This window comes from Equus quagga, chromosome 9 (assembly GCF_021613505.1).
Source record: "Equus quagga isolate Etosha38 chromosome 9, UCLA_HA_Equagga_1.0, whole genome shotgun sequence".
In the NCBI taxonomy this organism is placed as follows: domain Eukaryota; kingdom Metazoa; phylum Chordata; class Mammalia; order Perissodactyla; family Equidae; genus Equus; species Equus quagga.
The window spans coordinates 81955030-82099208 of NC_060275.1; the positions used below are offsets into that span (position 1 = coordinate 81955030).

General features: G+C 37.1%; 1 protein-coding gene across 2 annotated transcripts; it reads right to left on the reverse strand.

Annotated features, from left to right (window-relative positions):
- Positions 1-1607: 1607 nt before the first annotated feature.
- On the reverse strand, positions 1608-102670 carry NDUFS4 (NADH:ubiquinone oxidoreductase subunit S4). 2 transcript variants are annotated; one of them, XR_006890153.1, is made up of 6 exons: positions 102526-102670; positions 58729-58807; positions 26243-26415; positions 20391-20464; positions 1981-2179; positions 1608-1826 (listed from the first exon to the last, which is right to left on the reverse strand). XR_006890153.1 is itself a non-coding variant. In XM_046671981.1 (5 exons), exons 1-5 carry the CDS (start codon positions 102621-102623, stop codon positions 1723-1725), a joined length of 528 nt encoding a protein of 175 aa, XP_046527937.1. In that variant the 5' UTR covers positions 102624-102669; the 3' UTR covers positions 1608-1722. The 2 variants fall into 2 exon arrangements, 1 of the variants encoding a protein (XP_046527937.1); XM_046671981.1 differs by lacking the exon at positions 1981-2179 and having other exon boundaries at positions 102526-102669.
- Between the last annotated feature and the right edge of the window lie 41509 nt (positions 102671-144179).

A 144179-nucleotide genomic window follows, 5' to 3' on the forward strand; every position in this document is an offset into this window, starting at 1 on the left:
TAAGTAAAGCTTAAGATGGCAAGATATCATAGTGTAGAAGTACATTTATAATTATGTATTTAATTATACAAATAATACATCTGTACAGTAATATATTCAGTGTATTAAAAATTAAAATAAATGTGAAAGACCCCAGACTCCTCTCTGCCACAACCAGTGGTAACTAGTAAAATCACATTAATAGTTTCTTATATATCTCTCCTGAAATATTCTAGGTGCATAATGTAAGCATCTGCCATGTCACCTCACCCTCAGATATGTTATCTATTATTCGTTTGTTTTTTTCCACTTAGCAATATATCCTGAACATCATTCTGAATACCCTGTACAGTTATTTCTTGTTCTTTACAATAGCTGCATAATACTCCATTTAACTTCATTCATCTTTTAATAGACATTTAGATTGTTTCAACTTATTAGCTACTAGAAACAATTCTGCAGTATCTTTGTATATTCACCTCTGTGTACATCCATAGGCTGCTTGCCTAGAAGTAGATTTTTAGAATTAAATGGAATATGCAGTTAACATTTTGAAAAGAGACTGCCAAAATGCTCTCCAAAATAAGATTGTACAAATTTATACTCAGATGTTTTCTTTACTGGGCTAGGTCAATGTGCTATTAGTGTTTTTATGAAATATAATTATGAAAGAATGTATTTAGTATATAACTTTTGAAACATCAAACAATGTATTAGCAATCCAAAGAAATCATCTGCCATTAATCACTCCTATTTCTTTATAACTAAAGCAATTAAGAGTATGGGCTTTAATCACTCCTATTTCTTTATAACTAAAGCAATTAAGAGTATGGGCTTTGAAGACAGACAAACGTGGGTTCAAGTCCCACCTTTGGCACTTAGGACCTATGTGATTTCCACCAGGTTATTTAGTCCTTTTAAGCCTTGATTTATGTCTTTGCAAAATGAGGAACATAATAGTGCCTACCTAATAGAATTACTATGAAGCATAGTATACAAAGTGTTTATTGAAGAGCCTGACTAAGTATGGTTGCATGATAACATACTGTATGACTTAAATGATTAACATATAACAAAAGCCGTATCTACTTATATTTTCTAAAAACAGTGAACACTAAAAATCTCCAACAATGAACTGATTTTTATTTTCTCTGAGTCTCTCAATTCATAAGAATATAAAATCTCCATCTGAACCTCTCACAATCATGAAGCACTGATTTGTGGGCAGAGTTTAGTATGGAACATAATTCATTCAGGCTCAAAGAAGCTTAGAGAATATAAAGTTCTAATTAAAGAAGAGAACTTCAATAATAAGGAGATTTGGGTTTAGGTTTATCAGATTGCAACGTAATCACGAATTCCTCTCCCTATGATAAAACAGAAGAACTTCTAAGACAGCATTTTAATAATGATGGCTGGTAGTTTATAAACACTATTGAGAATGGCTATAAAAAGCAAGTGTAAACTTTAATGTTGCAGCTGATTTCAAGCATTCCTTTTAATGGATTCTACGTACTGAAACTGCTTAAAGGTATGATCACCTGAGATCTCCTCTATATATCGGGAATTGTAACATATTCAATTTGAGACATCAAAAAACATTTAAAATAGACACCACAAAACGTATCTGCAGTTTAAAGGTCAAATTTATTAGGAGATTAAGAGATGTATTATACATGGACTATAAATACTGCACAGCTGACTTTATTCCCAGTCAAGCACAGAGATATAGTCAGTGCCAACCTATTTTGTGGATACTCTTGTTCTTTTGTTCCAAGAAAAGTTTGCGCCATAAGACTTGGACTTGGGTTTCGGAACCTTCCTCTCTTCAACGTCATAGCTCCATCCTAGAAAACAAAAACAAAAACAAAAACAAGCCTACAGGAACAGAATTAAAGAGAATACCTGAAGAATACAGCAAGCAGAGGCTAACTTTCATAAATTTAATATTCATTTATCATCAGGAGTACATGTCAACACATCTGAAATATAAATACTTACTTAGTAATTTGTTCCCTTATAATCCTGTGTGACAAGAGGGTCCAAAACATTGCCTGAAGATGATTTACTTTATCTCAAATTAAGGGTGTGACCATGATTCAATTTCTTCTTGCTCAGTATTCTTTGTTCAATTACCAGTGGTTATGTATAATGTAAAATTCTCCATTCCGTGTTGTTTAATATGTGACTTCTTGAATAACTGCAATGAGGAGCATTGAATAATATAACCTGTCTCACTGTATTCTAAAAGCTGGTCCATTTACAGCAGTTTGGAGCTCACTCGAAGCAATACAGAAAAACAAGTACATACTTATCTATAGAAAACACAAAGTTGAGATTACTTGGTTAAATTCCCTGGATTTTGTTGGGCTACTGATTAACTCAGAAAGTTTTCCTACATTTGCTTCAAGGGCTATCTACATTAGAATCCCATGGAAGTACTGATAATAATGAAAATTCTTATGCCTGCCCAAAGGCCACATGAGAATCTCTGGTGGGGGCCTGGGAATCTGCACTTTAACTATTGATCCCAGGAGATTTTTATGCAGAGGTTTGAGAACCACTGGTCTAAAATATCTATTCTCTTCTAAGAGTTTCTCTTTTCTCAAAAGCCCTTTTCATGTTTTATAATTTTGAACACTGGATTTAATTTATGTCTATTTCTTCTGCTTTAATTTAAGTCCAGCTCTTTAGTTCTAAAATATGGAGAAGAACCAAATCAACATCCTTAAAAATATAATTGTCACCTTTGTATTCCCTAGACCAAGCAACCTCTATAATTTTCACTTTTCTTCATACGATCCATTTTCCATTCCTGTAATTGATCATTCTTCTCTCTCAGAACATTCTTCAAATAACTCATCTTGAAACATCTGATTCATAGCTGATCATGCAGTCATGTGTAAAATGTCCAAACTGAATATTATATAGTTGTCTAAGTGAGCTTCTTGATCCTGTGAGTTAGCATGAATTCTACTACCTCTTGGTGAGTACAGTATTTGTTGTCACAAAGCTTACATTTGAATTTGTTTTTGCCAGTGCCCTCGAGGCAATTTCAACTCCTAGTTACCCTGTGCACAGCAGAGCGGAACCCCGCCTGGTCTTTCTGCGCCATCCTCTCACCTTCCAGCACTACATCAGACAATGCTCCACTGCTACTCATAGGGTTTGTGTGGCCAATTTTTTCAGAAGTGGGTGGACTCCAGAAGCTCCGCTGAAACCTGTTCACCATGGGTGACCCCGCTGTTATTTGAAATACCAGTGTCATAGCTTTCAGCATCACAGCAACACACAGCAGCCACACACAGTATGATGGGTGATGTGGTTCCCTGAACTGGAAATGAACGTGGACCACCAAGGCTGCTTTACATTTCAACAGCCCCTTACTTAGAATTCAATTTTGCCACAAAAGTGAACCCTAAGAAACTCAAGTCATCAAAGTATACTGCTACTATTGCCTATTTCAGTGTCCAAAAGGGGGAATTAGCAATTCCACTGCTAGAACTCCACCTTTAAAGAAAGTCCATTTGCCATAAAAGGAAATGGAGGGCCCGCCCAGTGGCAGCGGCAGTTAAGTGCACAGGTTCCGCTTCTCCGTGGCCCGGGGTTTGCTGGTTCAGATCCCGGGTGCGCACATGGCACCGCTTGGCAAAAGCCATGCTGTGGTAGGCGTCCCACGTATAAACTAGAGGAAGATGGGCATGGATGTTAGCTCAGGGCCAGGTCTTCTCAGCAAAAAGAGGAGGACTGGCAGTAGTTAGCTGAGGGCTAATCTTCCTCAAAAAAAAGAGGAAACGGAGAAGCAGAAAAGCAAAGGAAATAAATGGTTTAAAATTCAAATGAAACATCAGAAGCCAGGAGAGAAAATGCTGATTCAATTCACTTGCTTAACATAACCTTACTTTCACAGAGCAGAGAAAATGTTTTGAGAACTTTCCTACCCATTAAAACAAAAAAAATCACAAATATCTTACTTTAAGAGGACATAAAGTAAAAAATAAGTACATTAACAAGTGGTTATTTGCATTTCAAAAAATTTACTACAGGGCATAAAATAGTACCTACTTCGTTGGTTGTCATGAGGATGAAATAAGCTAATTCATGTAAAGTGCTGCGAAAGCACCTGGCACTTAACAGTTATTTGAGTTCTATGCGAAAGGTCCTTTTGTAAGACCTTTATATGAATTACTATTATTTCCTTTATATAACTGAGGAAACTGAGGCACAGGGTGATTAGGTAACTAGCACAAGGTCACTCAGCTAGGAAGGGGCAGAATCAGGATTTGAACACAGCCTGATTCTAGAGCCTGTGCTTCAACTATACTGTCTCTTGTGGTTTACAGTAAGTACTTGATAAATGCTAAGCGATTATTTCTCCCTGAAGTTTAATGTGCAACTTCCAAGCAACACATCTTCTATATGAAGTGAAGTATTAGTGTAAATAAAATTTCCATCACACTGGAACTCATGAATTTTGAATCTATGATGCTTTGGGTCTAGTTAGGGATAATTTGGCCTAGTTATTAACTATAGAATAGGGTTTTGGTAAGCAAATTAATACTGTGAACTGAGCATGACAACTTTAATATAAACTTCTCAAGCATTTCCTACATTAATCAGCAAATGATGCTGATAATTATAAAAATACTGAATTCAATGCAGCAGGTATAACAATAATAATTACTATTTACTGAGCATTTGCTATTCATTTAATAAATATTACTGATTGCCTACTCTGTGTCAGAAACTGTTGGACATCAGAGGCAAAGCAGTGAATAAATTCCCAAACTTCCTCAAGTTAGTAGGGGAAGAGAAATTAATAAGTAAATGTATAGTATATTAGGTGCTAATACACCAATACCTAAGATTAAAAAAACATGCTAATAAGTACAAAGAAGAGAACATTTTAGAGAGGATAGGCAAGCTTTCCCTCCCTGAGAAGGTCACATCTGAGTGAAGACGTGAAGGAGGTCAGAGAGTGCGCCCTGTGGCTATCGTGGACGTCACGGAAAATAGCCTGCGGGCAGCGAACAGCAAGTACAAACACTTTGGGGCAGGAGTGTGCCTGGTATTCTATGTTCTATGTTCTAGGCCCTGTGCTAAGTGCTTAAATGTATTTTTATTAAGTTTTAAAATTGAGTTGACATGTTGCTTGGCTTATGAGGTACGCATTTTATATATCCTAATTTTATATTTAATTATGAGGAAAAATAAAGCATAGAGAAGATAAACAAGCAGCCTAAAGCCATACAGCTAGTAAGTGGCAAACTCAGGTTGACTTTAAAGCTATGCACCTGACCACCTCATAATTAAAACTCTATTTCTTGAAAATTAGCCTGTAATTGCCATTTGTAACTATTCCATCCATTTCTTTTCAATCTCTGTGTTTCTGTAACTTTTTTTCCTTTTATTTCGGTAAATGTGTTGAAAAGACTATTTTAAGAATCCCTGGAAGGGCCGGCCCTGTGGCCGAGTGGTTAAGTTTGCGCGCTCCGCTTCGGCGGCCCAGGGTTTCACCAGTTTGGATCCTGGGCGCAGACATGGCACCACTCGCCAGGCCATGTTGAGGGCAGCATCCCACATGCCACAACTAGAAGGACCCACAACTAAAATATACAGCTATGTACTGGGAGGATTCTGGGAGAAAAAGCACACACACACCCCCACAAAAGAATCCCTGGAAAGTTAGTCTGTAAGTCACCCAAGACTCCATGACCTTTTCTTGCCAAATGATGGGTGACAGAACCTATGTTCCCTCCCTGCTCTGCCTCCCAACACACATTCTCCAGCCCAGTAAAGACAGTATAAGAGGAACTGAAGAAGAAACGAAAAAGCATTTGGAAATATTTAGGAACTGGTATTACACACAAACACATACCTGATAATCACTCACTCATTTATATGGTTAATGTCTTTCAATCACCAGGGAGAGAAAGAATTTTTTTTTTACTGCATCAGAAAGCAGACATAGCTCAATTATCTGTTCTGTTCATGGAGCCTCAAAATGCTGTCAGGGTCACTGCAATGTGAGAAGACTGGGCTTTTGTACACATAAAAGAACAACTGGTTTGGGTTTTCTCCTGGTAACTAAGGAGTGAGCTGGCTCTTGGGAATTGTGAGCCAGATAATAGTTGCTGTTGATGGTGCTAACAACAATAAATAGAAGTATCATTATAGGGATTGGAATGCGGATGGGCAAAGCACCCTGTGAAACAAACAAAAACACACATGGAAGAAACCTGCCATGTGCTAACAGTACCAGCTCCATATTATCACTCCACCACAGCCACCCATGATTGTTAGGATGCACAGGGGAAAAAGTTTCTTCCTCTCACATTTTTCTACGGAAAACAACTTTGCTCCCAAAGCTGCACATGCAACTGTGCTTCTCTGATGAAGTAGAAGTGAAGACGGGTGTGAGGAAGTCTAGTGACAATTCACAATAGACTGAAACTCAAGTCGGCCTACATAAATCTCCCTCTGGATTCTCTACCCGCCATGCAGAAAACTCTTCTACTACGTATGCTACAATGAAAATTTGCTCTTTTTTGAGAACTCTGTTAAGAATCTGACCACATTTCCAAGCATCCCTCTCCGAAGTGTTTACCTTCCAGTACCTGGATGAACAAATTACTGGTCCCACTGTCCTTCATATCACAATCTTTTCCAAATTACTTTTTGTAATACAGCGGCCATATACAGGCTACTGGAGCAAGCAGTGAGCTTTAGCTAACAACACAAAATAACTATAGATAACACCACCTAAAAGGATACCAAACATTTATACTTAATGGGTAAGTTACATGAATTGTACTCATCTTTTCTACTTCCCATTTGAAACTTGTTCTAAAAAAGAAAGAACATAATATAACTTGCAACAAATAGAATGTAGAAATTTAAGAATGAAATCTTATTTGCGAAATATTTAAATGTCTATAAGAATTTCTTTTTCAACCCTACAACAAGGGTTTTTTTAAAGAAAAAACTCAAACGAGTTTCTGAGAGAGATCACGGAAGTGGAAACACTTGCACTTTCTGATGAATGCTTGTATAAAATCAAGGTGTGGTCTACGACAAAGGTCCCATATGTTATTCTATTAGGACGCTGAAAACCAGCCCTTGCTCTTCCCAGCTGTGCAACAGAAGAAGATCAAAGCAACTGAGTCCAAGGCAGCTGCCCCAGGGATGGGGTAAAGCTCCTAGGGCTGCCGTCACTTCCCACTGAGGAGAGCAGCCATATGGCATGGATTAACCACAAATCCAACCACCAGCACCTAAATGATGAGAAGCTGACTCTCTTTGCTGTTTCACACACTGGAATGCTTTCACGAAGATATTCTGAACTTTAAGCCCTAGTATCAGAGAAGTATCTCTAGCAAATGCTCTAGTAAACTTAAAACATGATCTGTAACATCTATGCTCAATTTCTTTTTCAGAAATAAGCCCATTTATTTTGTTGATCTCCAGACTGTAGTTGGGATACTCTATTTCATATGATATGAATGTTTGATGTAATCTTTTCAAATGCCACCAAAAAAAAAAAGCCTCTGAAAAAAAAAACAGACCACAACAATTAACTTATGAATTCCATACATGAAACAGAAAAAGAAAATTAACTCCATTCATTTATATTTATAGAACCTTTTCATTTATGCTTCAGTAATGCAAAAATACAAAGTCACATTCATCAGTGCTTCTACTGCTTGTGAAATATGTTACCTCCAGTAACCTTGGTTCAAGTCCTGTAAAAGGTCTTTCGCCTCTAATAACCTAATCTCAAACCCTGACATTCGGAAGTGCAGTTTAATGATTTTTCCTACTGTCCATTTGTGTACAAAGCAAGAACCACCACATAATTTGGCACAAAGTGACATAACTGGCAGTCACTGCTACCAGAGGCATGCGATCAGAATAGCAAAGGCTGTGGGAGGCCAACGCAAGCTATGTTGGTTGGTACTTGGAAGGTTTCAAGATTCCTCCTCAGGCTATGCACTCACATTATGCCTAAGTGAAAGCAAAGCATGCATTTAAAATGTAATTTCAAGGGGAGGGAAAAGGAAGAAAAATAGCTTTTCAGGAATTTCACTTTAAAAGTCTCTCTACTTTGAAATTCTTGATAATTCTAATATTTTGGGGGGAGGAGGAGGAAGTTCAGAACAATTTAAAAGTATCTTAGATCTTCTTTTAGAAAACATGGGGGAGAAATAACAGGGCTTTGGATACAATGGCAAAGCAATTCTTTCCAAGAACTTATATAAAATGATTTAAGCAAGCAAATAGGGTGAAAATGTGAAGCACCTGAAATATTTATAAGATTAGTAATACCCTACACCTGCCACAGCTGCAACATCTCAAAAAACCCACCTTTGATGTGATAGTGAATGGCCCCCTTAAATTTTATCTTTTTAAATAATATAATTGCTATACAATATTATTATTATTATTTCCAAAGCAGTAATTAGAACCATACTATTCAGAACTTGCCACAGAACAAACTGGTTCCAAAAGTACATTAGAAAGTTAGAACACATTTTTCTAGAGAAAAAAACTATCCAACGGTGGATGTCTAAAAATCACTCTCAGAGATTTTGATGCAATTGGTCTGGGGAGTGGTCTGTGCATGGGGATTTCCAGAATCTTATTTAACCTATAATACACTAGGAACCTCACTAAGCTACCATGTATAACGATATCTCTAAGAGAAAAATTATTTCAGACTTCCAATTGGGAATCTAAGGAATTCACCTCTTTCGCTCTCTCAGGAACCTTAGTAGTCAAGTTGAACATTTCCCTAGCCCCAAGACAGCCAGGACCTGGGATTGGAGATTAGGAAGAAAGAGTTCTGTAGAAAAAAAATTTTGTGCTTTAATAGAAAACAATGTAGTGTCTACAGCACACCAGACGTTAGCCACGTTCACTATCTTTGACTTATTTTGCAACTCTGTAAGCTGTAGGTACCAATAATCCTCACTATTTGCTGATTCTGTCTTTGTGAATTTGCGTATTCACTAAAATCTATTTGTAACCCCAAAACAATACTCACAATGCTTCCATGGTCATTGTGACATGCATAGAATGGTGAAAAACTTGTCACCAACACACACATTGCTAGCTGACGTCAAGCAAGGTAATGCTCTGTCTTCTTGTTTCAGCGCTCATATTGTAAACAAGTGTCCTTTTTGTGGTTTATTTACAGTCACTTTTTTTTTCATTTTTGTGCTTCTTGTTGGTAATTTCGCTGTTTACAATGGCCCCCAAATATAGTGCTTTAGTACTTTCCAGAGTTCCTGAATTCAAGAGGCTGTGATATGCCAATGTGTGGTGCGTTAGATAAGTTTCATTCAGACACAAGTGACAGTGCTGGTGACCATGAATTCAAGTTCAGGAATCAACAATATACACTAAATGAGGTGTTTTTAAACAGAAACATTCATAAAAACAAGGTTACATATTAATCAGTTGACGAAGTTTTGTGATCAGAGGCTCACAGGAATCTAACCCTATATTTTCCCTAGGAGCAATATTTGAGTATTTGCAAATTTAGTGTATGTAGTGATTGTAGTGACTTTACAGAACATAACTACCATAATACCATGAATAGCCAGTATCAACTGTAATTGATAGATACATAAATTCTGTCCGGTCTGGTGACTCCCCCAGCCCTCAAAACCAGTGTTGTCTCTATTTGCAATGATCTCAACATTCTTTTACTCTACAGAAATTAGTGTTGTATTGACTTTTCATTTGAACTGCTTATAACATCTCCCTGGCTCCCTTATTTCACGAGTAAAATAAATCCTTCAACACATGTTTATTTATATCTATATTAGAGTCATGGTTTTATTTTTTTTGGTAAATATCTTTTACCAATTTTGGAGGTCTCACTGAGACACCTATTAGATTCACCAACCAAAGCCAGGCAAACTTCTTCACCAGAAGAGGTACGCATTATTTTAAGCCCAAGCAAGTCTTTTCTTGGCTCCAAGAAGTAAACACAAGAGAACTTTGCTGACTCTCTGGTTTTCTCATTTTAATTGTGCTGTCTACTAATTTTGAGAATTGGTTTTATGGTCTGATCATTTGATGACTCTTTTAAATGGATTAACGGTTTTAGAGATGTCTGTTAGGTGAGAAAAGACAGAAAATCTAGTTTGTTAGTCTTTTCTGTCTATTTGAACTCAAATAAATGAAGAACTTAAATTCACTGAGAAGAGAACAGCTCTTTAGTATGAACCAGTGAATTCATAATTCTGTGTTTCCTATTAACCCATGGCTGAAATTTTACGATTCAAGTTATAAGCTCTCGGTATGACTATATGTCTATCTACATGTCTGTTAATTCGGAAAGGTCTTTCTCTCCCATTATGTGGGTGGGTAATGTTTTTCTACCTCCAGATGATATTAATGAATTAGATTATAAAATCTCTTTAAGGGGCTCTGGGCTCTGTTCTGATTGGCTTACAGAGAAAAATAAGCACTTGCATAAGTGGAGTATTCCTAAAATTCCCAGAAACCAAAGAAATTGAACTTCGAATACTTTTAATGTGCTAGATTTAAAAAGTACTCTTATAGGACCTAGGAAACATTTAAGAATTCAAGTTCAGATAGTATACGCAGGTTTTTAGCAAACAAGACAAATTTAATAATTTTGGTTTCATAAAAACAGCTGTGCTATCTATCAGGGTTAAATGTAACACAAACATACATTTTTTTTATTCCAGTTGGGTATGTTCTTTCTAAACTTATACAGGTTTATTGATCAAATAAGCTAGTATTACTTCTTTCTAATGTTTATAATTCTGAAAAATGTAAATTTGTGTTTTTCCAAAATGATTCATTATTCTGAAAATTTTATTTCAACAGTAATTATGTTCTGTAATATGTCAGTTTGAAAATTAATTCCCAAGATCTCTGGGTAAATTAAAACATTAGATGATATCAACGGATATTTATTAGATACCCAGATCACTTCTAAGATAGGATACTGAACCATGGATTACTAAGCAGAAATTTTTTATATACTTTTTGCTTCCTATTTTTTATATGCTACAGAGAGACTGTATCTTTGGGTTTGTTAATGTACATCTTCACTTTTGCCACCTGGAGAAGCTGGACACTTTCTACACGCAGTTGTAGAAAGTTGTGTTATGTGTACTTAGGAGTTTTGCTAGTTTACTAAAATGCTGGTATGTAATAGTTTTCAATGGTCTTTCAGTTTTCTTTATGAAATCAAAGTAACTTTGGTTAAAAGATATAATTAATATACATGAATGAAACTCTACTAGGAGCAATAGTGGCAAAGAGATATAACTTTGTATGCAAGGTAATAAGAGGTGTTTTCGTTTACTAAGGGAAAGAATATTTAGGTCCTAAAGTAAAATGACTGATTATTCCAGAATGAGAAAGAGAATGGTGAAGGAAAAAACTTGAATGAATACAGAAAGTTGTTGTAAGAGATTTGCAAAAAGGACATTTTATTTGCCTTATAGTATGTCTAAAAAGTAAGTCTGAAAAACTATGAAATGTATAAAAATCTCAGCAAAGTTTACTCAATTTTGATGGGCTTGTTTCATAGTTTACTGTTTATTGCCTTCCCTGACAATATGAAGAGTTATTCATTTTGTCTAATCTGCCCAGATTACAATGGGTCTGTGGTTTATCTGAATAACTGTACATGATTTATGCTGACTTTAAGTCCTTGGTGACTTATGTAAGAGCTTAAATTTTTTATAATCACATTACCTTCTATGTTTATAAGTTTCATTGTCACTTTGAAATAAGCAGCCAGAAAGTGCTTCCCGGGCACCCATAATCCTATTCCTATGCCAAGTGTTCAAATTTATGAGCCAAATACTGTTTCTCGGGCACCCATGATCCTATTCCTATCATAGCGTTCAAATCTACTGAAAAATTTTTATTTTTGCTTCTCCCAAATCAAATCCTAAATGTAAAATAAAATAAAACATTCAGAATACCTTTGCACCTTAAAACTATCTTTGAGATTCCCCAGAGGGCCTCTGGAAAATCACAAAGATATATTCTTTCAATCTTGTAAAAAAGGGAGGTGCTAGAAATAATTAAGTTTATTTGACACATTACTATTGATGAGCTGCACTAAGAACCGTCAAGTCAGAACAGATGCTTAACCATCCTGATGTTATTATCTTTATGGGTAAAATGTTATTAATAAGTATTTCAGAAATTATATGCCGTATGTGAAGTACAGAGATCTGTTAATGCCCTCAGCGTCCAAGATATGATGTTTTACTTATCACAGTCCTGGTACTGCTTTACCTGATATTAGACAACAGTATAGGTTATCAGTCACAATTTGAGTTATTTTAAAAAATATTAACTTGGTTGCATCTATCCTTCTTTAGTTTGGATCCTGTATCTTCTAGGTAAGTATATGTCAACTGGAAATCCATATCATTTATTAATGGAATTTTATTAATACGCAGATGTTTAGGACCTACCCCAGACTTACTGAATCTCTTCACTTGATATTCCTGATATATTTTTGGTATATTCTTACTATACGTTTGGCATATTTATGGTATGTCTCAGGATTATTACATCATATCTCAAGATTTTTTCTCTGTAAAGATTATGTTCATCCATTTTTATAAATCAGATAAACGTTCACTGTCTTCTTTGAAAATAAGTTTAATGACTGTTTACAGATATTTTGTCTATAACATTGTTGGGATGACTTTAAGCTGCATATCTTGTTATGAACTCTTATATTTCACTTTTGAAATTTATCAGTAATGTTAACTATAGCCATTTTAAGTCTTTTATCATTTACGGATAGATTTTTTGTTTTACTCTGATGATTCCCTTAAAGCTCTTGTAATCAGCTACAGGCCAGAGAGCTTTGTCGTCAACAAAATAAGACTGTCTCAGAGCCCCGTGGAGAAGGACTATGTTAGGTACTTTTGGGTAGAGACTTCTGATGGCATCACTTAATTATAAGCCAGTACCAGTGGATGGAGTCAGGATTTCCAGAACTTTAGTTGAGAAGCAGATAACTTTATGATCCAGTGAAACAAGAATTAATTTTATAGACTTGTGTGCTTCCTTCCCTGCTTCTACCTTCTATTACTTCCAAGGCGGGTTTTCTTCCTCAATAGACCCACTATGAACAGAAAGCAGTTTCACAGCTTATCCTCTGTCCTATTCGTGAAAGAAACTCTCCTCTATTTTGAGAATTTCAAAGAGTGTTTACAACTAACAACAATGAGAAAAACACAGGGGGTAAAATGGCATACCAGAGGAAAGTCACAAAGTTTCAAATCAGATCAAACGGGAAAAAAAGCCATTTCTGGTTTTCATTAGCATGTAAATAGTAGCAGAGCCTAGTCTTCTGCCATTGAAATTTTCCACAGCTATCTTCCACCTCCTCTATCATTGATGCAGCTTCCTCCTCCTCCCCACCCACCCTTCAACTCTATCATGAAACACAAGGAAAGACAAAAGCCTCATGGGTGAGAGACAAAGAACTAAAGTAAGGTTCATCTACATTTCAGAGGAAACCCCAGATAACCTTTCTTTGTAAAAAGAGAAAGAGTATCTTGAAAGAGTTCCTCTGGAATATATGCTGAGCTCAAAAGGAGACCTTTTGGATGAGGCCCTGAGGTTAAAGCCAAAAGACACAGGGGTATTTATATTTTCTTTACTTTGTGTGTAGGTTGGGGGATGAGAAGCAGGAGGTGGGGGAGTAGAAGGTGGGGAGCAGGGGGAGAAAGAAGTCATGGGAGGGCATTCAAGTCTTTTCTGCTTTCCCATTCCCCAGTTTCACAGAACCAGCCTTCCACAGGGAGTGAGGTCTGGTGGGGAGAGAGACCTAAGAAAAAAGACAGAAGCAGGGGGAGAGTAGCTGCAGGATTACTAGCTGGAAGAAGAGAACTTCTTTTAGTCTCAGAGATGAAGACATTCATATATAAAATGATGGACTCACACAATAACTTTTTTTTTTGGTGAGGAAGATTGGCCCTGAACTAACATCTGTTGCCAAACCTTTTTTTGCTTGAGGAAGACTGGCACTGAGCTAAGATCTGTGCTAGTCTTCCTCTTCTTTGTATGTGGGATGCTACCACAACATGGCTTGATGAGCGGTGGGGGCCCAGATTCTGAACCTGCAAACCCCAGGCCACCAAAGCAAGAGCATGAACTTAACCTCTATGCCACAGGGCTGGCCCCACACACAATAACTTATTTGCTTAAAAAATTGAAAACGTGTGGGGCTGGCCTGGTGGTGCAGCGGTTAAGTTAGCACGTTCCTTTTCGGCGGCCTGGGATTTGCCGGTTCGGATCCCGGGTGTGGACATGGCACTGCTTGGCAAGCCATGCTATGGTAGGCATCCCACATATAAAGTAAAGGAAGATGGGCACAGATGTTAGCTCAGGGCCAGTCTTCCTCAGCAAAAAGAGGAGGACTGGTAGCAGTTAGCTCTGGGCTAATCTTCCTCAAAAAAAAAATTGAAAACGTGATTAACAGGGGATTTTTGTAATATAATATAGGTCTCTTTCAGCTATTTTATTTCTTTATTATAGTATATGTAATATAAGAGTTTCCACTTATCTTTGATTCATCCTGGGTAAGAGCATCGCAGAATAGAACTCTATTTCTTAAGTATAAAATGTGAACTTTTTGTTGGATAAGGTTCTCCTACTTATATCCACTATAGAATATATAAATGAAATATTTAGAATATGTATATAATGTATATCCTGTATATTGCTAAGTACTCTAGATTGGTGCTGCCCAATAGAAACATAATGTGAACCACACATATAATTTTAAATTTTCTAGTAGCCACATTTAAAAAATGGCTAAAAAGTTTTTAAAACAGGTAAAATTAATCATGTTTTCCTAGTGCAATATATATCCAAAATATTCTAATTTCAATGTGATCAATATAAAAATTATTAGATATTTTATATGCTTTTTTATACTAAGTCATTGAAATCCAGTGTATATTTTACACTTACAGCACATATCAATTCGAACTAGAAACATTTCAAGTGCTAGACAGTCATGTGTAGTTACCATATTGGACAGTGCAGATCCTAGATGGTATTTTTTTTTCCCCTAAGGAAGATAAGCCCTGAGCTAACATCTGCTGCCAATCCTCCTCTTTTTGCTGAGGAAGACTGGCCCTGAGCTAACATCCATGTCCATCTTCCTCTGCTTTTTTATATGTGGGATGCCTGACACAGCATGGCGTGCCAAGCAGTGCCATGTCCGCACTCGGGATCCGAACCAGTGAACCCTGGGCCGCCAAAGTGGAACATGCGCGCTTAACCACTGCACCACCAGGCTGGCCCCTAGATGGTTAATTTTTAAGGTCTACCAACAGCATAGTATCACAGAAAAAACCACAAGACTTGGAATCCAGAAACTTGCGCCCTATCATTTAGGAACACATGATTGATCTTGGTCTTGTTTTATTAACTTCTCTAGGTCTTAATATCCTTAAAAAAGAAAGTTTAGAACGAATAACATACAGCTTGGAAACTACTCTAAGGTTATGAAATGATCATGTTGAGTACACTGCAATATACTTCAGGGTACTAACCCTTAATAAACTCAGGATAAATTCCAAATTAATTTGACGTTAAAACATTTATTGGCTGTATTTTATTTTACAAAGACACTAAAATATAAGAAATTGCTCATCATTCTACTTGACAAGAGATTTTCACATATTGAGGTATATGGGCTATCTATTCAGGTTCAAAACTGATTCAGCTTGAACAAAAGAAGCCTGACTTAAGGCATATCAAACGTACATTGTACATGTGCTTTAACTATTAAAGAAAAGAATGAACTCTCTCAAGATAAGAATGCATACTTCCCCTCCTTTGCCCTATTGGTAAATAGTAGTTCATCTCCAGACATCAGGTTCATGTTGACCTACTATTTTGCAACTAAATACCTCTTTGAAACTCTGAAAATGTATCCTGGGTGTATTTAATGTATGCTCTTTTCCAAAAAAGGTATAACACTGTGCTGAAGACCATGCTTTTCTGGAAGGCGTTCTAAGGCCTTCCCCGTTATCATCCTCACTCTGGCTCAAGTAAAACTCACCTTATTTCTCTTGTCTATAGAATGGTTATTGGTTATTTTGCTAAAAATACTACAATTTTCTTTCTTCAAATTTCTAATTAGAGGGAATTAGTAGTTCTTCTAAAAGACAGAATAAGTAGCCAAATTAATTTAAAGTGATTTAAAGTAAAGTTTAAAACATGATCTGGAGAATAATTTATAACATCACTACGTGTACTGTTCAAATTCACCAATACTTTTACTGAGCACATTAAAAGATGAAGATGGGTGGGACTGGGTGTTTTCCCTGGTACGTACTTACAATCCAGTAGGCAGGATAAAATATTACACTTTGAGTATGAGGATTATGCCTTATTTACTACTGATCCCCAGAGCCTAGCCACCAGCACTGGCATGTGAGAGAGTGCTCAACATACATCTGATTGAATGCAATACAAAAAAAGTCAAATATAAAAACCACACTATAAGAGCTGTTAAGAAAAGAACAAATTATTGTGTAAGTGAAAAGGAAGAGACAGCACATCCAGTTGTGGGTGGGAGATGCAGGTGGGAAAGGGGAAAAGGGATCAGCAAGGAGATAACATTTAAAATGTATTTCGAAGACTAGGGTGGAGTTCATAAGCAGGGATAAGAATGAGAAAGGGAAAAGGATGAATAAGATTGTGGATGAAGGAAAGTATATAGCCGGTTTGGGAATAAGGGCAGAAAGAGGGTTGGCATAGTAAGACAAAGATAGGCTAGTGCTTTACTAATTAAATTAGTGTTTAGATTGTGAAGAGCTTTGAATTACCAGTTCAGGAATATATCTATTAAACATAAGCCCTTCAAGATGTTTGAATAAACAGTAGTTTGGATTTATAAGAAAGGGTCTCAGTATTGAGTTAGTATATATAATGGTTTAGACCAGGGGGTCAGTAAATATTGTCTGTAAATGGCCAAACAAAATATTTTTAGATTTTGGGGGCCATACAGTCTCCATTACAACTATTTAATTCTACTATTACAGCCGAGAAGCAGTCACAGACAATACATAAATGAATGAATATGATTGTTTAAATACAACTTGCTCACCCACTTATAGGTATGTGACCTCGTTAATGTTACTTAACGTCTCTAAAACCTCAGACTCCTTGAATTAGAAGATGGGGTAACTGTTCCTGCTTCATAGAGTTGTAGTGAGCATTAAATCAGAATGAACGAAAAGCACTTAGCAGAGTGACTAGCTCATGACTTAGTGCTTATGAACGTTAGCTTTTGTGATGATGATACTCATTACTTGAGTCTGAAATATAAACAGAAGGCATTAAAAATGTTTTCTAGAAAGCAACTGAATCTGAAAATCTTGTTTCTCATACTGATACTCTACAATACAGTCTTTTATGTCAAGGGAAATAATGCTTATAACTTTTTTGTTTTTTAACCATTTAAAAATAAGGGAAATGAGAAAACAGAGAAGAGGATGAAAAGTAGATTGTTCATTTTCAGAATAGTCCCTGAGTATACAAATTATCTTTTTTTGGTGGCAGTTTTACCCTAACCTCCTACTTCTAGATCCTACTGAAAGGCAAACATTTACTGCTCATAAATGGATAACCTTTGCCAGATTTCACTATCAACACAGAATCATCTCTATCAACAAAAACACATATTTCCCCTAGAGCATATAATGAATAAGCACTGGGCTAGACAGTAAAGACATAAAGATATATGTGAGCTAGTCCATGGACTTAACATCCTTAAGTCTGCAGTTTTTGAGCATTACCCAATCCAACTTTCCATTTCAAAGATGAAGAAACATGCTTATCAAAGCCTACGTATAGTGAAACATGACTTGCTCAAGCTCTCCTGTGAGGCAGACAATTATGGAATGAGAATCCTAGTTACTATCCTCTTACTCCAAAAGTCTTTATATATCAGTGCTTCTGAACCACTTCTTTTTAATGCCTTAACTTACCAGAACATTGTTTCACCCAACTTTCAATAGCACTAACTCACAACAGAATGTTAGGTGTGGTGGGGAGAGAGGATTCATTTGTATGTCTCCCACCACTATCCACCTACTAAGAGGCAAATCAGAATGGAGGGGATGCTGGGTAATTTGGGAAAGATTCTCCGCCCCATGATTCTGTATCACTTCAACAGTGTTTGTTTAGGCTTGCTGCCACAACAGCTAGAGAAACAGGACTTGACTTATCTATTTAAGATATAAAAAGCTAAATGTTAAATAAATGAGGCAGATCACAAGTAATACAGTGAATCCAAGAGTGGAATAATCATTGAGGACTTTCCCAGGAGATGACAGTGGCTTCAAATTCTTGAGTAGAGGAATACATTTTACAAAGTCAGTAATTTCACCAGATATTGAGTGTCCATTATGTAGGTTTTGTGCTGGGGACAAAGCAATGACTAAGAAAGATATAATTCCTGCTACCACTGTTAGCCTAGAGTTTTATAAGTACTATCCACTAAGCTTTTTCAAGTTTTACTGTCTATTGACTTTGATAACATTCCTCAGTTTTCTTTTCTGGGGAGGCAGAAATCAGATGGGAAAAGCACCTGATTTCAACAGCAGCAGTGGCTAGTTCACACCTGTAATTCACATGGCAACTGTAGTCAAGCAGTCCTTGTGACCACTTAGAGAGACACTAACCAGAGATTTAACAGTTTAATTAGATTTCCTGTTATTAAACTCATGTTACAGACCTCAAATGAATAATTTTCAAGGTGTCAGACATGAAATATGGTAGGCTGCAAAGATGGAAAACATTAATAGAACTGTTTTTGATAAGCTATATTACAGTTTAATTAAAAAGAAAGCAATGCTAATTTTAAGTCAAAATAATATTTTAAAGAATAGGACCACTTTAAGAATACTTAGGTAACTAAGAAATTTGGAAATTACCAAGCAAGTGTTAATAAGGAATTTTACTTACAAAATCTTAAGTTTTTAAAAGTCTATTCCTAACAAAATAATTGGATAAACTTATATACTATTATATACTTGACTATGTTCCAAGCACTTTACTTTTATTAACCCATTGAATCCTCACAACAATTCCCATTGTACATAAGGGAAAATGGAAGTACAAAGTCACACAAATAGTAAGAAACGCAATATAAATTCAAACCCAGGCACTTTGGCTTCAGACTCTTAATCATAAACTATTTATAACACTAACTTGGGGTGAAAAGCAAATATTCTAGATAATAATAATAACCTTTATGGTGCTTTCACATTTATATGTCAAATATGTTACATAACACTCACAATCTTTTATATTTATATACTGACTCAGTAACAATACACTTAGACATTATCTCATTCAAATAGATAACTAAAATTAGATTCAAATTCAATATGACCAACTAGAACAACAGAATGCATTAGGTAAAAATGCATAGTAGTGCATTTAAACCAAAGAGAGGCAAACAGCAGAAATACCAGATGGAGGGAGGCAAGGGTCAGAACCAATAGGTACCAAGTGTCTACTATGTACCAGGTACTGGACTAGGTACACCATGAGATAAATACTGTTATTTCAACAATGAAAATCCATTAAGTCCATTATGAAATTAATCCAAAATCACATAGCTTCAAAGTGGCACAAAAAGGATTAGAATTCAGACTGGTCTGACTCCAAAGTCTCTTTTCACTACTGTGTTCCATGGCTTAACAGCAAAAAATGAGAAGAGACATTTTGCATTTCTGTTGGTAGCAAGATCAACATAAATCAATAGTGTTAGGTGGCTACTTCAAAAGCTAATATGCTCTTAGGCTGCATTAATATAATTGTAGAGTTGAGAATATGCTTGGTACTAGACCCACTATATCTAGATAAGTGGCAAATACAGACATTTAGGCTTACATGATATTTTAGAGGGAGTATGATAATGATAACTATTTTCAAATAACTGAAGCGCTATGAGGTAGAATAAGAGACATGAGATTTTGGCTCAAGTAAAAAAAACAGAGGTGTCACAACTGGAGCAGGCTGCCTTATGAGATGTTCAATTAGAGTTTAAAAACAAATGTTAGTGATTTTGCAGAGGGATTCACAAACAAGGTAGGAGTTAGACAAGTAGTTTTATCCCCTGCCTCTACTTCAAATTAGAGCAGTTCAGCTTTTGCATGTTACATGGGCATTCCATGTGAGATTTTTTTTTTTTGGAGAGGGAGTTCTGATACTGTAAAAAATCTGAGAACTACTGGATTAGATACATTGAAAGATTTCTTTCAACTCAAATTCTATATCCTTGACTGGTTGTAATTAACATTAAGAACTTAAAATCATATCTCAATTTTATTTGTCAAAGCAAAACAAGAACAGACCAAACATACCATTTTTTTCTGCAAAGGCAACTGCGTCTTCTTTAGTACTAAAGGTTAAAACCATGTTGGACAAGGGATCAGCCCTGTAAGAAACAATTTTTTTCCAGGATTTAACATTAAGCTTTGGCTGAAAAAAACCCCCAATATTTAAAATAAAGTATAGAAAACAAACAGTTGTTATAATATCAAATAAGCACACTACTGATGAAATATTGTGAATAATCTCTTTAAAACTGGTAACTGTTTGAAGATCTCTTTCTGTGTTAAATTTGGGAGATTTTCTAACAGGTGTTATCAAATTAAAAACTTTATAATTGCAAAGACATTCAGTAATTTTTAGTCTTTAATAAAATTATTTATTCAACTCGTAACAAAAGAGAGAGGGGCCAGCCCCTTGGCTGAGTGGTTAAGTTCGCATGCTCCACTTCAGCAGCTTGGGGTTTGCCAGTTCAGATCCTGGGCGCAGACCTAGCACTGCTCATCAAGCCATACTGAGGCGGCATCCCACGCAGCAGAACTAGAAGGACCTACAACTAGGATATACAACTATGTACTGGGGGGCTTTGGGGAGGAGAAGAAGAAGAAAAAAAAAAAGATTGGTAACAGATGTTAGCTCAGGGCCAATCTTAAAATGAAAAAAAAAAAGGGGAGAAAAATAGAGTTGAATAAAAAAATCCAAGGGGATTCTCTAACTGACCTTATACATTCAATATAAAGAAAATTACTGATGAGTGCAACTGTCAGTACTATCATTACCCACCCCCCAAAATAGATGGCAAAAACATCCACTTTTCTTAATGAACCTTCAATCATTATGGACAATACTCTTCTAAGCATATGGCCATTTAACAAAATAAAGCTCCAAGATGTGACATCTAATTGAGTTCTTCAATTAGCATAATGGTAGTATTTACAAATCTATATAGACTCTTTACAAAATACCATTTAACTTCAGAAATGTCACCTTTATTTTTTTTTGCAGTTTTGCTTTTTTTTTTTTTTAAGACTGGCCCTCAGCTAATATCTGTTGCCAATCTTCGTTTTTTTTTTCCTCCCCAAAGCTCCCCAGTACATAGTTGTATATTCTAGTTATAGGTCCTTCCAGTTCTGCTATGTGGAATGCCACCTCAGCATGGCTTGATGAGTGGTGCTAGCTCCACACTCAGGATCTGAACTGGCAAAACCCTGGGCCACCAAAGTACAGTGTGTGAACTCAATCATTTGGCCATTAATCATTATTAATATGTTTATGAAAAGGTAGAGCACTGTTTGCTACACATGTTTACTATGAATCTCTCAAAAGCAAATACAGCCAGGGGCTGGCCCCGTGGCCGAGTGGTTAAGTTCGCGCGCTCCGCTGCAGGCGGCCCAGTGTTTCATTAGTTCGAATCCTGGACGCGGACATGGCACTGCTCATCAGACCACGCTGAGGCAGCGTCCCACATGCCACAACTAGAAGAACCCACAACGAAGAATACACAACTATGTACCGGGGGACTTTGGGGAGAAAAAGGAAAAAATAAAAAAAAAAATCTTTAAAAAAAAAAAAAAAAAGCAAATACAGCCAGCCCTCTGTATCCCCGGGGTCTGAATCCGTGGAATCTGCATCCATGGATTCAACCAACTACACATGGAAAGGCCTACGATACCTGCATCATACTGAACATGTACAGACATATTTTTCTTGTCATTATTTCCTAAACAATACAGTATAACAACTATTTACATATCATTTAAATTGCATTAAGCATTATAAGTAATCTAGAGATGCTTTAAAGCATATGGGAGGATGTGCCTAGGTTATATGCAAATACTACGCCATTTTATATAAGGGACTTGAGCATCTGCAGATTTTGGTATCCATGGAAGTCCTGGAACTAATCCCCTGCAGGTACCGAGGGACAGCTGTACAGCATTCTGTGAAACACTGTTTAGAAAGTGGAAGTAAAAAATATAGAAAAGAGGGTTCAGGAAGTAATTTGGATAGTGGAAAGATATGAGATATACACAGAAGAGAACACATGGGAAGTAGCTCTCACTGAAGATCCACAAGTTGTTGCTGCTTAAGTTCTGGTCATACACTGTGGTTACTATTCTGGGACTCCTATGAGATCCCTATAATGATCTTACCATGGTATGGTATTCTTACCGTAAACCCCACCTTGTAAGCAAAAGCGCTTCACATTGGCTGGCTGTATTAGTACTATAACAAATGGTAATTTTATATTGGTTCCTCCTTTTCAAAGCACATATGATTTCTCAGTTGATAGTTATATAAACTATAATGAGAACAGAAGTGTCAACATAAATATGATCCAATAATTTGATGAGTGTTGACATATATATAAGCTTAGTTGGGAATAATAAATAATATAGAAAAAACTGTAGGAAAAACTTAGGAGCCAGGAGTTCTACTTCCTGCAAATGTGGAACAGCCTTTAGTATTATCCACACTTTATTTATGAAGAAATACATACATAGGTTAAATAGTAACCACTTGCATCAATAAGCCACCATTCACTCAGTTTCTACCCTTCTCATTTCCCTCATCTCCTATATTTTGCCGTTCTTTTTCTAGGTATGTTGCCACCACCAGCTTACACCATTTTTCACTCTTCACCAAACTACTATAATACTTTCCTAACCAATCTTTCTTGACTCCAATCCACCCTCTGCCATGTTGCCAGAATAATCTTCCTAAAGTTCAGCTCTACAATATGATCAGAACCCACTTTCCAGCCTTCTTTTTAATTACTCCTCATGGAAGTAAACAACAAGTCAAACCACATTGCTAACTGTTCCTCTAAAGGTAGCCTGTATGTTCCCACCAGCTCAATCTGTTCCTTCCACTTGCAGTATAGCGGAAGACCACTATCTCAGCATATGGAAGTCTATCCCAATTATCTCTCATGGTTCACACTGAATATCAATCTTTTCCATGAAGTCTTTCATATCCTACCCTCTTCCAATTGTATATAATCTCTCCTTTCAATCTTTACCAAATATAATTTGTGCTTATATTTTTAGATTTTATTAGCTCAATTTCTAATTACTGAGGTTCCAATTTGGGTAATGGCGGATATAACAGCCTTTAAAATCGATTTACCTGCCAAACAATTACATAATAAGTATAAACTCTGGACAAAACAGGAAAAAAACTGTTTGAAGGGACTAGAGAACGACCAAAAACAGGAAAGAAAGTGGACCTCCCCAACCTTTGAAAGAAGAGAATCAAACTAGATTAGATCCAAGTTTACAGTTGTTCCCCTAAAGGTACTCTCTAGTCCACACAGCTAGGGACATCAGGAACTCAAGCAGAAAGCCATAGTCTTGTCAGCACAAGGGAGTGTGGAGATGGACTGCCAGAGCAGCTGGAAATTTAGCGGGGAAAACAGTAAAAAGGAGGAATCTACTGAGCAGGGAACTGCTGAACTGCACGTGAATGCGCCAGGCTCTAAAACAACAGCTGAGAAGACTGAAAGAAATGAGCAGAGATTTCAGCAGCAGTCTGCTTGGTACAGAGGAGACTACATTTGGAGTTCCACGGAGTCAGAAGGACTTGGTCAACACCCTGCACTTTCCATCGAAACTTCAGAAAGGCCATGCCTTTTTTACTTTTTAACACTATGTTCTAGGACTAAGATGAGGAGTAAAACTGAAACAGACCCACCGTAACAATTGTGGGGGACTGGAATTGGCCACCCCAAGATATGTCTCTTTGGCATGAGGATTATTTGGGGCTGGTTACTTTTAATAAACTGCAGACAGGAAAGCAACTCTAAAAAGTAGAATTTACTTACCCTTTGTTAAGAGACATTTACATTGTTAAGGAAATCTCCATCTGTCAAGGTGTCTTCCTCTCTGTACCAGGAAGGGGGGGGATGACCCTATCTCTAGAAACTCTTGATAAATCAATGTGGAAGGCAAGGACTTAAATCAGCATAATCTGGTAACCTCCTATAACTGACTCCCCCTACCCCCAACATCCTCCTTTATCTTTAGCTGAGGATGATATTTAAGGTGGTGGCTTCAGCCATTTTGGCAAGCTGCTCAGCTTGCCTCGGCCTCTCCCATGTATACACATGTTATAAAGCTTTGTTTACTTTTCTCCTGTTATTCTGTCTCAGGTGAATTTAATTCGTTCTCCAGCCAGAAGAACCCACAGTGGGTAGAGGAAATGTCTTCTTCCTCTACACAATGCATAAAATATATCCTCCACAAGTTCAAGGTGATCTATCAGTAGTTTAACTGTGTGCTAGAACAAAACTCATCACAGTGCCATTATCATCAACTAGATAAGCATAAGGGATAGCGAATTAATAGATTATTGATACTTCTTAAGATAAGTTGGTTTGATTATTAACTAATAACTAATATTTCAGGGGTTAGTTAGCATATTAATAAGCAGTCATATGTTCACCAAAAGATATGTACAAGAATCTTCGTTTTAGTATTATGCATAAGAACCACAACTGAAAACTACCCAAAAGCCATCAATAAATAGTGCAATGGATAAATCTTGTATATAGATGAACACATAAAATCTCACGTGACTTAAAAAAGAGTAATCATAACATTTCAACCATTGGGTATGGACAAAGTTGTTCCTTATAAATTCCTTTAGTTTCTAGAAGCATGGAACTTACAATACCACTCCATACATTACATGAAACATAAAATTTAAAGATACCAAAACACCTAAAAAACTGTGCCTATATATCATTTTGTCAAATAAAATATAATTCTATTTAAACTGCAAAATGGCAGATGTCTTTAACAAAAATTCTCCCAGGTACATCAACAGGAAAAGATGTTATATATCATACTTTTCTAAAATGAGACAAAATTTAAACTGATAACTACCTCCAACTGGAGACTGGACACATATAATGTTCTAGGAGTCTCAATAAGAATGACAATTTTCTAGCTTATCTGGCTGTTTTCTCTAGAAGCAGCTTCTTTTACTCGACTAGAGGCAGTCTTGCTATTTTAACATTTGGGCCTTATTCCACCATAGAGATTTACGTCATTGACTTCATTGGTGCCACAGAATTTATGACTACTTTATTCCAACGCACTGTAAATTTATTAATCGCAAGATCTCAGGGACTTAGTAGTTTCCCCAAAATAGCTAAATTCTAAACTCACGTAGTCTCCTCTCCTTAAAAACAAAAAAATACTTTATAAAGAAGTTTTATTTTAGGGGGGGCCGGCCCCGTGGCGGAGTGGTTAAATTCACGTGCTCCACTTTGGCAGCCCAGGGTTTTACCGGTTTGGATCCTGGGCAGGAACATGGCACCGTGCATCAAGCCATGTTGAGGCAGCGTCCCACACAGCATAACCAGAGGGACCTACAACTAGAATATACAACTATGTACTGGGGGGCTTTGGGGAGAAGAAGAAAAAGAAGAAGGAGAAAAAAAAAAAAGATTGGCAACATATGTTAGGTCAGGTGTCAATCTTTAAAAAGAAAGTTTTATTTTAATTTAAAAATAAGAAAGTGTCACTAAATTATTCACACTGTGTACCTTTTAAACTAAGATACATAGCTTGGGGACCGTGCTAAGAGTACTCACAATGTCAGCCATTTTATCCAATAAACAGTACTCTGAAAAGGACTGCTTCTATGGTTTGTTGTGCTGGACTACACTTACATGAATATTAAAATATATATATGATACATGTAAATAAATGTAATATATCTATGTCATTGAACATAGTGACACCTATACAAATGGTCTCAAAAAGTATTATAAAGCATAGTATACATGAAAGAGTTTAAAAATCAGTATATTTAAAAGGAAAATCTACATAGAAAAAGAGAGTTGAAAACAATATTCAAATTAAACTAAAGTACTCACGTTGATGCCCAACCCATCAAAGGATTTTCCCATCGCTCCCTGGTATCAAACTCCATCTTCCATTTCTTCGTGTTGTTTACTCCAGCCTGCATGTTATTGCGAGCAGGAACAAAGATCCTGACTTTTCTAGTTTTGATATGCTCTTCTGGAACACCAGTTAAAGTAGTGATATCCTATAGAAAAACAAGCAAACAGTTTCTAACAGCCCATATACCCCCTAATGTACTTTTTTGCTTTCTATATTCATGCAACTCTATTCAGATTTATTTATAAACTGGGTTTTATTTATAAATTGGGCTTTTTAGCTTTCTGGCTTAGTTCACTACTCTGCTATTTTACCACATAAATTGCTATTTTGATATGTGGAAGAGGTATACTGGGGAGAGGGTTAGGGTACAGTGGGAAAGGATTCATAAAAAAAAAAATTTAGGTCCCTCTTGTCCAACAAAGCATTGGTAATTTCTGAAGAATTTGCTGGTAGAAGACCCTCTGGTCAATAGATTCTTATTTCATGAGTAGGGGTTACTAGTCAGCAGAGAAAGAATGCAAAGGGATATTAAAAGTTAGGGAAGGGGCTGGCCCAGTGGTGTAGTGGTTAGGTTCACATGCTCTGCTTCAGTGGTCCAGGGTTTGCCAGTTTGGATCCCGGGCCTGGACCTACACAGTGCTCATAAAGCCATGCTGTGGCAGCATCCCACATACAAAATAGAGGAAGACTGGCACAGATGTTAACTCAGCAACAATCTTCCTCAAGCAAAAAGAGGAAGATTGGCAACAGATGTTCACTCAGGGCCAGTCATCCTCACCAAAAAACAAAAAGGGGGGAGGGATAAAAAAAGTGACAAAATTTTAAATAGGAAAAAATCTATTATCAGTGGCTTCTGTGTCAAACAGCTTACAACAAGGCATTCCCTTCAGAGGAAAGCCTGAATGTTTTTGTGAACAATTAAAATCAATTAACAACTTTAATCCCCTTTCTGATTTATCTCCCTTTGGTGAAACCTACTGAAGAGAAAATGATACATCAAATCTATTTGGCAAAGGTAAGCCAAAAAGTTGCAAGATTTTGGGACTGGCCCCGTGGCCGAGTGGTTAAGTTCACGCGCTCCGCTGCAGGTGGCCCAGTGTTTCGTTGGTTCGAATCCTGGGCGCGGACATGGCACTGCTCATCGGACCACGCTGGGGCGGCGTCCCACATGCCACAACTAGAAGGACCCACAACAAAGAATATACAACTATGTACTGGGGGGCTTTGGGGAGAAAAAGGAAAAAAATAAAAAATCTTTAAAAAAAAAAAAAGTTGCAAGATTTTTGCAGAAATGTGAGATGAAAACAATGGTAAATTTCCTTTCTTTTTCTGTAATTCTATCTAGTAACAAATGCTCAACTGATGAACGCATACCATTTTGATGCCTCAGATTAGATATATTTATCAAATTATAGTGGCAGCCAGGACACAAAATAATAAAGTAATTCAGAGTTTGTCTCCATTCAGTAATGGTAAAATACTTTATTCTGTCAAAATAAGATTATATTAAGGTCAACTATATCATTCTTATAAAGAAGTATTTTAAAATCATGGTTCACTTACTAAAGTATATTTTAAATAACTGGTTACAAACAAGAGTAACATGAAAATGATTATATCAAACTTGTAAAACTAGAAAATTTAACCCATTTTGTGAATTTTCATTTTATTGTTAATAGCTCTCCTAATGAAGGCTAATGTTTATTTGTACTTCCACTCTAATCAATGCTATGGACCAAAGAATTAGTATAAATACTTAGCATTTTCCCAGTACATACTGCAGCATAAGTGTGTTTCTGACTTGATTAGTCTTTCTACCCAAAGATTAAAAAAACAATTCTTGAAAGTTATTTTAGCTGGCAACCAATCCTCTGCTTAACACAATACCTTTGCACTTGCACCAATACCTAGGTGTGGTTACTTTGTCACAGCTTGTCTGTTTGGAGAAACTATCAAAATGATCCATATAAATATTTACACAAACATGCAATTCTAATATGTGCCTACCTTTTTTAAAAGTTTCTTTGCAGGTAGGATAAAAACAAAATGAGTGCAATTGGTACATGATTTTTAAAGGTATTAATATAACTTTTAATTGGTAATTTGTAATTGTCAAGTTCAACTTCAAAAAAAAGTCATTTCGGGTATTATTACATTTAATGACTTTCTAAAGCATATTACTCTATTCAAGAAAGAACCTGAAAGAGACTCAGCTCCTGAGAAATCCTCAATGCTTATTCCCCCTTTGAATCCACTACAGCATTTGTAATCTGTCATATTAACTTATTTAATATTAGATATTTTTGTGTTAATATATGCTATTTCTTCAGCTATTGCTGAAGCAGGGTATAAATAAACAATTTTTATGTGTTACAAAATTATGGGATAAGGCATCATTTCCAAATTCCACAGCAACCCCTCCATTCTGAGCTAAGTTCATAAAAACTGGAGCTATAAACTGGCTACTCCCAAAATTAAGACTTATAAGAAAGGAAACATATTACACTCTTAACACTAGTTACCTCAGGAAGACAAGATCATAGGAAAGAGACTTTTTCTTTATAAAATTCTATAATGTGATGCATATATGCCAAAGTAATTTAAAAACCAATAAAGTTTTTTAAAAATGGAAACTGTATTTCTTGATTTGTATTATCTTATTAAAGTACAAAGGGATAGAATGATTTTTTAGGATGGAAAGCCTCTTTAAAATAAGTGGCTACAAAATGTTGTAAACTCTTTATATTTTGAACTCCTAACAACCAGTGCTTCCATGCATTCTCAAATTATGCCAATTATTTATTGATATCTTCCCCCAATTTAAAGCTGGCACTCAAACAAATGAGTTTCTGAATTTTGAAACCCAAGTTCTTCTGACATAGAAGCCCTGTTTTTGCCTGCAGAAGACATGTAGGGTACTGCAGCCCAGTTGAGCTGCTGCCAAAGACAGAATAAAAAGGCTTGGCATCTCTCAACATACTTGACACCTAAAGGGCACAGAATCTCTAAAACTCCTAGTCCCTGTAGCCACACTCTTAGTCTAGACAAACTGATTTCTCACACTTTTAAAATGCATTACGACACTCTATTGTTATCATTTCATCCACACAGCTTCAGCGACTGACAGACGAACCTGTCCTTTAAGCGACATTTCAATGGGCTAAAGCTCCCACTCCAAGATTCCATTAAAACAATGTAATACTTGAAAAGAACTACGAGGCACTTTGTTGAACTCTTTACTTGTGTCTTCAACGCTTTGCTTTCTGTCAAAGTTCTCACTGATGTACCTGTGGCTCAACTTTTGCAAAAAATTAATAAAACATGTGCAAACTACTGAAACTATATTGAACTAATGATATTCTCTCTAGATTGCTACTTCTGTATTGCAATATGAATCATCTGTAATTTTTCAAAAAAAACCTACCTATAAAAGAAAGAAATGCTTTAAGATGTCAATATTGCCTTTTACAGATTTGTCATTTTATTACTAAAATAGATAATTTATAAATAATTCATAAATTTTCTGTGACTACAAACAAGTTAAATCACATAAGGTAGGAGAAGCCTTCAAGTTGGCACCTGAAGAACCTCAAGACTCACCAGTTAATAATTATCTATAAATTCTAACAAAGCAAGATAGCCTGTAGAAAATATAGACAGATTTACTGAATTTTAAAACTCTTAATTTTTAAGCAGTTGGGTCAAGCATGAAACCTACATTTCTATTAAAGAATGTCACTATCTTAATAGAATAAAGTTTCAGAAACACAATCTTACGTACAATATGCTATTTTATGAAATAGTAAGTAATTAATCACGATTCTTAGATTAAAAGGCACTCAAATAAACTTTGCTACTGAAAAGATGCATAATTCCAAAGTTCCACTCTTTCAGCACCATTTCTTCCACAATTTTAAATTCTGGAAGAGCTGATAGCTGATCTTCCATTTCACACGTCTAGTTAAATAGAATGGAGGAATTTAAAAATCATTAAGAAAGTATATGCCAGTATATGTAAAAAAACTTTATTCTTTCAAATACCAATTTCCATTACAAAATATTAGTTTTCCATATAAAAACTGTATGATTCGGTTATCAACTGTCCCCATTTATCTTATGTGAATTCAACTTTTTTTTTTAACAAAGGAAGCAGGGAACAAGCAATGGGAAGTTGGTGTCAAAATGCAGAAAAACCTCCCAGCAAGCTTCTTGCAACCACCCAGGATTTAGAGTCTTGCTGGCTGCTCTCTTTTCAATACCAGAATTTCACACATTTCAATGACTATTATGACTTCAAAGAATCAAATTTTCATCATTGTCCGTCATCTGCCGGTTGATTTGTATAAAGGAGTTCTTCTGCATGCACTCCAAACAAAAGCCTCCTTACTTTTGTGGCTATATATCAAGTTTAAAAGTTTTGTTTGTGACAGTTGTGTCTTTGGTAAATTAGGGTAACACTGAAGGAGTGCAGCTGCTCTGCAGGAACCTCCTTTTTGGCACCATTTCACTTAAATAAAAACTGAATAATTAGCTTCTGCCTTTATTAAACCACAAAAATGCCACTGGTCTTAGTAATTACTTCCGGTTGCCCCACCCACTTAACCTTAATAGTTTACACTAGTCATAAAGAGAAATAAATGAAAATGGTTTTTGTCACTCTGGATGAGTTTTTGATGGATCTCTTAATACACCTAGAAGAGCCAAAATTTTTACAGGCTTTTGGGTGATAAGTTCACTAAACTGCATGTTATTATGAATCAATGTTGAAAAGTTTTAATAGAGCACATATTGGAAAATTAAGTAAAAATATTGCGTATAGAAATTTGTTTTATTGCAGGCTAGTAGTTACCAATTATGTGTTTAAATTTATTTTAGGGCTAAAACTGATCTAAGTTTGATGACTGTGTTTATATTCTACTTCAACCATGAAAGATGTTAAAAGGAAAACAATCTTAGATTTGTAATAAAAACTTCCTTTCAAGTACCCTACAGATACTTAACACAAGAAACTCATTAAATGGTCTCATAAATAATGAAGGACATTTCACAAAATAAGTTTTACAGTTTGGGAAATATAGAGTAGGCAGATATCATAACCATATATATTTACTTACCACGGAAGAACTTTAAACATTTCTAAAAAGTTAGTAGCCATACTCATTCAGATACAATCAAAACTGTAAAAGTAAGAGGTGTGCCAAAAAAAACCCAATTTTTGTTTGTTTAAGCAACACAGTGATGGGGAAGTCCATCAGGTAATGAAACAAATATTGGAATGTGACATCCATTATATTTTGAAAAGTGAGCAAAGCTGTCAGGGAACCAAAAGTTAAGTTTTAAATGGAATGTTGTAAAGATAGATTATGCAAATGATGCTGCCAATCATGTAACGGGTGAAAAACTAAGAAGTAGACACATGTGTCTCAATCTCAAACTATTTTCATTACTGCTAGGTCCTTCTGAGCAGGATAGGGTAGAGCAAAGGCTAAAAGCAAAGGGCTGAGTCAAAACTGGGTTAGAATCCCAGCTCACAACTTTGGCCAAATTAATAGACTTCTCCTAATTCGTCATCTATAAAATCAATTAAATGAGATAAAATGGGGACTAAATAATGTATGTAAAGTGCTTACTTTAGGCAATAGAAAGAATATTGTCTCATTTATTCAACATATTTTTCAGCTCCTATATATTAGACACTGGACACAATACTCAACAGTATAGACATGATCTCTATTCGTGAAAATTACTACTGAATATTTTAGAAAGGACAGAGTGAAGAAGTAATGGGATGTTAGTGTCAAGATCCAGAAAATCTCTCACTTTCCTTGAAAGATATGAGTTAGGGGGCCGGCCCAGTGGCGCAGCAGTTAAGTGCGCACATTCCGCTTCGGCAGCCCAGGGTTCGCCGGTTCGGATCCTGGGTGTGGACATGGCACAGCTTGGCAAGCCATGCTGTGGTAGGCGTCCCACAAATAAAGTAGAGGAAGATGGGCATGGATGTTAGCTCAGGGCCAGTCTTCCTCAGCAAAAAGAGGAGGATTGGCAGCAGTTAGCTCAGGACTAATCTTCCTCAAAAAAAAAAAAAGAAAGAAAAATAGGAGTTAGTAATTAAAATACAACAAACGGTTTTGTAGTTAGAGTCAATAAGTTGCTTCAAGTCTGGAGGAGAGAAAAACCTAGCTTTTCTTTTTTAAGAAGGGCTTGAATGTTCCATTTCTTGTATACACCAAAAACACTTGAATACAACATATGTAAAATAAATGTTTTATTAAGTATGAAACCACATGCTGAAAAGCCTATGACATTCATTAAAATGAAGAAATAAGGTATAATTTACTTTGTTCGCTTCAATTCAAATTGAAAGATCCTACTACGCCAAGTTATCTGTGCCAGGGGCAACAGAGGATCTAAGGATAAGACATCATTCCTGAACTTAAGAAGTATAATGTGTGTACCCAAAGGAGGGAGGCAGGGGGGATAACTAAATAATCATACTATGAAATACAATATTGGTTAAAAGCAAAGAATTAGGATTCAGATAAACCTGAAGGAACCCAAGCTCCATCATTTGCTACCTGCGCAGTACTGACAAGTTGCTTAAACACTCTCTATGTCAGTTTCCTCCTCTAAAAAATATACAACAAAATCTACCTCACAGCACTGTTTGGAAGGATTCAATTAGGATGTAAAGGAAAATATTATTAATGCCATGGGGGTCAAATAAAAGATAGATTGCATTTGATTTTAAGGGTGAAACGATATCAGAAAATACCTAACCAAAGAAAGAAACAGAAGATAATTTTTTCAAGATACTTATGATTTTAAAAAGACTGTGTTAAAACATTATAACAATATTAAAGAGAAATTTAAAAAAATATATCCATATGCTTAATACCATAGCAACTGTTTTCTTAACTGTATTACCTACCAACAATCCATATACATATCTACTTTACACAGTTATAATAATGTTATTTTGCATTGATTATTTTCAAGTATCACTATCACTAACTTTTTTCCATTACCCAGTCTTCATTTTTCTTGTTTGAATTGTCTCATTAATAATCTATTAGGTTGATATGCCACCATTTCTTAGCCAATTTCTTATTCTTGAAAAATTAAACTGTTTTGTTGTCATTGCTTTTTAAGTATAGATTACTGCAATGAAAATCTCACTAATCTAATTCCCTTACGGTTAGTCACTGAGGAGAGAATTAACTGAGTCAAAGGTTATAAGAATTACCATGGTCCCTGACATGTTATCAAATTACTTCCCAAAAAGGTAGTAAAATTTTATATTGCCACCAACAAAGTAGGCCAATTTCCCTTTATCCTCTCAAGACACAGAGAAATAGGTATATATTAATTGGCTTGAATTTATTTAGTGTGTGTTCTTCCAAGCAAAACTATGAAAGAGACGATGAGGTTGATTTTTGACTTGTGAAAACATAAAAAAATAACAAAATTTCCTCAAAATTAATCCAAATGATGTAGGGGCTGGCCTGGCGGCACAGCAGTTAAGTTCACATGTTCTGCTTTGGTGGCCTGGAGTTCGCCAGTTTGGATTCTGGGTGCAGACCTACACACTGCTTGTCAAGCCATGCTGTGGCAGGCATCCCACATAAAATAGAGAAAGATGGGCACAGATGTTAGCTCAGGGCCAGTCTTCCTCAGCAAAAAGAGAAGGATTGGCAGCAGATGTTTAGCTCAGGGCTAATCTTCCTCAAAAAAAAAAATTAATCCAAACGATGTAATGTTACTTTATAAGAGCTGCTACCAGAAGAAAGAGGCACAAAAAGGTAACACTCACCTAAACTCTAATTAACTGCTCAAAATATAAGTCTCGGACATCACAGAGTTGTACAATCTCTTTGTAATGGTGTTGGGATGGCAAATATTTTCAGATTTTTACTGCATATATAGTTATATTCTGTAGCACATGATTTGACATATGGCATAACCGAATCAAGTCTACTAAGCAGCTGTTTAGGGCAGAATGCTACAATTTTTAAAAATGATATAGCAATAAACTGTTTTCCCCAAAATCAGGAAAATCCATTGGAAGACTCCCCTCAATTTTACAAGGAAACACTTGAAACAATCTTCATTTTCTACTAACTTTGAAACAAATGAAAGTTACTAAAAAAAACAAACCATGCTTAACAAATAAATGAATGATCAAGACGGCCTCAATGAAAACCAGCAGGCTCCACTGAAGCATTTTGGAAGTATTAAGCTAATAAATTTTTTTAACTTATAAGAAGAAAGGTACAACATATTAATAATGATCAACTTTTTAACAGCCAGAAAGACATTTTTTTTTTGGCTTTTTAATCTAATGATCCAGAATTTTTTGAATTTCTAAATCACTAAGTCACGTAGCTATATTAGGGTCACATAGAAGCTTTTTCAGAAACTAATATAAAAGAGAAAAAAGTTTGGCCACAAAGCATTGGAATATATACAGCAAATTACATTTCAAAAAGATCCAATCTGTTATTTCTTAATCAAACAGCCCTCCTCATACCCTGGTGACAAATCAAAAGGCTGACACACATACAACGTACATTAAGAGTTGTGAGAGTAAAAGCCACAGCAGCAGAGAACTTAATATGAAATAACTGTTGAATAAACACCACGGGAAAGGAACGGAAGGTAAACAAACTTCCTAAAGTCAAGTGATGGTTTAAGCAATAAATGAAACTAAGCCTGGAAAGGAAGCTGGAAATAACAGAAAATAATGGATCCAAAGGTGAATGCTTCTGGCTTAATAAAGCAATATTCAAGAGGCAATGTGTGAAAGTCCAACTGGATTACAAGGAAGTACACCTAAGTTTAAGACAAGCCCTTGTTAACTTAGCATAAGAATAAAAGTAAAACTATGCAATAAAAGTCTCTTTGCTGACTTAGGAACTGACAGTTTGTCAGTTACCTGAAAATATCAGTGAAAATGGGATCGCCAAGTAAGTAAATGCATGCACGTGTGCATGTGTGCACACATACACACCCACACCTTAAACACTATATTATAACTCAAAAAGCATACATGTACATTCTTTTAATAATCTTCTGACATATGGCCAGTACCTTTGCTTTGAGTATACGTCCAGTGATAAGAATTCCAAGTGTTGTTTCTTCCATAAACTAACAAGAAAATACATCAACTACAATTTATAGTTGTGGTTTTTTAAAATGTGAAATGAGAATGTAAAGAGATCTGCGAAACAATGTGAGTCCAAAATCTGTCTAGAATTTTATGATTCCTTTCATATCACAACCTTTTATAATTGCTTCACCTCTACCTAATTTGACAAAAATTGTTTGTTAGAAATTCACCAATATTGTCTTTTCCAAGTATTCAACAGAACTGTCATAGAAAGAACTCTTTGTCCCTGACATAGCATTCAGATTGCAGTATTCAATTAAGTTATATAATTACAATGTCAAATAAAACTGGCATAGAAAGGTGTGGAAACAAGCACAACTGAGTCTTTTTCTTTTCTTAAGGTTGGTTGAAGAGTACTATTCTTCCTTCTTCTCCCCAAAGCCCCCCAGTACATACTTGTATATGTTAGTTGTGGGTCCTTCTAGTTGTGGCATGTCGGACACCACCTCAGCATGGCCTGATGAGTGGTGCTAGGTCTGCACCCAGGATCTGAACCAGTGAAACCACGGGCTGCTGAAGCAGAGCGCACAAACTGAACCACTCGGCCAAGTGGCTGGCCCCACAGCTGAGTCTTGGTAAGCCTAAGTCTGAACTACTGAGAAATGGTAGTATACTAAAACAAAACTTAAATTAAGCCATAGTGTGTAGCGTGTCAGGTGTTAGTATGTTTTATAGAAAGAATTGAGACCATCAATAACTATTAAAGTTTGCTTAAAAAAAGTAAAGATTTGGGGTCGGCCCGATGGCTGAGTTGGGTAAGTTTGCGTGTTCTGCTTCAGTGGCCCAGGGTTTCGCCGGTTCAGATCCTGGGCGAGGACATGGCACTGCTCAACAGGCCATGCTGAGGCAGCGTCCCATGCAGCACAACCAGAGGCACTCACAACTAGAATATACAGCTATGTATCGGGGGGCTTTGGGGAGAAGAAGAAAAAAGAAAAAAAAAAGTAAAGATTTGCTAACAAAGCCATTATTGTAAAAGAACTGTTACAATGTAGTACATGGACTTTCACTGCCATCCATGGTGGAGTAACAGGTACCAGACTACTGCTCTTGCCATATAAAATGGGAAAGTTATTTTATGAACTATTTTCAGATACTGGACAACTGGATAACAGGCAGTATCATACTATAATCCCTGAAGAAGGAGAACTCATGATGTAGTCCTACATTTCTCCCAGCTCTATGCCTGGAGGCACATTCCAGACCATGGTGGAGCCGAAGCAGAACACAGCAGTCTCACTGAGCAGAAAAGGTACAGATCAGAGTTCAGGGCTGCTGAGGTGACTAACATTTGTGAAGCAGAGTTCTGAAGAGGAGCAGCTGGCAGGAAAAAGAAATAAAAGGCATCCAAATTGGAAAGTAAGAGGTAAAATTATCTCTGTTCACAGACTTACAGGATTCCACACACACTCACAAAACCTGTCAGAACAAATGAACAAGTTCAGCAAAGTGGCAAGATAAAAAGATCAACACACAGAAATCAACTGTGTTTCTGTATGCTAACAATGAACAATATGAAAAGGAAAGTAAGAAAACCATTACAGTTAGAATAGCATCAGAAAGAATAAAATACTTAGAAAAAAACTTAACCAAGAAAGTGAAAGACTTGTATACTGAAAATGACAAAACACTGATTAAAGAAATTAAAGACATGGGGCTGGCCCTGAGGCTGAGTGGTTAAGTTCACACACTACTTCAGTGGCCCAGGGTGTCACCAGTTGGGATCCTGGGCATGAATATGGCACTGCTCATCAAGCCACGCTGAGGCAGTGTCCCACACAGCACAGCCAGAGGCACTCACAACTAGAATATATAGCTATGTACTTAGGGCCTTTGGGGAGAAGAAGAAGAAGAAAAAAAAATTAAAGACATAAATAAATGGAAAGATATCTCATGTTTATGCACTGGAGTTAAGATGATTGTTAAGATGACAATACTACCCAAATCAATCTAAAGATTCAAGGCAATCCCTAGCAAGATCCCAATGATGTATTTTACAGAAATAGAAAAATTCATATGGAATTTTTGCTTAAAAACAATTTTGAAAAAGAACAAAGTTGGAGGACTCAAATATCTTGATTTCAAAACTTACTACAAGGCTATAGTATTTGAAACAGTGTGGTAGTGGCGTAAGGACAGATATATAGACCAATGAAATAGAACAGATTGCCCAGGTCTTGCATATATAGTCAAATGATTTCAAACAAGAGTGCCAAGACTATTCATTATGGAAAGCACCAAGGAATGGTGCTGGGAAAACTGCATATCCAAATATCAAAGAATGAAATTGAATCCTTACCTTACATCATATATAAAAATTAACTCAAAATGGACCAAAGACCTAAATGTAAGAGCTAAAACTATAAAACTCTCAAAAGAAAACATAGAAGGAAATCTTCTCGACATTGAATTTGGTGAGAATTTCTTGGATATGTCAAAATCAAACGGAACAAAAGAAAAAACATATAAATTGGACTTGATCAAAAGTAAAACTTTTGTGCACCAAAGGACATATATCTGATAAAGAATTAATATCCAGAACAAAGAATTGCTACAACAAAAACAAACAACCCAAATTAAAATTGTGCAAAGTACTTAAATAGACATTTCTCCAGAGAACATATACAAACAGCCAATGAACATATGAGAAGATGCTCAACATCACTAGTCATTAAGAAAATGCAGATCAAAACTATTAAAAATAATCAGCCACTACAGCAAAGTTGCAGGGTGCAAAATCAACATACAAAAATAAGTTGCATTTCTACATACTAATAACAAACTAGCAGAAAGAGAAGTCAAGAAGACAATCCCATTTACAATCACAACAAAAGGAATAAAATACTTAGGAATAAATTTAACCAAGGATATGAAAGTCCTATACACTGAAAACGCTAAGACATTACTGAAAGAAACCGAAGGTGACATAAAGGAAGGGAAAGATATTCCATGCTCCTGGATGGGAAGAATAAACATAGTTAAAATGTCTGTATTACCTAAGGCAATCTACAGATTCAATGCAATCCTGATCAGAATCCTAATGACACTCTTCATGGAAACAGAACCCAAAATTTATATGGAACAATAAAAGGCCCCAAATAGCGAAATCAATCATGAGGAAAAAGAACAAAGCTGGAGGTCTCAGACTTCTTGACTTCAAAATATACTACAAAGCTATAGTAATCAAAACAGCATGGTACTGGCAAAAACACAAAGATCAATGGAACAGAATTGAAAGCCCACAAATAAAACCACACATCCACATACACCTAATCTTTGACAAAGGAGCCGAGAACATACAGTGGAGAAAGGAAAGTCTCTTTAATAAATGGTGTTTGGAAAACTGGACAGCCACATGCAAAAGAATGAAAGTAGATCATTATCTTATACCATACACAAAAATTAACTCAACATGGATAAAAGACTTGAATGTAAGACATGAAACCATAAAACTCCTAGAAGAAAACCTAGACAGCACATTTTTTGATATCAGTCTTAGGAGAATCTTTTGAATACCATGTCTACTCAGGCAAGGGAAACAAAAGAAAAAATAAACAAATAAGACTACATCAGACTAAAAAGCTTCTGTAAGGCAAAGGAAACCCATCAACAAAATGAAAAGACAACATACCAACTAGGAGAAAATATGTGCAAATCATATTTCCAACAAAGGGTTAATTTCCAAAATATATAAAGAACTTATACAACTCAACAACAAAAAAAAAACCTCATCAAAAGACGGGAGAGGATATGAACAGACATTTTTCCAAAGAAGATACACAGATGGATAACAGGGACATGAAAAGATGTTCAACATCACTAATTATTAGAGAAATGCAAATCAAAACTACAATGAGATATCACCTTATACCTGTCAGAATGGCTATAATTAAAAAGACAAAAAATAACAAATGCTGGAGAGGATGTGGAGAAAAGGGAACCCTCATACATTGCTGGTAGGAATGCAAACTGGTGCAGCCACTAAGGAAAACAGTATGGAGATTTCTCAAAAAATTAAACAGAGAAATATCATATGATCCAACCACCCCATTACTGGGGATTTATCCAAAGAACACCAAATCAACAATTCAGAGATTTGTGCATCCCTATGTTCACTGCAGCATTATTCAGAGTACCCAAGACATGGAAGCAACCCAAACGCCCATCAATGGATAAAGGGATAAAGAAGATGTAGTACATATATATATATGTGTATATACATGTGTATATATATATATATATATATATATATACACACAAGGGAATACTACTCAGCCATTAAAAAAAGACAAAATCGTGCCATTTGCAACAACATGGATGGACCTTGAGGGTATTATGCTAAGTGAAATAAGTCAGACAAAGAAAGACAAATATGGTATGATTTCACTCATATGTGGAAGATAAACAAACACATGGATAAGGAGAACAGATTAGTGGTTAGCAGAAGGGAGGAGGGGAGGGGGAGGGAGAGAGGGGTAATGGCAACTTACGTATGGTGATGAATAAAAACCAGACTACTGGTGGTGAACACGATGCAGTCTACACAGAAACTGAAATATAATAATGTACACCTGAAACTTACACAATGTTATAAGCCAATTTGACCTCAATAAAAAAAAGTGCAGAACAAAACCACAATAAGATACCACTTCACACCCATTAGGATGGCTATTATCTAAAACATGGAAACTAAGTGTTGGTGAAGATGTAGAGAAAGTGGAACCCCTGTGTGTCACTGTTGGGAATGTGAAAATGGTACAGCCACTGTGGAAAACAGTATGGTAGTTCCTCAAAAAGTTAAACATAAAATTGCCATATAATCCAGTAATTCCACTTCAGGTTATAAACCCCAAAGAACTGACAGCAGGGGCTGGAAGAAAGATTTGTACATCATGTTCACAGCAGCATTATTCACAACAGCCAAAAGGTGGTAACAACCCAAATGTCCATCAATGGATGAATGGATAAACAAAATATAGCATATACATGCAATGGAATATTATGTAACCTTTAAAAGGAATAAAATTCTGACAGATGCTACAACATGGATGAACCTTGAAAATATTATGCTCAATGAATTAGGCCAGACAGAGAAGGAAAGATATTGTATTATTCTGCTTATATGAGGTACCTATAGTAGGCAAATTCATAGAGACAGAGGTATAATAAAGGTGACCAGGGATGGGAGAAGCAGGTAATGGGGAATTATTGTTTAACAAGTTCAGAGTTTCTGTTTGGAATCATGAAAAAGTTCAGGAAATGCATAGTGGTGATGGCTGTAAAACACCGTGAATGTACTTAACACCACTGAATTGTACACTTAAAAATGGTTAAAATGGTGAATTTTGTTACATATATTTACCACAATTACAAAAAGTAAGTGGAGTGATATCTTTAAAGTGCTAAAATAAAAGGTTTCAACCTAGAAATCTATATCTAATAAAAAGGTTGTTATAGACTTAACGTCCGTAACATTCAGTATCCCACTGCCCCCTAAATTCATAGACTGAAGCCTTACCCCCAAATATGATGGTATTTGAAGACAGGGACTTTGGGAAGTAATTAAGATTAGCTGGGTCATGATGTGGGATCCTCATGACGTGATTAGTGCCTTTAGAAGAAGAGAGGCTGAGTGCTGCTCTTTCTCTCTCCCTGCCATGTGAGGATGCAGTTGAGAAGGCAGCCATCTACAAGCCAGGGAGGCAGTCCTGATCAGAAACCAATCATGCTGGCACCTGGATCTTGGACTTCTAGCCTCCAGAACTATGAGAAAATAAATTTCTGCTATTTAAGCCACTCAGTTGATGGCATTTTGTTATGGCAGCCTGAGCTAACACAAGGTCTTTCAAAGGCAGAGGCAAAATCAAGGTATTTCCAGATAAACAAAAGCTGAGAGATTCTGTCCCAATAGATTTGCACTGCAAGACATGTTAAATGAAGTTCAGGCTGAAGAAAAGAGAGACGAGATGAAAATCTGTATCTATACGGAGAAATTAAGAGCATCAGAAATGGTAAATCTGTGATAAATATAAAAGATTTTTCTTCCTGTTTCTTCATTTCTTTAAAAGATAACTGATTATTCAAAGTGCTATTAATAATTTACTATGGAAGGGGCCAGCCCCGTGGCCAAGTAGTCAAGTTTGCACGCTCTGCTTCCGTGGCCCAGGGTCTCGCCAGTTTGAATCCTGGGCATGGACATGGCACTGCTCACCAAGCCATGCTGAAGTGGCATCCCACATGCCACAACTAGAAGGACCCACAACAACAACAACAACAACAACAAAAACAACAGAAAAACCTATGTAGCAGGGGTCTTTGGGAGAAAAAGGGAAAAATAATAATAATAATTTACTATGGGATTTATAACATATGTGGAAGTAAGATGTAAGTCAACATTAACACAAAGGACTAGAGTGATAGTTAGAAGCATTGTTTTAAGATTCTTATGTTACATATAAAGTGATATATTATTAGTTCACAATAGATTGTCAAAAGGATGCATACTGTAATCCCTAAAGCAACTGCTAAAAAAAAGAGATACAGCTAAAACATCAATAGAGGAGATAAAATGGCTTTCTAAAAATGTACCCAATACAAAATGAAGATGGGAAAGGTGGTGAGGGGGAGTGGCAGGAGAAGGGGAGAAAAGAAATCAGATGAGAATTAAAAGTCAGAGATAACACATTAACAGAGATACACCACATTAACAAAATGAAGAATAAAAATCATATAATCATCTCAATAGATGCAGAAAAAGCACTTGACAAAATTCAACATCCATTTATGACAAAAAACTCTCAACAAAGTGGGTACAGAGGGAACGTGCCTCAACATAATAAAAGCCATATATGACAAGTCCACAGCTAACATCATAACATGAAAGTCTTCAGCTTTTTCCTCTATATCAGGAACAAGACAAGGATGCCCACTCTTACAACTTTTATTCAACACTGTAGTGGAAATCCTAGCCACAGCAATTACACAAGAAAAGAATAAATAAATAAAAGACATCCAAAATGGGAATGAAGAAGTAAAACCGTCACTATTTGCAGATGACATGATATTATATATAGAAAACCCTAAAGACTCCATGAAAAAGCTGTTGGAACTAAAAAGGAATTCAGTAAAGTTGCAGGATACAAAATCAATACACAAAAATCTGTATTTCTATACACTATAAACAAACTATTAGAGAAATTAAGAGAATAATTCCATTTACAATTCCATCAAAAAGAATAAAATAGGAATAAATTTAGTCAAGGAGGTGACAGACCCGTATATCAAAAACTCCAAGACACTGATGAAAGAAATTGAAGATGACACAAATAAACGGAAAGATATTCTATGCTCATGGATTGGAAGAATCAATATTGTTAAAACGTCCATATTACACAAAGCAATCTACAGACTCAATATTCCAATAGCATTTTTCACAGAAACAGAACAAAAAATCCTAAAATTTGTATGGAACCACAAAGGACTCCAAATAGTCAAAGCAATCTTGAGAAAGAACAAAGCTGGGGGTGTCACATTCCCTGATTTCAAACTATATTACAAAGCTATAGTAATTAAGACAGTGGCATTGGCATAAAAACAGACATATGGATCAATGGAACAGAGAGCCTAGATATAATCCACACAAATACAGTAAATTAATTTACAACAAAGGAGCCAAGAATATACAGAGGGGAAAGGACAGTCTCTTCAATAAATGGTGTTGAGAAAACTGGACAGCCACATGCAAAAGAATGAAAGTCAATCACTATCTTACACTGCACACAAAAATTAACTCGAAATGGATTAAAGACTTAAAAATAAGACCCAAAACTATGAAATTCCTAGAAGAAAACATAGGTGGTAAGCTCCACAGGTCTTGTTAATGATTTTTTTCAATCTGACAACAAAAGCAAAAACAACTAAGTCGGGCTACATCAAACTGAAAAGCTTCTGCACAGCAAAAGAAACCATCAACAAAATGAAAAGGCAACCTACTGAACGGGAGAAAATATTTGCAAATAGTATATCTGATAAGGAGCTAATATCCAAAATACACAAAGAACTCTTACAACCCAATAGCAAAAAAACCCAAACAACCTGATTAAAAATGGGCAGAAGATCTGAATAGACATTTTTCCAAAGATGACATACAGAGAGCCAACAGATACACGAAAAGATGCTCAACATCATTAATCATCAGGGAAACGCACATCCAAACCACAATGTGATATCACTTCACACCTGTTAGAATGGCTGTTATCAAAAAGATAAGAAATAATAAGTGTTAGAGAGGATGTGGAGAAAAGAAAACCCTTGTGCACTGTTGGTGGGAATGTAAACTGGTGCTGCCACTATGGAAAACAGTTTGGAGGCTCCTCAAAAAATTAAAAATAGAACTACCATATGATCCAGCAATTCTACTTTTGTGTATTTACCTGAAGCTAATAAAACATTAATTCAAAAAGATATGTGACCCCCATGTTCACTGCAACATGATTTACAAGAGCCAAGATATGAAAACAACCTAAGTGTCCATCGATGGATGAATGAATAAAGAACCTGTGGTATAGGTATACAATGGAATATTATTCAGCCATAAAAAAGAATGAAATCTTGCCATTTGCGACAACATGGATGGACCTCCAGGGCATTATGCTAAGTGAAATAAAACAGAGAAAGATGAATATTGTATGATCTCTCTTATATGTGGAATCTAGAAAAAGAAAAAAGAAAAAAAACCCCACTAAGCTCATAGATACAGAGAACAGATTGGTGGTTGCCAGAGGTGAGGGGGTGTGGGGGTGAAGGAGTCAAAAAAAAAATCAGATGGGAATTAAAAGACAGAGATTTTCAAACTAGATAAAATAAAAGCAGGAATCAAACATATGTACAAGGGACAAACTTTAAATATAAGCTCACAAATAGGTTAAAAGTAAAAGGGTGAAATAAGATGCACCATGCAAAACTAAAAATAAGAAAACAGGAGCAGCTATATTAACATCATCAAAGTAGATTTCAGAACAAGGATTAGCACCAGAATAAAGAGGGATGTTACATAAGGATAAAAACATGAATTTACCAAGAACACACAACAATCTTCAACGTCTATGCACCTAATAGTAGAGTTTCAAAATAAGTAAAGCAAAAATGTGATCTAACTAACAGAAGAAACAGACAAATTATAGTTGGAGATGTTAATACTTCTCTCTCTGTAATTGACAGGAGATGTAGACACAACATCAGCAAAGATAAAATTTGAACAACACTATTAACCAACTTAAAACTTAATTGAAATTTATAGAACACTAAACCCCAAAACTAGAAAATGCACATTGTTTCCAAACATACATGGAACAGTAATCAAGATAGACCATACTCAGGCCATAAAAAAAAAGTCTCAAGAAATTTCAAAATCGAAATCCTAAAGAGTGTGTTGTTGGAGCCGGCCCAGTGGCATAGTGGTTAAGTTCGCCCACTCCACTTGGGCGGCCAGGGTTTTCAGGTCCAGATCTCAGGCATGGACCCACACACTACTCATCAAGCCATGCTGTGGCAGCATCCCACACACAAAGTAGAGGAAGACTAGCACAGATGTTAGCTCAGCGACAATCTTCCTCAAGCAAAACGAGGAAGACCGGCAACAGATGTTAGCTTAAGGCCAATCTTCCTCACTTCCCCAAAAATAATAAATAAATAAATAAAATGGCTAATTTTTTTTTAAAAAGTGTGTTGCTGACTACAATGAAATTAAATTAAAAATCAATAATAATGTAGTTCACCAAAAAAGACGATGAAGGTAAGTATTATAGATATTTTAGAGGATGATCACCTTGCATTGTTCTGGAAAGGCTTCGTAAAAAGAAAAATATAGACTGACCCATAAGATAGGGAGAATGTTTCATAACTTCCTTAGATACATTCTTTATAATACAAACTCTATTACAATGCATTACAAAATAACAGTAATAGCAGTCGTGGTACTAATTGCTATGTGTTAGCCTAATATTTGACATATAGTTATGATAGAAATCTCATCAACCTGTGTATCCACCAATTGATAATCCACCAATGATAGCTCGGTTCATAATGTTGATCCTCAGGATATACTAAGCTCTGAAGTACTTCCTAATTCAATGCTACATCATTTAAGTATTATGTGTTTTTATTATTTTCTAATTCTTAGATGTATAGTATTTACCTATTATCTTAGAGGCAGAATTTGTTACAGCCCTGCGTCAGAGTCTGAAAGTCACCCACAGAACTGGACCAGGTATACCAGAAAAAAGCACAGGCTATGAAGAGCCCTATCTCTAAAATTACATAGAATTCAGTAGTAAAAAACCTTTCTAGAACTACTCTGTATCAATTATCTCTGGGTATTAAAAAATATTTAAAATATTAATACTAAGCCCTTCGATTTAGTAATTCCACTTCAAAGAATCAATCCTAAAATAAATATGTTATCAAAGATTAGACTTAGGTATAAAGATGTTCATTCCAGAACTGTGTATAATTGTGAAAAATTGTAAACAATATGCAGCATAACAACAGATATTATGGTACAGTCATACAATGGGAGATCATATGTCCATTTACAATTATGCTTTTGAATAATTTTAAAGACACAAAGATATTCAAAATATAATGCAAATAAAGTGAAAAAAACAGGACATCAAACTATAAAGCATGATTTGTGTTATATATAAATATGGTTGGATATTGATATGTTTAAATAGTCACATAAAAAAGAAGTAAATTCACCAAGACTATGAAATTAAAGGTGATTTTAATTTTTTTATATTTTAACATTTCCAACTTAATGTTCCTATAATGTGCATATTAATATTAAAATCAATATAAAAATTTTTTTAATTACATACAGTTTAATGACCAAATATAACGTAAAATAATATGAATAAGGGGGCTGGCCCCGTGACCAAGTGGTTGGGTTCGCACCCTCCAATTCCATGGCACAGGGTTTCACTGGTTCGGATCCTGGGCACAGACATGGCACTGCTCATCAGGCCACGCTGAGGCGGCGTCCCACATGTCACAACTAGAAGGACCCACAACTAAAATATACAACTATGTACTGGGGGGGATTTGGTGAGAAAAAGCAGGGGGGAAAAAAAAGACTGGCAACAGTTGTTAGCTCAGGTGCCAATCTTTAAAAAAATAAAATAAAAAATAACAATAATATGAATAAAGCCTTCAGAAACTTCTTTGGAGTAATACAGTTTATAATTCCTATCATTAAAAATAGGTTATAAATGACTACAGAAATTTCTCATTGGAATGATAAGCATATAGTAATACATCTACACAACTGATTGTCAGAAACTATGTCATGAGAAACAGTAGTATCACAGATGATTTAGTAAAATGCCACAGGCTGTCCGAAAAGGCAAGTTACACGACAAAAATTGTTAAATACCAACTATACACACATGTACATACACAAATTAACATGTCTTTCTAATATAAGACCATTGTAATTGAGGCCAATATTTTGCTCCACGATCCCCTAGAACTCAGCACCTGAATAGTAAATGTGCAGAATACTAATCTTCTCAATTAATTCAGATTCAAATAAGAATAACAATTATATTTCCAGTCTGCTTCTGTCTTCAGACAACTCAAAATAGGAAAAAAAATAGAGGAAAAGAACTTTCATGAATGATGAAATAAACAAGATATTGCGTTCTCCTGTTGCTTAATGCAGGTATTCTCAAACATCGAAAACAACTCTAAAAAGGTGCTTTCATTTTATAATATGAAGACATTCACAGAGGTTAAATAACTTGCTAAAGGTTACACATCTAAAAGAGGGGGTTTAAAGACCTAATGCTAAGTCTATTTAATAAGTCCATGGTCTTCCCAGTATCCCAAGTTTCTCATTAGGGTGAAAATTTCAAATAATGTACAAATCATGGCATTTCTTTTTCCAGTTAGTAAATGTCTTCAAAAGTCCTGTATATTCCCAAAGGGGGAAATAAGACAATGGGAAAAAAAGGAATTAGAGAGTAGGGCCATCTCTGTCTCCGTCTAGATTTGATGTAGCTCTCCAGTCATTTTGGGAGAAGGAGAGGAAAAAAGAAGTAAAGAAAGAAGAAAAAGGACAAAAGCAACAGAAGTGTGGAAGAAAGGAGAGAAAGGGAAGAAGAACAACAAAGTGAGCAGAAGAGACATAGAGGACTGGAAAAGAATTATGATAGCCAATGAATTGACCAGAGAGCCATAACCAGACAGACAGAGGTGAAAGGGGCAGAGGAAAAGAAAGAAATAGCCAGCCACTGGAAGGGAGGACTTAAGGTGATGGGAGGAACACAAGCAGCTAGAAAGGGAGAGAGAGATGACTACCAGCTAAATAGTCAGCAAAGGAGGAACAGAGAGTCACAAAGACAGAGGGGAAAAGCCATACAAACAGTGGAAAGAGAAATAAATTCCAAGAAGCAGAGAGAAAGAGGAAGAAAGCAGAGGCAGACAGAGCAGTAGAGTCAAAGCTAAATGAAGACAATCATCACCATCAGCTGAAAGCAAGGTACAGAAGCTTAAATGTATTTGGGGCTTTGTCAGCACCTACCTGGTGGACAGCAGCTTAGTCAATTTCTTATCTTCCGCTACTGTGATGACAAATCTCCATCTTATCTTCCCTTCTGTGTTGACTAACTTGTTTCCCCCTTTTTGGGGGAAAAATTCCAGTTCTCAATATGACCTTTATTAAAAAGCAATTTCAACTTCAAAAGACGCTTTAATGGAAGAATCAGTGAATTGTTATACCATATGTAAAATCAAACGCAAAGACAAAAACTGAGATCCTTTAAAAAAGTAGTTGTTAAAAATCCCATCACTTGCAGAAACCTTAATGTAGAAAACTTCACGAAAACTATAAAAATTATTTCCTGAATGTCAAAAAAAGGCATATGAGTAACTAAAAATGGCAACAAATTAATCACTTATTTTCAGTGTCTTTGAAGTGACCTTTGACCATAATAGCTAAGTAATTCTCAAGCTTTTTTATTAGTAAATCAGATCAAATCACTTTCCTACTTAAAACCCTACAATGGGGGCCGGCCCGGTGGCGCCTCGGTTAAGTTCACATGTTCCGCTTCTCAGCGTCCCGGGGTTCTCACAGGTTCGGATCCCGGGTGCGGACATGGCACACTTGGCAAAAGCCATGCTGTGGGAGGCATCCCACGTATAAAATAGAGGAAGATGGGCACGGATGTTAGCTCAGGGCCAGTCTTCCTCAGCAAAAAGAGGAGGATTGGCAGAAGTTAGCTCAGGGCTAATCTTCCTCAAAAAAAAAAAAAAAAAAAAACAGCCTACAATGGCTTTCCATTATAACTAAGATAAAATTCATATTTCTTACTATGGACCTAAAAATCATACCTGATCCCCTCTGACATTTTATATAACTGTCCCCCTTTTTCATTATGTCATAGGTTTCCTTCTTTTCTTTGACAACTACCAGATACTTTATACTTTTGGGCATCATGCTTTTTCCTCTACTTGGAATGCTCTCACCTTGGATTCTCACATAGCTGGCTCCTTCTCATCATTCAAATCTTAGTTCATATATCATACCTTTACAAGGTGGCCTTCCTTGATTGCTCTGTAAATATACCTTATTCCACCAAAAGCCCCCAACTACCCTCTATCCCATCACCTTGCTTGATCTTCTTCTATAACATTCACTAATCTGTGAAAATATCTTAATTATCTATAAATAAAATTGGCATATTCTTACACATGAGAATATAAATTCTAATGCTATATCCCCAGGAGCTAAAATATGGCATATAGCAGGTGCTTAAAATAACTGAATGAACCAATGAAAAAGTACAGTAATATTTTATATTCTACATAAGAGACGAGTAAAAAATCCCTTGCAAGATCTTCACAAAAAACTACAGATTGTCATGGTTGACAACTCCTAGCCCTAGAGAAGGTTTACTCTCTACACAGTCTAGGCACAGGCCACACCAACCATATTTGAATGTTTAATACATTATAATGCTTACTAATCTGGAAACACTATTTTAATTTTTTGGATGTCACATTTCAAACTACTCAATTAGGTTTGAAAATCTTTTTAATTGATAGATTTTAATTACAACAATAAACACTCAGTAGTCAATGTAATAAGTGCAAGTCAGTACACTAATCAGATTCTCAGTTCTTGAATTCAAATTAGTGTTCTCAGCCCAAGATTTTGGTATATCTGTGTCTCTGTGTTGCATGGAGAAAGCCAAGATCATTTTTTATACCTATTTTATTGGAAGCATTAAAATAAAATTTTTCAAAAACCTCATTAACTAATATGCAATATACTCATAGCTGAAAGAAACAAAGTATTAAACACGAAACAGGAACTGAACAAAAAGCCTATTCACACATTTCTGGAAAAGTATGCCTTATAAAGAGGCAGAGTTCTGTGGAGGCATAGTACACTGTATACAGTAAAGTTTCCATGTCATTAGCCTGTTTTTTAAACTTCTTCATCTTGTAAAATATGAACGATATTTGCAAGCGTGCAAGTGGTATTTTGAAGAGAACTGGAGCACAGACTAAGTCACACAAGATTAGAAAGCCTCAACACAGAAACAATCGAAGTTTGCTAGTCTCAAATTCTGAGGTCTACTTCTCCTTTCCTTGCTCCAATTCTATTCCCAGAGATAAACAATATAAAGAGAAAAAATAATTGTCACCAAAAACGTTGCTCCTATTTTTTTCACTTCCTCTCACCCCTGCCTTAAGAACTTACTATAAAATGACAAACATGAGGCATTAAAAATTTAAGGTAGGTATTTGGGTGAATTCTTGAGTTTTGAAATTATCTGGTAAGCTAGCCAATTAGAAAAACTATAACTCTAAAAACAAAATACTCTCTACTATCAATGAAACAAACAACAAAAAGCCCCACCTACATTCAAATACAGTATAAAATAAAACATCATGTTATCTCCATAGTCTGATATAAACCTTGATGATTAGTTTATAATTATATTCAGTTAAATGAATAAAATTAGACAAGCAATTTCCAAGGAGATAACGCATAGCTTATGTACTCTGAATTCACTAAAGAAAAATAGATAATGTATTTTCACATATAAATTGTATAGTCTCTAGAATATGACCAAAAAATCCTGATATAAAATCCAAATAAATAAAATATTATCAATTCTACTTTATTGAAAGCCAAAACTCCTACATAATAACATGCAAGAATTTTAAATTCTTGAAAGCAAGTGTCAAGTACTATACACAATTTCCATACACAGCAGGTAGTAAAGCAAGAGAAGAACTGACACAGTTACTCTCCTTAAAAGAGACATACAATGGAGAACTGTTACACAGCGCTAGCATACCACAGATCTATGCATTAAAGATGTTGTGGCTATTAACAGTTTAAACCTTTACTGTATTTTGCTAATTGGTACATAGAACTTTAAAGCTTTTGAAAGATAAAACATTCCAGTCAGTTCAATTCTACAGCATTGTTCAAGTATTCCAAATAGGAACAAAGAGGAAAATAAATCTGCTTTAATTGCTGAAGAATCACAGATAATAGAGACGGCTGAATACTGCAGAGGAAAGATCTTTTGTTCCTTAAATAATTTTAATATAGAAAGATCATTCTCTATTTTAAGTTTAAATGGTTCCTGTCTGCATATAAAAACTATTATTAAACATTCATTTCCTCTGTAAGCAGTAATAAGCACAAGTTTTATATAGCTTGTAATTGGGAGTACATTTTAGAAAACAAAGTTCTGAACTTAACAATATAATTTTATTTAAAATAATTGTATGTAATAAAGAATCTGACGTTTTAATCAACGTTAAATGTAAAAGTTAACTGAAGTTGTTTAAAACTAATGTCATTAATGAGAGTAGAAATATTTCAATTTTAAACACTGATTAACTCTAGATAAATTTTCAGTAAGAGCATGTTTTACCCAAAAACATAACAAGCTATTTTAATATTAGTTCAAATGCTTAGGTATATATGTCATGTGATAAGAATATTAACTGCAATTTAATAATGTTCTAAACATATAAGCAATCACTCATTACGTGATTAATGTTATAGGTACGTAATACACTTACTGATTAACCTATCCTAAAAGTATAGAAAGATGAACATTTACTTGTAGCTATACTAAGTCTTAACATGTTTCATTACTTGAGTTTTTGATATTTTTCAAAAGCACTCTCCCCGGCACTAACACACACACAAAATAGTACTTGAAAAAAGGCTAATTAAGGAATTGCCATTTCACTATAAAATTTACACTTCTAAAATCATTAGTCATTACTATTTCTTTAGAATTTTAAGCAATAGCATTGCTACAATCCTAAAGGCTATTCACCAATTTTTTTTTCAATAGCTTGTGGGTAGTATGTATAACCAACAGAGAGAAGTACATTGTAAAAAACTACAGTTGTTTTTAAAACATAAAACTATACTGCAAATCAACATTTATATTTAGTCAATGCCTTTTCTCTTTTTATTTAAACGATCTCATCTAAATACAAGAATATAAAAAGCATCTGTAAACTGAGAAACATGAAGAAACATTATTCCATATTTAGTGAAAGTCCTAACGGAAAAAAAAACCCATGCTAAACAGCCACCACGGAAGGTTCTCAAAGGCTGCAATTCTTTGATGTAAAATGAAATACTACTTAGTGAATAAAACATAAAAAACTCCTGTCTACCCTTCAAAGAGACATATCCTTTGACCCAGTGCTCCAGACTAAAGCCTTGAAATTTTTGCACAAGAATGCTGCACGAGGAAAGTCCAGACAAAACAGACACTTGAGATGCTAGAAGGCTGTATAACCCCAATCGCAGACACTACTCGCTCCAATAATCTAGCAGAGATAGCGCTGCCATACACCAAAAGAAAGTAACCTCACCAAAAGAAAACTGACCCCTTTAAAAAAAAAAAAAGAAAAAAGCAAGCAGTCAGAGCAAAGCTAAGCCTTTAACTTAGGTTTATCTTTTTGTACAGGTCACCTCTTAATGACCGATTTTTAATTCAAGTTTGCAGACTTAGAAAAAAAATTTTCATCTATAAACTTTTAGTATGTTAGAACGCAAAAGCAAGATAAAACAAATACTTGTGTAGCAAATATAATTGTTTTATTTTTAAAGGCTTGAAAAAATCATTCATTTTTACAAATTTCTTAGATTAAGTTCAAGCAATGGAAAAATTTTAAACCTAATAAAGTGACAAAAAACTTCTATTAAATAACTTGCTGCTTGCAGACATTCTAAAACAGCAATAGTATCACCCAGCTGGCTGAGTGTGCTATTAATACACGTGTTTAATCAAACAGCAAGTACTTAGTGCAAACATCAGCAAGTAACAAAGCTTTAACTGTTATTGTTATTTGGAAAAAATTGTTAAGCAATAAAACACAAAAAATTGGCAACATTCAAAACACTGACTATTTTACATGCATACCTAACTTCTAAATAAAGACGTCAATACAGACTACTTAAAATGTCCACAATAGTACAATTTAACATTAATAGTGTGTACTATAATTTCTCAAAAAAAGCTTACAAATAATAGCCATCCTTCCCCATCCCAAAAATTTGAGATAGTATTACAGACTGCTAAATAAAAAGTTTCCTTTTTCATATGCATTTATGTTGACGATGCATGTATACTCATAATACCTTTGCAAGATTTCAAACAGGTGGTGCTTAATAGTTTTTAAACAAAATAACTAAGCTCCTAAATGAAAACAAACCATTGAAGTGTCAACATAAACACTGAAGCATAGTACCTAGCACATGTAAATGCTCAGTAAGTATTTACTGAATAAATAAATGAAGTAAGGAAACATGGCAGCCAACATAATTTACAGAATTAATATACTAATGTAAACTCTTAAGGCTTATTTCACATTTTTCAATTAATAAATTGAAACAATTCCTACATTTTATGAGGGTATTTTTGCATTAAAATTTTAACTATATCAGTAGATAGTTAATATAAGGTGACTGTGACAAACAGGAATTAGTATTTAAAAATACCTAAGAAAAATGATTTTAAAACAAATAAAAAATATTATCTATGGAGGTCTAATTTATGCTTTGGTCCTTTTGTGGGGGAGCACCTACTCAAAATCTTTAGAATATTGAAAATCTAACTTTTCTCTTTTGTATAGTCGAAGTGAATATAAAAAGACAACATATTCATTGGACTTGAGTATTCACCAAATGTACTGAAAGGAGATTGGGGTGGGGTGGCATAAAGGAAAAAAAGTTACTCTCTTATAAAGCACAAAGGCAAAGACATTCTTCACCCCACCTCCATAGCACAGCAACTCTTGCAACAAAAACCAAGGGCCAAGCAGACAACCATTTGTAAGCTGATAAATCTGGAGGAAGTATCACATATTTGGAAATAAAAATGGTGCAACCCACAAAAAGTTTTTTTTAAATCATTGTGCTTCTACATAAGTTGACAAGATTATTTTAAGATGCTGTCATCTACTCTTTCGATATTTAAAAATGTATTAGTTCTGAGAGTAAATGTAAAGGATAGTTAACACTTTATACATAACAAACAAGAGAGAAGGCAGTCTTAAGATTGATTAGAAATTTACCATGTGCTCTGATATAAAATTCATTATTAAGAGTAATCCAGGAATTGCTACAATTTTATTATCTGAAGATTTGTACTCTAACAACGTCAACATTGTACATAGTTATAAAATGAGAGAACAGATTCTTTACACTAGAAAATGCCAGGCAGACTTTCCCCCTCTACATTCTATGCCTAATAAAAAGATAGGATACATATTGTCAATATACAATAGATGCCCAGAATAAAACATTTTTTCCTTTGTACTTATAATGGTACTGACATCCACAAAACACTATAAAAATTCCTTTAATTTGCTGTGTTCTATATATTACATTCTGCCCGTCAGACATAACAATTAAAAAAAAAGAAAATTAAGCTTCACTTAGTAACATGCCCTTTGAGCTAATCTGAGAATGAGAGTTAAAAATAATAAACAGCATACACTTAAGATGCAAGAAATGAAACATGACTTGATAATAGTACAAATAAAAAAGGATCTGAGGTTTTAGCTCTCCATGAAATCCACATAAGGAAGAAGTATGAGAACCTAAATTTTAAGTTGCCTTACTAGAACTGCTGAGATTAAAAGGAATAGAGATAATTCCCACCATACCCTGCACCATACATCTGGAGTATCAGAGAAATCCTGGCAACATTTTAAAAGGGATTCAGTCAAACTGGAAGATAATCAAGATGACGAATTAACTGGAACTCATGTGAAATGCATCAAAGCCCTGGGGATGTTTAACCCAGAAAAGAGAAGACTTAGGAGAACAATTATCAAACATTTTGGTCTCGGGACTCCTACACATTTTTAGAAATTATTGGGACTCCAATGAAGTTTTGTTTATATGAGTTATATCTATAGATACTTAGCATATAAGAAATGAAAATAAAGAAAAATTTAAATATATACTTAATTTAAAATAAGAAACTGATTATATAGTAACATAAATAACATTATTATGAAAAATAACATTTTCAAAAACTAAAAGGTTAAGTGAGAAGAGTGGCAATGATTTGCATTTTTGAAACTCTTTAATGTCTAGCTAATAGAAAGTTGAATTCTAACATCTTGCATTCCAAGTGTTGTGCTAAGTTGTCTTGGTTGCAATATATGAAGAAAATTCATCCTCACACAGATATGTAATTAGAAAAGGGAGCAATATTTTAACAGCCTTAATATTTTCATACTCAGTTTCATTAAATCCATTGTTCCCTCTTGTGCTTTAAATTAAACTTTTACCCATGTGTGATTTTATAACATCATACACTGGTCATATGGAAAATACTGGTTCATAGAGGTATGCAAATCTTCCAAACATTAACATATTTCATTACACAGTATTTTTAAAAATCACATTCATTAATACCACCACCAATCCCATTAGAACAGTCTTTACGAGGAAGTTGTCAAGTGTTGGAGAGGATGTAGAGAAAAGGGAACTCTCATACACTGCTGGTGGGAGTGCAAACTGGTGCAGCCACTATGGAAGACAGTATGGAGATTCCTCAAAAAATTAAGAATAGAACTACCATATAATCCAGCTATTTCACTGCTGAGTATTCATCCAAAGAAGAGGAAAACACGAATGCATAAAGATACATGCACCCCTATGTTCACTGCAGCATTATTCACAATAACCAAGACTTAGAAGCAACCTAGGTGCCCATCAAGGGATGAATGGATAAAGAAGCTGTGGTATATACACACAACAGAATACTACTCACCCACAAAAAAGATGAAACCTTGCCATTTGCAAGAACATGGATGGACCTTAAGGGTATTATGCTAAGCGAAATAAGTCGGGGGGGGAATCAAATATCATATGATCTGACTCATAAATAGAAGACAAAAACAAGAACAAAGAAACACATAGAGACATAGATTGGATTGGTGGTTACCAGAGGGGAGGGAGGAGAGCAAAACGGGTGAGTACGCATGTGTGTCTGATGACGAATGGTAATTAGTCTTTAGGTGGTGAACGTGATGTAATCTACATAGGAATGAAACTATAGTGATGCACACCTGAAATTTACATATTGTTATAAAACAACGTTACCTTAATAAAAAAAAAAGATTCTAGCTTCTATCCAATTTCACATACAAATATAACAGTAATCTACTAATGAGTAGTTAATAAAAATGGTATACTAAGTTAATAAACAGGTTTACATTATGTAATAGTGACATTAAAGTGCTATTTCCATATCTCCTTTTAAAATACTCATAAGGGTTTACTTCACATTTTGAAAAGTTATCATCATCGATGTTGATATATATTTTTAGAATAATTTTTGTTCAAAATGCAAATATAATCAACTGCAATTGCTCAATATTTCTAGAAGTACCCTTCGGCCCCTGGTCTTGTCATTATGCTACTTACTGGACCCTCCATCTGACAGTGTGTAGGAACATGGAAGCCCTATGAGCGTTACGTTACCTATTTGCTTATTTAATACTTTCATTTTAATATAAACCTAAATGAATGGCTAAAACTAAGATTTGAAAACTACCTATGGGTTTCAGTAATGCATATTAAATATTACTTCAATAACTATGAATAATTATACATAAGACTTCAAGTGATTTCAACTGGAATACCATACTGACATTTTGATTAATATATTCAAGAAACACATAACAAAGTTGGGGGAAATCTATACAGGGCAACAAAATTCATTGAAAGTGTGCAACTGATTTTATGAGATAGAATTAAAAACACAAAACTCAAAGTAGTCTGTATACCTCCTTGGTACGCTTCACAGTACCTTATTTAGAGCAATAAGTTGCTGTCTGACTCATTCATTCTTCAAACTAGAAAGAAGAGAACTTAGAAACATTACTAATGAAGTCTGTAAAATTAAAAAATTTTATATAGAGCAGATCCCATAACAGTGAAACAAGAAGGCAGTCTCCTGGGGCTTAAAAGAGACGGTCACTAGAAAAATTAAAATAATAGTACTTTCATTAATTAATGAACACATGGCATGTGTAAATCATCATCCTCTCACACATACCTGCCTCATTTCTTTTATACTTGACTAAGCAAGTGATGTTTGATTAACATTTGAAGAATAAATAGACGGTACCTGGATGAAGAGCTAGAGGATTGGTAAAAAGCATCTAGGCATGGTGAACTGGAATCTGAATGCCCTGAAGCAGGAAAAAGAACAGCAAGTTCCAGGCTTTGTGAGAGTGGAGTACAGAGTATAAAAGACAGTGGCACAAGATAACCCTACAGAGGAAGGCAGAAGTTAAATCATGCAATACCTCAAAAGCCAGGTTAGAATTTTAATGTTTACTTTTAGGTCAGTAAGAAACACCAAAGGATTTTACACAAGAGGATGACAAAACTAGCATTTTAAAAAAGACTACTTTGGTTATCCTTTGGAAAATGAATAAGAGGAAGATTCAAGCATCTATGGAGATCAATCAAGAAACTACTGCAGCGGGGCCAGCCCCGTGGCTGAGTGGTTAAGTTCTCGCACTAGGCTGCAGCGGCCCAGAGTTTCACTGGTTCGAATCTTGGGTGTGGACATGGCATGGCTCATCAGGCCATGCTGAGGCGGCATCCCATATGCACAACTAGAAGGACTGACAACTAAGAATATACAACTACGTACCAGGGGGCTTTGGGAAGAAAAAGGAAAAAAAAATCTTTAAAAAAAAAAAAAGAAAGAAAGAAACTACTGCAGCAATCTAGGTGAAAGATACTGGCAGCCTAGACTAGCATGATGGCAGCCTAGACTGGGATGACAGCAATGTCAGTAAGTAGATCAAAGAGATAACTAAAGATAAAACCAAGCAGCCTTAAGCATAAGATGTGAGTTTTCCAAGTTGTCTGTTTGTTTACTTACTATTTATTTACCTGTATTATATCTTTAATGGTATAAATAAAAACTTAAGTGTGACCTAGTATTTAACTTATGCTTACAGGCTCAAAATTGACTGATAAAAGAATGTCCAACAATTATAAGGGGAGTAGTTAAGAAACACACCTAGCTATTTGATAATAGTAAACCAGATACAAAATGAAAAGCATGCTTATACTATTACACATTTTACTAGGAGTCTTAGAAACTTTACAAAATTTATGCTATTGTACAATATAAGCATAAACAACAAGTTGCATCTAAACTAAGATCACATTAAAAAATTTCAGAAGTGACAATTCTATCTGCTACTGATAACAGAAGAATATTATTCATTTGTTGCCAGTTGTAATCTCTCATGCATAATGTAGAAATGGGATGTATATGTGTGTAGGTACACATATACATATGCACAGTAACAACAACAATAAATGGTTCCAGAAAAAAACCAATATACTTAATTTTGGATAGTACCGGTGTCTTACAACTTATCAAATAAGAGAGTAACTGAGAAAATAAAAAATACATTTATTACAAAAATAAAAATGTTCTGATTGCTACTTGTAAACATCACAAAAATGGAAGCCTTTTATAATTTTAATTTCTTAATATATGACTTAATATTTGTGCATAATGCTTAACACAAATTATCTTTTAGTGATGAGCATTTCTTCCTAAAATTTACATATGATCTAGAAATTCAAATTTAAATCACTTTCTTAGAAGAACCCAGAACATCATACTGAAGATGTACTGCACAAAAATAACCCTGAAGGCAGAATCATAGCAATGTGTAACAGAAAATTCTTACCAATTTTTCATCAACTGTTATGAGTTGCGTGTCTCGAGTTTGGTCCTGTGCCAGCCTCCATGTGGAAGTGCTCAATGACCTGCAGTGCAAAACTTTAAGTTAAAAAATGATCCATGCAATGAGAAAAGAGAGGCAGACAAATGTTACATAAACAAACTACCTACTAACAATATCTGTCTTATAAAACAAAGAGAATAGAAAGAAAGAGAAGAGGGCACAAAAATCGTTTTTCTCCCCAATTAGTTCTGTCTGCTGAGTTTTTGGCAGACTCTCACCTGACAGTTGATAACAGGCTGCACTTTACATCAGTCTATAGGCTCTCTGTCACAGAAAGGCCACCAGTGACAAGTATTGTACTGCTATGAGTGTACAGTAGCTAGTTTGTCACTACCAGGAAGAAAAATGCAAAACTATATCAACTCTTCCAGCATGCTGATTCCTAAATTATGGCAGCAGAAAGAAAAAGAAAAAGCTCAACCAAATTCTTAATGGCCTAAATAAAGTAAAAGTTGTAGAATTTAATTATTTAATTAACAAATAAAAAGTTTCTTCACTTTAATTTCAAAACAAAAGTAGTTTAAATAGGAAGGATTTGTATGATCATTTTAACTAATGTTATGAGTTTAGTCCTATATCCCATTCACAGAATTGAAGAAAGTCTGAATAGTTAAAAGAGAAATATTAAGTCAAAAATAAAATGGGCACAGAATCTAGCTCTTTTATATTAGCATTGTCCTACCCTCCCCCCCCCAAAAACTACTTAAAGCTAACAGATGTCTTATTTCATGTACACATTGTAGTTTACAGTAATGGATGCCATAGCTATCACTGATTGTGACAATTAAGCATTTTAAAGTTTTCCAAAACATTAAGCCATCTTATGGAGATTTCTCTTTTGAAAGTAAGTTAGTATATACAATTATGACTCAAATTTATAAACCAAATGAATATATAGTGTTCAGTTCTTTTTGAAATGCAATATAATCACCATAATTTTATTGTAACATAATCACTAATAATTGATGCAAAACTTCATGCCAAAGGTTCAACTTTCAATAGCTATGGTGTACACAGCTTTAGAGAAAATCTACTTACTAATATAATTTAAAGATAACTCATAATACAAAAGGCTCTTCTGCTTTATGAAAATGTTTTTAGAAATATCTATGTCAATTATTTCCCAAAATTAATATAATTCTTTACCACTGTAAATACCCTGCTCAGAAACGTATCTAAACAAAATACATCTACATGGAAGTTATTCTAAATCATTTATACAAACCGTTAAAATACACATTCTGGTTTTTATAATATTAAAGCATAATTAATCACCTTTTAAAATCTATTTCCTCTGGAAATCATTAAGACCAACAACATGACACTAAAAACGTCTTGAATACTTTTAACCAAATCCAAATATTACAAGAAAAAATTAGGCAATGATAAAGAAACTAAGAGAACTTGAAATATTAGAAAATCTAGCTACATTTTAAGAAAATGAAGTTTCTCTAACAGAAGTATTAGATCAAAATAATGCAAATTATTAGATATATTAAAACTCCACAATCCATGAACTATGCAATTTTGGACTGCACAGTAGATTCGATTTAAACAATATTCTCTTAAATTGTGTAATAAAATCTTATAGTAGGGGCCGGCCCAGTGGCGCAGCGGTTAAGTTCGCACGTTCCGCTTCTCGGCGGCCCGGGGTTCGCTGGTTCGGATCCTGGGTGCGGACATGGCACTGCTTGGCAGCCATGCTGTGGTAGGCGTCCCACGTATAAACTAGAGGAAGATGGGCACGGATGTTGGCTCAGAGCCAGGCTTCCTCAGCAAAAAGAGGAGGACTGGCAGTAGTTAGCTGAGGGCTAATCTTCCTCCAAAAAAAAAAAAAAAATCTTAAAGTACATTAGTCATAACACAAGGTAAATTTTTAAATTTTTAAAACCATATATGCTTCAGAGATATATTTTAGTAATTTTAGTTAATTTCCAATTAATCAGAAGAATGAAGTTATATATCATTTTCTGTAAACAGATAATTTTTATAAACCAATACACAAACATCACATAATCTCATATTTTTATCAGGCTATATATAAAAGGCAACACAATAAAAAAAAAAAGACAAAAGATGTTAAGTAAAATAATCCTACCAGAAAGAGTTAAAAATCACAAAATTTTTTGTCAGAAAAAACTTTTGATAGGCTAGATTGCAAAGAGATCATAAAAAAGAATTTTTATTTATTATTTGAAACAATATATTCATATAATTTATTTCAGAAAAATTTAAGTAAAAAGGACACATAATACACGTGTATGTATATGTATATGTGTGTGTGTGTGTGTGCAGGTTATATTAGGTCATGTGCTAAGTAACTATTCCTCAAACATGGAGAGAGAAATTATTTAAAAAATCAAATCTCAGATGTGGAGAAAAATGCCCCTCCAATTCTAGATAGTTAAGGTAGCAACAGAGGTCCAGAGTCAATTACAAATACAGCATTTAATTAGTTATACCTACAAAATATAATCTACAGATAATTTTAGATTAAATGTGAATTATATAGCAAATATCTATTTACCGATTAGCCTGTAAAGAATGTCACATCAGTGAAATGGCCAAGTAAAAAAAGTATTTTTAATAATATTAGAGTATAAAAACATTACTAAAAAGACACAAAATCTGGGAAGCATAAACGAAAAAATGACAGAAGCTACTACATAAAAACCTCTAAACCAAAGGTATTATAAATGAAGAATAAGATAACAAACAAGGAGAAAGTATCTACAACATAAAACAGTAAAGAATCAATATCCAAAATAAGTAAAAGAGCTTTTACAAACCAGTAAGTATGGATAATTCTTCCATATCTTTCTTTCTTCTTTTTTGTTTTGAGGAAGATTAGCCCTGAGCTAACTACTGCCAATCCTCCTCTTTTTGCTGAGGAAGGCTGACCCTGAGCTCACATCTGTGCCCATCTTCCTCTAGTTTATACGTGGGACGCCTACCACAGCATGGCTTTTGCCAAGCACTGCCATGTCTGCACCCAGGATCCAAACTGGCGAACCCCAGGCCGCCGAAGCGGAACGTGCACACTTAACGGCTGCGCCACCAGGCTGACCCCTATGGATAATTCTTAAGTTTCAAAAGAGGGCGTCACACAACAAAAAACAAACTACCAAATTAAAAATGAGAAAAGGACTTGAATGGGCATTTATCCAAAGATCTACAAATAGACAATAAGCACATGAAGAGATGCTCAACATTACTAGTCATTAGGGAAATGGAAATCAAAACTACAGTGAGATACCACTTCATACCCAACAGGATGGTTATCAAAAAAACAAGTCTTGGTGGGATATGGAGAGATTGGAACCCTTGTGCACTGTTGGTGGGAATGTAAAATCATGCAGTCGCTGTGGAAAACGGTATGGCACTTCCTAAAAAAGTAAACATAGACTTAACATATGACCCAGTGATTTAACTTCTGGGTATATTCCCAAAAGAACTGAAAGAAGGGACTCAAATACATACTTGCACACCAAAGTACATAGCAGGGTTATTCACAATAGCCGAAAGTAACAATTACCAAAATAATAATCATATTTTACTGGACAACGTCTAACACTAGGAAGTTAAGTGTACATGGAGAAATGACTAATATGTAATCATCAGCAAGTAAATGCTAATTTTACTTTGCTATTTAGCAACCATTTTCAAGAAACTTAGAAATTTTATTTGCCTCGTGAGCTTGCCTTTCTGGCTACCCATTTGTTTTGTTAACTGGCCTGTTCATATTTCCAGGTTTCTCAAGTGTCAACCTTAATTCGGAGCCCAAAGGATAAACTCTGAGGGCTGTGACTGTTATCATCAATTATCACTATTAGAGTGTAAAAATCATTTATTATATTTAGTTTTTCTTTATAAGCTTCCTGGTAAGAAAATGATATATCCTGGAAATGGATATCAAGAGATCTTATTTCCAACTCTGGTTTTACTACTTACTAGTTGTGTCGATGGACAAATCACTTAACCTCTCTGCATCTCAATTTCATTTTCTGTAAATCTGTAAAATGAGGATTTATTACTCTAAAGTTTCTTTTAGTGATGAGTCTATGTGATGCTAAAAGTGGAACTGAGTATAGTTCTAGTTTGTTTTAATAATTCCCTATGGAAATGCTGTATAATAATTACTCAACTCATAATCTGTTTTCCTTTAAAAACCTAAGGAGGTACATCCTTCAAAAACATGTATATACACCACATTTGTTTATCCACTCATCTACTGATGAACATTTGGGTTGTTTCTCCTAATTCATTTGCAAGTTTCTGTGGGGGTCTAAGTTTGAAACTCATTTGGGTCAATATGTAGGGACCAATTGCTGGATTATATGTTAAGACTATGTTTAGCTTGTAAGAAACTGCCAAACTGTCTTCCAAAGTGGCTGTACCATGGTACATTCCCACCAACAATGAATGAGACTTCCTGTCCTTGTTCTTGCCAGTGCTTGGTGTTGTCAGTGTTTTCGATTTTACCTATTTTAACAGGAGTGTAGTGGCATCTCACTGGTTTTCAATTTTCTAATGTCATAGGATGTTGAGGCACCTTTTCAGAAGCTTATTTGCCATCTATATATCTTCTTTCATGAGGTGTCTGTTGAGATATTTTGCCTATTTTTTAATTGGGTTGTTTGTTTTCTTGTTGAATTTTAAGAGTTCTTTGTATATTGTGGAGGCAAGCTCTTTATCAGATATGTGTTTTGGAAATATTTTCTTCCGTTTCGTGCTTGTCTTTCATTCTCTTAAACTCTGTTTCACAGAGCAGAAGCTTTTAATTTTAATGAAGTCCAACTCATCTATTCTTTTCTTTCATGGATTGTGCTTATGATGTTGTATCTAAAAACTCAGCACCAAACCAAGCTACCTAGATTTGTTCTTATGTTATCTTCTAGAAGTTTGGTAGTTTTGATTCTTACATTTAGGTGTATGATCCATTTTGAGTTAATTTTTGCAAAAAGTGTAAGGTCAATGTACGGATTCGTTTTTTTGCACGTGGATATGTTCCACTTCCACTTATTGAAAAGATTATCTTTTCTCCATTGGATTACCTTTGCTCTTTTCTCAAAGATCGGTTGACTATATTTCAGTGATCTATTTCTGGGCTATTGATTCTGTCCATTGATCTATTTATCTATTCCTTTGCCAGTTCCACACTGTCTTGATTACTGTAGCTGTGTACTAAATCTTGAAGTCAGTTAATGTTAGTCTGCTGACTTTGTCATTCTTCTCCAGTATTATATTGAATTTTCGGTCTTTTGCCTTTCTATATAAACTTAGAATCAATTTCTTTTTTTTTTCCTCCCCAAATCCCCCCAGTACATAGTTGTGTATTTTAGTTATGAGTCCTAGTTGTGGCATGTGGGACGCCACCTCAGTGTGACCTAACAAGAGCTGCCATGTCTGCGCCCAGGATCTGAACCAGTGAAACCCTGAGCCACCGAAGCAGAGTGCGCGAACTTAACCACTCGGCCACACAGCCGGCCCCTAGGAGCAGTTTCTTGATAGCTGTGAAGTAGCTTGCTGAGGTTTTGATTCAGATTATGCTGAATAGGAAGGGGCGGAGCAAAATGGCGGGGTGAGCTGAGCAGATTATGCTGAATCTATAGATCAAGTCAGGAAGAACTGACATCTTAACAATATGGAGTCCTATCCATGTATATTTATTAGGATTGTCTCTGATTTCTTTTTATTTATGTATTTATTTTGCTATGAAAGATTAGCCCTGAGCCGACATCTGTTGTCAGTCTTTCTCTTTTTCTGCTTGAGGAAAATTAGTCCTAAGTTAACACCTGTGCCAATCTTCCTCTATTTCACGTGTGGGTTGCTGCCACAGCATGGTGTGTAAGCCTGCAGGTACAGGCCCGCGCCCAGGATCTGAACCCACAAAACCTGGGCCACTGAAGCAGAGCACGCTGAACTCAACCACTAGGCCATGGGGCCAGCCCTGTCTCTCTGATTTCTTTCATCAGAGTTTTGGAGTTTTCTTCATATATATCTTGCAAATACTGTTTTTATACTTCAAAATATACTCTTCAAAAAGTCTTAATGGTGAAAAGATAAAAAGAAATCATTTGCAATGGAAAATAGTATCTGAATAAGAATAATATTACTGACAAAGCACTAACACAATTCTCCCTTTGAAGCAAATTAAACTTATCAACCCCGAACAGTAAAATTCCCATATCTCTTGTAGCAGTTTGAATACCTGGCTCCAAATTTCTGTGGACACTCCTCTTTCCCACCAAGAGCTAGAGGTCTTTGTTCCCTGTTCCTAGAATCTGAACCTTGTGACTCCTTGATCAGTATAATACAGAAGTGAGGCTATGCATGTTTCCAGGCTCAGGCCTTAAAAAACTAGCAGCTTCCATTTCCTGTCTCATAACATTGTTTCTTGGGATATTCACTCTTGGAATCCAGTCACCAGGTTGTGAGGAAATCCAAGCTGCCTCACAGAAAGACTCCTGTGAAGAGGAATCAATAGCCAATATCACTTTGCCAGCCATGTGAGTGAGCTGTTGGACATGGATCCTCTAGTCCATTAAGTCATCCCAGCAGACACCACATGGAGCAGAGACAAGCTTCCCTGCCAAATCCTGCCCAAATTACAGATCTGTGAGCAAAACAAATGACTGTTGTGTTTTAAACAACTTAATTGAGTAGTGGGGTAGTTTGTACCTAACTATAGATAATGAAAACATCCCTACAAATAATTAAATATGGTTTTATTTTATTTTCAAAGATTGGCACCTGAGCTAACATCTGTTACCAATCTTTTTTTTTTTCTCCTCCTTCTTCTCCTCCTGATGGCCCCCTGGTACATAGTTGTACATTCTAGTTGTGGGTCCTTCTGGTTGTGCTGTGTGGGACGCCACCTCAGCATGATTGATGAGCAGTGTCATGTCCGCGCCCAGGATCTGAACTGGTGAAACCCTGGGTCACCAAAGCAGAGCCCACGAACTTAACCACTTGGCCACACAGCTGGCCCCTAAATATGGTTTTATAAATATTAAAACTGAATCAGCAACTTCAAGGGACGAGAAATAATCTGCTGGACTTGTAGACAAAGTAGAATTCCTAATTCTAGAGAAATTATTAAGGAATCAATTAATCCTCAGCCTTTTGATTAAAACCAATTACGTTTGTTGTCCATAAATTGCAAATTGAATTAACCCAAATTCACATTAAATCCGAAAGTGTTTATAGTTCCATACTAAACCAAAAGGAAATATTACTAAGAGTTTTAACTGAAATAATACAATAACAATACATACATATACTCTATGCCACAGTAATTATCTCAGACTTAGAATATGTTGATATTTGGGTAAATCACCTTCAAGTTAATGACCTTGAAGCTTTTCAAGATCTTGACTCAACAGAAAAAATTTAAACTGTCTTCATCATACTGTACTCACTAGACAGAAGCAACAAAGAACTAATTGTTAACAGAAAAAATAAAGATGATGGGTCAAGGGATCATTTTAATTTGGGGGGAAAATATGTGGAGAAGGCACATATGTCCCTACACAGACATACAGAGAAAGGCAAAGATCCTACAAATGCTTTGATTAAGTTCAATGGAAATAACAGTGAAGATAGTTTATAACCTATTCACAAGTTCTTTGATTCTAATTCAGGTTTATGACATCAAGTTCTAATCTTCACCTACAGTACTTAATATTATCTTAAAATGTTCGACTGGTCAAGTCAGTAAAAAATTAATAATCTCCTGCTCATAGATGTCCTTTTTCCCATTCTTCTGAGCCAGGTGAACGTGTAGGAGGAACTAATAGCAGTTGTGCCTCTGGACACAACTCAAGCCAAAAACTTAAAATAATCCTTTGAGAATCATCCAACAACTAAGGAAAGATTTGTGCAAGAGGGATAAGGGTAATTATGCTCACATACCAGACTTAGGAATGGAACTGAGAAGTAATAAGGAGAATGTGGGCAAGGTTTTAGAGGGTGATAACAAAGAAACTCGAGGGCATGATGGAAAATGTAAAGGAGAAAGACATATACCTAAGTTTATAGCAAGAGGTTATCAAAATAAATATAAATGAGGTGAAAATAAAGTGAATAAGAAACACAGAAGTCATGGTGATGATAATTATATTATAAAACACAATTAATACATGAAAAGTTCATATTTAGGAAGGTCAAATCATTGAGTTGTTTTGGCCACTAAAGAATAACTCTACTGGTTTGGAATGCCGTAAAGGAAGGAACTGAGTTGTACTTTAGCATGTCTTGTAAATAGCTGGAAGAAAATTTACCATGAAGATATCAATTATTAATCTATAAATTAAATATAATAATAATAATTCTAACCAAATTTTTATAAAATTACATGATTCTCAACAGGAAGAAAAAAATCACAAAAATAACAAGAAAATTTTGAAAAACAACTATAAGGCAGGATTTGCCTTGCCAGTTAATGACCTACAGTAACTAAAATATCATGGTATTAGCAGAGGCACACACACATAGATCAAATAAACAGGGCAGATCAGAGTACAAAGATTGACTATGTAGATCTTTAAATTTATTATATAATAAAAGTACAACTTCAAATCAGTGGTAAAAGGCTGAACTAGTCAATAAATGATACTGAAAGATCTGGCTATCCCTTCATGGAAAAAAATGTTTGCATCATCTTATAAAATAGTTATATCATATACCAAAGAACTCCAGAGGGATTAATACATACACATATATATACACACTGTGTTGTGTGTGTAAATTACTGGAATAAAGTATTAGAGTTTTTAAAATAACTTTTGGGTGTAAAAGTTTTCTTAATCAAGACACAATACCACAAACTGTGAAAGAAAACTAAGTTCTGAACAATAAAAGGTGCTACAAACTAAATTAAAATAAAGGAAATATCAGAGATAATAAGTACAATAGACATACCAGATAAAAGACTAATATCTAGAATATACAAAGGACTTTTAGAAAGCAAGACAAAAATCACCCCAAAAAGGGAAGGAGAGCAGAGGATATGAACATGGTAGATATTAATACCAACTACAACAATAATCACTTTAAAATCAAATAGTCTAAATACACCAACTGGAAGAGAGAATGTGTCGGGGTGGTTAACAAAAACGAGGATCCAGGATCCAACTATATGTTGCCTAAAAGAAATGCATTTTAAATACAAAGGCACAGACAGATTAAAAGTAAAGAGATGGAGAAAGATATACTATACTAACAATAATCAAATCTTATAGCAGTAGCTATAGTAATCTCAAACAAAGTGGACTTCAGAACAAGGAAAATTATCAGGAATAAAGAGGGGCATGTCATCATGATAAAGGGGTCAATTCTCCAAGAAGACATTAATAATCCTTAAGGTGGATACACCAAAGAAGAGAATATCAAATTATGTGAGGCAAAAACTGAAAGAACTACAAGAAGAAAAAGACAAATTCATTATTAACAGATGAGACTTCAACACTCTTCTAATAGTAACTAACAGTGCCAGCAAGCGGAATATCAGTAAGGATATAGCTGAACTGAACAGCACCATCAATAAACTGGATTTAACTGACATTTACAGAATACTTCAAAATACAACAGCAGAATATAATTCTTCTCAAGTTCATATGGAACATTCACCAAGATAGGCCACATTCTAGGCCATAAAGACCCCTTAACAAATTTAAAAGAAGAGAAATCACACAACATACGCTCTCAGTCAAAAATGGAATTAAACTAGAAATCACTAATAGAAAATTGGAAAATCCCCAATTATTTGGAGATTAAACAACACACTTCTAAATAACTTACAGCTCAAAGAAGTCTCGAGAAATTTTCAAATATTTTGAACTAAATGAAAATGAAAACACAACTTTTCAAAATCTGTGGGATGCAGTAAATGCAGTGTTTAGAAATTTATAGCATCGAATACATATATTAGAAAAGAACCCTTGGCGGCCAAGGGTTTCACTGGTTTGGATCCTGGGCGTGGACATGACACTGCTTGTCAGGCCATGCTGAGGTGGTATCCCACATGCCACAGCTAGAAGGACCCACAACTAAAATATACAACCATGTACTGGGGGGATTTGGGGATAAAAAGAAAAAAAAAAAGATTGGCAACAGTTGTCAGTTCAGGTGCCAACCTTTAAAAAAAAAAAAGAAGAAAAAAAGAAAAGTCTAAATTCAGTAATCTAAGTTTCCACCATAGGAAACTGTAGAAAAAAGAGCAATACAAACCTAAGGCAACCAGAAGAAAAAAATAATAAAAATTATAGCAGAAGTCAATGAAGTTGTAAACAAGAAATTGGTAAAGAAAAATTAACAAAACCAAGTACTGTTTGAAAAGACCAGTAGGATTGAAAAGTCTCTAGCCAAGCTAACCAAGAAAGAGAGAAGCCACAAATTACTGATACCAAAAACAAAAGAGGTGTCATCACTACTGATACCATGGAAATTAAAAGAATAATAAAGAAATACTATGAACAACTTCATGCCCACAAATGTGATAACCTGGATGAATTGGACTAATTATTTGAAAAACACAAACTATCAAAACTCATACAAGGAGAAATTATCTGAATAGGCCTACAACTATTAAAGAAACTGAATCAATAATTAATAACCTTCCAAAAAAGGAGGCACCAGGCCCAGATTGGTTTCCTGGTGAATTCTACCACTTAAGAAGAAATGACACTAATTCTCTATAATTTCATATAGAAAACAGAAGCAAGAGAACATGTCCTAATTTATTCTATGAGATCAGCATCACTTTAATACCAAAACTGGATAAATAGACATTTAAATAAAGGAAAACTACAAACCAATATCTCTTATGATTACAGATGCAAAAATCCTCAACAAAATATGAGCACGTCAGATCCAACAATGTATAAAAAGATTTATACACTATGACCAAATGGGATTTACTCCAGGTATGCAAGACTGGTTCAGTATTCAAAAATCAATTAACATAATCCAGAACCTAATCCAGGCTAAAACAGAAAATCACATGATCATATTGTCACATAAAAGGCATGTGACAAAATCCAACACCTATTCATGCTAAAAACTCTCAGCAAACTAGGAATTGAGGGGAACTTTTACAACTGGATAAAGAACATACACATAAAATCTACAACTGACATACATAATGGTTAGTAACTAGACATTTCCTCTAAGACTGGGAAAAAGGTACGGATAGCCCCTCTTGCTACTCCTGTTTAACATTGTACTGAAAGTCCTAGCTAAAGCAATAATACAAGAAAATGGAATGCAAAGCATGCATATTGGGAAGGAAGATATAAAACTGTCCTGGTCTGCAGATGACATCATTGTCTATAGAGAAAAATCCCAAAGAATCAACAAAAAAACCCCTAGAACTAAAAAGTAATTCAATATCAATTTGCAGGATACAACGTTAATATACAAAAGTCAACTGCTGTCCTATATAACCAGCAATGAATAACTGGAATTTAATACTAATAACACAATACCATTTACATTAGCACCAAAACATAAATAAATATTTAGGGGTAAATCTAACAAAATATGTATAAGATCTATATGAGCAAAACTAGAAAACTCTGATGAAACAAATCACAAAATATCTACATCAATGAATATTCCCTGTTCATAGATAGGAAGACTCAATATCATTAAGATGTCAATTCTTCCCCTAAATGATTGATCTATAGATCCAACACATCCAAATCAAAATTCCAGCAAGTTATTTTGTTGGATATCAAGAAGCTGATTCTAAATGCATATGGAAATACGAAGACCCAAACTAGTCAACATAACACTGAAAAAGAATAACAAAGTCAGAGGACAGACACTAACTGATTTCAGACTCACTACACATATCAGTAATCAAGATAGTATGGTATTGGTAAAAGAACAGATAAATAGATCAATGAAATAGAATCAAGAGCCCAGAAATAGACTACTGAAATACAGTCAACTGATCTTTGAGAAAGGAGTAAATGCAATCCAATGGAAAAAAGATAATCTTTTCAATAAGTGGAACTGAAACATATCCACATGCAAAAAAATGAATCTACACAGTGACCTTACACTTTTTACAAAATTAACTCAAAATGGATCATACACCTAAATGAAAAAAGCAAACTATCATACTGCTAGAAGATAACATAAGAGAAAACTCTAGGAGAACTTGGCTTGGTGCTGAGTTTTTAGATACAACATCAAACACAAAATTTATGAAAGAAAAAATGGATGAGCTGGACTTCATTAAAATTAAAAGCTTCTGTTCTGTGAAAGAGACTTTAAGAGAATGAAAAGACAAGCACAGACCAGAAGAAAATATTTGCAAAACACGTATCTGATAAAGAGCTTGCCTCCACAATATACAAAGACCTCTTAAAATTCAACAATAAGAAAACAAGCCCTTTAAAAGGTAGGCAAAAGATCTGGTTAGACACCTCATCAAAGAAGATATATAGATGAGAAATAAGCATATGAAAAGGTGCTCAACATCATATGTCACTAGGGAATTGAAAATTCAAACAACAATGAGATGCCACTATGCACCTATTAGAATGGCTAAAAATCCCCAAAAGTGACAACACCAAATACTAGTGAGCATGTGGAGCAACAAGAAGTCTCATCCATACTGCTGGGAGTGCAAAATGGTACAGTCACTTTGAAAGACAGTCTGGCAAAGCTAAACATAGTCTTAACATACAATCCAGCAGTTGTGCTACTAGGTATTTACACAATTTAACTGAAATCATATGCCCACACAAAAATCTGCACAAGAATGTTTATCATAGTTTTATTAATAATTGCCAAAAACAAATCTTTCAATCAGTAAATTGATAAATTGTGGTAGAGCTATACAATGGAATGTAATTCAGTGATAAAAAGAAATGGGCTGGAGAAAATATTTGCAAATCACATATCCGACAAGGGATTAATGTCCAGAATTATAGAGGGAACTACTAAAATTCAACAACAAAACAATAATCCAATTCAAAAATGAGCCAAGGACTCAAATAGACATTTCCTCAAAGCAGATAATGAATGGCCAATAAGCATATGAAAAGATGTTCAACATCACTAATTATCAGGAAAATGCAAATCAAAACCAAGCAATACCACATCATACTCATTAGGATGGAGAAGGAAGGAAGGGAGGGAGGGATGGAGGGAGAGGAGGGAAGGAAGGGAGGGAGGGAGGGGAAGGGAGCGTGGGGGGAAGGGAGGAAGGTGCAAGTGTTGGCAAGGATGTGGAGAAACCGGAACCACTGGTGGGAATGTAAAATCATATAGGCACTAAGCAAAACAGTATGATAATTCCTAAAAAGAATTAAAAATGGAATTACCATCAAGCAATTCTACTTCTGGATATATATCCAAAAGAAGTGAAAGCAGGGACTTGACTAGGTATTTGTTCACCAATGTTTATGCAGCATTATTCACAGTAGCCAAAAAACGGAAGAAACCCAAGTGTCCACTGATGGATGAATGAATTAAAAACAATGTGGTATATACATATACTGAATTATTATTCAGCCTTAAAAAGGAAGGAAATTCTGATACATGCTACAACAGGGATGAACCTTGAAGAAATGCTAAGTGAAATAAGCCAGTCACAAAAGGACAAAGAATGTACGATTCCACACATGAAGTACCTAGAGTTAATCAGAGACAGAAAGTAGAATGGTGGTTGCCAGAGGCTTGGGCAGAGGAGAGTAGAGAGTTATTGTTTAATGGTCATAGAGTTTCAGTTTTGGAAGATGAAAAAACATCTAGAGATGTATGGTGGTGATGGTGGCACAACAATATGCATGTACTTAATGTCACTAAACTACACTTAAAAATGATGAAAATGTTAAATTTTGTTTATGTGCATTTAATTTTACAATTAAAAAAAAAAGAATACGCCTTGTGAGAAAACTGTTGAACCATGATTTACACCCCAACAGAGAGGAACACACACATAAAAGTTTGATAAAACTGAAGATTTACGACTTTGCCTGAGAAAGCCTCGTCATGTATGTATGCATGTCTATATGTAGGAGTACGTCATATATACCTATAGTAATCACGAATCTCTTCACAAATTTTTAGAAGACCAAATTGAAGCTGTTGACCTTCAAGAGGATTATTCATTTCTATTGCCTCATTAGCATATTTTCCAACATCATACACTTCTAAAAAATTTCTAGTGCGTGTCTACGTAAACACGAAATAAGCGATACTTTGTTACCATACTTAATACCAATTACCACCCTTCTGATTTTCAGACCATTAGCACCATTATTGAACACATTCTGCATAAAAATAGTTGATAATTTTGAATTTTTCTTCACTAACAGATTTATGTCACAAATAAGCACGTAAGAGCAAATCCTCTTTAATATATTTACAAAACTGTAAAGGACAAAGCAGAAAGAAAAGCAAGCCCATGTAAACCAGCTGACTCCTCTAAGCAAGTAAGTACTGGACATTTTCAGTTATCTATCTTGTTCACCTTTCAGCATCAAGACGCTTACTTCAATTACAGCATTTAGAGGTACTTAGCATCTTTTGCAAAATAATAATTCTACTGATCAACCATGCACAATTCTCTATGCTCCTCATAAGGCCTGAGTGCTAGTCATACAGCTGCGCATCAGTATTCCAGCCCCTTCCAAGCAGACGGCGAGGTAACACTTCACAGCTGTCTCTGAAGTTAGATGTGGGCTACTGACTTACTTCGGCCAACGAAGTGAGAGGAAGTGACGCTACCTAGCAGAAGCTTTAAAAGTCAATGCATAATAGCCTATCTCTTTTCCTCAGTCAGAATAATTAATGGTGGTCAGTCTGGGTCCCAAGCAAGGACAAATGGAGGAGTAGTGCTCCAGGCTACCCTACAAGGTACATGCAGCATGAACAAGAAATAAATCTTTGTTATTTTAAGCCACAGATATTTTGGGGTTTAGTATCCTGACTGATAGAGCTTCATAAGCAATTCTCTATTCATGTACTCCTCTAGGGAATGTCATATAAGAACTTAAATTGTATGACATCTGTTTTCCATTGACTGTTTGAGGTTGGAAGTGTTACATATTGATAGTTTACTATTTTCAAGTAAATCAAGATGTCACTTTTAAAAAGCTACATTTTTGGTCTAGAGGGGAACAGTATTTATTTTCTTATGCCTCCAAAGCTTAGAAAGGGTATAAAAGTCACTCGATGATTTGCTTCACATGAGCTTTAATGCTACTGTTTCATTTTGGATAGCTCAACTAATTTATAAAAAAATGGCTACGAGGCCAGCCTGGTGGCACAACGTTAAGTTCACAGGCTCCGCTTCACAGCCCAGGGTTCACAGGTTCAGATCCCAGGCGCAGACCTACACACGACTCATCAAGCCATGCTGTGGTAGGCATCCCACATACAAAGTAAGTAGAGGAAGACTGGCACAGAAGTTAGCTCAGGGCCAATCTTCCTCATCAAAAAAAAAAAGTATGTATTTTATCTTCATTTCATTTGAAGTATTCCAACTTGTTGCTTATTTGCTTCAGTTTAGGAATCTTTTGGTTTAAAACTTCTGCCATAAAACCACTGGAATTATGTTTATATCATGTATTTAAAATAAATTAAATAGTAAATTTGGGGCTGGCCGGGTGGCACCGTGGTTAAGTACGCACGTTCCATTTTGGTGGCCCAGGGTTCGCCAGTTCGGATCTCAGGTGTGGACATGGCACCGCTTGGCAAGCCACACTGTGGCAAAAGGCCCACATAAAAAGTAGAGGAAGATGGGCACGGATGTTAGTTCAGGGACAGTCTTCCTCAGCAAAAAGAGGAGGATTGGCAGCAGATGTTAGCTCAGGGCTGATCTTCCTCAAAACAACAAAAAACAAAAAAAACAAAATAGTAAATTCAATCACAGAAAATATGCTGACATTATAAAACATGATAGTTGAACAGACCAGCATTCATCATCCAGCAAAGAGAAAGCCAGTTGGTAGGTGTCACTTATTCTTCAATTCAAAGATGAAATATCTATCCATCAGCAAATCTGGCACTCTTGGGGACACCATTTCTTAAAGACTGATGATTACATGATTAAGAATAATTACAAATACATTTAGAAGAAAAAAATCATAACAAATTTTTTTTTAACTTCATGAAACAATTTACAAAACAGTCATGTAATGACTTCAGAGTTAGTCAGACCCATGTTAATATTCCAGATCTGCCACTTAAGAGCAATATGATCTTGAACAAATTACTTCACAACTCCGCACTTCAATTTCCTCATCTGCAAAAATAAGGATAATAATACCTCACAGAATGACTGGCAGAATTAAATAACATGTTAAGTAATTGGCCCATGGAGTGCCTGGTGTAAAGAAATAAATGTTCATTTCTTTCCCTCTAGAAACAAGCAGGACCAGTTCCTTTAGTGGCAAGAGAGGGAAAGGGAACCCTACAAAAGACTAACAAACACATCTTTTCCATTTTCTCTCAAACATATAAACAGCTAATTTTTCTTTTTTACTAAATCTACTACTCTATGTCATTCCCTCTCACCTGGACTAATACAACAATCACTTAATGGGCCTCAGTGCCTCTAGTCTTATCTCCCTTGAAGGCATCTTCCACATCACCAAGTAATTATATTCAATCATGCCACTCTTTTGCTTAAAATCCTTCATTGGCTGGTGATAATGTATTTTAAAAAATGGAAGTATTTAGGGATGGAGTACCACGATAGCTATAATTTACTTTCAAATAGCTTAGGTAAAAAAGAATTTATGTATAAGTACATTTTAAACATATATATGTATATATATGCATATATACTCCTATATCTGCTTTTTGCTGATCTATATGCATACAATACAGAAATGCAAAATGAGCAAAAAACAGAAAAATATTAACAATGCTAAAGCTAGATGGTGAGTTTACAGATTCACTGTATTATAACTTTTTTGGATGTGTGAAGATTTTAACAAAAAGTAGAAAATTGAATGCAAAACGAAAAATATTATCATTAGGATGCTTCATTTGTGGAAAAATGGAAAACAACAAAAATGTATTTGCTTTTTGGGGCCAGTCCTGTGGCCGAGTGGTTAAGTTCATGCACTCCGCTTCAGCGGCCCACGGTTTCTCAGGTTTGGATCCTGGGCAAGGACATGGCACCGCTCATGAAGCCATGCTGAGGTGGGATCCCACATGCCACAACTAGAAGGACCCACAACTAAAAATATACAACTATGTACTGGGGGGGCTTTGGGGAGAAAAAGGAAAAAATAAAATAAAATCTTTTAAAAAAAAAAAGAGAGAAATGTATTTGCTTAAATATACATAGACAAACTCCAAGTATAAGAAACTAATAACAATGGTTTCTTGGGAGGTGGGGAGAGCAGTGGTAAATGAGCAGATTGGGGTGAGAAATAAGAGGAAGACTTTTACATCTAATTTACTTTGTATACGCATAACTCTGTGATTGCATTGTCTATCCAAATATTGCACTAAAAAGCAATGTTGATTATTTTTACTTACTGCATATGGTTACTATGAGGGCTAAATGAGACTACCTATGTAAAGCCAAGTGTTTGGCACTCGGTGAAGGTTCAACAAATCTTAGCTAGTTCGGCTGTTAAAGTAAGAAAAAAAAGTCGTCAGTATTAATAGTACCATCTATTGTGCACAAGTTAATTTTAACCCACATCCTAGGGATGGTTAGTTATACTCTCCAGAAGTGGCTACTTACAGATATGAATTTCAAATACTAGTATCAAAATTTACATCAAAGAACGTTTTTGATTTGGAATACATCAAGATTGAAATTATTTTTTCTTGATGAAATGAGTGGTATTTGAAATATATGACTGGCTAGAAAAACTGCATGGGCACCACTGAACAAGGTTTAACAATCTAGCAAGCTCAGCAGCCTAGACTTTCAGAACAACGCTCAAGGGCTACAGCTCCATCTGGGCCTAGGATCGCCTACTTTGAGGAAGACACTGCTGCCTGACTTGAGCAGTCCTGCCATCAGACTACTATTATTATTTATCTTTAGTGGACCACAATTCTCATCATAGGGCCAGTGAATCACCTCTTCATAGAGGACCCTGCTACCTGAACTGTCTAGATGGCAGGCCATTCCTATCATCAGAATTCATCATCCACCTTGAGTGAATCCAGGTATCGCCTCATAGAGCTACTGAAAAGATTAAAAGAGATCCAAATGATAAGCACTTAGCACAGTTCCTGATATATTCCAAGAATATTATTAGCAATCATTATTATTTATTTTGAGAAACTAAAGTTGTTAAATTAACAAGTAAATTCTGTATACAAGTTTTAAGTTTTTATTCGGTTACCCTGAAATTCATGCCAATTCTAAGACATGGATTCAACTACAAAAAAATGTTCAGATTAAAAATAAGTAAACGACAATTCATGTCCCTAAGCAGCCACAGTAGATGTCTGTTACCTATGACCTGATTTTGAAATCAGGCACAAATCAAGGAAGGATTCAGTAAACTACTGTAACTACAGGTGAGTTGTTAAAAGAAAAACTGAAAATATCCTGTACTAGTTAACACAGCAGTGCCACTTTGAAATATAGTATTTTTTTTAAATAATGCATGTCTGTAAACTGGAGAGACCTATTGATTTGTTTAAACAAATTCAAAGAGAATTTTTTTTAAAAAAGTGTAAAATACCATCTAGACTTTATCACCTCCTAAACGTAACACAACAAAATATATATTCACAAGAGCACAAAAGGCCACATAAAAATAAAGACACACACACACTAAACTGCACTGTGGTTAGCTTAATAGCCTGTTATTCAATTACTAGTTTTACAGAGCTTCATACCATTTAAGAAAAACTGGACAATCACTATTAGATTTATCCAAATCTAATCAGTAAAGCTGCAGACTACTAGACCTGAAAAGAGCAATTAAAACTCCCGCTGACTTCTCTGAGTAAATTACTTAAATACCTAAGTTTATGACTTTTAAATAAAAAATAGAACTGTATATGCAATTTGATTTCAATCACAAAACTAATATAATTAATAAGAAAATGAGACACGAAACCAGTACTTTTTCCAATGATTTTTCATAAAAACATTCCATCTTTTAAAAATATTCACTTAGGGGACCAGCCCGGTGGCTCAGCGGTTAAGTACACACGTTCCACTTCGGGCAGCCCAAGGTTCGCCGGTTCGGATCCCAGTTGCGGACATGGCACAGCTTGGCAAGCCATGCTGTGGTAGGCATCCCACATATAAAGTAGAGGAAGATGGGGGGGGCCAGCCCCATGGCCGAGAGGTTAAGTTCGAGTGCTCTGCTGCAGGCGGCCCAGTGTTTCGTCAGTTTGAATACTGGGAGTGGACATGGCACGGCTCATCAAGCCATGCTGAGGTGGCGTCTCACATGCCATAACTAGAAGGACCCACAACTAAGAACATACAACTATGTACCGGGGGGCTTTGGGGAGAAAAAGGAAAAAAATAAAAAACTCTTTAAAGTAGAGGAAGATGGGCATGGATGTTAGCCCAGGGCCAGTCTTCCTCAGCAAAAAGAGAAGGATTGGCGGCAGATGTTAGCTCAGGGCTGAACTTCCTCAAAAAAAAAAATTCACTTGAGATTTTTTTAACTGAAGTATAATTACCATATAACAGTATATTAGTTTCAAGTGTACAACATAATGATTCAATATTTGCATATATTGTGAAATGATCACCACAATAGGTCTAGTTAACATCCATCACCATACATAGCTACCAAATTTCGTGAGATGAGACATTTTAAGATCTATTCTTTTAGCAGCTTTTAAATATGCAATACAGTATTATTTACTATAGTCACTATGCCATACCTAAAGAAGTCGCTTTAACTTTAAAATATTTTTTGTTATGTTACCAAACATCCAGGCAATAAAGTACTTGCTGAAAAGAAGTTTGGAAGATCTGGCAAGAGTTAATACTTATCAACTAAAAAATAGTGTATGTATGTTCAAAAAGCCCAGCTGAACTCTGTTGACCACATATACTTAAGAATGTATACCAAGATTCTAATTCCTATTCTTAATTCATCAAACATCTATTGAAACATCTACTATGTCTGGTGCACAATGCTAGACCCAGTAGCTGGCTTTAAAGATTTTATTGGAGGAAGGCAGACATATAAACAACAATTTCAATGTCACTACTTTAAATGCTAGTGGTAATTTCTATGATAAGAGAATATACAAGGTGTTTTTCTATGAATGGAGGAACAACTGCTGCTTCTTCAATTGTGTTTTCACAGCATAACACCGTGCTTAGTATGTAATAAGTATTCAGTAAACATGTTTAGAGAAACGAATTGTTGTGGGTATTTTGGGGTTTTTTTTTAAAGATTTTATTTTTTTCTTTTTCTCCCCAAGCCCCCTGGTACATAATTGTATATTCTTCGTTGTGGGTCGTTCTAGTTGTGGCATGTGGGGCGCTGCCTCAGCGTGGTTTGATGAGCAGTGCCATGTCCGCGCCCAGGATTCGAACCAACGAAACACTGGGCCGCCTGCAGCGGAGCGCACGAACTTAACCACTCGGCCACGGGGCCAGCCCCTGTTGTTATTTTTAATCTGAACAGTTTTTGTAGTTGAATCCATGTCTTAGAATTGGTCTGAATTTCAGGGTTAAGCTAATAAAAATGTAAAATTTCTAAACAGAATTTACTTGTTAATTTAACAACTTTAGTTTTCCAAAATAAATAACAAGATTGCTAATAATTTTCTCGGAATATATCATGAACTGAGCTAAGTGCTTATCATTTAGATCTCTTTTAATTTTCTCAGTAGCTCTCTGAGGTGATACCTGGGTTCACTAAATGAATAGGACTTAAATAGGCAATGGGTGTAGAGGCAGGGAGAATAGAGGGGAAGGCAGAAGACTGACAACGGAATTAAAAAACATTTAGCATATCACTTTGATCCATTCACATATTTAGTGCCTATTATGTGTGGTATACAGTTTTATTACTAAATTAGGTATAGTACCACAAAACCAGTAGTTTACATTCTGGTCATGAATTCTTTATTTTCCCAAAAATGCTTATCTTTCCACCAATACTTCTTATTTTGCCTGCTCCTAACTCCCTTCCAGTAAATTAAATAAAATGGTAAAATTTAACAGTATCCAAAATATTCCAAAATGACTTAAACTCTAATAGATTCCATTTTTTATTTGCTTTTATTTCTAAAATAAATAGAACTGAACAAATTTAACTAAGCAAAATCACGTGGTTTGTTTAATGTGGACTGTAACAGCAGAATGTGTAATTCTCAATCTCAAAGATCAGGGTTTATTCTGTATATTGAGCATTCTGCCATCCCAAAATCCATAGTATAATAGCTACACAGCTATTTATTACAGAAAAAAAATTACTTTATTATTGGCAATTCTTTAAATTTGCAATACATTTCCATCTTTTCCATTCTTTCTTTGATGGAAAATTTTGGAGTCCTAGTAAAAACCCAAATCACACAAAAAGCTATCTTTCTGACAGAATTCCACTTACACATTTTAGTAAATATTGCCTTAAGATAAAGTCTGCAATACTGTTATTCAATATACGGAAGAAGCAGGACTCATCATAAAACTATAAAAGTCATCATTTTTCAGTAATCTAAAACATCATTGTCCATGATGGTTACATTTAAAACCCAAATAGCCATTCCATAAGGAAAACAAAAATCTAAAATGCTATGCTGCTTAAGGAGATGCTAGAAAATATTTTTAAATTTCTACACTATTCCATAATCAAATGAGCCCACATGTTTACTAAATATTTATTATATGCTAAGCACTGTGTTACGCTGTGAAAACACAAAGGTGACAAAGAAACAGTTCCTGCTCTCAAAGAACTTAAGTCTAGTGGGAAACACAGACAAGGAAACAGGCAATCACAATGAAGCATAATAAGTACTAGAAAGAGGTAAGAGGTAAGAACAGGGGGCTCTAAGACCACACAGGACTAGTATTTAATCTAAGATTGTGACTCAAATAATGCTCCTTACAGAAAGTGATGTTTAAAGTGCCACCTGGTGCAGGCCCAGTGGTTAACTGGGTAAAGTTCCTTGCTCTGCTTTGGTGGCCCCTGTTCATGGGTTTGATCCCAGGTGCAGACCTACTCCACTTGTCAGCCATGCTGTGGAGGCATCCCACATACAAAGTAGAGGAAGACTGGCACAGATGTTAGCTCAAGGCGTATCTTCCTCACCAAAAAAATAAAGTGCCACCTGAAGGATGAATAGGACTTAAATAGGCAAAGGGTGTTGAAGTGGGGTAAAGGCAAAGAGAACAGAGGGGAAAGCAGAAAAACAGTCTAGGGAGACAGGACCTTAATTATAGGAGAGGGTGGAATGGGGGCGGGGGGGAGACAGAAGATGAGCGTGAGCAGTGTGGGATTGCAAGTAGTTCAGAATCATTAAAATATAGTTTGTGTATGGGTAGAGATTGGGCCAGAAGGAAACTGATGAGAGAATGAATGCCAAAGAGTAAACAAAAGATATGAGCAGGGAATATGAAGGACTCTGTGGCATGCTGAGAGGTTTGGACATTAGCCTATAGGCAACAGAGAATAAACTAAGACTGATGACATGGAGACCAGTTAAGAGGTAGGACGATAGTAACCACAGTTGCATTAAGGATGGAAATTAAATGATAGTTAGGAAAATGAATGCTAGGACTGAATGACTGATAAGAAAAGGCTTCAGAGAGGGAGGAGACAAGAATGATACACAGGTTTCTGGCTTAGATAACCAGCTGGGTGTTGGTGACAGTACTAAGAGGGAAAACGAGCGGAATGGTGAGGGGGTGATCATCAAACTGTTTCAGATATGCCGTGACTGAGACAGATGTCTGTGGAAAATCCAAGTGGAGATGTCTTGGTTAGACCTAAGGGGTCTAGAATCAAGACAAAAGATTCAGAGTTACATCTGACATGGACAGTAGGTCCTAAAGTGAGTGTGTTAGGCAAAAATTGTAAAAAGTAAAAATTATCTTTGGAAATCCTTTCGGAAGTGCCCTCTCCCCTCAGTGGAGACCCACATACCATCTCTTAATGAGCCAGTCCTCTATCACTGGAACCAACTGCTGTTTCTTTGGTTGGGTACTAAATGATCACTAAATAGAATAATGAGAGAATTAACTTGAATTTCTAAATGTTTTTAAAAACCTTTTCTAGACTTTTTTAGTTACCATGTGCGTTGACTTTCTTGAGTGAAAAGTGTATACAATGCGAACGAACTATATACATTTAAGCTTTAGTGTAATTAGTTGGTAACTGAAGTCATGGTAGATAACAAGATATAGGCAGAGTGTATTAGGTTCCTATTGCTACTTAACAAATTACCACAAAGTAGGTGGATTAAAACATCACAAATTTAGGGGCTGGCCCCATGGAGTAGTGACTAAATTCATGTACTCTGCTTTGGTGGCCCGGGGTTCACTGGTTCAGATCCCGTGCACAGACCTAGCACTGCTCATCATGCCATGCTGTGGCAGGCATCCCACATATAAAGTAGAGGAAGATGGGCATGGATATTAGCTCAGGGCCAATGTTCCTCAAAAAAATAAAAAATAAATAAAAACACAACACAAATTTATTGTCTTATAGTTCTGAATATCAGAAGTCCAAAATGAGTCTCACAGGGCTAATATCATATGTCAGTAAGGCTGGTTCCCTCCGGAGGCTCCAAGGGAAAATCTGTTCCTTGTATTTTCCAGCTTTGAAAGACCATTTGCATTCCTTAGCAGGTGGTCACAGCACTCCAGTCTCTGCTTCCATAGTGACATTTCCTTCTCCTCTGACTCCTCCTGCATCTTTCTTCTTAGAAGAACCATTGTGATTACATTGGGCCCACCAGAATAATCTCCCATCTCAAGATCCGTTACTGTATCTGCAAAAGTCCCTTCTGCCATCTAAGGCAACATTCACGGTTCTGGGGATTAGGACATGGACATACTGGAGGGGGGACATTAGTCAGCCTACCAGAGAGTACGCAAAGAATAAAGGTATTGGTAATTCTCTCGCTTTTAAATTGGACAGTGGGTTCATACAAACTCATTTTGCCATTATGTTTTCTAACCTTTATATGTTACATATATTCATACGTTTATAAAATATTATATAATATAAAACATTTTAAAAAGAGTGAAGGGCTATAAATCAAACTCTGAGAAACACTGACAGTTCAAGGAGTGGGCAAAAGATGACGGGCATTCAAAGGGAAGTGAGAAGGAGGAAAGCCAAAAGAGTAGTCAAAGGAAGAATCTCTCAAGAATGACAAAGTCATTTTTTTGGATTGCAAAGATCAAGTAAGATAAGGACTGAGAAGAGTCTAGAGTCTATTCATGTATCAAGAGGATCACTGTCGACCTTGATGAAAGCTATTTCCACAGAATGGTGGATGCCAAAAATAGACTGCATTGAGCTGACGAGTGCATGGGAGGTCACAATCTGGAAAAAGCCAGGTGCAGATAATTCCTTTATATACTCATGAATAAAAACTGTAAATAGACAAAATCCAAGATGCTCTGATAAGCCAGGAAGAGGAACTAAAATCTAGGTAAGATTTACAAAAGGAAAAAAAACAGGGTTTGGGGGTGGGCAAAAGGGCTAAAGGGGCACATATATATGGTGACAGATAAAAATTAGAATATTGGTGGTGAGCACAATGCAGTCTATATAGGATACTAATGATCAGGGCTGGCCCCATGGCTGAGTAATAAGTTCACACACTCTTCTTCAGCGGCCCGGGGTTTTGCCGGTTCAAATCCTGGGCGCAGACATGGCACTGCTCATCAGGCCATGCTGAGGTGGCATCCCACATGCCACAACTAGAAGGACCCATAACTAAAATGTACATCTATGTACAGGGGAGATTTGGGAGAAAAAGGAAAAAATAAAATCTTTAAAAAAAAAAGAATACTGATGAATAATAATGTACACCTGAAATTTCATAACGTTATAAACCATTATGACCTCATTAAAATAATAAAACAAAACAAAACACCACGATGAGATATCACCTCACACCTGTTAGAATGGCTGTCGTCAAAAAGACAAGAGATAAGTGTGGCAAGGATGTGGAGAAAAGTGAACCCTGATGCACTGTTGAGGGGAATGTAAACTGGTGCAGCCATTAAGGAAAACACTACACAGGCTCCTTAAAAAATTAAAAATAGAATTACCATTAAAAAAAATGGTGGAGAAGAAACAAAGGAACAAAAAGGAAAAGAAAAGGGGCTGGCCTCATGGCTGAGTGGTTAAGAGTTCCACACGCTGTGCTTTGGCAGCCCAGGTTTGTGGGTTTGGATCCCAGGTGCAGACCTACATCACTCACCAGCCATGCTGTGGTAGAGGCCCACATACAAAATAGAGGAAGACAGGCACAGATGTTAGCTCAGGACTAATCTTCCTCAAGCAAAAAAAGAGGAAGACTGGCAAGAGATGTTAGCACAGGGCAAATCTTCCTCAGCAAAAAGTAAAAAGAGAAGGGAAAGAAACAAGTCAGCAAAGAAAGAATAATGCTGTTGAGGATGATGATAATGTTGTCATTACAATTTATCAGGCACTTCGCATATGCCAGGCACTGCCCTAAACACTTTATGTACTTTATGAAGCAAAGATTGTTATGTCCATTTGACTGAACAGAAAACAGGCACAAAGTAGGCACAGAGCTAGGAAGTGTCAGATCTGGAACTCAAATGTAGGTAGAGCTCACTGCAAAACATGTGCTCCTAACTACTATTTTAGACTGATGTGATGGATCCAATAGAGTAGTTCAAGTGTGAGGAAGCTAAGAACACAGCCTGGCAGCACAGCTAATATCAGGACCTAATAGGAAATCTCTGGAAAGCAGTTTTTCCCAAAGCTAGAGTCAAGGACGCTAGTAAGAGATTATTAAGGGAGTTGGAAGAGTTTGAACTCAAAGCCAAAAGATTAAATTTGAGACCAAAATAAAAACTTGAGCCCTAATGAGGGGCCACTTACAAGCAGTAACTAAGATGAACTTAAATCCTCTGTTGTTCCTTAGCAACAGAATAACAACGTTTTTAGTCTCAACTAAGGGAAGAGGAAATTGAAATTTGTGAAATAACCTCAGACGCACGTTATACCCCTCCCAGTGTTAACAATGCATGAAAATGGTATGCTAAAACACATTAATAAGATGGAAGACAAGGCCACTACCACAGTAATCAGTTAGACATGACAGTGGGACAGGAGCAAGAGCTTAAAAGGCAACTGTAGAAAAAAATTCCCTTAACTATCTTTGAATCATTTAGGTAGTATCAGTGAAGAGAAAATATATGCTCACCCAGAGAATGAGATCATCTAGGTTACTGGCTACTAACCTTATCTGTTACAGTCTCAAATTCAAAGAAAACGTTGTAGGTTGATCTTTGTTTGCTGGGATGTTGTTATACGCAGTTCCTGGTCAACCATCTGGTAGAGAATATGGGAGTATTCTGCCTTTACGAATTTTTTAAACATGGAATTGTATAGAAGAAACCATCTCTTCCCTGGAGAACTTCTATTATTATTTACAGTTAAGTGAGTTATAAGATCTCAGCTTCCTGATCCTTTGTCATGTCCTTCAGAATACTGGTGAATAAAGCAAATTCCAATAAATATGAGTTATTTACAACCCTAGGAACAGATTAAACTATAACATAATTGTCAACAGACCATCTAAAATGAGATCATTCACTTTCATGAGATGAAATAACATATATAAAGCAATTACCTCAGTGCCCAAGTGCTCAATATATGATAGCTATTCTTATATATAGAACTCATTATTAGAATTCTAGAATTATTATTCTAGAATAGAATTCTTATCATTAATAATCTTTATTAATGATAAGAATTCTTACTATTAGCACCCCCTAAAAAAATAGGTTACAGGGACTCTTGAGTTGTAAGGAAGCCTGTAATGGACACCTTTGGTACTCAAGTCACATTCCCTTGACCCATCTGTCATTCAGCCATAGCTAGAGGAGCTCAGACTCAGGTCCTCCTCCAGCATACCACCTCAAGTGATCCCATTATGCCTCAGGGTCTTTAGAAGCACAAGTATAGCTCAAAGTACAGAAGAGTTAACACCTTCAACCAAAGAGAAATGAGAACCAGTGGATAAATGTTCAAGCCTTCCATCTTTCAAGTCGACAATACTGAAAGGCATTCTGTAAGCTTCTCAGGAGGTGCCAGTGGAACTGAGCCTCTACTGCTCACAGCAGCAATCTCAGCATCACACTTTTTTCCTTCTTCCCTGTCTCATTCCTGGGCTCCTCACTTCTAGTTCCTAGGTCAACTCTCAAATAAACCACCTACACTCAAGTCCTTGTCTCAGACTCAATTTTAGGAAATGCCAATCTAAGACAAAGCCCTTCTGCAAGACTCTTGAGAAATGATCATCTAGCCTTTGCTTGACTATTTCTTCCCTATACATTCATCCTCAAAGCAGAAGTTCCAAAGGCATATATCCTAGTAAACTCTGTAGAAATGCAGTCCTGTGAGACTAGAAAAGAAATACAAATATTTCTATAACGAGTGAACAAACTTTAGCAAGCAAAGACCCCAGAGTTCATTAGGAAAAAAGTTAAGAGGTCAGCTGCCACCATTATATATAAACATTATTTGTTCCCTAAAGATATCTCAATATAAAATATTCGTGTTCATAATTTTTGTTCAGGGAGCCCAGCTTTCACTATACCTGACTTTCAGGGTTCCATGATCTACATGCATATGATACAGCAGTGTAAGTAGAATTACAAACAATGACCGTACCCTTAGTCACTTTAATCTAACTCAATTCAATATTTCCCCAGGATTTTCCAAACATGGTACCAAAGACACGGATTTTCAGTTCCTCTCTAGAACTGAAAAAATTTCCATCAGCTATGATATCTGCCACATAGGAAAAAACAATCTGAAGTAGTAGCTGTCACTCAAGAGAATGACAGAGACAAACCAGAAAGAGAGCCTAGTTGCTTTCTAGCTCTGGTCCCTGAGACCAGTTAGCTGTACCCTTGCCCTTTCCATTGCTTGGTGACATAAACCAATTCCCTTTTCTTCCCTAAGTCAGTCATCTGAGTTTCTAGGATTCTGTGACTTGTTACTGAGAAAGGTCTAACACAAGAGCTAGTCATAAACAAAACTTGTAAGATCTAATACTCTCTACAGGCTGTAAAGCCTGGGATCCATGAATCCCCTAAAAATTCTGATATTATATATATGAGTATACATATTTCTAGAGAGAAGTCACCAAAACTTCCATCAGTTACTCAAAATAAAACTGTGACTCCCACATTCTCACAAAGAAGTTAAGATTTATTGGTTGATGGTCTAAACCAGTGACTCAATGTATTTTTCTGTCCACTTATATGGACAACAAACTTCCATCTTTTATTAAATGCCATGATTTTCAACCCAGGGCACACGTATTTTGAAACCCTTTCTCTGCCCCATTTCTAAGATTCTGATATGTTAACTCCTCCCTTCCTCCCACCACAGTTGAGAATCAATGGTGTAGAATCTGAAGTTATGAACAACTTTTTTGAATCCTTTTTAGATCTTCCAAATCTATTTAGACGTGCTAAAATATAAGAAATATTAGAATTTAGCTTTAAAAATAATTCGTCTTAGAGGCCGGCCCCGTGGTCCAGTGGTTGAGCTTGCATGTTCTGCTTTGGCGGCCCAGGGTTTCGCCAGTTCAGATCCTGGGAGCTGACACGGCACCGCTCATCAGGCCATGCTGAGGCAGCGTCCCACGTAGCACAACCAGAAAGACCTACAACTAGAATACACAACTACGTAGTGGGGGGCTTTGAGGAGGAGAAGAAGAAGAAGAAAGAAGATTGGTGACAGTTATTAGCTCAGGTGCCAATCTTTGAAAAAAATAGTATTAAAAATAATTCCTCTTAGGATGGCTGGTCCTGGTAAGATGTAGTTAAGCACACTCTGGCCTCTCTCCCCCGCTGAATGCAACCACGAACTGTGGACAGGATGCACAGAACAGTTATTTGACGACTCTGAAAAGTAAATAGCAGGCAGCTCAGAGATCACCAGAATTGGAAGTACCACTGAACCAGCAGTGAGTTTACCATGTTTTTTCCCACCAGTATCCCCTGCTTGAACTTCTTTTTTTTTAAAGATTGGCACCTGAGCTAACAACTGTTGCCAATCTTTTTTTTTTCTTCTGCTTTTTCTCCCCAAATCCCCCCATTACATAGTTGTATATTACAGTTGTGGGTCCTAGTTGCGGCATGTGGGACACCGCCTCAATGTGGCCTGATGAGCAGTGCCATGTCCATGCCCAGGATCTGAACCAGCGAAACCCTGGGCTGCCCAAAGTGGAGCGCATGATTAACCACTTGGCCAGGGGGTCCATCGCCGCCCCGCCCCCCACGCCTGAACTTAATGCAGCTGGAAACCCAGAAGTGAGCACTACTCCAAAAGAAGCACTCTGCTCCAAAGAACTAGAAAGGGAACTAATAGAAATGGGTGAGAGTGCAAGTCAACCATTTTTTTCTCTTTTCTCCATTCTCTCATCACCATATACCAGCCAGAGGCAATCTTGTGGCCACATGGAAACCTGCAAGAGCCAAAACTCTGAGAGAAGGAAACCATTCTCTCCATTCACTGAAGTTGCAATTCTAAGAAGGTAGAACCAACATCTATTTTCCTGTTGTTTTTTCTCTCTGTCCTCCTGTTCCTTAGCCCCTGATACGAATGTAACTGTAGGACTGCACTACAGAGCAGGCTAACAAGAGCCACAAGTTTCCGGATGGAATCTGCAAAGGGAAATCCCAGGGAATTGCGTTTTCAAAACATAGGAAAATCTCCAAATACTTGGAAATTAAATAAAACATTTATAAATAATCCATGCATCGAAGAGGAAGTTTCAAGGAAAATAAGAAAATACTTTGAACCAAAAGAAAATAAAACACAACATATCAAAATTTGTATGAAACTAAAGTAATTCAAAAGAAAACAGAAGATTAGGAAAGACTTCCAAGCTCATTTTATGAGTCTAGCATTACCCTGATACCAAATCTAAACAAAAACAGTACGAAAAAGAAAGCTACAGACCAATATCCTTCAAAAACATAGACACAAAAATCCTCAACAAAATACTAGCAAATCAAATATGGCAATATATAAAAAGAATTAACACAATCAAGTGGGGCCTATCCTGAGAACACAAGGCTGGTTCAATATTTGAAAACCAATCAATATAATCCACCATCGTAACAGTTTAAATAAGAAAAACCACAAGAATATATCAATTGATGCAGAAAAGGGATTAGACAAAATATAACACGCATTCTTGATAAAAAACTATTAGCAAACTAGAAGTAGAAGGAAATTTCCTTGGGGCCGGCCCTGTAGCGGAGTGGTTAAGTTCGAGCACTCTGCTTTGGCAACCCAGGGTTTCATGGGTTCGGATCCTGGGTGCAGACATGGCACCACTCATCAGGCCATGCTGAGATGGCATCCCACATGCCACAACTAGAAGGACCCACAACTAAAATATACAACTATGTACTGAGGGGATTTGAGGAGAAAAAGGAAAAAAAAAAAAAAAAAAAGGAAACTTCCTCAATCTGATAAAAGGCATTTCTACAAAAAAATCTTTAGCTAACATTTTACTTAATGGTGAAAAATTGAATGCTTTTCCCTAAGACTGGCAAATGCCAAGGGTGTCTACTGTCACCACTCTTATTTAACATCCTTCCAGAAACCAAAAAGAAACAAAAGGCATAGGGATTGGAACAGAAAAAATAAACTGTCCCTATTCACAGAGTGCATGACTACCTATTTAAAAAGTCCCAAAGAATCTACAAAATATTTATGGAACTAACAGGTGAATTTAGCAAGGTTGCAGGATACAAAGTCAACACACAAAATAAATCCTATTTTTCAATACAGCAACGTAAAATTAGAAATTGAAATTTTAAAAACAATGCTATTTACCATAGTCCCCCAAAATTCAGATACTTACGCATAAATCTAACAAAACATATACAGGATCTGCACATTCAAAAGTACAAAACTCTGATGAAAGAAATCAATCAATAAGTGAAGAGACATACCACATTTATGGGTTGGAAGACTCAACATAGTAAAAATGACAACTCTCCTCAAATTAATCTATAGATTTAAAACAACACCAATCAAAATCCCAGATGAATTTTACATAGATAATAGATAAGCTGCTTCTAAAATTTAGATGAAAAGGCAAAGGAACTAGAACAGCTTAAAAATTTCTGAAAAAGAATGAAATTGGAAGAATCACAACTATGCAATTATAATACACATTTATTATAAAGCTACAGTAATCAAGACCGTGATACTGGCAAAGGGATTTAAAGCAATGGAACAGAACAGAGAGTACAAAAACTGACCCAGACAAATACAGACAACTGATTGTTGACAAAGGTACAAAAGCAATTCATTGGAAAAGGATAGTCTTTACAATAAATGGTGTTGGAACAAGTATACATCCATACGCAAAAACACTAACCTCAATCTAAATTTCATAATTTATAAAAAAAATTCATTCAGGGGCTGGCCCAGTGGCGCAGCAGTTAAGTTCACATGTTCCGCTTCTCGGCAGCCCAGGGTTCGCCGGTTCAGATCCTGGGTGCAGACATGGCACCACTTGGCAAAAGCCATGCTGTGATAGGCGTCCCACATATAAAGTAGAGGAAGACGGGCATGGAGGTTAGCTCAGGGCCAGTCTTCCTCAACAAAAAGAGGAGGATTGACGGTGTTAGCTCAGAACCAATCTTCCTCAGAAAAAAAAAAAATTCATTCAGGGCTAGCCCTCGTGGCCTAGTGGTTAAGTCCAGCCCGCTCCACTTCGGTGGCCTGGGTTCTGTTCCCAGTGCAGACCTACATGGCTCTGTTAGCAGCCATGTTGTGCTGGTGAACCACACACTGAAAAAAAAAATAGAGGAAGATTGGCACAGATGTTAGCTCAGGGTGAATCTTCCTCAGCAGAAAAAAAAATCCACTCAAAATGGATCAAAACTTCAAGAAGAAAATATAGGAAAAAACCTTCATGGCCTGGGGTTAAGCAGAGTTCTTAGATATGACAACAAAAGTACAATCCATAAAAGAAAACAACTGGTAAATTGGACTTTATCAAAATTAAGAATGTTTACTGTATGAAAACTACTTCTAAAAGAACGAAAAGAAAAGCTACAGATTAGGAGAAAGTATCTGCAAACCACATATCTGACAAAGGACTTGTATCCAGAATATTTTAAGAACTCAAAGCTCAACAATAAGAAAATAAACCACCCAATTAAAAAATGGGTAAAAGACATGAATAGACACTTCACCAAAGTCCAACATCATTATCCACTGGGGAAATGCATATTAAAATCACAATGAGTTAGCCACATGGAAATGCAAATCAAAACCACCAGACACCACTTCATACTAACTAGGATGGTTATAATAAAGAAGATAATAATAAGCATTGATGAGTGTAAGGCTGCACAACCAGCTGAGCTAGGGCAGTGGGATATTGTGCCGAGAGACCGAAGAAACGACCTGGAGACAGCAGGCGAGACATATAGATTTACTGGGACTTACGTAAAGGGAAAGCGTTCAGGGGCTGCCGGCTGGACGTATATCTGCGCACCACTACAGCCTCCCCAAAGAAGTTTGTTTAAGTAGGCAGAGGAACAAAGGCTGCGTGCTTGCCAAGGGGGATCATACCTGTATGACCTGCATTCCAAGGACCAGAACCCCTCCTCCCAAAGGGCCTCTGTTTTCCTCCAGACCTCGATGGTCTTTGTGCCAATTATCCCACAAGAAAGCAGCTGGGTTGACCAAGCCCAGGACTGTTACCATGATGTGTTATCATGATGAGTGCTGGCACATAGCCCAGATAAGGAGCCTCAAGGACACATGGGGGGCCGCCAGCTAATGCCCCTACAATGAGGTTGTGAAGACACTGGAACCTTTATTCACTGCTGGTGGGAACATAAAATGGTGCAACCATTTTGGAAAAAGAGTCTGGCAGTTACTCAAAAGACTAAACATAGAGTTACCACATTACCCAGCAATTCAACTCCTCTGTATATAACCAAAAGAATGTAAACATATGTCCATGCAAAAACTTGTGCAGGAATGTTCATAGGACATTATTCATAATAGCCAAAAAGTGGAAACAAACCAAACATTCATCAACTAATGGATAAATAAAATATCGTCAGGCCGCCATGTGGCTGAGTGGTTAAGTTCGCTCGCTCTGCTTCAGCGGCCTGGGGTTTCACAGGTTCAGATCCTGGGCGCAGACATGGCACTGCTCATCAGGCCACACTGAGGCAGCATACCCCATGCCACAACTAGAAGGCCCCAAAACTAAAATATACAACTAGGTACTAGGGAGATTTGGGGAGAAAAATCAGGAAAAAAAAAATATATCGGGGCCAATCCAGTGGTGCAGCGGTTAAGTGCACACATTCCACTTCGGTGCCCCGGGGTTCACTGGTTTGGATGCCAGGTGCGGACATGGCACCACTTGGCAAGCCATGCTGTGGTAGGCATCCCACATATAAAGTAGAGGAAGATGGGCACGGATGTTAGCTCAGGGCCAGTCTTTCTCAGCAAAAAAAGGAGGATTGGCAGCAGATGTTAGCTCAGGGCTGATCTTCCTCAAAAAAAAAAAAATCGTATGTCCTTTCAATAAAATATTTGTCATCAATAAGAAGGAATAAAGTACTAATAGATGCTACAACTTGGAAAAACGTTGAAAACATTATGCTAAGGAAAAGAGGCATCACAAAAGATGACACAATTGCATTCATAAGAAATATGCAGAGTAGACAAATCTATAGAGACAGAAAGTAGACTGGTGGTTACCTAGGGCTAGGGGGAAGGGAGAAACAGGGAGTGTCTGCTGGTGGGCATGGGGTTTCTTTTTGGGGTGATGAAAATGTTCTAAAATTGACTGTGAATAGTTGCACAACTCTGTTAAAATACTAAAAACCATCAACTGATACACTTTATATGAGTGAAATTTTATGGTATGTTAATTATATGTCAATAAAGTTGTTATAAAACAATCACAATGAAATACCATTCTACACCTATTAAAATGGCTAAATTTAAAAATACTGACAATACCAAAAGCAAAACAGTACAACCACTCTGCAAAGTGGTTTGGCAGTATCTTATAAAATTAAGCATATGTTCCCTACAATCCAGGAATCTCCCTCCTGGGTATCTACTCTAGAGACATGAAATCATGCTCACACAAAATCCAGTACAAAAGTGTTTACAACGGCTCTATTTGCAACTGTCAAAAACTGGAAATAATCCAAATGTCTTTCAAGAGGTGAATGGATAAACTGTGGTACATCTACATAATGGAATACTACTTAGCAATTAAAAGGAATGAACTATTGATATACACAACTTGGATGAATCTCAAAGGCACTGTGCTGAGCGAAGAAAACAATCTTCACAAAGTTGTATACTGTACGGTTCCATTTATATTAGTCTCAATATTAGAAAACCATGGAGATGAAGAAAAGATAACTTGTTGCCACGGATTAGAGGCGTTGGGAGGGATAACACGAGGGAGTCTTTTGGCGTAAAGCCTTTCGTTATTCTATACCCTGATTATTATGGTTACACAATCTATACATGTGTTAAAATTCTAAAAACTGCTCACCAAAAGGAAAAATGTAAACTTTTCTTTATAATTTTAAAAATAAAAAAAAATAATTAAATCCAACCTAGAGTCAACTCTTTACTTTCAAGTCACTAATAATCTCATTTAATTAAAAGTGCAATATATAGGGGCTGGCCCCGTGGCCGAGTGGTTAAGTTCGCGCGCTCCGCTGCAGGCGGCCCAGTGTTTCGTTGGTTCGAATCCTGGGCGCGGACATGACACTGCTCATCAAACCACGCTGAGGCGGCATCCCACATACCACAACTAGAAGGACCCACAACCAAGAATATACAACTATGTACCGGGGGGGCTTTGAGGAGAAAAAGGAAAAAATAAAATCTTAAAAAAAAAAAAAAAAAAGTACAATATATAGTTCATTTAGTTAAAAGTACAGTATATGGTTCAAAGAAAGATGCTGGCAAAATGAAATACATCCTAAGGAGTACCCGGAGGTAGTAAAGCATTAGGAAATCTGGTCACTAATAAAGGGTAAACAAACTGGACATGCTAAGCCTAGCACACAGACTTGGAGGGAGAATGAGTGATGACAAACGTCTTCAATTATCTGAACGGCTGACATGTGCATGGGAGTTAGAATTTTTCTATGTAGTATTCAAGGGAAACACCAGTTTCTGAGTCTAAAAGTATAGAGGGTTTTCTAGGGCTACCAGAAATTCTCATATATTCCTCAACTGCTAGATAATCAACACGCAGAAAGTTCTAGAGATTCTCGCCTTAAATTCTTCCAACTCAAACATTAAGTGAATCTATGAACTATAATTTCTAGAGTTAACCCACCAAAGTAGAAGGCACTGAACATCTAAAAGCTTATCCCTTCCTGCCAAAATATCACCTTTCATTGCACAAAAGTAAATACTACAAAGCACTTCAAGTTACAAATTTTTAAAAAGACTAAAGTACAAAATCTTAACAAAAGCCATATTGAGACCTATTTTATTTCTCCAAATCTCATTTATACTAAGGATATTAAAATTAAATTCAAATTACTAATGTCAAATTAAATCTAATTTCATTAGACAGACAAAAAGTTATTAAATACAAATTTCATGCAAATTTCTATAAGTATATTCAAGAAATCTCTTGAAAAAAAAGTACTCTTTCCACACAGAGTGGTAGTCCTCAAAAGAGCCAAAACATCTGTATTCACTTTAAAACTCATCGAGACAGACTGACAGTTTCAGAAGGAGCATATGGCTTGCTGAACAGTCATCTAGAACAGGATCTTTTGTCTAGTAAACCCTATTCAAGGACCATCTACTTATGTACGGAGTGGCTGAATAAAGGAAAGAACATATTTTTGAGTCCTAGAAAACACAAAGAAAGAAACTCTTCATCCAGCTTTGTTAAGGATATAGCAAAACATATTACAAAGCAGCCAGATCTTTACTCTCAGAGATAGTGCTCACATCTGAAACAATTCTTAAAAAAATCACTGAAACAGGAGATTCCATACCGCATTTTGTGGGCTAGCACGTCCTGGGTTTGAAGTCCCCAGGGAATGAGCAGAATCCAATCCAGGTAGGACTGCCATGACCCAGACCCTTCAGGAAGGCAGATTATGGTCCCCTAACCAGGCAGAGCACCATGACCAGCCGCAGGGTTTGTGGAGGGCGAAGGGAAGATGAAATGGGTCCTGGAAGAAGGTGCTTATAAATACCAGCTACCGAGAGGGAACCAGCTGCAAAACCGTGCATTTGATGAGTATGAGTATTATTTCTTGATTCTGTTTGGAATAAGTTAGAGTGCATGATATATTTGTGTGTGAGTGAACATATATATATCTCTCTCTCTAAAATTTATATCAAAGTAACATAAAGACTGATGAGATACAGGTGCTGCAAAAAAAAAAAAAAATCACTGAAACAAAAGAACTCTAGAAAAGCATGAAACTTTCTTAGAGAACTACATCCACCCAAAGACCACCTCCCTAAAAAAGCCATTTCCATTTTAAAGGACAAAACACTTTCTTAAAACTTTGAAGGGCAGAGTTCAACAGCTGCGCTATATTAAACCTGAGCCCTTCCAAAAGGAAGACCAAGGGTCTCTAGAGAGTGAATAACATGGCCTGCCTTCTCCAAAATTATCAAAATGCCTGCTTTGCCTCAAAGGAAAGTTTCTCCAAGAAAAAGGCTCTATACGGTGCATGGGTGAAAAACATAAAGCTTAGATTAGGAAAATATGCAAAAATGTGAGCATTTGTGTGTGTTTCTGGAAATCTCCTTCACCCCTCCCACAAGGAAAAAAGCATTTTGAAGTCTTTCAAGATATAGCATGGAAACTATTTAAAAAATAAAATAAAACAGTAGTTCTCAGCCCTTGCTTCCCATTAGAATAGCCATGGAGCTAAACCTTAACCTAAACTTACTGAACCAATATATATTGGGGCCAAGACATCTGAACGTCTTATGTTCACAACAGGTGATTTTGATGCACTGCAAGCATTTAAAAACACTGAAAAGGAACATGATCCTATAAAGAAAAAATTAAGTCTAGTGAGTAAAGGCAAAAAGAAAATGTCTCATGTGAGCAACTAACTAGTTCTAAAGAAACTAAGGTTGTATTCACCTATCAAAATGCCCAATAACAAATAACAGAAAGAGAATTTGAAAGCAGAAATTCTGAACTGCTCTCATGCCATTACTTAAAGGACAAAAGACTTAGACTAGTTTGCTAAAATATCCAAATATTTAGATGAAACTCATTATGAAGAATGTGGCCACTGCGTAATTCAGGTACAATAAGGTTCCATCTGGGTCTTTGGACACTGAAAACTAAAAAGAAAAGTGATAGGGGGCCAGCCAAGTGGTTAAGTTCATGCACTCCGCTTCAGCGGCCCAGGGTTTCACTGGTTCGAATCCTCGGTGCCGACCTGACACCACTCATCAGGCCATGCTGAGATGGCATCCCACATGCCACAACTGGAAGGACCCACAACTAAAAGTATACAACTATGTACCGGGGGGCTTTGGGTAGAAAAAGGAAAAATAAATCTTTAAAAAAAAAGAAAAAGAAAAGTTATAATAAGACTTCATGTATTATATGTAATTATCTGTCAATCTTAAAAATGCTCAAGGCTTTAATCACAACAATATAAATTGTGGCCATCATCAGAGCTTCATCAAGCCTACTTTATCTTACACAAAATTCTAACAGGTTTCCTTGCTTGGTATTCAAACCCATGATAAATGAAAAGGGGTAGTGAAACTGCTAAAAGGAAGCAGACCAACCAAGGAAGGATACAAAAACCCTATCAAAAGACAGACACAAGAACTCTGAAAGCACAGCAGACACCTGATAGTTTTTAAAGGCAGCAGAACACAATACTTGTTTTTCCTAATGATCACTGGAGTAAAAGAAAAAAATGTTTTCAGTATACCTTGTTTAATACACATATTATATGTGTTTTGTTTAAGAGGGTAAGAAAATATAAGAAGTCATTTATAGAAAGTCTCTCACCACAAATAATTACAAAATTTAGAGGAAAAAACCCATACTATTAAAAAACAAGGGGGGCTGGCTGGTGGCGTAGCAGTTGAGTTCACGTGCTCCACTTCAGCAGCCCAGGGTTCGCAGGTTCAGATCCCAGGCATGGACCTAGCACTGCTAGTCAAGCCACACTGTGGCGGCATCCCACATAAAATAGAGGAAGACTGGCACAGATGTTAGCTCAGCGACAATCTTCCTCAAGCAAAAAGAGGAAGCTTGGCAAGAGATGTTAGCTCAGGGCCAATCTTCCTCACACACACACATAAAAGCCCTAATTCCTCAATTGGAGACCCTCACTGTACAAAAGGAACAGTGGAGTGAAAGTAAAGACCATTGGATAGTCTCTCATATAAAGAACATACCTTGTTAAAAGGAAAAGAAAACAGAGAAGACACTGGGGTTTTAATTTACTATTATCAGACAAAATATTTCTCACTGCAAAAGTCAACATATTCCTTTAGACTGCTAAATTTCCTAGTAAACTTATTTCTGTTTTTCCTCGTATTTCCTAGTAAACTTAAAAATCTGTTTCCTCAGCTGTATCGGTTTCCTCATCTGAAAAATGAGACTAAGAACACCTGAGTTCACAGGATTACTGTGAAAATTACATGACGATGCAGATCAAGTCCTTGACACAGTGGCTAACACAAGGTAAGTGAGAAATAAATGTTAACTGCTATTATTAATTTGTGCTCAAAATAAATACAATAAAAATGATTCTCAACTTTCACGAAGGGATATATTTTAGAAGCCTCGCCATTTGAAATTGTCTTATTTTGTATTCACCCCATACCCAGAGACCTCTTCTAACATGCATTACATAGGAACCAAGCTGCTGCATCCTTCCCCATTAAGCCTCAGGTATTATTAATTTTTAAAAACTTCATGTAAAGCAGCTTGCAGAGAGCAAGTCTAATCATCCCATTTAGTTACCATTATTCCTAAAAAGCTTTCATGTTCCATGAGTACCCTTTCCCAAATAAATTCATTTCCACTTCTTTTTTTAAATCTGAATACAGGAGTCAGAACACTTGTCAACGAAATATATAAGTACAAAAACAATCTATCTATGAGACAAGTTCAATCCAGAAGTTAACAGAGGGTTAGGTGAATATCCTAAACTCAGACCATTGCAAATAATTAGAAAAGAATGTTATAGATATTTTATATTCACATTTATGTAGGTTAGTGCCTACTTGGTTTTCACTGATAAGGCTATTAACAGAAATACTGCCTATGGCTCCTGTCTGTTCTCACAATCATGTATCTCTAAATATATATTTACTCATCTATGTGATAATCATCTACCTGTTATGTGTGAGCCATCAAACTAGGTGCTGTGAAGTATACAAAAATAAATAAAATCTTTTCCAGCCTTCTAAAAGTGTGTGACTTCACCAGACCATCAGTCCAAGTGCTAAAACCTGCTGATCTGCAAATGTGTGTGTGCGCAAATGTGTATCCGTATGTATAAAAAAGAGTCAGTAAAGGTAACCAACAATCTAAACATCTTTGTGGCTTACAACAAAGGTTTATTTCTTAGTCACTTTATATGTTATATAACCTACAAGAATCAGCTTCTGCTTTGCTCCATGTTATCATCATTCCAGGAGAAAGGGGACCTGGCAAAACACTCATTTCCAAGGGAAAAGGGACATTGAAAACATGAGACAGCTCTTAAAGATTCGGCTTGACATGCCATATCATTTCCAGTAACATTTCATTGGCCAAAACAAGACACTTAGCCAATGGCGCAGTGATATATAATGCTGTCACAGGGAATGGAAGAAAATATTTTAAACAATAATACCATCTACCACAGTATCTACCACCAAAATTAAAGAAAAGAAATATATTAAGGCTATTCAAACCAAAAATAAAATTAGCATTTATTTAGATAAAGTTTACTATGTGTCAGACACTATTCTAATATTTATTAGTATTAAAATATTTAATTCTCAGGGCTGGTCTGGTAGCGTAGTGGTTAAGTTTGCATGTTCCACACTGGGGGCCCGGGGTTCTTGGGTTCAGATCCCCAGTGTGCACCTATATACCACTTGTCAAACTACGCTGTAGCAGGCGTCCCACATATAAAATAGAGGAAGATGGGCGCAGATGTTAGCTCAGGGCCAATCTTCCTCGGCAAAAAGAGGAGGGTTGACGGCACATGTTAGCTCAGGGTTAATCTTCCTCAAAAAAGAAAAATCTAATTCTCCTAAGAATTCAACAAAGAGTCTGCTACTGATGAAAACAGACCAACTAAATATAGGTATTTTTTAATGAGGAAAATAAGCAAAACAATGAAACCTATTAGAGGATACTGTAGAAACATTTCATGTTCACAATACTAGGCTTTGATATGTTCAAAGACAGCAAAAGTATCTGCCCTTCAGAGATGAATTTGTTTATCCAGCCTATCTAAAGTAGAAGTCCACTTACTGATTTTAAATGTCCTAAATGCTTCTCAAATTTGGGCTAAGAGAGTTTCCTAGCAAGGTGTAATATACACAGAACTCCTGTCACCCTTAGGACCTCTTAGTCATTGGAGGTTCCTGCAGACTCATAACTTCATACTGCCTTATCTAATGCTGAAAAAGGAAATAGAGCAACAAAATAAAGCCAGAGATTGGAGCATAAAATAGGCCTCACAAACAGGTCCCAGAGAGGCTTAGTCCCCAAAACAGTGATTAATTAATACCCTCTGAGGACCCTAAGGAGCTATGATGGGGTAAACACAAGACTCAGTCTAACTGAGAAGTGATGAAACAAGGCTGAGAAAAGTATACATGAATAGGTTAAAGAAAACGAAAACAAAAACCACTGCACCAAATGTTCTGAGTCCTAAGTATTACTATTTTGAAATAGAGTGCTATTTGATCCGGCTTTCAGATTAAAATCCTAAATAGTTAAACTTACCCTGGACAAGCCCTTAGGAAAGTAAGGACAAACGTAGGCCATTTATCCAGAGTTTTGCCCCCTCTCATTGAGTCCAGGGAAATGGGAAGCATGTGGAAACCGGGACTCACTCTAGAGCATGAGTTCAGTAACTAGCAGCTGAATCATCTACACTGTTAAAACAATTTTTTTCTCTCTCTCTTGTGTGTATATGTTGTTGGGTTTCTTGGTTTGCTTGTTTTTTACTGATATACTATAGTTAAATTCATATAAGCTAATGTAGCAGTTAACTGCTTCCTGCCTTCAACTGACACTTCCTTTTCTTCAATATCCGTATTTCTTCACTTCTCTCCTCCTTACCAAGTGCCTTACTGATTTTACTCTCCCTCATTTTACTCAAGTGATCTGAAATGGTACATCATTTGCAAATGTTTTCTAAGCATTACGATAAAGTGAATTTTAGATGTAGACTTCCCCATTTACTGTTCTCTGTCCACACTCAACTTTTTTGGATCCTCATTACTATCAAACCATAATGGAAAGAGTGCTTAAAGACGAAAAGCAAATAATATGTAAGGGAGAAGGGCCATAAATCTCCCTCGACGTGAGACAGACATCGTAAGCTCTTTGGGTAAAAAAGTGGTATATACGGAAAGCAAATAAATGTCATTTGGTTTGTTTAAAATTTGTTTTCCTTGGCTTTTAAGTCTTTTAAAGTGTGAAACAAAGGCGATCTAATACGATTTAAAATTTTATTTTCAAATGTCTTCTAATACATTTTCAAGCAGAAATTCTTTAAATTTGGGTAAGTAGCACTAATTATCATGAAAGTTTCCAAAATCTAGTATCTTAACTTCAACTACTTAATTGCTGACAAAATGTGACTTAAGTTTAGATTTACAATCATGTTTTGATTAGCCATGCACCAGAGGACCCTAAAAATCTGTTTTCAGTTCTAGGGCTACTGTGAACACATTATTATTCAGGAATGCAAAATTGGGGCTGGCCCAGTTGCGCAGCGGTTAAGTTCGCACGTTCGCTTCTCAGAGGCCTGGGGTTCGCCGGTTCAGATCCCGGGTGCGGACATGGCACTGCTTGGCACACCATGCTGTGGTAGGCGCCACATGTATAAAGTAGAGGAAGATGGGAATGGATGTTAGCTCAGGGCCAGGCTTCCTCAGCAAAAAAAAGAGGAGGACTGGCAGTAGTTAGCTCAGGGCTAATCTTCCTCAAAAAAAAAAAAAAAAAACAACAAAGGAATCCAAAATTAATCTCCATAATGTCTAGGAAACAAAAACTAACCCGGGTACCTCGATTCTATTCCTAAGTCAACCAGTGGAGTTTTTTACCTCAGAGAAATACTTTCCATTCTTCAAGTTCCCCACATGTAGAACAGTTAACTAAAAATTTTTTACCTTTCCCCAATCTTAGCATCCTTATTTTTCAATGACTATATTATGCATATATGTCTCTACTATTGCCTTCAAGTCTTTTCACAAGCCATTGATCCGACCCAGGACATCCTCTTCTTTCCCATCCAACACCCACTATTTAAAACCTTAATAAAACTTACCTTCAAAAATCCTTTCTAATTAACTCTAGTTCTAACTCTGCTTTCCCTTCGTATTTATTTAATGAAACACTAATTAGCATTTGACTAGACCCTTTTTTCAATTTTAATCACCCCCAATCCTCCCACCTCCTTCACATCTGGCCATTCAGTCTTTGCATCCTTGTTCTACGCACCTTAATGCAGTCGCCACAGCATGTAGAAGACACTCAACATAAGCCCTGGTTTATATTTATACTAACAAGCTGCGAAAACAGCGATAAAAAATTCTTCGCAGATAAAAATGCTAGTGTGTGTGCATGTACGCTGTTGTGGTCGTATTATAACCAAATCGGGAAAATTCGGAAAAATAGGGAAATGGAGAATTAAGTAAAGCAGTCAGAAAAAAAGAATTCATCAGCACAAAAATGCTTCAAGGCAAAACAATAACGACAATCTGTGAATTATTGTGAGGCTTTAATAAAATTCTGGATGGGCACCCTCCCAACATCACCACCAGCCTTTTAAAAATTACCTTCCAAGGTTCCTAGCAGTGAGATTTTTACTAACATTGAATTCCAACCAAGTTTTCCTCCCAAGCGGACTGATGAATAAAACAATCTTTCTGTTTAGAAACCAAATCAACACCACTTGAAGCCGCGGAACGAAGAGATGGATTTATCCCTCCAGCAAGGACTAGAGTGATGGGTGAACAGGTGAAAAATGGAGGGGTGCGGAAGGGGAGAGGAAACGCGTGAGGCTCCGCCCCTTTTCCAGAGGCTGGGGCCGGGCTCCCGCTCCGGAGACAACGCCACCCTACAGAACCTGTCCCAGACCAACAGCCCCAAAGTTTCCAAGAAACCAGAGGGCCTGCCCGCCCCTGCCCGCAGTGACGCCCCCACTCGCCTGGCCAGCGCCCCTTGATCACAGCTAGTCCCAAATCCGCCCGCCCTCTCCCAAGGAAAGGGTCAAGAGAGGACGCTTTCCCCGAGGTCCGGGCCCTGGCCGGTAGACATCACCGCAAAAGTGGAGAGACGCGAGAAGCCTGAAGGAGAGGAAATGCACAGAAATCCTATTACCTGGTTGGAACCCTGGAAACAGAAACGGCAGCTACAGCCACTGCCCTTCTCCCCCACAACGCTTGCCTCAGCGCCACTGACATTGAGACCGCCGCCATCTTGCTGCAGGCAAACACCAGGACGGATCACCGCAAGGGACAAACTTCCTTCGTTCGCAAGCTAGCGCAACCACACTGTAATGGAGTGGTTTTTTGGTTTATTTTATTTTTTTGTTTGACGTTTTGTTAAATACTGGAGTTTAGAAAAGAGGTGAAAGGTTTGGTTGAAAGAGATAAAAAGGAAAATGGATGGAAGAAAAATGCAGAAGTACATTAAGTGTAAATATTACCCCCATAAATTGTAATCCTTGTTTGTTGTTAGGACTGGTTATTTAATGAAAAGACCAAAAGAAAATACTTGAAAACTTAAACACCTGCAACTCATAAGTTTTTTCAAAGGACTCAGAATATTTAGGGCTGAACCCACTGGAAGAGCCAGAGGGCTCTTTGGGTTCTTGAGAACCTAAAGTATTACTTTTCCAAAGTGTTGCCAGATTCAGTTTGCAAGCCCTCAGGAAAGGGCTGTATTCAGTTTGATGTTCTGTAGTTGTAATGATCATATTTTCCAAACGGCAAGTCTGGACACATGGCCTGGAAAAAGATTATTTTTATGACGTGCGGATTTATATTAAAAACTAATGGAACATAGTATTTGATATCACTGTTTTCCCAGTAAATTCTGAATGTGTAATCATCAATTGCCACTAAGAATCTGATTAGTGCTCTATTCATATAAAACAAAATTATCTTCTGAGGCGAGTGTTGGAAACATGTTTGTATTATGGGATACTGACCTTAAGAACAATGATTCACTGTGGATTATATAAAATAAAAAGCAGGTTAATTTGCAGGATTTGTTTTTTAAGAGATTTTTTTAAACGCTGGAACATTGCTGCTCTTAAAATTAAGCACGTGAGGGGCCGGCCCCGAGGCCGAGTGGTTGGGTTCACTCACTCTGCTTCGGTGGCCCAGGGTTTCACTGGTTCAGATCCTGGACAAGGACATGGCACAGCTCATTGGGCCATGTTGAGGCGGTATCCCACATGCCACAACTGGAAGGACCCACAACTAAAGTATATAACTATGTACTGGGTGGATTTGGGGAGAAAAAGCAGAAACAAACAAAAAGATGGCAACAGCTGTTAGCTCACGCACAGAAAGATGAAGGAAAGCTAAGGAGAGCTGTCTCAGAGGGAATTTTCTTTTAAACTTTTTATTTTGAAATAATGATAGATTTCACAGGAAGCTGCAAAAATAGTACAGAGAGATCTTGTGTATCCTTCACACAGTTTCCCCCACTGATGACACCTTATATAACTCTAGTACAATATCAAAGCCAGAAAACTGACAGTGATGTAAAGTGTTTGTATAGTCCTACGTCATTTTATCACGTGTCAGTTCATGAAACCACTGCCACAATCAAGATACAGAACTATTCGGGGCTGGCCTGGTGGTGTAGCAGTTCAGTTCATGCATTCCACTTTGGCCACCTGGGGTTCACCAGTGTGGATCCCAGGCGTGTACCTACGCACTGCTTATCAAGCCATCCTGTGGCAGGTGTCCCACATATAAAATAGAGGAAGATGGGCACAGCTGTTAGCTCAGGGCCAATCATCCTCAGCATAAAGAAGAGGATTGGCAGCAGATGTTAGCTCAGGCTAATCCTCCTCAAAAAAAAACACAGTATTCAAGAATAAAAGCAAGAGGGGCCAGCCCAGTGGCACAGCAGTTAAGTGCACACGTTCTGCTTTGGCGGCCTGGGCTTCGCCAGTTCGGATCCCGGGTGCGGACATGGCACCGCTTGGCAAGCCATGCTGTGGTAGGCGTCCCACATGGAAAGTAGAGGAAGATGGGCACAGATGTTAGCTCAGGGCCAGTTTTCCTCAGCAAAAAGAGGAGGATTGGCAGCAGATGTTAGCTCAGAGCTAATCTTCCTGAAAAGAAAATAAATAAATAAAAGCAAGAAATTAAAAAAAAATACAGAACTATTCCATCACCACAAAGATCTCCCCCATGCTACCCTTTTATAGTAATGCCCACCCACCCCTAACTCCTGGCCCCTACTATCCTGTTTCCATTTTTATAATTTTGACATTTTAGCAATGTTCTATGAATGGACACATGCAGTGTATGACTTTTTGAGATTCACTTCTTTCACTCAGTATAATGTCCTTGAGATCTGTCCAAGTTATTGTGTGTATCAATAGTGTATTCCTTCTTATTGCTGAGTAGCGTGCCATAGTGTATTGTCAGGATTCTCCAGAAAAACAAAACCAATAGGATAGATATATATATATGGATGGACCACAGTTGGTTTAACCATTCCCCTGTTGCAGAACATTTTGGTTGTTTCCCGTTTTTGGCTATCACAAATAAAACTGCTATGAACAATTATGTACAGGTTTTTGTGTGAACATAAATTTTCGCTTCTCTGGAACAACTTCTCAAAAATGCAAAACTGGGTCATGTGATACATGTATGTTTAGTTTTTTAAGAAACTGCCGAACTATTTTCCAGAGTAGCTATACCATTTCACATTCTTACTAGCAATGTGCGAGATCCAGTTTCTCCATATCCTCACCAGTATTTGGCATTGTTACTATTTAACTTCAGCTCAGCTAACATAAATAATAGGTATGATAGGTATCTAGTGATATCTCATTATGGTCTTAATTTTCATTCCCCTAATGGCTAATGATGTTAAATATCTTTTCATGTGGTCATTTGCCACATGTATATTCTATTTAGTTAAATGTCATGTCTTTTGCCCATTTTCTAATTGCATTATTTGTTTTTTGCTGTTGCATTTTGAGAGGTCTTTATATATCCAAGATACAAGTCTTTTATCAGAAATGTTGTTTAGTAATATTTTCTTCTATCTGTAGCTTGTCTTTTCATCCTCTTAACAGGATCTGTTGCTTAGTAAATGTTTTTAAAACTTCACGAAGCCCACTTTAGTCATTTTTCAATTTATGGATTGTGCTTTTGGTGTCATGTCCAAGTACTGTTCACCAACCCTAGGTCCTAAAGATTTTCTCCTATGTTTGCTTCTAAAGGTTTTTTTAGTTTTACCTTTTACATTTAAGTCCATGATCCATTTTGAGTTAGTTTTTAAGTTAAGTTTTTAGTTAATAAGATGTGAGGTTTAGGTTGAGATTCAGTTTTTACCTGTGGATATCCACTTGGTCCATCACTATATGTTAGGAAGACTATCCTTCTTCCATTGAATTGTGTTGTACATTTGTCAAAAAATCAGTTGGCCATACTTATGTGTGACTGCTTCGGGTTTCTCTATTTCAGAGGGAATTTTAAGCCCAAGGGTGGCTTTAATGTTTGGGTTAAATTTTAATGAAGATTTTTTCTTTTTTAAGGAGTAACTTACTCTCTGTGCCAACGTTCATAAGGACAACCTTTTGTAGCCCTGACCCGAGTCCCATTGACCAAAACCCAACCTCTCTTCCTACCATGTATTCTAGTCCCCTCCTTCTATGAATTTAGAATCCCCAGGGAAGCCTCCACTTTCCGGCTTTTTGCCTTTCTACACAGCCCATGATCCAAAAGCAGCATTGCCAGCAATACACTCGTGTAGAATCTCTGGTTCTCTTGACCTTCTGCTGGATTCTTTCAGCCGCCTCTACCTGAGGTCTTGCTGACCTCACATACAGGATATAGGCTTAAGAATGGAACAGAAATAACTTGCTGTGTTGTTTTTTTTTTTTTACAATTTCATCTGAACTATAGATTCTACCACTAAGCTTAAGAGAATGTCTAGATGCAAGTACCATTTTATTATTTCAATAGGAGTACTAAAATATGAATTGACTTTACTTTTTGCTTGCATTTCATACTTGGTGACCAGAAACCTCCTCTTGAGCTGCTCATCATTGCTAAACAAAACAGCAACCTAAGACACTTGTTTTACCAATGAGTACTCACTATCTCACCTTATCTAACTTCTCAGTAGTTTAGCATAGCTTTTAACTCACTTAGTATCTTTAACCTCATTTCCCAAATGATATTCTGGGGAACACTAATTGTAAGAGAGGTTTTTTTTTTTTAAAGATTTTATTATTCCTTTTTTTCCCCAAAGCCTCCCGGTACATAGTTGTATATATATACTTTTTAGTTGTTGGTCCTTCTAGTTGTGGCATGGGGGATGCCGCCTCAGCGTGGCCTGACAAGCGGTGGCATGTCTGCACCCAGGATCCGAACCGGTGAAACCCTGGGCCACCGAAGCAGACGGAGCACGTGAACTTAACCACTCGGCCACGGAGCTGGCCCCGTGAGAGACTTTAATAGGTACTCCTAAAACTTGATTCTATACTGTTAATGTTAGAGGCTCGAATAGTCATAATATCCTTGGAATCATTGTTTTTTCTCCAGCTTTATTGAGATATAATTGACACAGTAACATTGTGTAAATTCAAAGTGTACAACATGATGATATGATATATGCATATATTGTGAAAAGATTACCACAATAAAGTTAGTTAACACATCTATCACCTCAGATAGTTACCTTTTTGTGTGTGTGTGGTGAGAATTTTTAAGATTTACTCTCTTAGCTACTTTCAAGCAAACAATATGATATTGTTAACTATAGTCCCCACGCTATACCTTAGATCCCCAAAACTTGTTCATCTTCTAACTGGAAGTTTGTACCTTTTGTCTACCTTCATCCATTCCCCACCACTAACATTTCCCCACTCCCACCACCCCCACCTCCCTCCTGGAAACCACCCATCTACTCTGTGTCAGTGACTTTGGTTTTTTTAGATTCCACATATAAGTGAGATCATACAGTATTTGTCTTTCTCTGACTTATTTCACTTAACATAATGCCTTCAAAGTTCATCCATGTTGTCACAAATGGCAGGAATTCCATCTTTTTTATGGCTGAATAATATTCCATTGTGTATATATACAGCACAGTTTCTTTATCCATTCATCCACAATGAACACTTAGGTTGTTTCCATGTCTTGGCTGTTGTAAATAATCCTGCAATGAACACAAAGGTGCAGATATCTCTCAAAGATAGTGATTTTATTTCCTTTGGATTTATGCCCAGAAGTGGGATTGCTCAGTCATGTGGTAACTTTGGAATCTTTCTTAATTCCTCCCTTTCTTTCACCTTCCACCTCAATCTTTGGAAGATATCCAGAATTTGACTGTTTTCCTTTCTTCTGCTATTACTACTCTGATCCAAGCCACCATCGCCTCTTGCATGGTCCATTACAGTAGCCTTCTAACTGCTTCCACATAGCAATCAGAGCTGTTGAAGCAAAAGTCAGGTCATGCCATTCCTCTGTTCACAACCCTTGAGGGACTTTCTATCTCAGTCAGAGCAAAAGCCAAAGACCTTATTATAACATATAAAGCCCTGTACATGGGCCGGCCCCATGGACAAGTGATTAAGTTCGTGCGCTCCGCTTTGGTGGCCCAGGGTTTCACCAGTTCAGATCCTGGGTGCGGACATGGCACCATTCATCAAGCCGTGCTGAGGCAGTGTCCCACATGCCACAACTAGAAGGACCCACAACTAAAAGTACACAACTATGTACCAAGGGGCTTTGGGGAGAAAAAGGAAAAATAAAATCTTTAAAGCCCTGTACAATGGGCACCCTAAAGGTTCTCCAACCTCATTTTCTACTACTATCCAGTTCACTTACTACATTCTAGACCCAATTGCCTCCTTTTTTTTTTTAAAGATTGGCACCTGTGCTAACATCTGTTCCCAATCTTTTTTTTTCTTTTTTCCTTCTCCCCCAAGGCCCCGGTACATAGTTGTATATTCTAGTTGTGAGTGCCTCTGGTTGTGCTATGTGGGACGCCGCCTCAACACGACCTGATGAGCAGTGCTACATCCGCACCCAGGATCCGAACTGGTGAAACCCTGGGCCGCCGAAATGGAGCATGCAAACTTAACCACTCAGCCACAGGCCAACTCCAATGGCCTCCTTGATATTCCCAAAATACACCAGGCCCACTCCTATCTCAGGGTCTTTGTGCTTGCTGTTCTCTGTGCTTAGAATCTTGTTCCCTGTGTCTGGAATACCCTTCTTTTCTCTCTCTCTCTCCCTCTCTCTCTCTGACCTCCTTCAAGTCTTTGCTCACATCACCTTCTCAGTGAGATCCTTCCTGACTACCCTCTCTAAAATTTTGGCCGCACTCCAACACTTTCTATACATCCTCTCCGCTTTATTTTTCCTCCTTAGCATTTTTGTAAGTTTCAGTACTTTATGAACTTTCTATGATAAATATGAATTATAAAGTAAGGAGGGAAAATCCCTCAGTAAATGAGGTCAATCTCCCTCCAGCTATGGAGGTAAACTTTTCCTTACCTTCACAGTAATGCTTCCAGGAACAATTGTTTTAAGTCTGCAATAGATATTGATCAAATGAGGAAATTTTTACTTCACCTACAATAATTAGTAAATTATATAATTTTACTCTCACTTGGAATTGGAGATCTGCAATGGCTCCTACTGGGTTACCACACTCATTCTGGCCTCCAATTTATATTCCACTCTGGAAATGAACATATGATCATATCACCTCTATAAATCTCTCCAATGGCTTACCACTGCCCCCAGGATAAAGACAAAATCCTGATCTGATAGATTCCACATGGTCTGTCCCCCACCTTCTTCTCTGGCTCTCCTTCTGTCCCACCCCAGAGGCTTTCACAAGCTGTTGCCCACAGGAGTGCTCTTCCTTGCCTCTTCCCGAATCATCTTCCTTGCCCTCCAGATCACAGCCGGTGAGTCACTCCCTGTAGTAGAAACTGTTGGTGTCTTAGAAGCATTTCCCACCTCCCCCTTCCTTGCTGCCAGAGCCTGACTCCTACTATAGAGACTAAAAAAGGTCGTATACTTCCCATCAGCTCTTGCAGCTAGCACGTGACATGCCCAAGGCCGAGGGGAACTGAAATCCTTTCTGGGATAAAAGGCTTCCAGAAAAAAAGAGACACACAAGGAAAAACATCTCTTTTCCTGTCTTTGGATGCAGTTGTATGAGGACATGATGCCTAGAGCTGTGACATCTCAGCATGAGGGAACAAGCATAAGAACGTAGCTACAAGGAGGAATGGAAGAGTAGAGAGAGGGAAAGAGCCTAGGGCTCTAATTGCGTTGTTGAGCTTCTGAATCAACTCTGATCAAAATACCTCCAGACTCTTGTTATATGGAAAAACAATTGGCTTAATTGTTTAAGCCTCCATTTGCTAGATAGCCTGCAGCCAATGCTCTCACGCAAGGAATACTTCTCTGACTTCCTTCACTATGTCAGCTCCTCTTTTTGTAGACCCACCTAGCACTGTATCTTTCTCCCTTAGAGCACCTCCCATGGTGCAGTTATAATGCAATGTAATCATGTCTTTCTTCAGAAGGTAAAGTAAGCTCTCTGAACTTACTTTTTTAATCCATTTTTGCTCATCATTTTCCCATACCTAGCCTAGTCCCTGACACATAATAGACCCCAAAGAAGGTGTAGAACAAATGAATGAATGAATGAATAAATGAAGCTAATTGGAACTTTAAAAATGTCAAAAATAGGAAGGTAGTGGCTTTTGTTTATTTAACTTTTGCTTAGAAAAAGCTTGTACAAATTATTTTTAATGTGATTGTTCTCTCAGGTCTACAGATCTTATTGGCTTCTAATATTTCATCTTTGATCAAGTGCCATTTCCTGAAGACCTTGGTGGGATGTTGCGGGAGGGGCCCAGTGTTGCTGGCAAGAGACTGGATACCATAAATCTACTTTTCACTTGGCTTGCATTAAAAAAAATTTAATAACCCCTTTCATTTCCTTATTTCTCACATTTCAAATACAGGATATAGACCTGAAAATGGAACAGTAATACTTCGTTGTGTGCATTTATTTTTTTCACAATTTCACCGAAACTATAGCTACTACGACTAGGCTTAATTATTGTCTGGATCCAAATACCATTTTATTATTTCAAATAGGAGTATTAAAATGTGAATTGATTTGACTTTTTGCTTGCATTTCAAGCATGGTGGCCAAAAGAAACATTTAGTTTAGTCTTTCTGATGGCATGTGAAATTTACAGTGGATCTAAAGTTGTCTGGTTTTAATTTTTTCCCCTTGCACATGGGTCTTCAGCAAAGCATCCAGAAGAAAATAAATTAAAACCAGACATTTCTATCAGAAGTTTCACATGCAATCACTATAGACATGAGAAAATTCCACCGTCACTTATTGGCTACAAACTAATGTTTTAAATCACATCTTATTTTTCACTGCTAATTTAATTGAAAATCTTGAATTAATATCTTATCATCTTATAAAGTTATCATGACAGCTGGCAGGGCTTCCAAGGCTTTGGCAACAAATGAGATAATTTCTACCTATAGTGAAGAACAGCCACTGAAATTATTTTTGGAAAACAAGAGGTACAAACAATCAAAACTCCTAAGAACTCAGGAATTTTCCCATGTAAATTTGATCACATGCCCCATCACAGTCTGGAGTTCCAATCCTAAATTTTCAACTGTTCATAGGATATTCTCAAACTTAACATGTAGAAAACCAAACTAATTATATTCTTTCCCTTTCTCTTAACTGAAGCAAATCTGTTCCTCGCATCCAGTATTCTCTGTCTTGGCAAAATTCTACCATCTTTCTTCCAATAAAAGATGTCATCAACTGTAAAACGCATCGTTATTTTCTGTACTATTAAGCACGAAAAAATGCAGCAATTAAACCATGACACACTATCAACTATATTATATATCCTGATTTCAGGGAAGTAAAATTGGGACAATGTACATTTTAGAAGCAAAGAAATATAGTAATTGCCTAACCCAATATATTTTCTGCCCTTTGTCTTAGTAATAGAAGTCTCCAGAATAAAGACATTATTTTTCAGCCTCTCCATTGCTAGGAATAGCCATGTAACAATTTCTGGCCAGTGAAATGTAAAAAAAAAAGCATCATGTGACAACTTCTGGGAAACTTTCTTTAAACATAGATAGTAGTTGTACCTCCTTTCCCCTGCCTTTTCTTTATTTCTTCTATCATCCTGCTAACTGGATATAAATGTGAAGATTCAGATCATGAAGACAAGATCTCTATGATGAGCAAACAATGAGGTGGAAGGAGCTTGGTACTCCAAGTATCGTTTGATTCCACAAGAACTGCCAATCCCTTGATCCTACCACTATTTCCCTGTTCTTCTCTCCCTTGATGAGCACTCTCCCTCCTTATCAAGATTAAATTCCATAGCCAATTACTATAATCATTTCCTTGCTTACACTAACAACTCCATTTCCCCTCTATCACTTCTTTGTACTCAGTGACACTGCCACCTAAATTAAATCCAACTCTCTTTCTATCTTGCACCTGCAACCACACAACTGAACACAACTGAGGAAAAGCACCAAACCATACTGACTTGCCTCACTGGACCACAAACCTCAAGTTGGCCCTGAACACTACTTGGCAGTCATATTATACTTTCCTGTATTCTATATTTGTATATTCCTATCCCGTTCATTTTCTCACTTTATTAAATCACTCCTACCTTCTTCTCTCTCCTCAAACCTCTATTATTTCTTCTTCTATCGTCACTTCTTGCTGATGACTTTCCAAATTCACTGAGAAAATGGAATTAATCAGAAGAATCAGATTACCCACCACCATATCACTTACCAGCAGCTGCACTTACATGCTCTGCCTTCCATCATTTTCCTTAGACGAACTCTTCATGCCCCTTTCTAAAGCGAATTCTTCCACTTGTGCACTGGATCTCATCCCATCCTAAACCACCTAACCAAGAACGTTGTTCCAGTAGTTCAGTCCCTTCTCTTCTACACTGTAAATATTTCACTATTTCCTGGAATATTCTCCTCCATTCACAAGCACGCTGTCATTTCTCCCATTTTAAAAAACAAAATTTGTCTTGACTCAATTTGTCCCACCAACTACTGCCCCATCTCTTTGCAACAGCAATCCTCTAAAGAGTTGCCTATATACACTGTCTCCAATTCTCCCATTCTCTCTTCAACCCACCCCACGGGCTTTCTCTCCCACCACTTCACTGAAACTGCTCTTTCAAGGTCACCAATGTCCTCCATGTTGCTAAAGCCAATGATCAATTCTCAGACTTCATGTTATTTGAACTATCATTTGACACAGTTGATTACTCAGTCCACAATCCACTTGCTTCACTTGGTTTCCGGGACCCCACACTGTCCTGGTTTTCCTCCCACTTCATTTATGTGCTCCTTCTCAGACTCCAATGCTGGTTCCTCCTTCTCTCCCAAACTTGTTCTTGTTGGAGTCCCAAGGCTCAATCCTTGGTCTTCTTTCCCCCTCCCTTGACAACCTTATTCAGTCTCATGGTTTTTAAATGTCATCTATTTACCAACAGCTCCCAAACCTTTATCTCCAGCTTGGTCTTTTCTCATGAATCAAAGATTTGCATTTATACTTGTTTACTTGATTTCTTCCATTGCATATTTAATAGATATCACACACTTAACATGTCAAAAACTGAATTCCTGATCTCCCCAAAATCTGTTTAATCCATCTCCTTTCTCCATCTTAACTAGTGGCGACTTCATCTTTTCAGTAGTTCAGGCTAAAAACTTTGGAGTTATCCTTGACTTCCCACACTTTCTTTGGAACACTAGTTCTGAAATATGTTGGGATGTTTCTTGAAAATGATTCTATACGACAGAGTGGCCACAAAGTCTTTATACATGAGATTGAACAACAGTCAAAGAACTAAAGACAGCAGAAATGGCTTTAGTGCTTTCAACCATTAACATTAGAAGATGTCCAAAAGAACATAAATAAAAAAATAAAATTTGTGCAGATATTAGAGGAACACATGCAGGTAACTTCTCACTACCGTGCTTAAAGACTTTTGGCCACTTTGTATATCCCTCGTTAGATATTCACAACATCATTGGAGTCCTCCGTAACTCTTCTCTTTCTTTCTCACTACAATAAATTCTTCTGGCTCTACCTTCAAAGTATAACTATAATACAACCACTCGCACTACCTTTATTGCTAGCTCACAGGTCCCAGCTACCATCATCTCTTACCGACAGTACTGATAGTCTTTTAACACATATCCCTTCTTTCGTCTTTGCCCCCTACAGTATATTCTCAACACATTTGCCACAATGGTCCTTTTAAAATACAAGGCAGGCAATTCATGTCACCCCCTTGTTCAAAACTCTCCAATGGGTCCTCATATCAGATGATTTGGCTCCATTGCCAATCTCACCTCATCTCCTATTATTCTTTCCTTCCTCACTCTGTTGTTTTCTTCAACATGCCAGGCATTTTCTCACCTTAGGGACTTTGCATGGATTGTTCCCTCTGCCTGGAATTCACTCCCCCCACCCAGATATCAACATGGCCAACTCCTTCCTCTCTTAAGTCTTTGATCAAATGTCACCTTTTCAATGAGGGTTTCCCTGACATACATATCAGTCAATGTCCTGCCAGGAAAACAGAGACCACTATTTCAAACAGAGGAAATTTAATTCAGGGAATTGTTTACACAGGTGATGGAACTGCTGAGGAGCCAAACAAGGGAGATCAAGAGGCAACTCAGATATCAGAATTAGCAGGAGCTGCTGTCACCCCCTGGGGCTAAGCACCACAGGGAATCAGTGGTGTTACCAGAGGGGCCATCCAGCGGGATCTGAAACCATAGCAAGGGATGCTAAGTGGGAGCTAGGACCAGGAAGGGAGAGGCTGTCCAACAGGAATTAGAATAGAATCATGGGAAAAGTGCCTGAGATCAGCCCCCAAGCTGGCAAGGGGGCAGATAAATACCCCAACTTGCCCTCCCGTCTGCCAGTGCCTCTTATTAACTGACCCTACCAAGAAGCCCGAAGTCAAGAGAACCTGGGAGATATTGTTCCTTTGAAATGGCAGAGCAGGGAAATCAGGGAAGAAATCTAAGGGAAGCCAGCAAAAGTTTAGCTTACCACCCTATCTAAAATTGCAAGATCCCAAGCCTCACATCTACCGCATACTACCAGTCCCCCTTACCCTGCTGCACTTTCTTATCTATCAGGATTCCTAGATGTACACAACAGAAACCTACTGTGACTGTAGAAAAGGAGGTTATTCAAAGTGTATTGAGTAGGAGATAGAATCACAGGTCTGAAGAACTGAGCTCCACTAGAAAGGGGCAGCAACAAGGGAAGCTAGACAGAAAGCCAGACCAAAGCCAAAGCATGCCATAGAAACTAGCCCAGTGAGGACTCTAGTATGGCTGTGTTAAATACAGATGCATAGCTGCCTGGAGTGTCACTGGACACTAGACCCCACTGCTGGAACCATGGCTACTGCTGTCATGAAAACTGGGTATCGCTGCCACTACTACTGCCACTTGTCTCCATAAAGGGTTCTTCACTGCCCTGGGCCCTTGGCATCAATGGCTCCCTATCCAAAATCCAGGGCAAATGTGTCTAAATGCCTGAGTCTGGGTCACATGCTTATATCCTAGCTGCACAGGGGGCTAGGAAAGGGTATGTGTTATTTTCAGGTTTCTTGGTGACATGCAGTCTCTACCTCTCATCAGTATTCATAAGCTGATAATTTCTCAAACTTACAAAGGGGATTTACACACTGGGCAGCCAAAAATTAACAAATGTTCACTGTATCTTTGTATATATCCAAAATGCTGTGGCTTTTCTCTCTTGGACACCCTTTACACTATCTTATCCTTTTAGAAAAGTCCAACGCAACCTTCAAGACTCAGCTTAATAATTTCTTCTCTCATTTAATGTTGCCCCTTCCCCCACGCCCTCAGGGGTATCCATCGTCTTTCCCTGGTGCCACCACTGTACACTGTACAAATTTTCACCACGGTACTATTAAAAATAAAAAAGTAAATCTTATGTACCTACTATGTGCTGGATAATGTGCTAAGTGCTTTACACATTTCATTTAATCTTTAATCATCCCTACAACATAAGCACTAACATTTTCTTTACATTGCATATGAGAATATTGCGCTTTACAGAGGACACAGTAACTTGAGCAAGCTGGATACCACTAGAAAGAGACAAATACAAGATACGAAGCCCAGTCCATCACATCCCAGAATCTAATTTTTTTTTTCTTTCAGTTTTCAAAGATTAGCAGCTGAGCTAACAACTGTTGCCAATCTTCTTTTTTTGCTTCTCCCCAAAGCCCCCCAGTACATAGTTGTATATTTTAGTTGTGGGTTTTTCTAGTTGTGGCATGTGGGATGCCGCCTCAGCATGGCCTGATGAGCAGTGCCATGTCCGCGCCCTGGATTCGAACCAGCGAAACCCTGGGCCTGCTGAAGTGGAGCGCGCAAACTTAACCACTCGGCCACCAGACCGGCCCCCAGAATCTAAATTTTTAACCACACAAAAGATACACTGTCTAAAAAAGTGTGTTTGTATGTGTGTGTGTGTTTGCGGGTACACACATAGAAGCAAGAGTGGCAAAATGCTGATAGTTGTTGATGCTGGCTAATGAGTACATGGGGGTTTATTACACTATTCTCATATTTTTTAAAAATTAAGACCCGCAACAAAAGACCCCGAATTGCTAAAGCAATCCTGAGAAAAAAAGAACAAACGGGAGGCATCACAATCCCTGACTTAAAAACATACTACAAAGCTACAGTAATCAAAACAGCATGGAACTGGTACAAAAACAGGTGTACAGATCAATGGAACAGAATTGAAAGCCCAGAAATAAAACCACACATCTATGGACAACTAATCTTTGACAAAGGAGCTGAGGGCATACAATGGAGAAAAGAAAGTCTCTTCAACAAACGGTGCTGGGAAAACTGGAAAGCCACGTGTAAAAGAATGAAAATTGACCATTCTTTCTCACCATTCACCAAAATAAACTCAAAATGGATCAAAGACCTAAAGATTAGACCTGAAACCGTAAGGCTACTAGAAGAAAACGTAGGCAGTACACTCTTTAACATCAGTATTAAAAGGATATTTTCAGACACCATGTCTTCTCAGAGAAGGGAAACAATAGAAAGAATTAACAAATGGGACTTCATCAGACTAAAGAGCTTCTTCAAGGCAAATGAAAATAGGATTGAAAGAAAAAAACAACCCACTAACTGGGGAAAAATATTTGCAAGTCATATATCTGACAAAGGCTTAATATCCATAATATCTAAAGAATTCACACAACTCAACAACAAAAAAATCAAACAACCTGATTAAAAAATGGGCTGGAGACATGAACAGACGTTTCTCCAAAGAAGATATACAGATAGCCAATAGGCATGTGAAAAAATGTTCATCATCGCTGATCATCAGGGAAATGCAAATCAAAGACTACACTAAGATATCACCTTACACCCATTAGAATGACAAAAATATCTAAAACTAATAGTAACAAATGTTGGAGAGGTTGTGGAGAAAAAGGAACTCTCATACACTGCTGGTGGGAATGCAAACTGGTGCAGCCACTATGGAAAACAGTATGGAGGTTCCTCAAAAAACTAAAAATAAAACTACCATACGACCCAGCTATTCCACTACTGGGTATCTATCCAAAGAGCTTGAAGTCAGCAATTCCTAAAGTCCTATGCACCCCAATGTTTATTGCAGCATTATTTACAATAGCCAAGACATGAAAGCAACCTAAGTGCCCATCAACAGATGAATGGATAAAGAAGATGTGGTATATATATACAATGGAATACTACTCAGCTGTAAAACAGAACAAAAGCATTCCATTTGCAATAACATGGATGGACCTTGAGGGAATTATGTTAAGTGAAATAAGCCAATTAGAGAAGGACAATCTCTGTATGACTCCACTCATATGAGGAATTTCAAAATGTAGACAGAGAGAACAGATTGGTGGCTACCAGGGGAGAGGTGGGGTGGGGGGTGGGCACAGGGGGTGGAGTGGTGCACCTGCAACACGACTGACAATCAATAATGTACAACTGAAATTTTACAAGTTTGTAACCTATCATTAACTCAATAAAAAAAAAATTAAGACCCATATACACACATGTCCTCCTCAACATTTTTTTCTGGAGTATTTTAAAACAAATCTTGGACATCATATATTTCACTCATTAATCAGCAGAAGCTTATGGAGTTCACATTAAGATCCCACCATTAAAATTACTCAGTTATGCCCTACTTAGTAGTTTTCCAGTACCAACTTCCTGTGGAAGAGGAATCAGATTGATCCATCTTGGGTCAGATCTCCACCCCTGTCAATCAGCTGGACTAGATGGTGGTACTACATGGGCTAGATATGGTTGCCTGTGCCTATCTCTTCAGAAGAGACAAATTTTAAAAGAAAGCGTGTGAGCCAGGTAATATCCCAACTTTTGCCTAAGAGATACATGTTTTATTTTTCTCCTAAACCCATAAAAGAAAATAAAAACTTAAGAATGTTTTTTGACAATGAACACATTTGGATTTATTCATCATAAACAAGACTAACCCTATAATAATTTGTGAATCACATAACATTTATCTCTGGTACATTTAACTTCCTTGTATTAGTTAAGATGAGGCTAACTGCTTTAATAAATAAACCCTAAATTCTCGATGGCTCATCAAAATAAAAGTTTGTTTCTCACATATCAGTAAAATAAAGTGTTCCCAGTCAGGCCAGGGACCCAAGCTCTACCTTTCGCGAGGTCTTTGGAGAACGTTACATTCAGTAAATGGATAAGAAAAGAAACTATGAAGATGATGGGGAAACTTTTTTTTTTAGAGATTTTACTTTTTTCCTTTTTCTCCCCAAAGCCCCCCGGTACATAGTTGTGTATTCTTTGTTGTGGGTCCTTCTAGTTGTGGCATGTGGGATGCCACCTCAGCGTGGTTTGATGAGCAGTGCCATCTCTGCGCCCAGGATTCGAACCAATGAAACACTGGGCCGCCTGCAGCGGAGCGCATGAACTTAACCACTTGGCCACGGGGCCAGCCCCATGATGGGGAAATTTTTAATGGATCAGACTTGGAAGTGGCATATATCACTTCTATCTACATTCCATTGTCTGTAATTCAGTCACATGGTCACACTTAACTGTATAAGGAATCCTGGAACAAGTAGCGTGTCTATGTACTTTGAAGAAAAAGGGAACGGATTTTGGTTAACACATAAAAGTCTCTACCACAGTCTGCTCTTCTGATCACCAAGTATCTATTTTTCTCTTTTCTCCTTACATATGGAAAACACTCATTCCCTTCCCAAGGAAAACAAACCAAAGTTCCATGCAAGATACCACATCCAGATGAAGTCCATATTGATGTACCAATCCATAGCCTACCAACATGAAATAAACAGACAAGTGCCATCAACATATACACTCAAATTATAATGGTGGATTGGGAACAGATAATTGCAATAAACACTCCTATTCAGGAAAGGAAAGACTTAGAGATACACAGCCATCAATCCTCTTTGCAACTTTGAAATTTTGTTGAATGGGCATTATGAAGCTCCCTACCTTGATTAGACCCTGATTCTTCTCCCTGGTAGGAAGTCCCTTGTTGTTTGTTCTCTTTGGTTTCTAGACCCTGCCCTCTGGGAGGTACTTCCTTGTCCAATATCCTCCATAGATACATCTGAAGTGTGCCTTTCTTGAAAGCTGCTGAGTTTTTACCACTTACTCCTGATGTGAAAGTTTGGGCTTGTAATTGTGTTGATAGTTCAATTCCTTCAAAATCATAGTAGATTTCTGATTCGTATACTTTTCAGTCAGTTCCATGTGTCGGTAACCACACCTAAAGGTCCTTCTTAGACATAATTCTCAAGCCTCATTTATTTCTTTGCTTCCTTGCCTCTTATGGCAAACAGTGTTCCAGTTAAATGCAACTATTGAGTGACCCCAGCTGATTCCTTGTGGAGCAGAGATGAGACATCCACACTGAGCTCTTTCCCAACTGTGCAATCATGAGTAGATAAAAGATTGTGCTTTAATCTACTAATTTTGGGGTTGTTTGTCACACAGCAATAGATAACTATATTATCCTGTGTCCTTTTCTTTTCTCTTAACAACCTAGCTACTTTCATGGCACCTGGACTTTGGGTAGGAAGGCCACACCTGTGATCTGATTTTTGCTTCAGAATGAGTCACATTAATACTATTAATATTTAGGCAGAAACAACAGGCATAAACCATGACTATCCTGGCCAAACTAGAATGTACAATTGCTTTATGGCCCTTTGTTTCTCAAACCTTTTTTTTTTTCAGTCTTCTTTCCTATTCCGTAGGGTTTAGAAGTAGTTGACTTTTCCAGTCCTTCGAGGAACTAGATTTCTGGACGCTTTCATTTCAGTTTGCAAACTGTCCTTTTCTGAGTACATCAGTTTCTTGTGATAACTTGCTAAAAGAAGTCACTGTTGCTTTTTCTAGTCACTTCCACTAGTGCTACAGGGCCAGTGGTTATATGGGCTTCCTTCAAGCTTTCGTTGGAGACAGTTTTACCATGTGTTCTGCTTCTAGCTATCATGATTTTCTATCTTTCTAGCCTCCAATATTAGTTTCCTCACTGCTTGATGCTCAACCACTAAACCAATGTCACCAATTTGGGGTTGTTATTTTCGGCAGTACTCCACTTCCAATATGTAAAGTGCAATGGCTCAAAAATCATTGAAGTTTATTTCTCACTCACGTAAAGTCCAATATAAGTATTCCCGATTGGCGAGCAGTTCTCCTCTCAGCAGTGTTTCCGGAATAGAGGCTAGTTCTAGCCTGTGGGCCTGCCCTCTTGGTCACAGGTTTTCAGTACCGTGCTCTGAATCAGGCTGGCAGGTGGAGAAAGGGCACAAAAGATCGTACGTGGGAGACTTTTCTGGAGCAGTCCTGGCAGTGAAGTACACCCTATTAGCTAAATACACCCTACAGCTGAAACTGTCACATAATTATACCTAATTGCAGGGAAGGCAGGGATGTGTGGTCTAGATGTGTGCCCAGGAAAAAAAAAGAAACAAGTTTTCTGAAAAGCCAGGCAGTCTCTGATATTTTAGGTCACAATGTGACAAGATATTCGTAGTTCTCAGTTTTTCACCCATTAGGAATAAAGGCACATTTGTCAACAATGTATACATTAATAATCTAAAAAACATTGTGTGTTGGACTTTGGCAGGCATTTTCTCTTCTATATTTGAACATGCATGTGGCTGATATTCCTGGAATACCCCTCTAACCAAATAACATGCACTATATAGGTCTCATTCCCGCAAGGCTGAGAAACTGATCCGTTTTGTCAACCCCTCTCCCCTGGTTAGCTCTTCCTTTGGTACTGCTAGCAAACTAATCTAAAGTATATCATCTTTCAAATCTTCTTTGGAGCTAAATGTGCTATTTCAATAAACTTCCTTGTTGGTTTTCAGGCTAAACGTAGAATAAGAATAAGACATAATAAAATAAATAACTAAGTATAGAATCAGAAATCATCTGGTCCAGTTCCTTTAATTTTCAAATGAGTGTTTCATGCTTATTCTGCTATACTACAGGCGTTGGCAGTTAATAAGTATGAAAAAAATATTTTCAAGAAGTGCAAAAGAAATACCAGTGCTAGGTAATAAAGAGTTGACTATACAAAAAAAGTTACCGTAAACATTTTTATAGTTAATTCCAGTTTAAAAAAATTGCTTTCAAAGTCTAATTGTCACCGTTCTCTATAGAATTTTAAGAAATGAAGGACATGATAAAAGCTGTCAACAGTTTTTCCAAACAGATTAGACTTGTCTTTTTAAACTCTTAAAACCCAATCATGAGAGAAGCTAGCAATTTTGTTTGTTGAGTCTTCTGTTTTCTTATTGTTCGGGAGTTTTACTAAGACTTTACCTCCTTTCTGGCATTAAAGAACTGAGCAGGAGGAGTCAATAGATTATATTACTAGAAGGAATATTAATTTCTGGAAGATATCAAGATTCCAAAGCTTGCCTTGAAATCATCAGTTAATCACGTGGCCCAATTGCAACAATTGAGGAAAGCAGGATGGAGCTATCCCATGCCACTAAAAGGCTTAGCATACTAATGGCCCTTTGACACTACCAGCCATTCAGAAATCAGACTTTGTCATGCTGAAGAATAGACCACTCACCCCCAACAGGAAGCATTGGGGAGGCAAACGTGACAGTAATTCCCTGTCAGATAAAACTGAGGTATTGTTTTGGATTCCATCATATGTGAAAAGAATTACCCAGTCATAAATTTAAAATATTCTTTCTTTACCTGTTAGTCGCTCCGTGTTAGAGTTAAGTATTTGTGACAGGTTAAGGTTAACAATTTTTAGAAGCTAGGTGTTTTTGAACAGGTTGTGGAAATTGGGATATGGCCACCTGCTATGTTTTGATAATCTAAGTGTTGCTAAAGATTATAAATGCAGCTATAGAAGAGAAACACTAATCAAGATTCAAATCTCTTCTTAACCCGTGGAAAAGAGAAGACAGTGTGAGAAAATAAAGCAAAGTAGGAAATGATCTGCTTTAGAGTTATTTTTCTCTGTATTTACATAGCTTTAAATGACCTTGCATTAACATGCAACAAAACACTAGAAACAGTTCAGTGGAAAGCCAGCATAAAAACCCAGTAATGGTCCATGGAAACTTGAGGAGGTGGGGAACTTACACATTAACACATCAAAACTAATTTGAAGAGGATTTAATTGATCCGTGGGCTGTCAAAGGAAGACTTCAGCTCGTAAATTACAAGTGGGTGTCTGCTCATTACCTTTTTTCTTTTGAAAACAGAATGGAGAGATATAATCTTAGTGTTTTATGTGTTTATATTTACTTAATATTTCCCACCGTAACGATGTATTCTGTACCTTATTTTGCCCAATTATTTTTTGTTTGAATCATTTTTCAAAGGGGGAAATATTTATTTCAGGGAGATTATCTCTTGTTCCATGAAAGAGGAAAAAACAGGTTCAAATCAGGGAGACTTCATCAAAGAGACTTGTAATCCCTATTGTGTCTGTGTATTCTTCCCATCAGTTTAGGGAATGTGATAAATATCTCTTTGAATCAAGCATTGGCATCTACTTTTCAAGCTCCAACAATTTAAATGTGGCGCAAAAATAGAATATTCAGATACAGTAATTTAGTGCACTGAGTTGCTTTTCAATGTAAAAAAACTACTTGTAGTTCTTTTTAAATGCCCCTTTTTGCTAAAAGTAGATTAATTTTTTCTATAATTTTAAATTTATAACACTATCTTTTTTTAGGGAAGAAAATAAAATTAGATCATTCTTTGTAACCCAACACGTTTCACTGAACCCAAGAAATGAATAACTGCAAAAGAAAAAGAAGCCTTTTAAAGTTCCATTTAGCACTGAAAATCCCCTGACCATCAGCTCCAGCTACATTCTCCTGCAGAAAGATATATTATTTTGGAGTTTTTGAACAGTAACTGGTTTACAAAATAGAATTTATTTTTCCTGATTACTCAGTTACCAAAAATTCAAAGAAGATTAATTTTTAAATTGTAATTTGGTTGTCTTGATCCTCTTGCCAAGTTTCCACATGGTTTTAATTTAATATTCATCAATTGGTATCTTTATTACTCCTTGCCCCCCCTTATTGAGATATACTGGGTAATTACATTTTTCCTTTCTGAACTAGAAGAGTGATAAAAGTCATGAATAGATATGGAGTTATTAAAAGCTTTATTAAAAGATTTTTTCCCTTAATTTCAAGGATTGTGAGAACAGTTTTTTTAGAGAGAAAAACTTCATGTTTTAAAAGATAACGTTATTTTCTAGAGGATTAGATACATATAAATTTTGTTATGTTGTCCTGGAAGAGGAGGATGTCACCCTTTATTTTAAAATTAAATTTGATATTGCGGGTAATTTATGAACATCTGGGATTATTCATTTTCTAATAAATGTTTGTATACATTTTAAATTTTACAAAACATTTGTATTAAAGGCATAATATTGTCAGAATACCAATAAGATTCTTCACACACAAAATCTTGAAATAAAAAATTTATTTCAGCTTTTCCCTGATTTTTCGATGTACTGATACGAGTACTTAGTAACTAATGTTTTATTTACCTTACCGGTCCATATTTTACTTTTTTAAATACTATTTTAATTCTTAGGACTTGAATGTTGAACAGAGAGAACTAGTAAAATGAACAATATTTTTTAAATGAACAGTAAGCACGATCGAATGTATTCTATTCTCATCACGTGTTTTCCTTCCCTGTTCCGCGATTTTCATCAGGTGCTGAGACCTCCTGGGCAAAGTTGCAGCCTTATTTCACAAGAGCAGGCAATCCGTCAGTGATACGGATTTTACACACTGATTCTTCTCCACGGGGATGTTACCCCACCCCCTCAGCCCCCCCAGGCGCTCAAACCACGAGGAAAATGTGGCCAGCTTTTTCTTGGAGCATCAATTTTACTCGAGGATAAATAAATTTAAACCTCATTTTGCATTAAAATTACAGATGTACTCTGGAATACAACCCAAAATCCTCAAAATTTTAAAATCAAACATAAGACTTTAAAGAAATTTCAAGATTGTGGAGAGCTTCCGGATTCTTTTCTGTACAATTAGGGTGCCCAAGTAGAAAAGTGTGAGAAATGCTGTATTAACACACAGAAAGGTGCAATCCTCTTTTTCTTTCCTTACCTTTGTAGTCGTTCATATATACACCTTTATCTTTAATGAGTTTTCCTCATCCAAATTCTTCTGTCTCTGAAAAACACAGGGCTTTTGAACAAGAGAAGACGTGGGATAGCAGAAAGGATTCTTTTGAAATCCAAACTGAGTGATGAATAGTGTTTCAAGGATACTGCATTAAGTGTAGGAAACTAACAATATTATTATTTTCTTGTTTTCTTTTTCTTTCTAAAAAAAATGAAAATGTTTTTCCGCTTTTAATTGTTTGTTTGGCAAAAATGGATAGAAAAAGAAGGGACTGAAATTCACTCCAGGTCTTATTATCCTGAGATTAACTGTGTTCATTTAACAAAATATTTATACTATGCTCGCTGTATGACAGACATATTTCTACACACACACACACACATACACAATTTTACATAAATAGGGATACAACATACATGCTGTCCTGTTACTTGCTTTTTTATAACAAAAAACATCACAGACAACAAATATGTCTATATCATCATTTTTAACGGTTGTCTAGTGTTTCTTTATGCAGTCTAGACTACTTATAATCACTGTTTTTATGGCCTGTCTTAATTTCTTATCCCCACACCAATTTCTTGAGACCGAAGCTTTCTCAAGTTTACTCCAAAAATGAATATTTCTATCATTTCGTGATTTTCGACTGAGGAATGCAAAAAACAGTCCTTGTATGTATTTATGAGTTTATAAACCCATATATGTGTATAACTTTGAAATATGTATGTATCCTTGACATACGTATGTACTTATTTTTGCCATATTTATTCTTAAGTCTCACTCTCCATTTAAAATTATTCCCGCCACAGGTTATGGTAAGAAAACACAAGTATTTTTACCAACTTCATCAAATAACAGAGTACTTGCAAATCAAGCCTACATAAATTCCTTGCTTGTAACATAGTCCCTTCCTTTGAAAGATGACTTTCAGAACTGTAACCACTGTCTTGAGGATGAATACACCTAACTGGATCTTAATTCTGAGGATAATTGCACGACTTCAGCTTGTCTTGCTTGGTTATTCTTGTCCCTTTCTTTGTGCTTCATCTTCTCATGGAGTTAGTCACCCAAACTGAATTTCCTCTGGGGAAACTGTATGCACATTTTCTGCATAATCTCTCGAGGTTAAAGGCTTTGAGGATCTTTGTACATAATGGGAGAGGAGAGTCCTTTGACTACAATTGTCTTAATCCTTACGATGTTTTGTGTGTCATGAATGGGGAAGCCATCATTTCTTCTAAGGCTTCCTGAGACAGGATCTGCAAGATATTTACTTCTCAGTGATTTTATTGAGTAATGCATTGAATAGATGAAGTTAATAATTACTAAATAAGCACATGCTAAATAAACTCACTGTAACTATATTTTCAGGTTAATTAGTGCCCTCAGGTTACCTTTAACTGTATGTGATAACATTTCATAATGAAAAAAACATTTGTTTTGTTGAACTATGTGATTTCTTCCGAAAATGATGCGGGTTGAACACATTACTCCTAGCTGGATGTGGCACATTTAAAAAATTTCTTTTTTTTTCCTTCTCTCTCTTTTTTTTTGAGGAAGATTAGCCCTGAGCTAACTGCTGGCAATCCTCCTCTTTTTGCTGAGGAAGACTGGCCCTGAGCTAACATCCGTCCCCATCTTCCTCTACTTTATATGTGGGACGCCTACCACATCATGGCTTGCCAAGGAGTCCCATGTCCGCACCGGGGATCCGAACCAGCAGACTCCAGGTGGCCAAAGCAGAACGTGCGAACTTAACCACTGTGCCGCCGGCTGGCCCCTAAAAAATTTCTTATTGTAGGAGAAATTTTATTTTTTTAACGATATTTTACATAAAGATAGCCTTTACTTAAAAATTATTTTGTTACCAAGTCCTTGATCTTAAACCAGAATTCATACAGGAGTCTGTTATAAATAGAATCATAAAATAATTTTGTGCTGTATTGTAGCTAGATTTAGCATAGAATCAAAGGAATAGACTCTCCTTTGTTTCTTTAATTGTTCCCAAAAGAAAATTCATAAACTCACATCTCTCCTCCAGTTACTTAACCTGCAGAACATTGTCAAATGTAATTGATATATTTAAGAACATGGAAGCCCACTGGAGATATTGGATTTCTCTTTCTAGAGTACTTTTTTTTAAAAAGGAGGCTTTTACATTTCTCTAGAGTGCAGCTGCTTGCCTTTAGGTAGTACAATGAACAAGGTGACTTCTTGAGTCCTCTTTAGCCACATGGCAGGGTGATCCTAGCAGGCCATGCCAGCTTCACTTCTCTCTCTCTTATTTTATTTTATTTTTTTTTGTGAGGAAGATTGGCCCTGAGCTAAGATCTGTTGCCAATCTTCCTCTTTTTGCTTGAGGAGATTATCACTGAGCTAACATCTCTGCTAATCTTCCCCTATTTTAGTGGGACGCTGCCACAGCGTGACCTGACAAGTGGTGCTAGGTCTGTGCTCAGGATCTGAACCTGCGAATCCCGGGCCGCCAAAGCGGAGTGTGTGGACTTAACCAGTATGCCACTGGGCCGGCCCCTCTCTCTTTAAATTTTCTCCAGAGACAGATGAACCCTGACACATTGGGAGTTTAATCACAAATGCCAGAAGTTTGATTCCCAGCATCCATTTTTTATTCTGTCTTCCTTTGGCTCTAGAGATATAGCCAAATAGGATTTGAAACATTTTGGAAAGTAATTCTCAAATCTTCAATGGCTAGTCATTTACTCCTTCATTGTGAATCAAACTCCAATCCACATTTCGTACGATTAAACTTGAAAAGAGACTTAAATGATTCTTAAAGTAATGCATGCTTATCATAAAATTTTTGAAAACCATAAACAAGTATAAATAAGAATGTGTTACTGTCCAGAGATAACCATCATAGGCAGCTTTTTCCATTAAGTTTTGGAAAGATATTTTTTCCTAGTCTTTTCTGGATATGTGTATAGATTTGTATACATATATAAATTTGAATCTTCTGTTTGTATTTAAATACATTTGTCTAAGACAGATTCCTACATATGAGATTACTAGATAGGAGTATGAATATTTTTAAAAGTCTTAATTCGTACTGCCACATTGTTTTGAACAGAGTTGTACCAATTTATAGCCTCACCAGCTGTGGATGTGTACGCATCTTGTTTTTTGGCTCTCATGCCTGCATTGAGTCTGCATTGTAATGAAAGCCTTGCTAATTTGATAGGTGAGTTGACTGAATGATGGTCCCCCCAAGAAAGATAAATCTACATCCTTATATCCGGAGTCTGTGAATATTACCTTGCATTGCAAAAGATGCGATTAAGTTAAAGATTTTGACAGGAGGGTTTATCCTGGATTATCCAGGTGGGCCCTCAGTGCGATCGTGTGTATTTTTATGAGACAGGCAGAGGAAGTTTTGAGACAGACACGCAAAGAAGACAACGTGAAGATGGAGGCAGAGAGTGGAGTGGTGGGGACACAAACCCAGGGATGGGGTCCCGGCAGTCCCCAAAAGATGGAGGAGCTAAGGAACAGATTTTCCCTGAAGACTCTAGAAAGAACGTGGCCCTGCCAATACGTTAACTTCAGACTTCTGGCCTCCAAAACTGTGAGACACGAGATTTCTGTTCTTTGAAGCCACCAAGTTGTAGTGATGTCATACCAGCTGAAGGAAACGAATACAAGGGGTAAAAATCGTATTTCAACGTTGCTTTAATCTGTATTTCCCTCACCAGAGACATAGTCATTTTAACTTTTATTTATTTAATTAATAATAAGGTTGGGTGAAGATGGGACACAAAGCAGAAAGGAGAGAAACCAGTTTGGAGGCTGCTGCAATATTTTAGAGGAGAAAAAAGTCATGGCTTGAAATAAGATAGCAGAGTGAAGATGAAGAGAATGGACTGGGGAGATGGTTGAAGTTTAAAAAGACAAGACAGTGACTGAATAAGACTGTGGAGAGGAGGAGAGGAGGATGATGGATAACTGTGCTATTTACTGAGATCGAAAATACTAGAGGAGAAGAAGCAGGTTTGGAGGGGAGAAAAGAATTCATTTAGGACATCTTAAGGTGCCTGTGAGGCATGTGAGCAAAATGTCTAGTGGGCTTTAGGCTATATGGGTCTGGAGCTTAGGACAGAGATCTTGGCTAGAGCCATACAATTGCAAGTCATCAACATCTTTGAAACTATCAACATGTATGAGACTTTTCTAGATAGAGAGTTCAGGGTACAAAACCAACAAGACCTGGGACAGAACCCTGAGGAACAACATAAGTGGGATGGCCAGAGAAAGAGAATCATTCAAATGTGATTGAGAAGAAGCTGAGAGAGTAATAGGTGAGAATCAGAGAAGAATGGTTCTTAAGGACAGAGTGATCAATAGCATTGAGCTGAGAGAGTCCAGTTTTTAGCACATTCGGAATCTGCCTCAGCTTTCAGACCTGAGGCCGAACTCTTCCTGGATAGCCCACAGCCAATGGTGGAGCATGACAAGGACATCGAGTAAGTAAGGACATGTCTGCCAAACACAGGACTCCTTTAAGGAACAATTTTTGCCCCAGAGCTTCCTGTTGATTGACTGAGAATTTTTCATATTTGCTTCACCATCTGAAGGCTTTCCATGCCCAGATCGTGCTTCCTTCCTCTTTCATATTTCACAGGTGCTATTCCCAAATAAACCTCTTGCACTCTTCACTCTCTCCACCTCTGACACAGTGATCTTGCAAGAGAAGTTTCCATGGAATTATAGATATTAGAGGAAGTTGAAGAGTAAATGCACAGTAAAGTTCAAGACTCTTAATGGTGAAGGGGAAGAAAAAGGATAGAAAATGCAAGGGACTGGAACCAATGGGGACTTCTCTTTAAGATAGGACAGGCATGAAATGTTTCAATCTGGTAACGGGGAGTGAGTAGAAAGTAAGGATGATAGCCCAAAATCCCTGAGAAAAGTGAAGGAATGAAATCATGAGTATGGCTGGAGGAATTAAGCTGACACAAGAGAAGTCACTCTTGCATTATTGATGCGGGGTCGGTGAGCCGAGGAGTCGAAAGAAAGATTTCTTAGACTCTCAAGATCTGGCAGTAGTGCTCTTTTATTTAGAGAATAGTGTGGAATAGCATGGGGACAGGACCCATGGGCAGTCAGAGCTGCTGCTGCTGCCCCCGCTGGCATGGGGACAGAACCCACGGGCAGTCAGAGCTCCTGCTGCTGCCCCCGCTGGCATGGGGACAGGACCCATGGGCAGGCAGAGCTGGTGCGTGGGGACAGGACCCACGGGCAGTCAGAGCTCCTGCTACTGCCCTGAGTTGAGGGTTAGGGCTAAATTTAAGGCATAGGTATATGATTCGTCTCTTTACAAGACAAAGGAAAGAACATGAAAAAAAGTTAAAATGGTATCAGTGCAGGTGGGGTCTGGTCATTGGGTGATCCCATGACTTTTAGACAAGAATCAAATCGGATTAAGTAAAGGTTAGAAAGGTTAGACGCCACCACCCTAAACCAGTTACATGAGATTGCCAGACAGCAACCAACTTAAGTTCTTGCCTTCCCCATTAAGAGCTTCTAGAGATAAGACCATTCCCCCTTCTTCCTGGCACAGAGAGGGAGGCATCTTCACAGATAGAGGTTTCCCTTAGAAATGTAAATGTTTCCCAACAAAGGGGCAAACAAATTCCACTCCTTGGAGCCTGAATCTCATCTGTAGTTTTAAAACTAACCAGCCTAAAAATCCTCATCATAAGCCATTTTAAAATTAAGCAGCCTAAAAATCCTCATCATTATGAGAGGAGGGAGAGAAGGAAGGAAGGATGTGCAGGTGAGTTTGCAAATGTAGTAGCAGGTGAGACCATTTGCTGAGAGGGAGAGGAAGAGGTGATAAAGTGGGTGTTCAAAGACATTATAGATAGTTTGATGTAGCTGCAATATAAGATGGTTATTGGTGACACACTAGATGCATTCCAATGTAAGCCAGGACTAGAGAGAAGTATTCACTATTACCACTTGGATCAGTAATGTTCCCAGCAAGAGACAGATGACACACTCAAGTTGGGATATGGAGAAGAGAAGGTTACAAAACAACTATTTATAAAGATTTGGGCAGCAGATAAGGGAAATTGGGGGATCTAGTGCAACACTCTAGGACTGGTAACCCAGGGCACTGTTATGGCTCCCAGGACTGAAGTGGGAAAAACAGGAAACAGTTACTGGAACCCAGAGACTTAGTAAGCTGTGCGGAGAGGCCAGCTTTCAGGAGCAGGCACTTTTGAAAGGTTGAGAGACACAGTCATTGATAGGGACCCACAAGTGGGGAGCAGGGAGAATGAATACTTGGACATCACTATCCTTAATCCCTTGCATCTCTTTGTTGGCCAACCCCAACCAGAAGCCAGAGAGCAAAGGACTCTGTGTTGTAGTTCCTGACACATCAGCCTCTTGGGGACAGATCAGATGGAGAAGGGCGAATCTAGACGATGATGATATGTCTTACCATACATTAAAATGTACCATAAAGTTACCAGTAAAAAAAAAAAGCCAGTGTTATTGGTTCAAAAATGAGTTTGTAGAAAAAGCTGGTAAGTCTAGAAATGAGACCAAGTTTATATATGGGCATTTATTATATGGTAAGGATGAATTCAAACCAGTAGAACAAAAGATGAATCATTCATCAAATGATATTTTAACCTTTGGCTAGTGATTTAGAAGAGACAAGTTAAATTTCTACTTTTGGATCCCTATAAACCTAAAGATAAACCGATGATTTTAATGTAAGAAAACTTGAAAATATAAGTGTATATATTGATATTTCATTGTTAGGAAATTATCGCAGCAACTGGAAAGAGCATTAAATTTTAAAAAAAATATTTATTTTTCCCTTTTCTCCCCAAAGCCCCCCCGTACATAGTTATGTATTTTTAGTTGTGGGTCCTTCTAGTTGTAGCATGTGGGACGCCGCCTCATCGTGGCCTGATGAGGGGTGCCATGTGCACGCACAGGATTTGAACTGGCGAAACCCTGGGCCTCCAAAGCAGAGCGTGCGAGTTAACCACTTGGCCATGGGGCCGGCCCCTGCTTTAAATTTTAAAACATCTTTATGGCAAAGAATACTGTAAGCAAGCTGAAAGATGAATAAAAAATTAGGAAAAATTCACAACAGATGGCAAAAGATTAATAGCCATAATGCACAAATGAAGAAATCTATAAAAAATAACAATTCAATAGAAAAAAATCAGTGATGAGTTTTAACAGGCCAGTGATACATGAAGAAACACAATTAGTAAATAAGTATAAGAATATATTCAACTTTATTAATAATCAAAGACATGTAACTAAAAATAACTGTGAAATATAATTTCCACATCTATAAAGTTTTAAAAGATTTAAGTGCCCCATTTGTGTAGGAAGTGAAGGAAAACAGACGCTCATTCACTGTGGACATATAAATCAATACAATAGCCTACAAGTCAATTTGACACAAAGTATCAAAACACAAAATGTATATACCTTTTGAGGCACCAATCTCACTTCTAGAGTTTATTCCAAGGGGTAATTGCACAAGCACAAAATGATGTATCTATTAGGATGTCCATCATGGCTTTGTTTATTTTACCCCCACCCCAATCTATTAACATGGGACAAGAAAATTAGAGTACAACTTGAGAGTGGAATACTTTATGGCCATTAAAATTAATATATGTTTCTATATTAATTCATGTGAAAATATATCCACAAGATTCTAACAGTGAAAAAGACAGTATGTATAGAATAATCCTACTTATGTAAAACTGATTACTAAACACAGTAATCTGGAATCATAGTATCTGGAAAGATAATCACAAAATTGTTAGCAGCACTTATCATTAGGTGTTGGTATTTTGGGGTGCTTTTTTTCTTTTTGGTCTTTTTCTGTACTGAGTTTTTTAATGAATATGTGTAAATTACAAGAATATATAGAGAGCTACAGCTATTTTTAACATATAATAAAGGAAGGAATGAAATAGCTTATGTGAAGACTAGAAGCAATTGTTATGTAGAGAATTACAGGATTTCAGGAAATACAGACACGTCAGGTAAAATTGGAAATCATGCACTAATGTTAGTGATGATAAGGTATTTTCCAGCAGAGCTCAGTGGCTCTATAGCCTATCTTCTAAAACGCGGTCTTTGAATATTGACAAGAGATTTTCACATATTGAGGTTAAAAGGGGTAACTATTCGAGTTCAAAACTGGTTCAGCTTGAACTAAAAAGCCTGATTTATGGTCTATCAAACATACATTGTGCATCTGCTTACCCATTAAAGTAGAGAATGCCCTCTCTTAAGATAAGAATGCATACTTCCCCTCCTACACCCTATTGGTAACACCCTATTGGTAACGCCCAGATTAGTCCCTTTCTTGACATCAGAGTCATGTTGACCAGCTAATTTGCAACTGAATACCTCTTTGAAACTTTGAGGGAAATGCATCCTGGGTGTGTTTACTGTATGTTCTTTGTTCCAAAAAGATATAAGACTGTACTGAAACCCATGCTTCTCTGGAACTCCTTCTAAGGCCTTCCCGGGTTATAATCCTCACTCTGGCTCATAATAAACTCACCCCAATTTTGATTTATAGGTTGGTTATGGATTATTTGTGTCGGCAATATCAAGAGCCAATCTTGTGAACTCAGATTATAGAGTTTTACTATAACCCTTAGTATAAAGAGCATGGAGAACATGCTAGATGGGCATTACTTATCAGATAGACAGTAAGAGGAAGGAGAAAGTTTTATAGGATGGGAGAAACTCAGACTGATTAGGAATGAGTACAACAAGATAAGCATAGTTGGATCTCGAATAGGGATTTAGTGAGCCATCATTGTTGTTCTTGGACAAAGGAGGGTGTGGCCAGATGTTACTAACCCGGATAGCTTGAGGGGGAATCTGAGAACATCCAGGCTTGTAGTCGGCCTCATTGCTTTATCTATCAAAGCTCTGGAAAGGTTAATCAGCAAGGGCACTGGGAAGATTCTAGACATGGGCCTGGGATATTATCCACAGCCTGTGACCTTCGTACGCTACTAGGTGGTAGGAAGCAGAAATGCTGCAAGGCCTGTAAGAGTTCTACGCCCAATTCTAATGAGGAGGTGCATGGGGTGAGCTTCCCACACCACCAAGGAAGCAATTCTTGGACACCAGCTGGGTGTCCAAAATTCAACTCAATTCTGACACTACCCAGAGATAGTGTCAGATTCCATAGGTTGAAGGTTCAGCCCTACAAGACTGTCCTCTACCCCCTGCACCTCACCCACCCCACCCCGTGCCCACTTTAGATGCTAACCACAAGTCCAGGTTGTTACCTGTGCTTCTGACAGAATGACTATAAATCAGAGGTTCCCATGACCCCCTCCTTGGGTTTGATTAATTTGCTAGAGCAGCTCATAGAACTCAGAGAAATGTTTTACTTACTAAATTATTGGTGTGTTATTGAAGAATATAACTCAGGAACAGCCAGATGGTGGAGATGAATAGGGCAAGGTATGGGGAAGGGCGAGAAGCTTCCATTCCCTCTCCCAGGGGGCCACTCTCCCCAAATCTCCACATGTTGACCAACCCAGAAGCTATCAAACCCCCTTCTTTTGGGCTTTTAAGGAGGCTTCACTGCACAGGCGTGATTGATTAAATAGTTGGCCTTTGGCGATTGATTCAACCTCCAGCCCCTCACCTCTCCCCAGAGGTCAGGGGGATGGGACTGAAAGTTCCAACCCTCTAATCACGTGATTGGTTCTCCAGGCAACCAGCCCCCATCCTAAGGTGCATTCCCAAAGTCTCCTCATTAACATAACAAGAGACACCTTTATCTGTTCTTATCACTGGAAATTCCAAGGGTTTTTAGGAGCTCTTTTCCAGAAATGGGGACAAAGACCAAACATGTATTTCTTATTATAAATCACAATATCATAGACCCACAGATCAAAGTGTTTTGGGCTTGGAAAAGAAAGCTGGTGTTGATGGAGAACTTGAAACTGGAGGCCGTGACGGGGACGGTAGTCATTGCAGGGGAGTGGTTACCATGCAGGACCAGACACTCCACAGCAGATGCCTGTGCCCACTGCTGAGAAAACAGACAGATGAGCGATACTGCATTGGAGATAGGAGAAGACCCAGAGCAACATGTCCCATGGAAATAGAGTGGAAGCTATACATGTAATTTAAAATTTTCTAGTACTCACATTACAAAGGTTAGAAAACAAGGTGGAATTAATTTTAATAGTTAACATATTTTATTTAGCCCAATATGTCCAAAATATTTCTATTTCAACTTGTAATCAATATAAAAATATTAATGAGATTATATAGGTATATGTCTACTTTTTTTGGTACTAAGTCTTTGAAATCCAGTGTGTATGTTACACTTACGGTACATCTTAATCTGGCCTAGCCACATTTCAAGTGCTCAAGACTTTGTGTGGCTAGTGTCTACTGTATTGGATAGCATAGATCAAGAGAACAGCAGGGATGGGTCAGCCCATTGGCACAGCTGTTCTGCTTTGTGTGGCCCGTTCTGCTTCGGTGGCCCGGGGTTCAACGGTTCGGATCCCAGGTGCAGACCTACGCACTGCTTGTCAAGCCATGCTGTGGTAGGAGTCCCAGATAAAAAGGAGGAAGATGGGCACGGATGTTAGCTCAGGGCCAGTCTTCCTCAACAATGAGAGGAGGATTGGCGGCAGATGTTAGATCAGGGCTAATCTTCCTCAAAAAAAAAAAAAGAGAACAACAGGTAAGCTGAAGGCCCTGCTCCTCACCGTCATAAATATGTAGAAGCTTCCCTCTCTATTCAGAAACAAGCTTGGTGAGAAAGAAGGGAGAGGAATCCCTTCCAGCAGTAAGAAATGTCTTTGATAGGGAGTTAAAATTATGGATTCATGGGGAGACTTTTAACTTGAGAGGGCAGCTAATGGACACCAAGTTTTTCTTCAATTACCAGTGGCAGTAGGGACTCAATAACAAGATGAGATCATTTAAAATAAAGAAATGTATAATTTTTTGCACATCTAATACTGGGTGCATTTCAATCCATATTACAAAAGTTTGCAGAATTGTTTTTCCTGTGAGGGAACCTAGCATTTGTTAAGCGCCTTGATGAAGTAGGTCCCTATTCATCTCACTGTATTTAGGTATAGGTCAACAGAAGTTAAGGTGGTATTGCTTGAATCTTCCCGACACTGTAACCTAAAGCCAACACTACATGACACTCATCATTACAAATAAGTCATGATAATTGGGGACAGGGTTTCTGGGGGACAGGAGCTTCAGAACTAATTGGGTTTCAAACAGCAAGTCAGCATGAATGCAATGCTTTAGAAAAGCTCTTCTCCAAGCTGTTTAGATTACTGTGTTGCAACCACCAGGCTGACTCGCTCTTCTCTGTCTTCACTTCTGATGTTCTCCTATCTAAAATACCTTCATCCTCCTTTCTTTTTTTTTTTTTTTTTAAAGATTTTACTTTTCCCGGGTTAAGTTTGCACGTTCTGCTTCTCAACGGCCTGGGGTTCCCCGATTTGGATCCTGGGTGCGGACATGGCACCACTTGGCAAAAGCCATGCTGTGGTAGGCATCCCGCATATAAAGCAGAGGAAGATGGGCAAGGATGTTAGCTCAGGGCCAGTCTTCCCCAGCAAAAAGAGGAGGATTGGCAGTAGTTAGCTCAGGGCTAATCTTCCTCAAAAAAAAAAAAAAAATTATTTTTCCTTTTTCTCCCCAAAACCCCCTGGTACATAGTTGTGTATTTTTAATTGTGGGTCCTTCTAGTTGTGGCATGTGGGATGCCGCCACAACATGGCCTGATGAGCGGTGCCATGTCCACGCCCAGGATCCAAACTCACGAATCCCTGGGCTGCTGAAGTGGAGCACTTGAACATAACCACTTGGCCACGGGGCCAGCCCCCAAAATATCTTCATCCTCCTTTCTGAAACCCGATTCTATCTATACTTCACAGCCAGTGTAAGTCCTATCCTGGCCATGAAATGAGCCTGGACTTGTTCAATTTAAATAGAATTTATTGTGTGGTTCACACTAATGGCTTAGCTTCTAATATACTCTTTAGTATTATTTTCTGGTTGTTTTCTTTGTGAGTTTCTTATCTCACCAGGGAACTTGCACTCTACTCATGGGTGGAAGCTTTTCTTTCTTTTATACACCTGATGTATTCAGCAAAGTGCTGGGCTTGAGATTAATCCTTAGAAAATACTTGTTGCTTGACTTGATTCAATGAAATAGTCTGTGATAATTTAATCTGAAAATTAAAGTAAGCAAATGTAATCATTTTCATGTAGTGATACTCTGTTAGCTCAGGGGTGCATCTATAAAAAGGAGAGCACTAACTGCAAACAGATAATTACATAGAATTACATTCTGAGCATTGTGTTGACAATTTTGATCCTATCCCCTTTGAATATCCTGAGTCAAGAAACGCTCCTGGACTTATGTTCCTCAACCATGGTTCATATCACTATTCTTCTCAGCTGCAGTGAGGACAAAGGATGATCACCGTCAATAAATGGCTCTGCTATTTGCCATGTATTTCTTCCACTGGTTCCTAGAAGATGCTCCTCCTCCTCAAGCATTTTTACATCCAAAGTAATTCTCATGCTTGGCGCTTTTGGAGTACCTCCAGTTCTACAGTGAGCGCATCCTTTATCAATGACCATGGATGAAATTATTCACCAAAATATGAAATAAAGGCTCATTCTCACTTTTTTGCCTTCACGTTTACCATGCTCAAGTAAAGAAGCAGACTGGCACGCTCACTCAAATGGAGGCAAGGTCAGTCTGGTGCGTGATAATGTGGTACTAATTGATTCATCAGGAGAGAAATGCCTACCAAAGCAATAGTCCATGTGTTTTTTTATGCACACACAGAGTTTTAATATGAAATACTTCGGAAACAACAGCACTATCATACATCAGTGCTATTCACAGCAGTGTTCAAGGAAGTATGCTTCTAGTACTCTGGGGAGTCATTTTAGTATTTCTGGCACATTGTAAGATAACAAAGATATCTAAATAAGGTTATAGCCTCAGTCTGATTTTGGATGACTTTACAAAACCTTGAGCTTATCATTTGTTTTTAATCACAGCCCTTTAACATTTGTCAGGCACGTGGCTTTTTCTCTTGTCTCTCTTATCTTGAGAATTTTCATATTGACAGGCTGTCATTTAAATCATCTTTATGCTCTTCATTTCTGTGTGTGTGCTGAAATAATATATATATATATTTTTTTGATGAGAAAGATTGGCCCTGAGCTAACATCTGTGCCAGTCTTCGTCTATTTTATATGTGGGACGCTGCCACAGCATGGCTTGATGAGTGGTGTGTAGGTCTGCACCCGGGATGCAAACCTGCAATCCTTGGGTTGCTAAAGGGGAGTGCACAAACTTAACCACTATACCACCCAGCCAGCCCTAATAATTCTTTAATCAGAGAGGCTTCTATAATTTTGTTGAGGAATTCAGTTCAAAGGGCATTGTACTTGGTCAAAGAAATACACTACTTTAGTAATTGTGATTTCCATAGATCCACAAATTTGAAATAGCACTTCTCAGAGGCCTCAAGGAGTGATTTAAGCTGAGTAATTTCCCTATGTGAGTCTAATGATGGGGATGAAAGTGGGTTATTGGATGAGGCAGGTATATGGAATTCTTTGAAGGGAAGAATTATATACAAAAATCTATGTAATGATGGAGTATGCTAAAACTAAGTGCAGCTAGGGGGCCGGCCCCATGGCCAAGTGGTTAAGTTCACATGCTCCGCTTTGGTGACCCAGGGTTTTGCTGGTTCGGATCCTGGGCACAGACATGGAACCACTCATCAGGCAATGCTGAGGTGGCATCCCACATGCCACAACTAGAAGGACCCACAACTAAAAATATATACAACTACGTACCAGGGGGCTACGGGGAGAAAAAGGAAAAAAATAAAATCTTAAAAAAAGAAAAACTAAGTGCAGCTATTAATTCCACAAATATCTATGGATGGTTTACTATGTGCCAGACACTGTCTTAAGTGGTGGATGAGCTATAAAGAACAAGGCAGACATTGATCCTGAACTTGGGAGTTTAGAATCTAGCCTATACTAATACATTGATAATGGAATGGATGAGATGAACTTCTTTTTCTTATCTCAGGTGCTAGTGTGTGCAATGTTCCTTAGAGTGATGGCAAATAAAACACTGATTTAGTTTCTTTTTGAAAATTCCATGTAAAGGGTAATCAAGGTTTGGGTCAGGCATATTACATCCCATAATATTTAGCTTCACAACAAAGGAAGCATAAAATCTCAAGTTGTTGGCTGGTTCAGGTGGTTAAAGTGCAGATTCATGGCTTAAATGGCTGTTTGGATTTCTTTTCAGTCTAAATAATATTTTATAATAGATACTTCTTTTTTAAGTTGTCAAAATTAGTCTGGGAGAAAGTGCATACACTTTTTTATATCTCATCCTTCACACATGTCCAGAAACATCAGATAGACTTTTAAGTACTGAGAAAATATGAGACTTTTTTCCTTAAAGTCTTGATTCTTTGACTGATAACACTTGGAGAAGTAAAATATTAAGACTACAGTCAAGTAGGAGGTTGAGGGAGCATGTTAAGTCCAGACAGCAAATAGACAACAAGTATCTTACAAAAATTTTGCTAGTTTTATAATCTTTTTTTATAGTCCAGATAAAACTCGGTGGATCTGACTTTCATTTGAATCTGAAGCATGTTGCAAATCAGCACAGAGAAGAGAAACTGGAACAAATGCAAACATTAGAATTTTTAAAATAAAAATTCGCCTGTTTGTAAAAAACAATCATTGCTTTAAAGTTTTTTAAAAATAATGTTCTGGGGCCGGCCCCATGGCCGAGTGGTTGGGTTCACGCACTCTGCTTCGGTGGCCCAAGGTTTCACCAGTTCGAATCCTGGGCGCGGACATGGCACTGTTCATCAGGCCATGCTGAGGCAGCATCCCACATGCCACAACTAGAAGGACCCACAACTAAAAATACACAACTATGTACCAGGGGGCTTTGGGAGAAAAAGGAAAAATAAAAAATCTTTAAAAATAATTTTCTGTGTAGAATTAAATTTTGAAAATATAAAGAAGCCAAATGGAATAAACATCAGTAACTGTATAATAAAAAATAAACGAATATCAACTGTTTGTCTTTGCCAAGCCCAGGGAATCTGAGTCTAATAAGAATGCTTTCTAGTCAATGGAAATGAAATGGTAGAAGTCACAACTGAGGTGGAAAGAAAACATAAATGAGACTACGGAGAGTTCACAAGAAAGAGCTCATTCTTTTAGATACTTACTTTGTTTCCACTTTCTACAAAGAGAACAACAGAGAAGTTCTTTGAGCTTGGTTGGCCTGGGGAGCAGAGATCCCGTGTAGAAAGAACACAGGGAGGCCACAAGTTTTCCTCAAATAACCAAAAGCAAGGCCAAGAGTGGTTGAATGTGTATTGAAGCCCTGAGCGCGCATCCTTGCCCATCTTCCTCTACTTTATATGTGGGACGCCTACCACAGCATGGCTTGCCAAGCGGTGCCATGTCCACACCTGGGATCCGAAGGGGCGAACCCCGGGCCGCTGGAGTGGAACGCGCACCCAACTGCTGCACCACTGGGCTGGCCCGAACACTATATCTTTTTTAAGGCAATGAGTCAGCTCTACACTGATGTGGAGCAATCTATAAGATATGAGAAATAGACAAAGCAAGCTGCACAATAGAATTTCTAGGATGATACCATTCATGCAAAACAAAACGAAGATACAGGTACACGCTTGTTTATGCACCAAATATTTCTGAAAAATATACATAAACTGGTAACCTTAGTTGCCTCAGAGGAGGGGAACTTGGTGACCAGGATATAGGAGTGGGAGGGAAACAACGTTTCCCTAGGTATCCTTTCATTCCCTCTAAACGTCATAGCATGGTGTAAGCGCTTCCTAGTCAAACCAAACAAACATGCCTTTTTTTATAAAGTGCTTAAGTGGTTTTAAGAACATGATGTACAAATAAATCTCAACCCAGGGTGGGGAAAGGAGTAAAGCTCTTCCACTTTAAGTTTGTACGAATTTTGTCTCTTTTAAACACAATTATGATTCCTTATAAATGTCTATTAAAATTTACAAGGAAGTCTTCTACGTTATGCAGCTTCTAAAAATAAAGGTTTTTTGGTTAACAATTATAACCTATAAACTTAAGGCTATGTTAATCTCAAAGCATATGCAAATAGGCTTACTATAAGACACTGTATGGGTTAGGATATTTGTTACACAAAATTACACTTATTCCTTTAAAGTAATAAATATGTTCATCTTAAGAATTTGAATTTATTTACCTACCTGTGATAAATAACACCTTGACTATGATCTGTCTGATCTTATTATAATTATCCTCTCTGTTATATAAATAGGGTAAGTTCCCTTGTTAATTCAAAAATGTAGCAGATTCTGATTCTAGACTTTTCTCCACAGTTGTGCAAGGAAATAAAACAGTGCTTATAACAGACTCATTGTCAAAAACACAACTGAAAGCCCTGTGCTTTCAGACAAATTGATGCTGTGGTCCTGGAGACAAGTCTGAACAGAGGGTGGTGGAATAGATTGCTTTGGCCCTAAAACTGGCCTGTGCAAATACAACAAATGAGGAGGCTTCATGAAACGTCTGTTTTGGTTTTCAGTGGAAGCTGCCTGTCTTTTCTGCCTATTCCCAATCTGACAGCACAAAACTCTGTATTCACTAAATTAGGTACAAAAAGTTAAATGCGGGCCAGCCGGGTGAGGCAGTGGTTAAGTGTGCATGTTCCACTTCGGCAGCCTGGGGTTCACCGGTTCGCATTCTGGGTGCAGACATGGCACCGCTTGGCAAGCCATGCTGTGGTAGCCGTCCCATGTATAAAGTGGAGGAGGATGGGCATAGATGTTGGCTCAGGGCTGGTCTTCCTCAGAAAAAAGAGAAGGACTGGCAGCAGTTAGCTCAGGGCTAATCTTCCTCCAAAAAAAAAAAAAATTAAATGCATGCATTCAGGTGTTGGGTAAGGATCCAAAGCTTAGATGCAGTGTTTTGCTGTTGTTGCTGTTGAGGAGGATTGTCCCTGGGCTAACATCTGTGTTAATCTTATTTTTTGTATGTGCGATGTGACCACAGCATGTCTTGATGAGCAGTGTCTAGGTCCGTGCCTGGGATCCAAACCCATGACCGAAGCAGAGTGTGAAAAGTTAACCACTACGCCATCAGGCCAGCCCCTAGAAGCAGTGTCTTTTGTGTTTTTTTTAGGATTTTATTTTTCCTTTTTTTCCCCAAAGCCCCGCAAGTACATAGTTGTGTATTTTTAGTTGTGGACCCGTCTAGATGAGGGATTTGGGACGCCGCCTCAGCATGGCCTGATAAGCGGTGCCATTTTCGCGCCCGGGATTCCAACTGGTGAAACCCTGGGCCGCCAAAGCAGAGCCCACAAACTTAACCACTCAGCCACGGGGCGGCCCCAGAAACAGTGTTTTTTAATGGTATAAAATGAAGTAGATCAAACTGAGATTCAGTGATATTGGGCTATGGAGAGAAATTATTCTCTCCCTGAGTGTTTTCTCCCTCCCTTTTCCTTTATAAATTAAGGATCGATCAACAAAAAATCAGGTCTGCATAGGAAGTCTTAGACAGGGGTGAGGGAGTAAGCAAGCGATGTGAAGAACCTAGACCAGCAACAATAGGAAGCCTCCACTTTCCCTAGAGAAGGGACAAGGGGTGGAAATAGAGTTTCTGGAGCTCAAAGAGAGCTGGAAGTGAGATAGGGCTGCCCTGCTTTGCCTGCGTGTCAGGGAGGGAAGCAGCTCTGCCCGAGAGCTGGCGTTACAAACAGGAGGCAGCAGGGAAGCAGCACCCCGAGTCTCTCTCCTCCCATCCTTGGGGCCCTGGGAGATGCAGTCTGCAGAGCTCAGCCTTCCAGGGAACAGGACAGGAGAGAGAAGGATGGAGAATGGGTGGGAGTGGAAGTGCAAACAGATGAATCAGTACACTCAGCATAGCATGCATTCAAGTCCTCTGGGCAAACCCCGAGGTTGAGCAAAACGTGTTGCTCTGACAGGTAAGCTATTAGTAACCTTGGTTGATCCAAACCCCAACTGGCTTTGGGTGATTATGGGAACCATATGTACATTGAGATGGGGTTTCAAGGAAAGATTCTGTCTGGGTATCTGTTCATTATATACGCATATGCATCATTGCCATAGTATGTTGCATATCATGTCTTGAGATATATAATTAAGATTCTAGATAAACAACAAAGTGCTTGCATAAATTCTCAAGTTTTTTCCCCTAGAGGAATTAAATGATCAACTTAAAAATCTGAAAAAAAAAAGGGACACATCCAACCGTAACTGAAGAGTAAGAATCTGAGTAAGCTTGGAGGATTTTGTGAAACATTGTGTTAAGGAGAAAGGACATAGTTAACTCTTTCCTTCTTCCACATTCTGCAGGGGAAAGCTGCAATTTAAAAGTTGTAATTTGTGAAAATAAGTTAGATTAGTTAAAGAAAATTAGCATTCAGATAGTAGGGTCTAATTTTCTTGGTTTCTAAGTGGAACACAAAACATATTTATTTGGGATGTGAAAATGTTTCTTAAAGAAGGAATAATTTTCTCTTGTCAAAAAGAATGAGTGTGTATAAATATATTTGTCCAAAAAGTCGCAGACTTTTCATTTCCAAGATGAAATATAACCAGTAAAACTAATGTATTACCATAGATTAAACTGTTTTCTAGTAGTAATTCTCTTTTTCCAGCATCACTTTACACCCAAAAGGGAAAAAATTAACTTCTGTGCTAATACAAATTGGCAGCACACCCATAAAAACATGTGATAACATAATTAATTGCCTTAAGACTGACTGTGTTAACAGCCAGGTGGGACCAAAATTATTCTCTCTCGTTCAGTAAAATTTTTATATGAATTTGGTTGATGTTGATGTTTTAACTTTATGCTAAACCCTTTTAGTACAAAAGTAGTATATGATAAGACCAGGATTTTTATTATTTTTCTAGTCTGAGGATTTTCTTAGTGATAGCCAAGGAAATGTACATTGGTAAATCGTCTTTTTTTCCATAGAATTCTGACTTCTTTTTTCCTGTCATCTCTGTGGTAATAATGCAGTTACTACAGTAATAAAACTGGGATAAAAGTATGGCATATTTTTAATCCATGAAAGGACTCCTTTTTTTCCTAATGAAGCTAAAATGACTCAATTTTCTGGAACTATAATTTCGATGCTTGGGTTATATTTCCCACCATCAAAGCTGATATTTAAGGGTATAGAAATCTAGAGTAAATATGGGTACACAACTAGATTGTGTTAAAAGTGTAATAGTGTGTGTGTCTTTTATAAATTGATTATTATAAAACAAAAAAATTTTAAATTAAATGAAAATTTAAAATTCTTCCACTTAAATTATCTAGATAATTAAAAAATAACATCAGCTTTATTGAGATAAAATTCACATACCATACAGTTCGTTCATTTAAAGTATATAACTCAGGTGCCAGCCTGGTGGTGCAGCAGTGAAGTTTGTGTACTCTGCTTTGGCGGCCCAGGGTTCATTGGTTTGGATCCCTGGCACAGACCTACCCACCACTTATTAAGCCATGCTGTGGCAGGCGTCCCACATATAAAGCAGAGAAAGATGGGGGCATAGATGTTAGCTCAGGGCCAATCTTCCTCAGCAAAAAGAGGAAGATTGGTAGAGGATGTTAGCTCAGGACTAGTCTTCCCAAAAATAAAATAAAATAAAATAAAGTGTACAATTCAGTGGTGTTTATATATTTACAGAGTCATGCAACCATTACCACAATCAATTTTAGAACACGTTCATTCTCTCAAAAAGAAATCCCGTACCTGTTATTAGTCACCCTCCCATTTCTCTCCCATTTGCCCAGCCCCTGGCAAACACTAATCATTCTGTCTCTGTAGATTTGTTTATTCTGG

Coding starts and splice junctions, on each gene's coding strand:
- NDUFS4 (XM_046671981.1), bottom strand. CDS start 102,623: ATGGCGGCGGTCTCAATGTCAGTGGCGCTGAGGCAAGCGTTGTGGGGG. Junction 58,808..102,525: donor GTTTCCAGGGTTCCAACCAG/GTAATAGGATTT, acceptor TTTGCACTGCAG/GTCATTGAGCACTTCCACAT. Junction 1,827..20,390: donor TGCCTTTGCAGAAAAAAATG/GTATGTTTGGTC, acceptor TTTGTTTTCTAG/GATGGAGCTATGACGTTGAA.